Source organism: Equus asinus, chromosome 1 (genome assembly GCF_041296235.1).
Source record: "Equus asinus isolate D_3611 breed Donkey chromosome 1, EquAss-T2T_v2, whole genome shotgun sequence".
Taxonomy (NCBI): Eukaryota; Metazoa; Chordata; class Mammalia; order Perissodactyla; family Equidae; genus Equus; species Equus asinus.
Genome location: NC_091790.1, coordinates 140637762 through 140781940, shown reverse-complemented (window position 1 = coordinate 140781940; position 144179 = coordinate 140637762). Strand labels below are relative to the sequence as shown.

Genomic DNA, 144179 nt, shown 5'->3' with positions numbered 1-144179 from the left:
TGACAAGATCCAACATCCATTTATGATAAAAACCCTCAATAAAAGGGGTATAGAAGGAAAGTACCTCAACATAATAAAGGCCATATATGACAAACCCACAGCCAACATCATACTCAATGGACAAAAAGTGAAAGCCATCCCTCTGAGAACAGGAACAAGACAAGGGTGCCCACTTTCACCACTCCTATTCAACATGGTACTGGAGGTGTTGGCCAGAGCAATTTGGCAGGAAAAAGAAATAAAAGGAATCCAAATAGGTAATGAAGAAGTAAAACTCTCGTTGTTTGCAAATGACATGATCTTATATATAGAAAACCCCAAAGAATCCATAGAAAAACTATTAGAAACAATCAATAACTACAGCAAAGTAGCAGGGTATAAAATCAACATACATAAATCAGTAGCATTTCTATACACTAACAATGAACTAACAGAAAAAGAACTCAAGAACTCAATCCCATTCACAATCGCAACGAAAAGAATAAAATACCTTGGGATAAATTTAACCAAGGAAGTGAAGGATTTATACAATGAAAACTACAAGACTTTCTTGAAAGAAATTGACGACGACATAAAGAGATGGAAAGACATTCCATGCACATGGATTGGAAGAATAAACATAGTTAAAATGTCCATACTACCTAAAGCAATCTACAGATTCAATGCTATCCCAATCAGAATCCCAAGGACATTCTTTACAGAAATTGAACAAAGAATCCTAAAATTCATATGGGGCAACAAAAGACCGCGAATTGCTAAAGCAATCCTGAGTAAGAAAAACAAAGCCGGCGGAATCACAATCCCCGATTTCAAAACATACTACAAAGCTACAGTGATCAAAACAGCATGGTACTGGTACAAAAACAGGTCCACAGATCAATGGAACAGAATTGAAAGCCCAGAGATAAAACCACACATCTATGGACAGCTAATCTTCGACAAAGGAGCAGAGGGCCTACACTGGAGAAAAGAAAGTCTCTTCAACAAATGGTGCTGGGAAAACTGGACAGCCACATGCAAAAGATTGAAAATTGACCATTCTTTTTCACCACACACCAAAATAAACTCAAAATGGATCAAAGACCTAAAGATTAGGCCTGAAACAATAAGTCTTCTAGAAGAGAATATAGGCAGTACACTCTTTGACATCAGTTTCAAAAAGTCTTTTCGGACACTATAACTCCTCAGTTGAGGGAAACAATAGAAAGAATAAACAAATGGGACTTCATCAGACTAAAGAGCTTCTTCAAGGCAAGGGAAAACAGGATTGAAACAAAAAAACAGCCCACTAATTGGGAAAAAATATTTACAAGCCACTTATCCAACAAAGGGTTAATCTCCATGATATACAAAGAACTCACACAGCTTAACAACAACAACAAAAAATGACTCGATCAAAAAATGGGCAGAGGACATGAACAGACATTTCTCAAAAGAAGATATAAGTATGGCCAATAGACACATGAAAAGATGTTCATCATCACTAATCATCAGGGAAATGCAAATCAAAACTACACTTATCAAATCAAAACTATCACCTTACACCCGTCAGATTGGCAAAAACATCCAAAACCAAGAGTGACAAATGTTGGAGAGGTTGTGGAGAAAAAGGAACCCTCATACGCTGTTGGTGGGAATGCAAACTGGTACAGCCACTATGGAAAACAGTATGGAGATTTCTCAAAAAGTTAAAAATAGAAATACCCTATGACCCAGCCATCCCATTACTGGGTATCTATCCTAAGAACCTGAAATCAGAAATCCCAAGAGTCCCTTGCACCCCTATGTTCATCACAGCATTATTTACAATAGCCAAGACATGGAACCAACCTAAATGCCCAGAAACTGATGATTGGATAAAGAAGATATGGTATATATCCACAATGGAATACTACTCAGCCATAAAAAAGGACAAAATTGGCCCATTCGCAACAACGTGGATGGACCTCGAGTGTATTATGTTAAGCGAAATAAGCCAGACAGAGAAAGACGAACTCTATATGACTCCACTCATAGGTGGAAGTTAACATATTGACAAAGAGAACTCATCGGTGGTTACCAGGGAAAAAGGGGGTGGGGGGAGGGGACAAAGGGGGAAGTGGTGTACCCACAACATGACTAACAATAATGTACAACTGAAATCTCACAAGGTTGTAATCTACCATAATATTAATAATAAAAAAAAAAAAAACCAGTTCTTCTAACTCCAAGCAATGTGTTGCTATTGCTATAACTGCCCGAGGTTGTTGCTAGGGCGTCTAGAAATGGGGTAATTGACCTGCAAGGAGTCCTTTACACACAGCCCACTCCCAAAGGCTGGTCCGGTCTCAGGGTGCTGTCCATTCTGTGGTTTGTTAAGACCTCAGAGTCTGACAGTGAAGAAACAGTTAATTTCCAGCCTTTCTGGCTCCAGGTCATTCCTGGGTTATTGGTATCCAGAAGGGTAGATAAGCTATGAGTCACACATGTAGGTTTGGTTGACTCTGGGCAGCCCAATTTCTGTGACACAAACTCAATTTCTTTTTGCACAGGGCGTATTTTTAAACACATTAGAAATATGAGTCATACAGCTGTAGCTACTTGCAAAACTGCTTGTGGACTATTATTAATAGAGTGTCTCTTCAAGTTGAGTTGAAACTGAAGAGCGTTCAAGGAGTTCTCGACCCAAGTGTCTTTGAATTTCAAATCTACGCTTAATCAAACTCCTACCTCCCTTCCCCACAATCTCAAGATAAAAACCGGTCCTTCCCAGTCCTCTGTGCTCTGAAGGCAGACTGTAATGTAAGAGGGATTCACGGCAAGTTTCATTAGGATTTATACCCATTTCTATGCATGATGCCATAAGTATTGTTTTATAATTACTGCTATTATTTGTAAAACACCAATTCCTCTTTACATTAATATCAAATCTCAACTGTAATTTTCACAATGCAATTTATTCTAATTCAGTAGTAACTCCAGACCCCTTTAGAATTAGCCTAGAGGTTCACACTCCAACGTGAATGAGGGAAACTGATACATCTCAGAAGGGAACCCAAAGTCCTTAGTAGGTGTTAACCTGATGAGGGTGGGGAAGGGTGGCCCAGTAAGTATTTTACATCCTCCACCAGGCCACAGAGAAAGGGGCCAAAGACTTGCTTTGTGTGGGGGTAGGTTGATGTTCCCAGAGAAGACATGTTCTATAAGAGACAAGGGGTTACCACGGAATAGACCAGGTTTAGCCCCCTGTATATCACAAACTCATTACTCATCAGTGTTTATCTCTGTTTGGAGTGCAGCTGGTCTTCAAGTGAGTCCAGCACTAATTGTGTTGATTAGCTCACTGCCGAGGGCTCTGCCCACCCCCTGGGTCTTTGTCATCCACCAGTGAGGCCCTTGTACAGAGGTCTATACTGGCCTTTGTTCTCATATGATGCAGAATCCAGGTCTCCTTGCTCTCAGCCCAGTGCCCTTTCCACACTGCCTCCATGTACCTTGCTGCCACTCACAGACCATTACTTCAGTGACCCAAATGAGAAGAGAATAACATGACTCCTAACGCATTAAAGCATTTGCTCAACAAAATCATACATAAGCAATACTCTGAAACACTTATTATATCTTCTTTCTCATGGCAAAAGGACATTTGTGTTTCTTTGATGGATTTTGGATTTTTAAAAATTTTATCCACATGCCTTTCTATTCCCTATTCCCGCATGTCCCCTCCAATTAGAAGAGAATAAACTTAAGTCTTCTTCAACCCGTCTCAGAAAAACAAAGAACAAAACCAAAAAACTATGAGCTTGCAATCCCTGCTTCCTCTACAGCCTACAGGGAAGAATGAACCTTTCTGAGTTAGTTCCCTTCTTTCCCGTATACAGGGAAGTGATCTATCAACCATTTGGTGGCTTGGTTCCTAGCCTTGCAAAGAGCAACACAGTCATGCTTGCTCCTGTTGAATCTGTTTGTTTTTAATCATATTATTAGTCAGACTCCTTCAGATAGCAAGGAAGACGCTCGCTGGTGTAATTTGGACGATGGCATCCACAGGGAGGGCAGATACTGAGGAAGCCAACTCTCAGCCCAGTGTCTGCTCCAATCTCAGCACTCCTGAGACTGGGTTTTCCAGAATGCCAGAGGGAGAACAGAAACCTTGTTATTGAAGATAAAGGAGCTGTACCGGTGATTCAGATGTGGTACTATCTACTCATCTATTTCACTGGCTGTTTGAGTAATGCTTTGTGTTCAAGTTGAAAGCATAAAGCCATTAGTGGGATTTGAAAAATGATTGTGAAGAAACGAGGCTGCTTTCACAAGCCATGGGTCCTCACACATTCTTTTTATGTGTGTGAAATGAAGGTCACGGCTTAGATCTAATTTTCATGCCTACCTTGGGAATTCTAGAGTATCAGGGTCAGCTGTGAGTCCAATTTACATGAGGACATACTCAGACTCCTGGCAGAAAAGGAAAAAGCAATTTCAGATCTGATGGTTGGATTTTTGGATTGGGATGACTCAACTGGGCAGAGAATGCATCCAAGGCAGTCTCCATCTGATCTGAAAGAGAAAGATTCCGTTTCTCACAGGGAATCAGGGGTCAGTCAAGCAGCTGGGGCTGCTTGTCAGGTCCATAGGGGCAGAGTTGGGGAAAGACAAACCAGATCAGAGGTCATTAAGAAAAGCCGAGGGTCAAAAGCCAGAAACACCATCCACAAATGGTCATTGTCAAAGATAACAGTCAGGTCCACAGAGTCAAGGGTTAGAATCATACTAGATTAGATTGAGAGCAGGATGGGAATAAATGATGGGAACGTGATAGTTGCTAAGGTAACTCCAAGGTGTGGGTTGTTGGCAGGAAAGTAGAAGGCAGCTTTGTGGGAGCCACTCAAAGAACCAGAGGTAAGACAGCCCAACAACAGAACACTGAAAAGTATGTCCCATGTGGCAGCTGGTAGTGACCTTCAAATGCCCCCTGGCTTGGATTCTAGGACATTCTTGCCAAGTGAAATTTCTCTAATCGTGGGGCAAAATCTCCAGCACTCCCTGGTCACAGATAGCCTTTGCAGCAGCTGGAGAGCAAGTGGAGAGCAAGAGGAGGGAAAATATGAGTGTACAGCTGGCAGCAGGTGTTGCTAGGGGGTCAATAAACAATGACAAGAATGTGGCCACAAACCCCCAGCACAAAAGACACAATGGCCACTAAGGAAAACCAAGCACCATTCACACCTTTGGGAACTGGGGAAAGAGCTCTGGGTGGAGATGAAGACAACACATGTTTTCCCAAGCACTGATGTTCTCTTGGGTTGTTGCCGCCCTGCAGAAGAGGCTGAGGGAGGAATTCCCCTGTCTCCCACAATCGTTCTCCACTCTCTCCCCGTCAGCTCCAATGCACAATACATTCTCCCATGGCTGCCATATGTGGTCTTTTTTCATATTGGTTATATCGAGCCACTCTCCTACAATGAATCACTCAAGCGGATTCTCACAAGCTACACAACAGGGCCCAGAATGTTCTGGCTCCTGTCTGCCTGAGTCTTTCATACCTCTTCCTGGTCACTTCCCATGCACTCCAGCCACACTGACATTCTTTCTGTCCCTCCACAAACAAGGTTCTTTCCCATCTCAGGTGTTCTTGCTGTTCCCTCAATCTGGAAGGTCCTTCCTCTAGCTCTTTACATGGCTGGTTCAGTCTTCATCTTCCAGGTCTCAGCTCAAGTGGTCTTCTCTGATCTCCTTATCTAGTCATCACCCCCACCCCCCACCCCAACTGCCCTGTGACTATTACATTTGCCAACCTCTTCACAAGGTTTATTTACTATCTATTATCTCTTCTGCGGGCAAGTGCCTTACATGTCTTGCTGAATATAATGCCAGAATCCAGCACAGTGTCTTGTGCATAATAGGCGATCCGATAAATTTAAGTTGAATGATAAATGAAAGAATTCTCAGTTAGGAAGTGAGGGATAGGATGGGAGAAGTAGGATCAGCAGGTCCAGGCTTTGTTGAAGGGACTCTGAACCAACACCACCTCATTCTTCATCCCCTGGGGCTATCTTTCTCTTCCCTCCTGTTGGCTCTGGGCCCTTTTCCTGTTATCTGAGTGGCTGAAGTACCAGAAAGGCAGTAGCAGCTGGTGCAGGCTTCAAGCATAAAAGGAGAAGGTTCCAAGGTGCCATGATCCGAAGGCATTGGCAAGTGCTCTCTGACCCTGAAATATCTATTCCACCTACTTGCCACATTGTCTTTTCTTTTTAATTGAGATATAGTTGATATCACACTATCTGAAATCCTTTTATTAGCATTGTATTCATACTTTTCAGCTAAGACATTGCCTCCTGGGTCCTCCTTTTTCCAAATGTAAACAGCTCTGGGCAGGGTAACACAAAAATTGTCACCAGCTCCCTGCCATTAATTGCACAGAGAACTCTCTAGAGCAGCCTGACCCTGGGGCCCACATGATCTTGCCTGGAACTGAAGCAGAACAAGGTGGCTCCCCTTTGCCAGATAGAGAAAGTCCCAAGAGACCACCACTCCTACTCTAACAAGAACAAGCCCTATAAGGTATAAAATCATCATTTATAAACAAAATATTTGAATCAAGTGGTGAATGGAATCCAACTGAAGCCCAAGGAAGCCTAGTGCCAGCTCAACTACAGATTTGATGGTTGGGCCTCCAGACTAGTGTACCCCGCAAGCTGTCAGCCGGCTCTAAGAGTTTAGCCTCATCTAACTTCTCCTGGAGGCCTCCTCTTCCGCAAATGTAAGAATGACACGATTGGATCAGATAATAGGCCTGAACCTGCCCAACCTGCCTCCCTAGGTAATCATGAGGATGGCATGTGATAAAGGCTGTCATCTGTCCTGAGTTATGCAAATGTGAGCGTTGGCATTGACTTAAGCAGTTCTGCCCTCTGCCTCTCAACCACTTTGAAGAGTTTCCTACAGGAAAAAACTCGACCCCGAATGGATTCCACTCTTGGAACCAGCACATTGTATGTTGGCATTTTAGGTATAAGTATCTGTGTTCCTAGATGACACTTTGAAAATCATTCTCTTTGAGAGGTAACACTTTTCCTCCTCCTGTTCTTGGGCTTCTGATTTCTCCTTTGCCCCACCCTGACTCCTTCTCTCTCTCTCTTCCTCTGCATGAGTTCCAAAGTCAGTTCCACTGACCTGAAGAAGCACCAGAGTTGAGCAGGAAGCCAGTTCCCATGGAGGTGGACTGCGTGAACCTGCCCACACTCTGGGGACTGGTGGGCTCCGTCAGCATCTCTAGCATTGTTACTAAAGTCCTCTGCAAACCCACACTTGTGTAAATCACCCAGCCCTTTGGCACAGGTTTTTTGACTTTATAATGCAAAGCTAGGCCTTTAAATACATCAAGACTAATTTTCATTTACACCTGAAATTTTTGCTCTGGGTTTTCTTGCTTTTCCTCACTTGGTTTTCAAGCCACTAAAAGGCATGAAGCTTTCCACCTTAGTAGCTAAAGCTCTGTTCGAGTTTATTTTTATTGTAGCCCATGGATTCTTTCCCAAAGCCTTGATCTAATCTGGATCTCAGAGATATACTGCATTCACATTTACTTCAAGCAGCATAATCAGAACAGCTCACTGATAACTAAGAAAAAATTTATTCTGGAGAGAAAATGTAAGGTCATAAAGGAAGGGCAGGGGTTGACTCTTCAACATACCCATTTGACAGCTGGGGAAAGTGAAATTTGAAGATTGCTCAGGTGAATTGACCAAAGGCACACTACTATATAGGACTATCAGGGATGGTCTTGGAACCACAGCCCATGCCTCCAGCCTCACGTGCTTTCCACCGTGTAGGATGAGAGGCGCTGCTTTGGCAGGGCGAGCCATGGTGAAGATCACACAACTAGTGTATCACTTAGGATACACTTAGGTTCAGTTGCCAGGTAACAGAAAACAAATGTAAGACAGTTAAACAAATTAGAGATAAATATTTTCCATAAAAAAAGAAATCAAAATTTAAATAGTCCAACACTGGCATGGAAGCTCTCAAGTGTCATTGGGCAATCCAGGCTCCTTCCAGCTTTCCTGTCCACCCTCCTTAGTGGGTGTCCACAGTCCTTTTGCTGTCAGGATGGCCACCAGATTTCCAGCCATCATATCCATGCTTTAGGAAGGAAGAAAGGGATGAACTAAAGGAAACAGACACGTGAGTGTGTGAGTTAGTCCAGCTGAGTTAGTCCACTTTAAAGAATTTACCAAAGATCCCCATTCCATGCCTCCTTTTTGCCCTTAATTGACTAGACCTGTACCACATGATAAATTCTGGCTTCAGAGGAGGTAGACACATTACCACCCTGGATAAAATTGGAGTCTGTGGGTAAGGAAGAGGCATCTTCAGTGGCAGTCTCTCTGACCTGGGAGGGTTGGCTTGAGGTACACCAGGGATCAATCCTCATCTATCACATGGGAAGACAGGTGGAGGAAGGAGCCAAATCCAGAGGAAAACCTTCAGGCCTCATTTTATTTACTCTCCTGGTAGCCTTTCAAACACTTGATCACTCCCTCCTTGTTAAGCCCCTGCTTTTCCCTTGGCTTCCAGGAAATCATATCCTGGTTTCCTCCTCTGACACCAACTGTTTCTTCTTAGTGTCCTTGGCTGGATGCTCTTTCTCTTCCTGGCTTGTAATACTGGCGAGACCTAGGCTCAGGCTTCATATGGCTTCTCAATCTAGTCTTCCCCCTGGAGGTCTCATCTGGCCCCTGACTTCATGTACTCTTAATATGCTAAAGACTTCTCAATTTTTATCTCTAGCCCTGTTCTCTACCTTCTAGTCTCATCTATCTGTCTACCTGAAATATCAATGTATATTTTTAATAGGCCTCTCAAGGCTAACAGGTCCAAAGCCAAATTTTGTATTCAGCCCCTAAAACTGATTTCTCCCTCAGTGTTCTCCATCTTCATAATAACAGCACCATTCACATGTTCATGCCAAAACCTCAGTGTCATTCTTGACTCCTCTCACCCCATGCTAGACCTTCAAAGAGCATCTGGAATCTGACCACCTCTCCCCAAGTAGAGTGCTACATTCCTAGTTCAAGCCACTGTCATATCATCTCTCACCAGGTCTATGCAATCGCCTCTTAACTGATCTCCTTGTGTGATGGTTAACTTTGTATATCCACTTGAGTGGGGCACGAGGTGCCAAGATATTTAGTTAAACATTTTTCTGGTTGCGTCTGTGGGGGTGTTTCTGGGTGGGATTGTGTTTGACTTGGTACACTGAATACAGCACGTTTCCCTCCCCAGTGTGGGTGAGGCTCATCCAATCTAGGGGAAGCCTGAATACAGCAAAAAACGCTGAGCAAGGGAGAATTTGCTCTCTGCCTGACTGTCTTTGAGCTGGGACATTGGTCTCCTCATGACTGTGCACTCAGACTTGGGGTCTCTGCTCGCAACTGCAGATATTGGGACTTTTCAGCTTCCATAATTGCATGAGCAAATTCCTTATAATAAATAAATAGACGGAGAAAAAAAGTAAATTCTATTTGTTCTGTTTCTCTGAAGAACCCAGACTAAACACCTTCCCTTCCTTTTCTTCTATATTCAATTCTTCACACTGCAGCCAGAGTGAGCCTTTTAAAATGTAAATCAGGTTACAATCTTTTGCTCAAAACTGGCTAATAGCTTACAGGATCTTCATTATCCTCTCTAACTGTATCCTTATTCTTTCCCTCACTCATACTTCTCTAGCCACACTGGCCTGCTTGCTCTTTCTTACACCAATCACAGCAATGCCTTTGCACCTGCCATTCCCTTTTCCTGGAATTCTTTGCCTTCAGATCTCCACACTGCTCATTCCCCCAGTTGATTCAGGTCTTTGCTCCAATGTTGTCTCTTCAGAGAGGTCTTCCCTGCTGGCCCGATCCTTATCATTCTCCATCGTCTTACTCTGCCTTATTTTATTTTCATAGCACATATCACTACCCAATATCATGGTATATATTGATTTACTTCTCTGTGTTTTTTTGGTCTGTCTTCTCCATGAGAATGTATACGCCATAAAAGCAGGAATTTAGTTTTGTTCAATTATTATCGTTAGTGCCATTGAGTTGATTCTGACTCCTAGTGACACTGTGTGCAGCAGAGCGGAAGCCTGCCCAGTCTTTTTGGCTGTCCTCTCACCTTCCGGTGCTATATCAGACAGTGCTGTACAGCTATTCATAGGGTTTTCATGGACAATTTTTTTAGAAGTGGGTGGCCAGGTCCTTCTTCCTAGTCTATCTCAGTCTGGAAGCTCCTCTGAAACCTGTCCACCATGGGTGACCCTGCTGGTGTTTGATATACCTGTGGCATAGCTTTCAGCATCACAGCAACCCGCAGCTGCCACAGTATGACAATCAACCAACAGGTGATGTGCTTCCTTGACCAGGAAATGAATCAGGGCTGTGAATCTTAACCATCAGACCACCAGGGCTGAATGGAATTAGTGCCTTTATAAAAGGGGCCCCAGAGAGCTCTCTCACTCTTTTTGCCACGTGAGGCTACAATAAGAAAATGACTACCTGTGAAGCAGGAGACAGGCTCTCACCAGAACCCAACTGTGTTGGCCTTCTGATCTCAGACTACTAGCCTCCAGAATTGTGAGGAATAAATGTTTGTTGTTTAAGCCACCCAGTCTATGGTAATTTGTTTATAGTGGCCTGAACTGAAGGCTCAATGAAGATTTGTTGAATGAATGAATTTATAACAGGAAAAAAACCCTTTTAGGAGATATTAATCATACTATGGCATTTGAGTCTTTCTAAGGGAGGTTTATTTAGGGCTTTAGAACATTATTCTTTAGCCTAAGCAGAAATCCCATGGGATAGGTGGATCAAGTTGGCAATAACCTAATAGGAATCCTCTGATGAAAGACATAATGTGCCCTATTTATGTTAATGCTAATTCCTTTCATCTTATAATAAGCACTGCTGACTTTCAACAATATAATCCCTATCCAGGAGGTAATGGAAATTCTGGAAAATGGAATGTAAATGTGTTGCTTTATCTTCCAAATGGCATTAAAATATAACCCAAGTATAAGCCCAAGAAACCTGAGAAAGGGTTATGTTCTAATCTTCTGAGGCTGCGGCTGATTGCAAATTTTAGGAACTGACTGCATCCCTCCATCAAGCCCTCTCCAGCCCGAGGGATGAGGATATCACGGGCTTTCTGACCAAGCTGCTTCTTGAACAGAGATTCAGGGTAATTGTAAGAAGGGTACGTATGTAGAGTAGGAATCAGTGTATGCATGTGGCAAAGTGAGAAATAGGAGCAATTAGCCCCATGGTCATGGTTCCAGAAAGGTTAGTGATGCATAGCAAGTTAAGACCTCAATGACAGTGGAAAAAATATCCAAGCATCAGTGGGTAAATGCTGGAAGAAAAAATTACAAAAGATTCACTGTTGTTAAAGCAACAACTGGTGCTCTCTCTTAAAGGCTAGTTGGTATTTCTCAAGATGGCATTTATAAACATGAAAAGAAAGTGCTAGAAGAAATCATGAATGATTTTTTTACTATTATTTTAGGGTGAAGAATGTTCTTTGTAGCAAGATACAAACTCCAGAATCCACAAAGGAAAATAATGACAAATAAATTATGTAAAAAATATTACAGGGAAAAATTCATTTAAAAGTATAACACAAATAATAAACTGGGAAGAAATATTTGTCCAGCCTTTGACCAGGTGTGAATTTACTTAGTATAGAAAGAACCCTTAATTATCAATAGATAAAGAGAACAGCCCGATGGAAAAACAGATCGAGGACAAAAAAATAACTAAACTGCTTATAAACATAATCATTTTGAATGAGCAAGCTTAACTCACTGGTATAGAAACAAAATGTAATTCTTATTTTTCCAAAAGCTTCCATGAACTGTAATGTCTTGAGTCACCTCCCCCTTCCTTTGTCCCCCGCTTCTACCCATTTATTGTCAGAATAACTTAGCAATATCTCAACCTAACTCCACAAGTTTTCCATCATTAAAACAATCTCATTCCAGTTCTTATATTTTGGTGATGTTCATTTATAAAATTTCAATCTACTGTGCAATGAATATCTTAACGTATAAAACTTCAAGTATCATGTTCAACCTAGCCCCTCCCCACCAGCACAGGCTGAGTGGTGGCTGGGAATGGAGGAGTTGGTGATCTGCTCTCTCACCCACCCCAGCTCTGTGACTTCTGCTCTGTGACCGGGGAGGAGGCTGGAAGGGATGCTTCTGCCTAGGGCAAGTGACAATAACCTTCCTCTTGGTTATTGTCTCTTGCTTCTCTAACACTGATTGGCCTTGCTTTCCACGGATGGGGAAGATAGCTAGAAACAGCTCTCTGGGGCACGGATCATTTAATTTTTCTAAGGAGACTCCCGTCAAGGGCTTTCTCTACAGAGTCACTGCTCTGGAGGCCTAGCTTACCTAACCTCTTCCCCACTCCACACACCCTCACATCAGCCCCAGGGATAGTGGGCCCACCTCAATCGTCCTTCCTGATGAGGCTTCCTACCTCTGCACCCTCCTCCTCCCACTAGAAGGGAACTGTCTCTCAGTGAGATGCAAGGTTGGAAAATCCTACCCACTGCGGTGAAGATCATTTTAATGATTTTTATTTTGAAACCTAGGTTTTCAAAGCTTAAAATCAAGAACAAAATGTATTAACTATTTATTAGCAGTCAGGAGGGGTGGTAAAGGTATCTTCTGAAGAGAAGACTTCCTCCTGTGCATCCCTCCAGTCACAGCAGCTGGGCTGCTACCCACTCCAAAGGTCGAAGAACCCTAAAATAGAAATGCTCTTTTAGTTGACTGCTCAGTAGCCTTAAAAGTAATTCTTTGATTGTAACCTGCTTCCTTTCCTTGCCTTTATCAAAAATTTTTCTAGTGAGAAACCCATTATACTCCCAAAGCCTCAAGCTTTCAGTTTGTATTTAGAGAAGAATATAACTGCACATTGACATAAACCTCAGTTCACAAAGTCAGATATATGAAAAATCTCATCTCTGTGTTTAAAATATATTAATTTTGTGTTTATTCTGAGTCTCCATGAAGCTAACTTGGCATTAAATTCAGGCCTAGTCCTTTTCTTTACTTCCATTCTACTCTGAGTCCACAGAATCTTTTTTCTACTCTGGGTCCACCAAATCTGAAGGACTACAAATTCTTCCACCTCGGCCTGGCATGCAGACGTGTCCCTCCAGCCTTATCACGTCTTGAGTACTCTGCCCTGAAGCACAACCATGGCCCTGCTCCTCCGAGACCCTAGATCCCTCTTCTCCTCAAGCCAGGGGCATCACTTCTCAGTGTCTCTTCCCACTGTGTTCTTGCCCCTTCCCCTCAAACCCTGATCTCCTCAGTTGATGAAAGCTTCCAGGAAAACAAATCCAAGAAGTCTCTAGGCCTCTGCTTCCCACCCTTCTACACGCCCCGTCAGAGATAGTGGAGCACAGAGCCTATTAGGAGCAGGGATGGGGGTAGAGAAGATAAGAAAAAAAGGAAAATATGGAGAAAATAAGAATTATACAACTAATTCATCAGAATATTTCCAACAGTCTCGTTCTTGTGCTGTTTTCAAAGTGCTTAGATCACCCTGACAGGTAGGGTTCCCCCTCACAATGTGACATCGAGGCCCATTTCCTATGATATGTTGGTATATGGTTTCATACAAGGTCGCCTTAGATGTCAGTCTCACTATGAATAAGTCTCCAAGCAGGATGGTAAGAAGTAAGGAAACCCCATTTTAAATAATCCCTCTTTCCTCCTGAGGGCTGTGAATTAATCTACTAGTCAATCTGCTTTGAAGCTTTCTGGTTGGTTGGATGCACAGACATTTAACAGTAAAATAATTGGACGTAAGTAAGTTGTCTAAGTGCACTAAACCCATTAACGGGGGTTTAAATGCTTCTTTTATATTCTTTTCTTAAGCTCCCCTGACTAGCTGCTGTTCTTGGTTCGGGATGGGGCTTATTTTTGAATAGGCAAGTTATAGCATCATCTATTGGTGTGATCTAAGTTCCAAAGTTTCACCCCAAAGAATAAAAATTCTTCTCTATCTACCTGTCATTGCTATCTGAAATTCTACTACAGTAGTCCACTTGTATCCACGGGGGATATGTTCCAAGACCCCCAGTGGATGCCTGAAACCGTGGATAGCACCCGATCCTATATATAACTATGTTTTTTCCTATACACACATCCCTATGATAAAGTTTAATTTATATATTAGGCACAATAACAGATTAAGAACTATAACTGATAATAATACAGAACAATTATAAGAATATACTGTAGTAAAAGTTACTATAGATCTTAGCAACCTCAGCATACAATATTTTTCTTCTGTTAGTAAGTTGAGAACTTTCTCCTCTCTGCTTTTCACTTAAAGGAAGCACTTTATAGTTTCTCTTTGGCATATCCAAATTTCCAGCATCACTACAATACTCCTACATTTTGGGGCCATTATTAAGTAAAATAAGGGTTCTTGAACACAAGCACAGATCGCTACAGTCAATCTGACAACTGAGGCTGCTACTAAGTGACTAATGGGCGAGCAGCACGTACAGTGCGAATCTGCTGGGCAAAGGGAGGACTCACATCTTGGGCTGGACAGAGCAGGGTGGTGTGAGATTTCATCATGCTACTCAGAATGGCACACAATTTAAAACTTATGAATTGTTTATTTCTGGAATTTTCCATTTACTATTTTCAGACCTCGATTGACAGAGGTTGACTGCGGGTGACTGAAATTTGGGAAAGCAAAACTGCGGATAAGCAGGGGAATACTACCATTTATTCCTTTGTAATAAGCAGTGTCTCCAGGAGAGTTAACTTGTCCTTTTAAAAATGAAATTATTAACCTTGGGAAAGAGAACATTTTTATATGACGTGATTTTATCTGATTGCTTTTAATATGAAAGGAGCAGCTTATACCTTGACTCCATTGATCCCCTGGGGAATGTAAACAATGATTACCGGGAAAATGGTGTGTGACTAATTTGTCCCCGGTCTTGATATGCTTGAGGTGATCAAATAGGCCCTTTTTAAGTACCCATTAGATTCCAAAAATTCCATTTTTTTTCAGCCTTGATCTCAGAGGCAGGGTGACTTGAATTGGAGCCCTCCAGCTGACTCACAATAAAAAGGTAGTGCGAGTAAAAAGTAAACTTTGTGGTCGTAAGCCACTGAAATTTTTGGATTTGTTTGGTACTGACACTTACTCTAACTTTTTCTTTTTTTTTTTTAACTGAGCTTACTTCTGCAAAGTAATCTCGAAATCATCGAGGAATGCTTACTTGGTCCACAGATTCTCTCTGGCTGTTGCTTGTCACCTCTGCCATTTTCTGAGCTGCTGCTGCACGAGGACTCACCTCCTGACATCTTGTAGGTTCTCTTGTTCTACTTCTGCTTCTGTGGGTTGCTGCCTTCTTCCTCCTCCTCCTCTTCCTTCTTCTTCTTCTTTACCACTTTCCTCCGTGCCCCTTTGCTAACTCTCCAAAATACGGCTAAAAACAAGCTGAAGATTTAAAAAAATTTACTGAAGACTGAGGACAACAGTAAGGATTTACTCTCTAAAACAGAAAACTTAAAGCTCTATATGAGCTATTGCTCCAACAGTGTGAAACCACACATCCCTCTAAAAGTAGTGTCCCCCTAATGACTGTCTCTCTCCTTTGCTTTCCCGAACGTTGAAGTAGCAGTTTTGTCTTCCACCAAGAGAAGGACCTTCACCACGTTCCATCTACTGCTAGACCCCACCATCAACACAAAATCGTCTCCAAAAGTTCAACTCTGCTCTTCTTTAAGAAAACCTGCTGAATTATCAAGCATAGCTGTTCAGCATCCCATCTCTTAGATGAAATGGACAAATTCATAGAAAGATATTAATTACCTAATGTGACTCAAGAAGAATCAGAAAATCTGAATAGACCTATAACAAGCAAAAAAATTAAATTAGTGATAAAAAATATATCCGCGAAGAAAAGCCTACACCCAGATGGCTACACTGATGAATTCTATCAACTATTTATGTAATAAATAATAACAATACCAAACAAACTCTTTTAGAAAACATAAGAGGACAGAACACTTCTTAATTCATTTTATCAGGTCAGTATTAACCTGATACCAAAGCCAGATAAAGTCATCACAGGGAAAGAAAACTAGACTCTTGAACATAGATGCAAAATCTTTAATAATATATTGACAAAAAAGCCCAGATGGGGCCAGCCCCATGGCCAAGTGATTAAGTTCGCGCGCTCCAATTCAGCAGCCCAGGCTTTCGCTGGTTTGGAGCCTGGGCGCGGACATGGCACTGCCCATCAGGCCATGTCGAGGTGGCGTCCCACATAGCACAACCAGAGGCATTCACAACTAGAATATACAACTATGTACTGGGGGGCATTGGGGAGAAGAGGGGAAAAAAAGGATTGGCAACAGATGTTAGCTCAGGTGCCAATCTTATTAAAAAAAAAAGCCAGAAAAATACAAAAAGAATTATACACCATAAACAAGTGAGGCGTATCACAGAATGCAAGGTTAGTTTAACAGGAAAAATCAATTAATGCAATACGCTACGTTAATAGAAGAAAAAAGAAAAAAATATCATCCCAATGAAGCAGAAAAAGCATTTGACAAATTCCAGTGCTCATTCATGATTAAAAAATTTTAACACACTAGGAATAGAAGGAAATCTCAGTCTGATAAAGGGCTTCTACAGAAATACTACAGCTAGCATCATACTTAATGTGAAAGATTGAATGCTTTTCCTCTAAGATCAGGAACAAGACAAAGATATCCACTCTAACGACTTGTGATGGTTAATTTTATGTCAACTCGACTTGGCCACAGGGTGCCCAGATTAAACATTAGTTTTTAGGTGTGTCTGTGAGAGTGTTTCCGGAACAGATTATCAGCATTTGAATTGGTGGACTCAGTAAACTGTATCTCCCTCCCCAGTGTGGGTGGACACAATTCAATCCATTGAGGGCCTGAACAGAACAAAAAGTGGAGGAAGGAAGGATTTGTTCCCTGCCTGCCTGCTTGACCAGGGACATTGGTCTTCTCCTGCCCTGGGACTGGAGTTTACACCATTAGCTTCTCTGGTTCTCAGGCCTTTGGCCTCAGATGAGAGTTACACCAGGTCTCCAGCTTGCAGATGGCAGATCATGGAACTTTTCAGCCTCCATAATTATGTGAGCCAATTCCTCATAATAAAAATATTTTTATATATATTCTATAGATTCTGTTTCTCTGGAACACTGACTAATATATCACTTCTATTCAACATGGTATTAGAGTTTCCAGCCAGTGCAACAAGGCAAGAAAAATAATGTAAAGCATATATATTGGACTGTAAAAGCATACAGATTGGAAAAGAAGAGGGAAAATTATATTTATTCACAGATGACATAATCTTGTATGTGGAAAATCCCAAGGAAACTATAAAATCTATTAGAACTACTAAGTAAGTTTAGCAATGTCATAGGATACAAAATCAGTGTACAAAAATCCATTCTGTTTCTATATACTAGCAAAAAACAATCTGAAAATTAAATTAAGAAAAGAAGTATATTTTTAACAGCATCAAAAAGAATAAAATAGTATATCATGCTCATGGAAGAGAAAACTCTGTATTGTTAAGATTGCAATTCTCCCCAAATTGATCTACAGATTCAACACAATCCCAATCAAAATCCTAGCAGGTTATTTTTTCGTTTTTTGGAGAAATTGAGAAGCTAATCCTAAAATGTATATGGAAATGCAGAAGACCTAGAATAGCTAAAATAGTTTTTAAAAAGAACAAATATCAAACTCACTGTAAAGCTACAGTAATCAAGACAATGTGGTATTGGCATAAAGATAGACCTAGATTCAAGGAACATAACAGAGAGTTCAGAAATAATCCCACACGTTTATGGTATACTGATAATTGACAAAGGTGCCAAGGCAATTCAGTGTTGAAAGGATAATATTTTTAGCTCTCTGTGCTGCACAATTCTATATGAATATGCCAAAAACACCCAAACAAACAGCCAAGCCTGAGACTCTTATCACAAACCAGACTCAAAAATTAATTCACTATGCTTCATAGACCTAAATGGAAGAGCTCAGGCTAGAAAACTCTACAAGGTAACAGGGAAAAAACCTTTATGATCTTGTGATAGACAAAGATTTCTTAGATACTAAAAACATGATACATAAAAGAAAAAAACTAATAAACTGGATTCCACTAAAATGGGAAACTTTTGCTTTTTAAAAGATCCCATTAAGAGAAGGAAATGACAGCCACAGACTGGGGAAGTAGTTATAAGTCAGATATCTGATAAAGGACTTGCTTCTAGTATAATGAATTTTTTGGCTCAATAATAAGAAGACAATCTAATTTTTAAAATTAGCAAAATATTGGAGAAGAAATTTCACCAAAGAAAATATACATATGGCTAAAAAGCACAAGAAAATATGCTCAATATTATTAGTCATTAGGTAATGCAAATTAAAGTCAGGAGACACCACTTTGCACCTATTAGGTTTGCTATAGCAAAAAGGACTTTGAATACCAAGTGTTGGTGAGGATGTGGAGAAATTGGAAGTGATTAGAATGTAAAATGGTAGAGTCACTTTGGAAAATAGTCTGACAATTTCTTTAAAAGTTTCACATAGGTATACCATATGACCCTGCAATTCCATACCTAGGTCTTGACCCAAGGGAAATGAAAACATGTCTGCACAAAGACTTGTACATGAATGTTGATAACAGCATTTGTCATATTAGCCCCAAACTGGAATCAATCAAACGTCCAAGCATCTGGTGAATAAATAAACAAACTATGGTATATCCAGACATGGAATACCACTCAGCAATAACAAGGAGCTGACTACTCATACTTGCAGCAACATGAATGAATCTCAAAAATATTATGCTAAGTAAAAACATTCAGACACAGGCAACTACATATTGTGAATGATTCAATTTACCTGAAATTTCTAGAGAAGGCAAAATGATAGACAGAAAGCAGATGGGAATGGCAATGGGACTGACTGCATGTTAGCATGAAGGAAATTTTTCGGGCAATAGAAATATTGTAAAGCTTGATTGTGATGGTAGCACAACTGTATAAATTTACTAGAACTTGCAAATTTTATGGTATCTATGCTAATGGGGCTTTAATGGAGGCATTATACCTGCTGGTCCTTAATAGAAGATTTCATCCAGCTGCGCCCCCCCCACGCCCCGCCATCAGAGTCACCTACAAGTCCTCTCACGCTGCAATGTCACAGTGTGATGTTGCTCAGATTTTCATTAACATTGTTGTCTCGTGCCCTTCAAGGCAAAGGAGAGAGGCCTCTCCCAAATTCCAATAAACCGTTGCAGGATTATTTGTGTCTGTTTGGTCATAGATAACTTTATTAGCAGATTTTACTCTCAGATTTGTCTCCTTTATCTTTTACTATCTGTTACTGAGGTTTCTGACCTAATAACTGACTTAATACCTTTGAATCTCCTCTGCTAGATTCTACAGATAATCTCTAAAAAGAAACTGACATCTGCCAAGTGACCAAATTGGCCTGGGGGCATTCCACACAGGCTGACACCACTCTGGAGAGCTGCAAGTAACCGTCTCAAGCCCAGGGTCACCTCCTAGGAGGCGTTCCTCATTTAAGTGTCACTCCCTCTGTTTCCTCTGCTCTTTTCTCCTGTTAGAGATACTGTGTGGATTGCTGGATTAATCTCTTGCTTTTCCCATCTTTTTTCTGCTCTTTTCATTTCTTTGTCTTTTTCTCCTTCTATTTCCTGGGGATTTTCTCCACTTTCAACTCTTCTTGTTAATTTTGAACTACAGGATACATTTCAATGAGTCTTCCTTGGGACATATCTTAGAATTCAATGGAAACTTTTTCTGTATCCCAATTATCTCTAATGCAGCAAGAGGAAACAATTATTAATTGATGATCAATATTACTAATTATCTTTGTGAAGAATGGAGCAAAAGAAGAAAAGAGACTAGATATGAAAATACTGGTTGAAAAACAATTGCATTCTCCCAAGCCAGCAGGAATGAGTACTAAAACAAATATTAGCAACATTTCAGAGGTGAAGGATTTGGGAAAAGGGAGGATGAAAAAATATCCATAACTACCACCAAAATAGTAAAGTCAGCAGTAGCATTTTTAGTGAGGGTGGAAGATGGGAGTAGTAAAGCATGGGGCTTAACAGTAGATTTGCTTTTAAATTTGTCTAGTTTGAATAACCATGAGGGCTTCAGGGAGAAGCTGTCTAGTAGGCAGGCAGAAATGTACATATGAGATTCATAAGAGGGGTCAATGCTGACTTACTTATGAATAATAATAATAAAAAAAAAACACATGGACAGTGCCTACAGAAGGAAATGGAAAAAAGGTACAATAACAGGTGTCGAACGCAGACTGCAAGAAATTAGTGCAGATGAGTGAAGAGGCTGTGAATTATCCTTTCAATAAGTGTGCTGATGAAAAGAAAGTTTATTAGTATGGTGACTCAGTGGGATAGAAATGTCAGAGAAGATTACACTACGAAAGGGGAACTTGATTATGTAAATAGTACAAGGGAAGAAGCAAAGGAGAGGGAGAGACTGAGCATACAAAAAAGATGAAGAATGACTATAGGGATGGTTTAAGATCAAGGTCATAGACCAAAGAATATTCATGTTTCACCTCTTTCTCCCCAAATAGATGAGTGAAGATAGACTACAGGTAGGGTGTATGTGGCCCTGGGCAAATATTTTCTGAAAAATCCTTGTCTATAAAAACAGTTTGATTTAAAAATATTTTACAAAATTCATAGACCCATTTGAGGCATCATTATTAATCTATCTATGAAGATCTAGAATAATGATAGAGCAGTATTTATGTATTTGTTTGTTACCCAATCAGCGCACATGAAGATTATTTGTAACCTCTCCCTATTCAGATTCAAGAACCATCTCTTTATGTTCTTTACTGTCAAATGCACCATTCCTGACTGATTTTTTACAATGGTATGGTTCTTCAGAAACTGTTGCTATTGAAACAATATATTCTAGACTTTGCAGTTCCCTGATATCATGATTTAATGATTGCATCATTAGTCATGATATGGCATTATCCATCATGCTGCCCATGCATAGTGTCTTCCAATGACTCTCTCAAAGGTTGTTATCACGCTTGTCAATGATGACCACAAATGCAAGTCTCACCCAGCGTATGTGGGAAAATGTGAATGATGACTCATTTTCTGGTCATGTAAAATTTGTCATTTAGAATTTTATAGCATAAATGTAGAACAACATGTCTTCCAACTGTGTCTTCCCTTGAACTCCTTAGGCTGTAAACACTGCATTTCTAGAATATGATCTCTTTTGATGTTGATCAAATGTTGCATCATTTCCTTCCATACACCACTACCAAAAGGGAGGATAGGAGAAGGACTTGTAGGCAAAGCTAGAAAGGCAGTCCCATTCATGCAAGGAATGTTCTTTATTTACCTTTTCAACCTAGGAGAGTATGGTGTCACCACGTCAATGGAAGGCAAGGGAAGATCTTGATCAGAAGGACTCATCTGTGTTGTGGGGCAATGGTCTCAGAAGCTCTCAGAGGAGACAGCTGCAGCCATCGCTAGAGTGCTGAACCTGTGGTATGGAGTATGGGGTGACCACCCTGGATGCAGCAGTGGAATGCACACCGGAAAAAAATGCTTGCCACCACCTACCCCCTTCAGGTGTTATAGACGGGAGGTAGAATCAGAGTCAGAACACTGATGGGCAAGAGCCTAGCTGTGGGCTTACACAAGTGGCTCAAGGCCACAGGTCAGTGATGGTTTTTCATAACTCCAAGTGCCACAGTTGTCCTCCAGCACAGCCATGCCTCTGTGGATGTAAACAAGTGCCCATTTACATGGGAGGTACATGTTGGAGTAAAAATGCTACAGATCTTATTATAACTTCCCCAGGGCCATGATAACACATATCTGTCAGCTCATAGGAGGCACTAAAGAGACAGTTTTCTCTTATTTTTAAGATGAAAACATTAAAAGGAAGCAAGGACTATTTCTAAACAAGGAGGGACTTTTGACAGGAAATTTGCAGACATCCCCTATCTTGTAGAAATGCAGTGACCTCTAAGAGGCAGCATGCTGATCTTGCTTAAGAACCATAGACAATAATCAGAGTCTGCTAAACCCATCTACTTCCCAGAGAAAACGAAGCATTCCTGATGGATGGGGTCAAGGAATCTCAGACTCCATGTGGGGATCTTTCCCAAGGTTTTTCATAAATGTGTATGCACAAGCAATGTAAGATATTCCTATAATTTGACAAATTTTGCAGCGTTGTCTTAATAGAAGAACCAGGGTGAGTAAAAACAGTGCTTCCCTGGAGGGGTAACAACGCTAAGTTTTGAGCTAACCTAGAGTTTCAGGGAGTGGAAAGCAATGCACTAACAGGACAGACCTTAAGCAGAGATCTGATTGTAAGAACCATTCCTAAACCACTATAGGCATCAGACCCTAAAAAATTTTTAAAACAAGTTTCTATCCTAAATCTCTACAGTGAATAGGTATAACTTTTATATTCATGGAAACAAGTGATTTAAAACACACAAGGCACCAGACTATATTTGGATAAATGGCAAAGCTAAACCCTAGCCAATTCTGTCAGTAAGAAAATCAGTCTCTGATTTTGTTCTTAAGTCAAGAATCAGTTTTTTAAACAAATATTCAGGGCTATCATCATAAATATAAAGTTCTAATATATGAAAATGGTTTCTTCGTTAAGACAAAAGTTAACTCCACAAACAAAGCATTTTTGAGGAGTAGAGAATCTTGGTGGTCTGCTCTGTGCTAAGATACCATAACCGTTCCAGAAGCAAACACTGTTCGGGCAGGAAAGACAAAATCCTGCGCACGCTCGTCATTCATGGACTTGGTTTTAAATTGCTTTCTTCCTCATTCTCGTCTCTTGGGTCCATCAAGCTTTCAAGCCTTTGGGCCATAGATGTTGCTTCTTTTTTTTTGTTTATCTCACTTGATATGACTCTTGGCTCTATTCAATTTTTCCTAAGATCATTAGTTCACCTTAAAATGCTAACTGCCTCTGGCTGTATCAGGTAAACATGCCTTCAAGGTTGGCCCAGAGCCATTCTGCCTCGGTGCTGGCCAGTGTGGGTGGCGCTGCTCACCGGGCTCACCTGGGAACAAGAGCAGGTCTGGACAGTAACCAATATATTTTTCATCTGAAGAAACTATCACCTGGGAATTGCAGACGGAAAATAATTTGTACTGAAAATACTGCTTTGGCAAACAAAAACAATAACAAAATGTCCCTTGGGCTGAAACACAGCCAGAGAAGGCATGCACTCCTGGGCAGTGTGCATCTTTAGAAAGGCAACTTAATTTAAAAGCCACCTAATTAGTAATGGAGAGGTCACACCAGCAAACATCTATCCACACTCATGCCTCCTCCTACAGGAAATTGCTCTGCTTACAGCCTTGATGTCTAAGTGGCCGCTACTAGATGCCATTGCCCTGACTCTCTCGGCCAAAACGGACTGGGCAAAGAGTGAGCATCCCACCTGAGGTGGCCACATTCTGAGGTTGGCCTGGCACCAAAAGATAGGCTGAGTGTATTAGTTTCCTAAGGCTGCCATAATGAATTTCCACAAACTGGGTGGCTTACAACGACAGAGATTTGTTTTCTTATAGTTCTGAGGCTGGAGGTCTGAAATCAAGCTCCAACTGCACAAGAGAAGAACCCTTGCCTCTTGCAGTTTCTGGTGGTTGCCAACAATCCTTCTTCTTTGGCTTCTAAATGCATCACTCCAATCTCTGCCTCTGTTGTCACATGGGGTTCTCCCTCTGCGTCTTTTTTTCCTGTGTCCAAATTTGACCCCTGCCTTTAAGGACACCAGTCATATTGATTTAGGGCCCGCTGTAACCCAGTATGACCTCATCTTAACTTTGATTACTTCTGGAAAGATCCTATTTCCAAATAAGGTCACATTCACAGGAACTAGGGGTTAGGAATTGAATATATCCTTTTGGGGGAGACAATTCAACCCCTAAACACTGAGTCAATCAAAGTTTTTCTGTTAGGAATGTGAAGTAAGAGACACACAGAACTAATCAGTTGGTAGTGGAGTTCAAAGTAAAATGATGGGATGAACTTGAATTGGGGCCATGGCAGTTGAAAGCCACGAGCAAGCAGGAGTTATTCAGGAGCAGCAAAGATGCAGGGTGGAGACCAAAGAAGCTGGAAGGAGAGAGAGGAGCCTGGAGCAGCCACAGAGAAGGAAGTGGAGCTCCCAAGATGGTGAGGACGTTCCTGCAGCTGCCCCGCGCTGACTCACCTCCACTGCCCCTCCAGCTCTGTATTGAACACCCTCTTCTCAAGAGAACTGCTTTAACAATTTGTTCCGTGAAACAACATGAGCTAAGAAACACAAGTCTAAGGAGAATCTTCTTTTTAGAGGTGAGGGATCAGAGGCCTGAAATATATGGTGACTCCAACCCAGTGTTGTGCTTCCCCGGGGTCAGTTCTTCTCGATGCTCTGGACTCCCCAGGGGATCCTGGCCCCAGGCAGTGGGACAGGGTTTCCTTCTGCACCTCTCTGAAAGAGTAATATTTACCCACAGGCCACCAGGAACATGTCTTTTGTCTTTTAAGGTGACCCAGGCCTACCCAGGAGGCACAATAGTGGCGCAATAGCTGCCTTTCTATTTCTATCTTGGATTCCAGGCCAGTTCTCCAGTGGACATGTGAATAGGCCAGGATATGCCAGGTACTGTATATCTTCTCCATCAATCTCACAAATGCATAAAAGGGAAGCTGGCATGAGGCCTGAAATAGGCCAGAATGACTTGGTCAAGAACTGCCCTTTTCACTTTCAACCTGGAATTCCCCTCACCCGGTCTCTCCCCAGGCTGGCACAGAGGAGACCACTCCACAATTTCCTAGCACCTCCACTTCTTCCCTGCTTCCTGCCGCTCCCATCAAAAAGATTTGTATGAGAGCAAAATAACTTGTCACTCCGGGATGATACAATAGATGCTGATTAAGAACTTCCTTGTAAAGCTCTCAATTGTGAATGTCTGAATGACTGATAAATTCATTTTATCTGTAATACCAGGTAAGAGCAGAAATTCAGTTTGGAAGTCAGAGAAGTGGCTTCTGGTTCTATGGCTCTGCTAAGCCATGGAGCTCTGAGCAAGGTTTTGATTTGACAAGTGAGAGTGTGGACGTAGGAGATCCTGGAGTTCCCTTGTCATTTACTGATCTATGCTCCCTGGGACTGACCTGGCTGTTGCTCTTAAATTGCAGAGGTCATAGAGAAGAGGAAACTGACCCAATTTGAGTGCCAACCTTCTGCAGGAATGTGTAGGAATTTACTGCTAATTATTTCATTTAATCCTCAGAACCACGTTAAGAAATAGGTTTAACAAAGGACGAACCTACTAGACAATTAGAGAGATTAAGGAGATTTCCGGTGCTTGAATTTCTGGTTGAGCAGGAAATACTGGGAGATCAATAGCCTTCTGAACTTTCTATTTTCATCAGCCTTTTTCCTTTAGAAGGTACCAGGAAGTTAAAAAAAAAAAAAGGCAGTATAGCCTTGAGATAAAAAAAAGTTAAATATCAGCCACTAAATGTTTAGCAAGAGTTTATATTAATGTAGGAAAATGCTGACATTAAGACATTATATCAAAAAAGCCAGATGCAAATATAGTATCATCTCTGTATTACAGTCCTTGCTAGAGTGGCAAACCTAAGCAAATGAAAATAGAATTACCTTTCCAAATCTGGAGATAAATACACCAAAATGTTCAACAGTGGTGGGGATATAAGTAGTCTTTCTGACTTTTCCATGTTTTCCTGATTTTCTGAAATAAACAATTAGTATCTCTATAATGGGGGAAAAAAACGTTATAATTATCTTAAGGGAAGCAATCACCCAGAATTTTGGATTTTGACAATGGTATCTTGGGCTGGATCAAGGCCATGGAGGGGTGATATGATGATTCACTCTCCACTGTTGGAGTCTGAGGAACCGAGGGCACAGGGATCATCTCCAGCTCTGCTTAGTACTGGCTCCACAGGAAATGTAGGCACCACTGCTGCTTAGTGGAGAACGAGGAAGCAGTTGGAAGGTCATCTCTCCCTTTCCAGGCATTTAAGCACAAGAAACACTGGCACTGCAAACACAAAGACAAATGAGTCTGGATGACTGCCGTCAAGGAGCCACAGTCTAGTGAAGAAGAAGTTAATTTCAGAACAATGTGCCCAGGGCTGGTAGCAATGTATACAAGATGTCATGATCATGTGTGCACAAGGCAGTTGCAAGAAAACCAGCCCAAAGTGTGGGGAGCACTTCCCGGAATGGGTGCTATCTGGCCTGGCACTCTACACATCCTGATGCCAAGACCTTGGACCAGCTTGCAGGCAGATGTTCAGTCTGGACATGCTCTGCTGCTTACCCATTTTGTTCACCGCTCTTGACACCTAAAGGGCAAAGCTGCTCAAGATGAGTAGACATGGGCTTAGTGTGGGTGGGAGGCGAAGAAAATGGAAGCAAACCCCAGGCTGAAGGAGCAGCGTGTGCAAGGGCATGGTGGCAAAAGAAGTCTATTTAGGGGAACTGCAAGTAGTCTGTGTGGTTTGAACTTGGGAGGATTCCATTCTGAAGGCTCTAGGAAGCCAGTGAAGGGTTTAAACCAGAGTGACATTAAGGTCAGATCTGATTTTTTAGGAAGATCACTGCAGGATAATATGTGGAATGAATAGGAGGCCAGGCGACGAGGGAAGAGATGGCTTTGTGGCAGTTATCAAAGCACAAAAAGGTATGGATTTCACTTTGGCCAAGGAGATCAAACTTTCTCTTCTTGTCACCATCACACCATAGGTGTCCCAGAGCCCTATCTCTAATCTCTGGTCACGGTACAGGAATTTTTGTGGTATGTGTGAACATGTAGTGTATGGGGGTGTGTGTGTTACGTGGTATGTGTACATGTGTGTTGTGCATGTGTAGTGTGTGGTGTGTGGGTGTGGTGTGTATGTGTGTGTGTGGTATACGTGTGTGTTGTGTGTGTGTGGCTGTCGTGCGGTGTGTGTGGTGTGTGTATGTGTGTGTGTGATATGTGTGTGTTACTGAACCTGAAGTGAGTTCGCTCACCCATTGCACAGCAAGCCAATCTCTGACACTGCGTGTGGTGGAAGAAAGTAGGAATTTTATTTTTGCACAGCACTGAGCAAGGAGAGAGGGCAGCTAACGCTGAAATCCCAAACTCCCCGAAAAACTAAAAGGAAGGGTTTTTATTTGGGGTTTTAGGTAGGGGAGGGGGAGCATACGGCCTTACTGGTCGGAGCTTTCCCACCAGCCTGTCTTTGGCCTTGAGACACTTGCAGAGAGGAGGGAGCCTGTGACCTTGCTGGTCAGCAGCTTTCCCAGCAGCCTGTATCTCTTTGTGGGGAGGAGATGATCCAGGTGCTTGTCTTTGATGGTGTCTGTCTCCATGGAGGATAGTGGATTCTGGAGCCAGGAAGCCAGAGAGTGAGCAGGGAATAAGTGTTTTGGTTTCAACCCCATATATGCTGGGTTTAATGTGGGGAAACTGTTATCAGGGTCGGTATCAACTCCCCCATATTTTATGTCCACCCCTCAATCTTGAGGGATTTGGGGCAGTGACCAATCTAGCTACTTCCTGCTGAAATGGGGCGTAGGTTGTTTCATCTCATTGAACCAGTCTTTTAATAAGGCAGTGATGCTGGTGGGCTCCTGAAGTTAGGCCTGTATCATGTAAGTAAGTAATCAGGTATTTAATAAAAATTTTTTCTAGAGAAACAAAAAGAGAAAAACAAGGTTAATGGTTGGAGCAAATTATAAACCAGTTTCTGAGCCCAGGGGGCAGCCAATCAAGATTCCTAGAAGTCAGGGTCGAAGCATCTTTTGCAGTTTGATGGTGTCATCAGGCACTCAGGTAGCTTTTTGAGTGGCTTACACAGCAGTAGACATGAATCTCCCTTAAGTTTATATTAGGTCCTCCAGCTTCAGTTTGTAAGGCTTTAGGAAAAAGGGCAGATTTAGTTTTCAATGACTTCAAATGAAAATGATGGGGAAAAAAAACCCCTGAAAATGTTAGTTTAGAGGTTTTTAGCCAGATATTTCAGGAGACTAAGAATTCAAGATCCAGTCCAGTTAACAGAAGTAAAACAAAAATTTCAAAGATGGTTGAAAAAACTAAAATCCAATATTTATAAACCTGTATTATAGTTTCTATTGAAACATAATTTTCCTCCCTAAAATCACCCTCAATTTCAAAAGACATAACCAAATTAAGACTAACTGGTTTGCAAAATAAGTCTAGTTTTAATAAATTTGGCCTAATTATTTACGTAAGTACAGCAAGAATAGTAATTGATCATATAGGCTCTTTTAAATCTGCTTTGCCAGAACCTTATAAGGAATCTCAGGTTGAACTTTAAAGGCCTCTCAAGGAAAGCCAAGCAAAGGACCTGTTATCAGATTCTGCCTGCAGTACCTACAGATTTGGGTGAATCCCTCTCTTCTTGAGGTTCCCCAAAATATTGAGGCTCCTTGTACCTGCCAGAGGGAGCGGCATTCTTTGTTGAACCTTACCAGGTCCCATAAGCACAGTACCAGGCCAATATTTGCAAGTGGCTTTATTCCAGAATTTCAACCTTCATTCCTCAAAAGCTGTTTTTTTTATATCCAAGCCCATAAGTTTTTTTTAAAATATGATGTTCCAGTCAAAGCCTTGGTAATATAACCAGTGTTTCTAGTTGTGTCCTGTTAAAAGAAGAACAGATTCTTATTGGACTTACGCAAACAATTATATGGCCGTAATAAGAATACTTACTTGTCAGGGGTTTTTATGTTTTGGAGGGCTCAGATAGGGAGGAAAAGACAAATGCCTCAATTTTGTTTATAAATTGCTGTAAGTCATAGTTCTTTAAGAAAATAGAGAAAAAGGTTTTCTTAACTCTGAAAAAAAGCAAAACATCAAAAATCAGCAATATCTCAATCAAAAAGTCATAAAAATTATAATCATCCCTATAAGTTTATTCTGTCCTGTGTAATTGGTTCTTGATCTTAACCTTCTGTCAGCAGTTTGTGAGGTCATCAGTTTCTCTGTTGGAGTTCTGTAATTTTTACCTAGTTTAGTTTTACAATCTGAACGTTTATTGGAAACCTGTATTCTAGATTGTCAGAGTCCTTTCCATGAATTTCTCTGTAGATGAAACATATTTGCAGAAACATCAAAGTAAAATAGCCACTGTTTATAAATAACAAAACATTCAAAAATGGTAATTGACAAAGGCATTTGACCATGTCTGTGATATACAACGTTTTGAGATAATAACCAGGACTATAGCTGACAATCAGAATAGATCAGATAATTTTTAAAATATTTATATCAATAATATTCATTTATATAATACCACTTAAGAAAGTTTCTCATTACTTATTTGACAGTGCTTCTTATGTAATTTAATATACAAAGTAAGCCTTATTAGTTTAGCATTCTTTTCTTATGGGAAGACAGAAAATTTCTCTGAGAAGTCCCAGGGGCCCTCTGAAAATCCCCAGAGAAACTCTCCCTCCTCTTCCAGGTCAAAAGAAAGCTCTTATTCGAGACTTGAATATTTGTGTGTGGGGGGAAGCTTGTCAAAAATATTAAAAGCTGTAAAACATTTGTTCAGATAGGAAACAAAGCTCACTGCAAAACCATGCTCAGGTATCTATTCAAAGTTTCAACAGAAACAGTCAAGGGGAAACAGAGTTAAAATAGTAAAAAAAAAACCTTTTTTATAATCTTTTTATCAAAAGCAGATTAAAAATTTAGGAAAATTATCCTTTTAAGAAAGAGGAAACCAAGTTTTAATTTTGTACCAGTTTACTTTTGACATATAAGTTTATTTACTTAATTGGATTTACTTTAATCCTGGCCAACTTGACCATACATGAATCTTTTTAGGGCTTTACTTTTACAAACCTTTGGTTACTTTTTTAGATTCAGAATTTGTCCCAGCACTTTAGGACAAATTTATCTTTCTCAACTCAAGAAACAAAAATATTTCCATTCTTTATATCTTTTTACTGAAAACATATTTTACTTTCCTTGTATACAGACCTTTTAGAAATATATGTTTTCTCATAGAAAATTTCTCAGCATACATAAAACATGTTTATTAATAAACCTAAGCACTTTTTAGTCTCTTTGATATAAGAAACCAAAGGCAGACAAATATATGCTTAGTAGTTAACCTTTAATATTTTATCTTATGTGGAAATGACCTAGATACCCAATAAACTGTTATTATTTAACTTAACTTAGTAAAGCTATAAAACTTAAGTTTCCAAAAAGATTTTGAAAGCTGTTTTTTAGGTATGCAGACTATAAAACATAATTATTGTACTTAAAACTCTTACCCAGTTTTAACAATTACTCTTAAAAATTTCATGTGACATTACAGCAGTTAACTATTACCCTCAGTTGTTTTAAGTACATATATCATAATATAATTATGATTCATATAATTATACATATAATTATCATTAAAAAGTTTTTCCAAGAACTTTTATTTTTTTAGATTTATTTAGTTTACCTGTTCTTAACAATTATATTTAGATCATCTACAAAAACTCCATGAGACGTTAAACAAAATTAGCTATTATACTGAGTTATGAGTTTTGCTGATAAGTTTTGTAACATAGATGACATGAGCTCATTTGACCAGTAAACCCAGGCTGTATGTCTGCATCATAGCCAATGCTGATAACTTTGAGGACATGTTCATTTTAAATGAAACCAGCAAACTTAAACAGGTTTTCATTCATCAAAGATCATTTTACATCATGTTAAATAACTTTGTCTCTTAGAAGTTTTTGCATATTCATTAAAGACTGCATTCCATTATGAGAGATTTTGAATCTTCTTCTGAAACAGGTTTTCAGAATGGCCATTACAATACAAATTACCTCAAAAGTTTACTTATTTTTACTTGTTCAATTTTAGATCAGGAATTTTGGGGGAGTTGAAGCGAAGCTCAGCTTGCTGGGACCAGCTCAGGAAGAGAGTAGACAAAAGCAGCAGATTTGGGTTCGGCTGCTGGCATGTTTAATTATTTAATTATTTTCTCTTAAAGAGGTGGTAAAGTATTTCTAATTTTATTTAGAAGCCTCAAAAGATTAAAACAGGCTTCCTGTTGTTGCAGCTGGCTTTTCCGATTGCATACATCAGTTTGGGTGAACCGAAATTGGCCTGTTTAAGTATATCAATTTTTACAAAACTTTATCTTACTTTTACTAATCCTTATACTTTTAATTATAACTTACATTAGAATTCTCTTAGCAAGTTTTGTTATTACAGTATTGCTCAGGGGAAGCATTCCCAGTTAGACACAACATTTATTCCCAAAGAAAACATCCAGGCAAAGTTGACATAACCTCTTCATATAATATTAGCTTAAACACTTCAATCTTTATAGTCTTATTAATCTTAGTGGCCTAAATGTTGCCCCCAAACAATTGCTGGTCAGGTTTCTCACTCTGATTTTTGCCTCCTGACCTTTTAAATTTTTCAAACTGGGGTAAATAGAACAGGTTTGTCTGATGTCTTTTAATGTTGGGGAGCCACTAGGGGGGTCCCTTTAGCCCATCCAACCTTAGGCACTGTTTTATTAAAATCTTTGTTTTAATTTTATTCATGTCTGTTCCATTTATCCCATTGGGATGAGTCCTGTGACTCTTCCCTTTCTGATCTCTCTTTGTTAACTTAACATTTTTATTAGCATCTGTAAGACTACGAGAAGCTGAGACCCCAAGTTTGATTAAGTTCTTGACTAATCATTATAGTTTCTTCTTAATTTGGTCTTTTCATAGGTACCAATAAAACAGTTGTTTATCATAAGAGCTCTCTATGAAGTTTCCCAACTTGAGGATCCATCATTTGGCCATTTTTTTTCTCTCTGGAGTCTAAAGAATATTGTGGCCACGTGGTGCTACAAAAGAAAATCTTCCCTCTTCAGACATTGCCTTACAGCTATAGGTCGACCATCAGACACAGTTTTACCCAAGGGGTTCTTAGGTGGAATAGATGCAGCATCTCCCATGTAAACACTTTTAAAAGGACAGACGAACAGACAAACAACAACAAATACCAAACAAGCTTGCATTCCCAAAAACCCTTGTCCACAAATGGAAGCCGAAACAAAGACCAAAACCCAAAACCAAAGTGCTTCCAGTCCCAGCTTAGTCCATGTCCTACACTCGGTGGGTGCCCAACAAATGAAGATCTGCTACGCAGATCTTCCCAAATGAGCAAGGACAAGGGACCTCGGTTGTGCACACCCGGGGAACTTACCAAAATTTGGCTGGGGCGTCACAGCGACTTCAAAACAAATGCAGCCCAGAGGGCTACCAAGGTACCCATTATTTCTGGCCTGTCCTGTTGGAAAAGGTTAACACAAAGACAAAAACTACCAACTACTTACAAGAGACGTCTTCCTAAGTCCTAAACCTAGTTTCTTCCACCACCAAAGCAAAAGCGCCGTAGGCCAACGACGTCTGGCTAGCAGCCATCAGCTTGGGGCTGTCCCTGAGACAAGGGGCTCAGGCAGCTACAGGACAGCTTCCAAGAGAGGCCTTTAGCCAGAGGCTGGTGTGCCACAGGCAAGAGGTCCACCTGGGGCATTGTCCCATCTGGGTCGCCAAATTGTTACTGAACCTGAAGTGAGTTCGCTCACCTGTTGCACAGCAAGCCAATCTCTGACACTGCGTGTGGTGGAAGAAAGTAGGAATTTTATTTTTGCACAGCACTGAGCAAGGAGAGAGGGCAGCTAACGCTGAAATCCCAAACTCCCCGAAAAGCTAAAAGGAAGGGTTTTTATTTGGGGTTTTAGGTAGGGAAGGGGGAGCATATGGCCTTGCTGCTCGGAGCTTTCGCACCAGCCTGTCTTTGACCTTGAGACACTTGCAGAGAGGAGGGAGCCCGTGACCTTGCTGGTCAGCAGCTTTCCCAGCAGCTTGTATCTCTTTGTGGGGAGGAGATGATCCAGGTGCTTGTCTTTGATGGTGTCTGTCTCCATGGAGGATAGTGGATTCTGGAGCCAGGAAGCCAGAGAGTGAGCAGGGAATAAGTGTTTTGGTTTCAACCCCATATATGCTGGGTTTAATGTGGGGAAACTGTTATCAGGGTCGGTATCATGTGTGGGGGGGGTGTGTGGTATGGAATGTGTGGTGTGTTCTGTGTGTGTGTGGTATATGTGTGTGGTGTGTGTGTGTAGCTGTAATGTGGTATATGTATGCATGTGTGTGATGTGTATGTGTGGGTGTGTGCAGTGTATGTGTGGTGTGGGGTGTGTGTGTGTGCTGGGCAGGATTTCCAGTGTATGGGTGAGTATCAGCCCACATAGGCTATTCACTCAGGGAAAAGTTGCCTGCTGGTGGCTGTCGGCTCTCCTTGAGCCTGCCTCTGCACAGCTCCGTTGTGATCCTCCCTCAGAGCTGAGGTTTCTCTACTCCATGCTCAGCAGTTCCCATTCTGATTTACCTAGGCTATGCAAGAAGAAACACTCAGTTTGCAGCCTGTATCTGATTCTTTGGAAAGCATTCTCAGCCTTTCTGTTTGGAGGTCAGATGGTGAGTATTGAGTAGAAGAGGAGGATGCTGTGTGGGAGAAGCCTTTTGTGATAGTAGTGACAGAATGGTGTCCCCCCAAAAGATATGTCCGCGTCCTAACTCCTAGTTTCTACGAATGTGACCTTATTTGGAAATAGGGTCTTTGCAGATGTAATTAAGTATCTCAAGAGATTGTTTTGGATTTGGTGCCCTTGTAAGAGAATGAAGGAAATTTGAAACACAGAGACACATAGAGGAGAAAGCCATGTGAAGATGGAGACAGAGGTTGGAATGATGTGTCTACAAGCCAAGAAATGACAAAGATTCCTGGAGTCACCAGAAGCTAGAGAAAGGCATGGGACAGTTTCTTCCTCAGAGGCTCCAGAGAGAACCAAACCTGCTGACACCCTGATTTTGGACTTCTGGCCTCCAGGACTATGGGACAATGAAGTCCTGTTGTTTTAATCCACTAAGTTTGTGGTCATTTGTTTCAGCAGCCCTAGGAAACGAAAACACTAATTAATATGTTAGAAACAATTTCGTGAGAGCAAAGGAAGGGCTGAATATCAGTCACTCAGATTACTAATTAGAGAGATTAACCCCCTCAAGGCAAAAGACGATGAGGTCTAAAGCACAGTTGAGGCAGAGGATGGAGAGCAGTAGAGAGACGTAAGAAATCAGTATTTTCTGTGTTTAAGGGCAGACTCTTCCTGCTTAGACTCTGATACCCTGAGGTGGCAGTGCATCTCCTTGTCAATCATACACAGAGCACAATGCTGCTTCTTTCCCCCCAGGCACCTAAAAACTCTTACTACATAGCTGGTGTTATGAAAGATGGCATCTAAGAATTGAGAAAATAAAGTGTAACAAGGTGTTAAAACTGACTCCTCTTTTTGTCTTGAAACTTCAGCAGAGGCCTCAAGTTTCGAAGACAAAACAGTAAGTGCCAAGTACTCCTTCATTCCGAGGTAGCGGATCACCTACATGGAGCATGAGAAGAGACTGTGAAACGATTTTGTCCCCGTCAGCCCAGCACCCACCCCCAGACCATAAAAGAGAAGGTCAAGAACCAGTGGGAGGCTGAAGAGCCTCCTGTGAGGACTTCTCTGCAGAGAGGTATTGGTGTGTTACTCAAATCAGGGTTGCAGAGGGGGCTGTTTCCACCTCACTTTAAGCTAATGTGAGAAGCTTAGAGAAAACCACTTTCGGAATGCTTGAACTTGTTGTCTTGACGTTTGAGAGTCATTGGAACCGTCGTCTACCTCTTGCCTAGGAAGCTAAAGCCAGGAGCCTGTGGTGGCAGCAGCCCTGCCTGGCAGGAGCAGTGGGAGGAGAGATGCTTGCTGAGGAACTGCCTGTACTTTTGCAGTTTGGCAGGGCAAGAATGACTCAGGGTGTTGTGTGGGCTGGGGACCGTGAGGAGTTAGATGGATGGGGTCATTTTAAGTGGAACTCCCATCCAAATAGGCAACCTGGTGGGCGGCTGCGGACTGGGGAGTCATTCCAAGAATTGAATGAACCTCTCTCTGGGAACCTGGAGCTGAGTAGGGGCTCACAAGCAGACACCTGGAAAATGTGTCACTTGCCTCCAAAAACTGCCAGGTGAGAGACTCATCAGCGACGGAGGGTCTCTGAAAAACCCAGTGGAGCACCAATGAAACAGTGCTAGCTCTGGCTTTCATCATGCCCCAGGGACACCAATCAAGATTACAGCTGCACCTTTCAACTGAAATATTTTGTGCCTATTCCTTCTGGTTGCCAATCTTCTGGTGCTCTATTGCTGAAGGGGCCAAAAACAGTATCCAAATGCTGGGAAGTAGGTAAAACAAACACTAAAGAAGAATCCTAAAACTAAATTATCCTCCCGGCTGCACGTTTCTCAGCCTGAAGTGGGCCTGACCGAGGCAAGGGGAAAAGTTTTAAATTGGAAGTGACTTTTGAGTTTCACTGTTACCCTGGACTGGACTGTTTTCTTTGGAGAGTTGTTAGTTGTGCCTTTATTCACCTTAGTTCATTAAAAACTTGTTTTAAAGATCCTATAAATAGGCGCCAGCCCCGTGGCCAAGTGGTTACGTTCACCTGTTCCGCTTTCACCGCTCTGGGTTTCACTGGTTCAGATCCTGGGCGCGGACATGGCACCACTTGTCAGGCCATGCTGAGGCGGCGTCCCACATAGCACAACCAGAAGGACCTGCAACTAGAATATACAACTACATACTGGGGGGGCTTTGGGGAAAAGAAGGAAAAAAAAAAGAGAAGAGATTGGCAACAGATGTTAGCTCAGGTGCCAATCTTTAAAAAAAAGACTCCTATAAATAAAGTGGCCACCCACCTTTGTGGGGTTTAGGTCACCCTTCTGGGTATGGTATTTTTTTTTAAAGCAGTATGTCTTATAGGAATCTTATTGATCACACAGTAGGTATAAGAATGTCAAATATAATGATGTATGTAATCTAAAAAAAAAAGGCTGATTAAGAATTTACATAATGAGGGGCTGGCCCCGTGGCCGAGTGGTTAAATTCTTGCGCTCCGCTGCAGGCGGCCCAGTGTTTCGTTGGTTCGAATCCTGGGCACGGACATGGCACTGCTCATCAAACCACGCTGAGGCAGCGTCCCACATGCCACAACTAGAAGGACCCACAATGAAGAATGTACAACTATGTACCAGGGGGCTTTGGGGAGAAAAAGGGAAAAAAAATCTTTAAAAAAAAAAGAATTTACATAATGTGAAAAATATACATATTACATATTAGCCATGTGGACAGATGCATGGAGTGGGAAGAGTAAGTGACAGGAAGTTGGGGATCCCGTCATGGTCAGTTGAGTGCCCATACCAGTGGTATTGCCTTCTCCCTGCCATTACAGTAAATAACTGTCACTAAGAGATACAGGTATTCCACAAACACCTAAGTACACAAGGATGAGTTTTGACCTGCTACATCTACAGTCTAACGTGGCGTTACCGTGAATCTTCTGTGATACCCCCATGAAAACAGTCAAGAGTAAACCCATGCAAGAAGCAGGAAGCACCAAGTTGTTTATTCTATGTTGAACTTAGATGTTCAATTCTTGATTTTTCAAGAACATATGGCTCTTTTGCTACATTTACTTCATAATTGATACGCACTTAGAATGGGGGAATTTCGATGGTTGTTTCATCTAATGGTGATTATTGAAGTACTCTTAAAAATGTGAGAAAATTTTAATACATATTTTAGTCACTCACTTAACATAAAACATGAATTATGTACGGCTTTAAACCACAAAGAGAAAGGAGTACATCTAAATTTCATTTTTGTAATCCAAATTTTCTACCACTAATGAAACTGATACAACTGTTTGTTTGTTTACCAAATTAGGCACTAGTCTGAGTTCTTAGAGACAATCTCAAAACAGAAGAAATGCTACTCCTTTTTTCTCTGGGGACTTTTCAGAAGCTAGATCAAAATTATAAAGTTTTCAAGGTTCCTATTAAGCAGCATTTTTGTGTGTGTGTGTTTATCCAGAGAACAAACCAAATAAGAACTTAGCACTGAAAGAAAGTTAACTTTTGGTCTACTTCCTGTAAGGAATCAGGGACCTTGAACAGCCATTCACAGTCAGGATTTTTTTTATACACCCCTATGTATCCTGCTTGGTGCCAAGTACTATGGTAAATGAGTTTTGGGGGCTTACACTTGACAACTTATCTTTAAAGATCCTCTTATGGAGATTTCTCTAGATGAATAGAAACTTTCTATAAAAGGTGAGCAGCTTCTGTGAACCTAAAGACAACGTCCCTCTGATGACTTTAAGTTGCTGCTTGAATTGCAAGTTCTTATCGGGGGGAAAAAAGAGTACTAAAGTAACGCCATGGTCTATTTTAATGACAACTTAAAATGCAAAGTATTTTATTTTTAAACGTGAAAACAAGAGAGCCTAGGTTAAATAACGTAGATTTTCCAAAGCTGAGCTTTTTCCAAAGCTCATTTGGAGTTCAGTTTTTCTGCTTGAAATACCAAAGCCACCTCCTAAAATTCTTAGGTGGGAACACCGCTGCTTTGATGACCTGTGATTAGGTGAATTGATCAGTCACATACTGTAACATCCCTGTTATCCTTGGTAAGGGTTTAAAGCATTCTAGAACAGATGCATTTTGTTAGTCCTACAAGGGCATTTTCTTGCTGAATATCTCCTGAGAGGAGTCCATCTTCATCCTCCTCATTTTTGTACACTTCAGAAATTGGCATGGCAACACTCATTATCAGCATCCCTTCACCAGAAGGAAGAAGCTGATGAACTTTCAGCTAGATGCTTTGAACGATTCTGACTAATTTCTCATATTGACATGATCTGGTCCATGGAGCTTGGTTTTACCCCATATAGGAAGGTGCTTCTCACCCTTATATCTTTCTATCGCCCCCAGGATTTTGGTAGTAGGCTGCTGTCAGGTAGGTCACCTCCTACTCTTTGTTGGAAGGTGTGAAGCTGTTTGAAAGTCTTTTCCCACCTCGGGGAGCGGGAAGGTGTGTAGGTGGGTGGGAAGGTGGTTGGAGGCTGCAGGTACAACTCAGATGACAAGGACTTCCATTGTGTCCCCTGAGCCCTGCAGCCTGGTCAACTGGACTGGACTTTTTATTAAGTGACAGTGACCAGAAAGGTGACAGAACTTGCCAAGATTTCATGCAGAGCTGGCCTAGAGTGGATCCACAGGGCAGATTTGGAGGGGGAGGTGAGAAGGAAAAATGTTACATTCTGCTTACACCCACCAAGCCCATGTCATTCAACAAACCAGCTACTATAGGATTTGGGGACTGACTGGTCACCTGTCATGCAAGATGGGTCTCTTTGTGGTCACCTCTTATCTTGTGTCAGGGTTCAGGACAAATTCCACAGTGCCACACAGTATGGATTAAGGGAGAAGCTTTACTGGAGGAAAGGAAGAGTTACTGAGGTGGGTCATCAAGGAAAGAGACAGCTGTTCTCCCATCATCCCACAGAGAGGAGTCCTGGGCAGGGCCCTCTGCTGAATATGCAGCATGGGTCTATGTTCCAACAGAGGCAACTGGCCCCTTGATACTGTAGGGGAGGAAAAACTTTCCTCAACCGTCTTAGGTCCCTGGCTGGATCTGAAAATTAAACTGATGAAGATTAATGGGACAAAAGTATACAAATTTATTTAATATAAATTTTATGTGACATGGGAGGTTTCATAAGGAACTGAACACCTGAAGAAACAGACTTGAGTATTTTTATGCTGGGTTTTGATGAAGAGTAGGCAGTTGTGTAGAACTACGATAGTCTTTAAGGAGAATGAGCTAAGTGTAGTAAACTGGGGAAAACTTAGCAAGGCCTGTTTGTTAGGATTCTTCTCCACATCCCTGGTCTTCAGAGAGAAGGATGCTCCTTTCCTCCAGGTATAGAGAAGGCGCTACTCACATGAGGGTTTTGTGACCTGTTTCAGCAGAGGGGGCGGGGGGGAGGGGTGGGGTGGTCAGAGCGACCCTCCTGCTTCTCCCATTTTCTCAAACTCCTTTAGCTTAAACTATTCAATAGGCCAAGGTGGCATATTTTGGGGTACTGTGTCCTGAACCCCATAGGTACCCTTCCTTTTTATAGGGCAAATGTGGGAAAGCCGCCTGTTGCAAGAGGAAGGAGAGAATGTGGAGTCTCTGTGGGAGGCTAGTGTTTACAGAACTTGCCTGGCAAGGCCGGTTGTCCAGGATGTGGAAACCTTGGGCCCATGGGGAGTTGCATGGGGTGAGAGGAAGGAGTGGGAGGAGGGGACTGGCCCCTGAGTAGTCGGTGTGAGTGCAGTCTCTTCTACTGAGAAGGAGCCTCCTTCCCATCTCAGATAGCCCACTGTCCTGGCAACCAGGAGTGAGCATGTGGGGTCACTTCCAGCTCTTCTGACCATTGCACTACAATATAGGGTGAGAAAGAAGGAGGAAGCAGGGATGAATCTCAGCTTTCAGGCCTGGACAATTGGACACCTAAAGGAGGAGGAAGGGAACAGGCAGAGAGGATGGAGAGGAAGGGGGAAGTTTAAAGAAAAGACTTAAAGGTATTTATATAAAAAGCATCCACTATATCCTTGGTGCACAGAAAATTGAGACTGTGTTGAATACCAAAACCCATAAGCCTGCCAAGTTTCAATCATTGCATCAGCTATTTTCTGGTAAAGTGGGTTAGAATATAAATGTCTATGAATTTATCTGAGAATAAAAGAAAGTTCTCCTCTTTTGCCCTCATCCCACTCTCAGAATAATAGAAAAGGAAACCAATAGTTTCAGTACCCATCATAGTGAATAGTTTAACTTTGAGCTAGTGAATAGTTTAGTCCATAATGCCCTTGGGTCGACTCTTCAGCAAGTCAGGACAGTGGGGTGGACTAGGATGCTAAGAACCCTCATCTAGAAATGACACATGGACGTGGTAATTCATCACAGCATTTTTTTTTTAATAAGAAAGTGCTGAAAATAACTAAAATGATTATTGAAAGAGTATTCATTAAATAATTTTACACAATTCACTGGAATATAAGGTAGCTATAAAAACAATACTTTTATGTACTGATACTTAATGACATCCACAATTCATCATGAGGTAAAAAGGTACGTAGCCAAACAGTGTTTATTCTATGCTATCATTTGTGTAAAAAAAAAAAAATAGTGGTGGTGATATGTATATATGGTCTTGTACAAGCATACGATATTTCTGGAAAGATATGCAAGAAACTAGTCATGTTGGTTGTCCTCAGGAAGGGGCACTAGGGCGGCTGGGAGCAGAGGTAAGAGAGAGACATTTCACTGAAATACATTTCATGTCTTTTGAACTGTGTGAATATATTTTGAAAAATAAGATGGTTTAAAAACAGCATATGCAATCTTAGGTTTGCTATCCCTTTCAGACAAAGTCTTTCTGCATTTGCTTATGGACTTTCGCCACAATTTCCGTTACATCATTTTTGTGGATTCTTTTTTGCAAGACAGTAGAGCGTACTTTTTATTCTTTTAAGAGTGTGGGTTTGGAGTCAGACACGGGTTGAGAGCTGGCTCCACTACAACCTGGCTGTGGGGATTTAGGCAAGCTGCTTTACCCAAATCTCAGATTCCTTGTTTACAAAAAGCTCAAAACATGGCAGCTAGCTCCTCCTAGAGTGAGTGATCCAAATGAGAGCAAGGAGTAAGTGCCTTTATGACCTATGCCAAAGTCATGCACCATCACTTCTGCCTTATTCTAGCCTGTAGAAGCCAGTCACTAATCCAGCCCATAGTCAAAGGGTGAAGAACTAGGTTCCACCTCTTGAAGGGAAGAATAGCAAAGAATCTGTAGACCTATTTTAAAAACACCACAAAAAGAGTAACCATATAATTTGTCATTCAAACTCAGACAGTTTTAACAGTGAAAGGTAGTGTTATTAATAATGAGGACTAGACAGTAAAGTGTAGACTGGGACTCTCCTGGGCTAACCAGGATGTGTGGTTACCGAGCTACAGGCCTTCCCATAGCCTCCCACGAAGATAAATCTCAGACCAAGACAGTATGCAAATATCTATTACAAACCAACTCCCAAACACTCATACTTCTTGCCCTGTAGGCTCAGTGAAATTCTAACGCTCCGAACATTGAGGAATTCCAATGAGCTCTCTGTGTGAAAGGCTAACACCCAGACAAAATGAGAAAACATTCTGACTGAAGATCAGCTAACCGCCTAATTGGGTCAGACAGAGAATCTTCCGCTAAGAGAAGAAATGCAGGACAGAATTCCAAATCTAGGAGTTTTCCCCAAGGCGTTAGGCCGCCAGGCTCCTCAGGTGGCACATCATCCATTTCCCTATTATACTATGCCATTAAATCCCCTTCAGTGCAGATTCAGGTAGCAATTTTTGAAGCTCTTGGAGAAATATCATCCAGAGTATAGCATCTTTCATGTGCTACCCACTTTTCAAGTGTGGATTTATGATTACTTCAGGTATTAACAGACATCTCTGTGAGTAGAGATTAAAACTAATTTAAACGGATACCTACATATCACACTATCTATGATGAAGTACTTAAAGTAAATTTCAGATGCTATTAAAAACTCAATAACTAGGGCCAGCTGGTGCTGTAGTGGTTAAGTTCGCATGCTCTGCGTCAGCACCTGGGGTTCACAGGTTCAGATCCCACACATGGATCTACACATCGCTCATCAAGCCATGCTATGGCGGCATCTCATGTACAAACTAGAGGAAGATTGGCACAGATGTAGCTCAGGGACAATCTTCCTCAAGCAAAAAGAGGGAGATTGGCAATAGATGTTAGCTCAGGGACAATCTTTCTCACCAAAAAAACCCCCAAAACCCTCAATAACTGAGTCCCTAAGCAACCTTCAGTTTTTAAAATTCCATTAAAAACTATAATTTCTGGGGAAAATGGAAGTTACAGGCTAGAGATATTTAGACTAGTAGTAAAGAATGTTTTTCCTGCAGAAATTTCAATGATAAAGTATTTTCTACAAAATCTAAACAGCTCAAATCCAGTACTGGATTACCTCTAGTTTTTCTTGAGAGTTACTGCCTTTCCTTTTACCTGCCACAGCAGCACTATCATTAGCACCTTTCTCATCTATTTCTATTGTGAATAAAACCAAAACCACCTACTGAAACAGAGCAGCTATATTCCTGCCCTTTTCCAATTCTTAGTCCTATTTGCTGCATGTTATCATCACAATAGCAGCAAATGCCCTACCTCATTGATGCTGTCATATGCACCTCACATCGTCAAAAATCCAATGCTGAGGGTTAGCATCGTTCAAAGACTTTGTCTGATATTCAAGGTGTGCCATAATTTGCCCTAGGACTATCCTATAGAAAAATAATGTTAGTCACACATATAACTTAAAATTTTCTGAGTAATATTCAAAAAGTAAAAAGAAACAGATGGAGTTAATTTTAATAATATATTTTATTTAATTCAATATATCCTGAAGGGGTTCAGAGTATGCCACCCTGGCACAAGGATTATTTTGGCTGAAGGCAATCAAAAAAAAGCAGACATAAGAAAAACTCTCTGCCTAGGAAAGGCAGGACGATTCTTAGTCACTGGAGACATCTCTAGACTCTTGTCAGCCCAGAGACAGCACCAGAGGAATCTACACAAACAAATCTTGCTAAAACAATCCTTATCTTCCACTAGTTTCCCCATATATTTGCCTTCCCACAATTTGCCACCCTAGAAGCTCAGTCTCTTTCCTTTGTCTTGCCACTTGTTCGCTTGTCTACAAACTTATTGTTCTTTGCTAAGGTGCTATATAAGCCCAAGTTCTAACCACCTCTTTGAGTCACCCATCACCAAGTACTCCTGTGTGTATGTGCAATGCATGTATTAATAAAATTCTATTTGTTTTCTCTTGTTAATCTGTCTTTTATCAGTCTAATTTGTAGGGCCTCAGCAAAAGAACCTAAAGTGGGTAGAGGAAAAAGAAAATTTTTTCCTCCTCTATAATCCAAAATATGATTTCAATATGTAAGCAACATAAAAATATTAATGAGATTTTTAAAAATTAAGTTTTCAACATCTGGTGTGTATTTTACATTTACAGCAGGTTTCTATTTGGACAAGCCACATTTCAAAGGCTCAGTAGCCCCATGTGGCTAGAGATTACCGTATTGAAGGCACAGACCAGCCCTACCAGGCCCTGATCCCTTAAATTCTGGTCAACCATATTACTCATCTTCACTGAAAATACTACAAGATTATTTGTCTTATATCCTGATAGGTACTATTCTCTGTTCTTGGAAATTCCTTCCCCTGTCTCAGTATTTTGAATCATGCCTACTTTCCAATGTCGTCTCAAACTTGAGACATAGCTTTTCCCCCTGGGCCAGATGTGCTCACTCACTCATTCTACCATAGATTATTGTAACATTTGCACACATATTGTTCCCCTTCATTGTCTTCTTGAGAGAAAGTGTTGAGAGTTATTTTTCTTTCTCTTCTCAGGTCTACCAGATTGCCTTGTACACGGTAGGTACTCGATAAGCATTTGTTGTTTTAAAGTGGATAGCATTGAATGCGCTGCAAAGGAAAGGAAATCACCCCACTGATAGCTAGCATGGGGGACCAGAATTTGCCACCCCAAAATGCGCCTCTCTGGCTTGATTATTTTTAAGAACAGAAGACTCAGAAAGAAATTTTGAACTTCCCCCTAATTGTCTAAAGGAATTTAAGATAAAAGGCTTGTTGCAGGAAGGAGCCAATATAAGAAGATAATTATAGTATAATATGAACTAGGGGTGGTAGACGGGGAGGCACCTAGCAAGGCCCATTTGATCAAAGTTCTCTCTCAGGTCCCAATGTCTATTGTTTGCCCAGCAAACATTTGTTTGGCAAACATTTGCTTTTCCATCTCCACGTGAATTGCCTTCCTCCCCTTTGAAGACCCAAACTATTTCCAATATCCTCCTTTATCTTTAGCTGAAGATAGTATTTTAGGTGCTGGCTTCAGCCATTTTGGCATGCTACTCAGTTTTCCTGGGTTTCTCCCATGTGTACATGTTATTAAACTTCATTTGATTTTTTTCCTATTATTCTGTCTATGTTAATTTAATTCTTAGTCCAGCCAGAAGGACCTAGAGGGTAGAAGAGTATTTCTCCCTCCTCTGCACTAGTGAAACATCCGCCTTGGCAATATGTTTTCTACCCTCAGGGAAACCGGAGGCCTGACTCAGTCACTCTATATCCAAAGCAACCATCAGTTACACGGAAATTGCTCACATTCTGTGGTAATTCAAAAAAGCTTTCATTTGTAAGTTGATTATTATATTTTATTTAACTATTATCATTTTAAGGCTGTGCAGGGCTCCTTGTCCCCTTTTGGTATATTGTCTATCAAGTTAGCTAGAATATTCTCTGTCATTTCTTAGAAAACTGCCAGTTAGTCTGTATCAGGCAGTGAGGATTGTTGAAAGGGATGGAAAGAAATGGTAACTCCTTTGACTAAATATCTACGAAGTGCTCACATCGCCCTGGTCCCATTCTATCTAGAAAGAGAATTCTGTCTATGCTAGGAAAAACAGCGAAGGAGCACTGGATCTCCTCTTTCTGAGTTCTGTCTTCCCCTTCTTCTTGTTTCTGTCTGCTGTGAGGCTGCAAAAAGCACCAAACTGATATCATTATTGAGGTCTCAGACTTGACGTTACTTAAGTTTCTTCCCCCAAAAATATGAAAAAATCACCTCATCCCAAAGACATTTACTAACAGTATCTAAAGTGTTACTTCTCATAGGTATTTGCAACTGTATTTATCTGACAATACAAATGAAGCCTTTGTGGGTCTTCGACCTGCTCTGAGTCACACTCTTTAGACTCTCCCTTATGTATAAAGATCAGCCTTTCACTCACCAGGAGTACCAGACTTTGCAGAATGTGGGGACCCTCAAGTAAGAATTTGGGTCCTGATATGAGCACCTCTGGATTAATCGTTTACTGACTATAAGATATTGAGGAAGTTAATAAACTTTTCTGTGGTTTGTCTCTTCGTAGATAATAGAATTTAGCCATAAAATCATTGTGAGGTTTAAAGGAGACAAGGTACAGTACCTAAAGTACCTAATGCCTGGTAAATGCCCAATACATATGAGATATTATTATCTTCCTTTGAGAAAAAGTCATTCACTTACAAAACAGTAAGTAACATGCGTCTTAATGTCTTCTATAGTCCAGACCCTCCGCTGGCTTTTTACACATGACCTTTTTCAGGTCATGACCCACATACAAAATAGTAACTGTCGCTCAGCATACTGAATAAACAGGCAAGGCTGCCCAAAGGCAAAGGTGAGCAGCCCAGAGGCTCCAGCCAATATCTTGGCATCTTTGTAACATATTTGTGAAGGATCGCGGAATATGCCACCCCAAAACGTGCCTCTTTGGCATAAGGATCATTTTGAGTTATTTTGAGCTGATTCTTTTGAGAAACTGCAGGCACAGGAGCAGCTCTGAAGAAGTCCCCCTTTTGCAAGGGGAATTTACATGAGGCAGGGGGCCTGTACCAGGAGGAGAGCTGTCACCAGAGATGGCTCTTTCACCTGAGAGACTTCTCTGCAGGGCAGAGCAACCTTTGTCACCACCACCCATTTCCTCTCTCACCTTCTCCTGAATGGCCTTCCCCTCCTTGAAGCCCCAGCCGCTCTCCCTTTCCTTAGCCCAGGATGCCCAGCAGCCTTTGGAGTCTCATATCTTAGCGGGGCTCCCATAATTAATTAATTAATTACTTTTAAATTTAAAAGTTCAAATTAATTTAAATCTAATTAATCCAATTAACTTAAGTACATAATTAGTTCTAATTATACACAATTACAATTTTTTTTTCTTCTGTTAATCTGTCTTTTATTTACGGGGGGGTGGGGGTCTTAGCCAAGAACCTAGAAAAGTAAAGGGAAAATTATTTTTCCACCCCATATTTGTGATATCAGTGTTCCTCAGAACATCATTTGGAAGTTTTGCTACAAAATGTTATTGTCCTCCACTAAACATGGGAGGGGAATTGAGGCTTGGAAAAGTTAAGGCTGTGGCTACTGCTCATAAGTACTGACAAGAGATTTTCACATATTGGGGTATAGGGGGTAGCTATTCTCCTTCAAAATGGATTTGGCTTGAACTAAAGAAGCCTGACATCAAACATACATTGCACATCTGCTTTAACTATTAGAGTAAAGAATGCATACTTCCCCTCCTACAGCGCCACTATGGGTAACGCCTTATTAGTACTCCTGAAGATAAGTTCCCTTTCCCGGACATCAGGGTCACCTTGACCTGCTAATTTGCAACTGAATAACTCTTTGAAACTTTGATGAATATGTATCCCGGGCATGTTCAATGCATGTTCTTTGTTCTAAAAAGGTTTAAGACTGTACTGAAAACCATGCTTCTCTGGAAGGCTCTTCCTTGGTGGAGACTGCCTTCCCGGGTTATAATGCTCACCTTGGCTCAAGTAAAACTCACCTTGTCTCTGTCATCTATAGAATGGTGACAAATAAAAATGGCAAGCAATAGGATATATTGGAGAATATGAGGAAGCCATTTGGTATAAACCTAATTCGGCCTGACCTTGTCTTTCCAAAACGGCCTGACCGTGGCTGTTGAGCATGCATTGCATATCTGCTTTAGATATTCCCTATGGCAAGAACAAAGGCCCTTGAGAGAAAGGTGCAACTTCCCTCCCCCTCCCAACGCTGGCATTCCCTTAAGGATTAAGCATCTTTCCTTAGGCTAGGAACTGATTGCTGCGCTCACCTGTGACCACCCAGCTGGAGACAATAGGCTTGCCTCCTGCTACGCCCTCCCCTCCGAGATAGCAGACCACTACCTGCTGTGTCCATCAAGCGCTGTGCCGACAGGGCAATCTTGTGACTATTGTGGGAGGGACATTTCAATCATATGTGAAATGTCCTGTTTGGGGGTATACAACCACTCTGTATACCTCACTTCTTTGGCGCCCTTTCTTCCTTCGGGAAGAAAGGCCCCGGGCCATGGTCCTCAGATTTCAGCTCAGAATAAACTCACCCAAATTTTCACTTATAGATTGGTTATGGATTATTTTTGTCGACAATGGCTATTGATTATTTTGCATTGACAGTACCTAATAAATAGTGGTGGTGTTGCTAATAAATAGTGGTACTGATATTTAGTCTTCAATAATCCTGGAAATATTTAGTCAAACCAACCTGTGTTTATTATAATATTTGTGGCAGTTATTTTTTCATTAAACTTTCTATTTTGAGGCAATTGTAGATTCATATGCAGCTGTAAAAATATAATAGAGTGAGCAAGAGAGAGATCCCATGTACTTTTTACCCATTTTCCCCCCATGGTAACATCTTGCAAAATTATAATACCGTATCACAACCAGGATATTCACATTACTGCAATCAAGATACAAAACATTGCCATCACCAAAAGGATCCTTTATGTTACCGTTGTATAGCTACATCCACTTCCCTCCTGCCTCCACCCTCTCCTTAACCCCTGGAAACCACTAACCTAGTCTCCATTTCTATAATTTTGTCGTTTCAAGAATGTTATATAAATTGACTCATATGAGTTTCTTATTGCCTCAGACTGTCCTAGATGTGAATCAAAGTGTCTAACTCTTTCAGTGGACTATAAATAAGAGGGTAGGGTATACATATGTAGAGGCTTGGAGTTTATGAAGCTGGAGAAGTGGGTGAAAGCGAGATCACATATGCCATATGAAATAATTCAGATATTGTTCTACAGGCTGCGGGAAGCTGTTTAAGGATTTTAATTAGGAAAGTAATAATTTTAGATGAGTGATTTAAAAAGTTCGTCCTCTGCAGCCACGTACTGGATTAGTCCAGGCTAGAAGGAGGAAGAACAATCAGAACATAATGTCAGTAGTCCATGGAAGAGATTAGAAAGAGCTGAACTAAGCAGCGGCAGGAAGAAGAGGAGGAAGAAACACATATTAGAGAGAAATAATGGAGGCGGAGGGCTGAAGGCCAGGACTTTGGCTTAGGTGACTGGTTGGGTAGCAAGGTCATTTACCAGGACAAATGGAGATAAGATCTGAGTTAAGAGGACATGTTCAGTTTTCAAATACTCATTTCAATATTCTTGTGGAACATCTGTGGACAATATCCAGGAGGATGTGTGGGGCATGAGCCCTAAAGAGAGATCGAGGCTAAGGATAACAATTTGTCAGTCTTCCACCCACGCATAAAAGCATGGAGTCCACAGGGACAGAAGAGTTCCCACAGAGACTGTGGACACAGAGAAGACAGAGAGCAAGACAAGTCACTTTCCTTCTATTTTCTTACCTGCAAATTGAGCATAATGATAACCAGCGAGCCTACATCATGTTCCCGCGGGGAAAGTACATATGACAAGGGTGAAAACATTACAGAATTTTACAGATTCAAGGTATTATCACTGCAATAAAGAGAATCTTAAAACATAGAACTATAATGAAATACTAGCAAGTTTTTAGCCCTTTTTATTTTTTTCTTTTAGCACTAAGCACTTTTTTAACCTTTCCCAAAATATAAGTCATGCTCCTATTTTTGAAGAGCTCAGAAAGGCAAACATGTAATTACAGTGATATTCTGAGTAGTTGTTCGGGCATAAACAGCAGCTTCAACAGCCAGAATCTTATAATTAGGGGCAAGTTCTCAGCCATAGCTCCAGAAAAAGTGGGATGGGACCAAGTAAAGCACCAAAGGATCAGATCCTCATCGAAAAAGTGAAAAAGCAACATCGAAATGTATCTTTTCTTCCCCTGGTACATTCACCTCTGAATTTTCCAATCACACATTGCTCTGAATATCTTCTGCCAGCACAAAGTTGACACAAGTGGAGAGAGATAGTCACATGCTAGAGAGCCATCTTGCAAATCAAAACATAGTTAGTCATGTCTTGTAATCCTTCCTCCCCTCCATTCTCATCACCATCCGCAGCCTCATCATGGGGGTGACTTATTTCCTTCACTGACTTCAAATCTTTTTTCAATCAATATAATTCATGGATACTATAGTGAAAGTCAGAGAGAAGGACTCCAAATTGGTTAACAAAGAAAATGCACAGAAGTACCTAACTGCACAAAAAATCTGATGCTAAGCCATAATATACTCTTTGGGTCTGGGAAATGAAATTGCAGATTTCTAAAAACTCAAGAGAATTCACGAATTCTATCAAACTTACACATGTTTTTATCAGGTTGCTTCTTTCCTATTAGACTGAGGAAAATAGGACTCATTTATTCAAATTCTTTCTGTCACATTGATTAATGAATACTTTCATTCATCTGGCCAGTGTCTATCTGGTAAGGACTCTGAGAAAGTCATTATCTTAGGCTCTGGGTGAGGCCTGGGGCTTGGGCAGAGAGGAATAGCTCGAAAAATTTACAATCTAGGGGATACTAATGATTTGATAGAATCTTGATTGTGATGTTATCAAAATCTGTCCACATTTCTAAAGAATTTCATATTACCTATGGGATCTCGGAAAATGAAAGGTGTACCTGCTGTGGATTCTCCATATTTGCTATTTTTTGGATAAAGCTATTTACAGTGAATTATCTTATTTATCACCACCTAATTTCAAAGAAGTTGTGAGCGAGCAGCTAAGGGTCCTCAGTTATGAACTGAGTAAAGGAGATGTGCACTACTGCAGTGAAGAATCCTACATAACCGGATGATGTGCCAACGCTACATCTGGCCAGGGAAAAAACTGAGTTACTGCAGGCAGTCACCCTGGGCCATTCTGAAGTTTTGCTGAATGTGCTTGTACACCAAGCCAAGGCGTTGAATCAGTAGGGCTGGTTCACCGTTTAATAGCAGGTGAAATTCATGGAGATATAAAGCGTCCTCCAGGATGGCCCCATCCACCTCTAGCCCTTGTCTCTGGTTTTCATTCAGGCTTCACCTGTTCAGAAAGAATCACTCCCAGTTACCAGCAAACTCAGTGGTGCTGAGAATAGCTCCCTGCATGGAGGAGTAGGTTGATGCCCCATCATGTGGTAAAACAGAGTTGGAGTAGGATGGGGGAAATCATGTTGAGGGCTGGTGTTGGGGCAGCATGGACAGAACAGATCTTTTGCAGGTCAGGGGCAAAAAAGTAGTGTTGGGGACAGGGAAAGATAGAGAGAGGAAGAAACACAAGAGTGGTTCTCTGCTCTATTGGAATGTGTGGTTTCTTATTGCTTCTAAGTCTAGAAGTGGCTTTTGTAGGCTGGCTGTTTCTTCATCTCTCCAACAATGAGAGTGCGAAGGAATACCAGCCAGTTTAAATAATCGTGCACTCAACAAATATTTGTTGCACACCTGCTTTACGCCAGGCTATTTCAGGAGCTGGGGAGACAGCAGTGAACAAGTCAAGGAGCTCGTTTTCTGGTTGAGGTGGGGGTGAGGGATAAACATTCCAAAGAGTAAAAAGCCAGCATCCTGGTAACCCTGATCATCCCATCACCCTTGACCCAAGTATTCAACATTTTACTCGTTTTCACATCCTTGGCCTCCCATCCACATGCTCTGCCTACATGGGACCATTGGCATGACAACAAACCACTCATTCTTGACTCCCTGTACACTTCATCTCAGCCACACTATTCTCATTCCTTTTATTCATCCTCATGGTCTCACTTTCTGCTCCATTCACTACAATGCATTGTCTGCAACAGAAGCGCAACGAGCAGTTTTTTGGGATTTAACCAAGACCTTAGACCTGAGGTTCCACTCCCTACTTTCCATTTTGTTGGATTTCCTGGCACAACCATACCAATCTGCTCAGCCCTTGTTTTGCTACAAGCCCTCAGCTTTTGTACGTACCCTCCCAGTGTTCACTGGTGTATACACTCTTCTCTACGCTAGCTCTCACGACAAAACAATAGATGACTCCCAGCACACACACCACTCTGATGCCCACCATGCATGCGTGTGCTGAGAAACAATAGTATCCTTCCTCCTTCCCATGCACAGAAGGCTGTACTACACCTGTAGGCCCCAGTAGGGGTGATGCCCACCCATCATGCCCCAAGACATCACTCAGCTCCATTGGAACTATTCTTGTGGACAATGCCCTCTTTAAAAACCAGAATAACCAGCTCCCTGAGACTTGGGCTTAGACACCCCAAGGAGGGTGGAGGAACAGAAGTGAAAGCTCCCAGCCCTGCACTTGGACATGAACTGACTGGAACAAGCTCACGGTTGCACCCTGAGTTGGGACATTGGTGAAGCACTTCCCTGTCACACCCCTAATTTGCTACTACCATCTGAGGATGTTGTTTAAGCATAGTATATCATTATAAGAATCCTTACTATTTGTATACAAGATAATTTTACCCCAAAGTAAAAGTAAGCGGTTGATGTTGGTTGATGACCAGCTCTGTGTAGTGCTCTCTGACAGATGATAACACCTGAGAGGCAAATGTTTCCTGTCTAGCACCTTCCCCCTCTTTGGGGACTGGTATTGTGATTTGTCTTGGGTCTCGCTTCTTCCCACTCCCTTCCTTCTCTTCTTTACTCAATAGTTTAGGTCATTCGCTGGTCTGCAGGAGAGGTTGGGGTAGAAACACTGTCCCAGAGTGCTGTGAACTAAAGCAAAGGCATGGCCTCTGGGGAACTTCTCCGCATCAAAGAGAGTCAGACCCTCCAGGCACTTTGATGTCCTGGGGAGATCAGAAATAGATTCACGAAGTAGCAAAAAGAGTCATATAAAGTAATATAACAAAAATGCAAATTAAAATCATAGGGCTATAAATTCTAGAGGGACCTGGAATAGAGACGCAATGTAGAGATAACAGTAAAAGAAGGCTTGCTGGAAATAGAGTCTTCCCAAGATGGTAGGTATAGTGCCTGCTGGCAGTCTGCACATATCAGCCACCAGGTAGAAGGAAAACCGGCCAGGGATACTAGGGAAAAAATCCAATGTCTGTGACAAGTTGTCAGACAGTCATTAGCATTCCCCTGACCACAGAGGAGCTCAGATTTGAAGGTCTCACCTGATCAAACACACTTTCTGTGTAATGAAGTATTGAGCCAACCCTTGGAATAAAAAACCTGGAGGTCTCATTAAACTATGCTGCCATTTGGAACACGTTCATTTCCTGCTTGCACGATCATATCCCTATCTGGTCCATTTTCTTTCTTAAATTTCAACTGTTAAAGTGAAAGGAAACGACTTATTTTATTTAAGGTGGAACTGACATCTGATCCATGTTCCTTCTTCCAAACTGGGTAACAAAGGTGTTGGTAGTTCTGACGTAATAAATAATACTTAAGTTGACCTAATACACTTCTGAATAAGAAACTAATATAATTCTGAAATTGTTAGTTTAAATGGAATTGATCATTTTTCCCTTCTGATAGATTTCTTTTACCAACTTTTGCTTTGTGTATATACTTTAAATGCATTTGCTTTTTATTCAAAGAAAAGGAACATCATTTTTTCAATTTGTTGTCCAAATTTTAGAGGCATGTTCTTTTTACTACATATTAGTGTTAACAAATACATATTCAAATTTCTTAAAGGAAGCCACTTGGAAATGTGTCTTATATTTATACTTGTTGCATTATCAAAAATAAATACTAAGTTTACCTAAGGTAGGTTGAATCTATGAAACAGCATGATTCAGGGATCAGAAAAACTGGGCTAGCAACCCATTCTTAGATTCTCAGGAGTCTGTAATTAACTCTCCATAACATACCTTGGGTGTGTATAATTAGGGTTTATCTAAACAACAAAGAGTTTAAGGAATCCTCAAGGTGAATAGCATTGTCAGAGGTGTTTGTTTCTATCCAGCTAATAACTTCATTCCAGAGAGGTTGCACCCAAACTCCAACAGCTGCAAAGAGAATAGAACCAGTGGCTGTAAAACTACGATTGCTGGGCTGTGTATAACCTTGGGCTCACAGTCCTAAAGGATTATAAGGCAGGAGTTCTTCCCCATGCAGACTTAGCTTCCTCAGAAACACCCAAGGAAGTACTATTTGAGGCGGAAGAACTTAAAACCTTATAGAAAAAAATAGGAAAATTTGGCAGACTCAGGTTGTAAGAAAACTTAGAAAAGCCCCTATATTATTATTATTATTATTAATTTTTTTTGGTGAGGAAGATTGGCCCTGAGCTAACATCTGTTGCCAATCTTCCTCTTTTTGCTTGAGGAAGATTGTCGCTGAGCTAACATCTGTGCCAATTTTCCTCTACTTTGTATGTGGGATGCTGCCACAGTATGGCTTGATGAGCAGTGTGCAGGTCTGTGCCCGGGATCTGAACCCAAGAACCCCAGGCTGCTGAAGTGGAGCATGAGAACTTAATCACTACACCACTAGGCCAGCCCCTGAGCCTCTATATTTTTAGGTTTACTAAAATACAATGACAGAACCAGAAATAGAAATGATATTCACACTATTTTAATGATTTTACATATGGGTAATGTACAGTTAATTTCCATTTATCATTCCTTATTCACTGGAAATTTAACTGGCTATCCCTCTCTCACCATTTCAGCATTAGAGATGTCTAATTAGTTTTATTTTGTTACAGATAATATTTTCAGACTGGTGGTCCAGTGGTTAAGATTCTGCACTCTCACTGCCACAGCCTAGGTTCATTTCCCCATCAGAGAAGCACACCACCCATTTGTCCATTGTCATATTGTGGCAGCTGCGTGTTGCTGTGATGCTGAAAGCTCTGCCACGGATATTTCAAATATCCATAGGGTCACCCAGGGTGGACAGGTTTCAGTGGAGCTTCCAGACTAAGACAGACTAAGAAAGAGGACCTGGCCATCAGCTTCTGAGAAAAATGGCCATGAAGACCCAAGAATAGCAGGAAAGCTTTGGCTGAGATAGCGCCAGAAGACGAGAGGATGGTACAAGATGTCTGGGTAGGGTTCCACTCTGCTGTACACAGGGTTGCTTGGAGATGGAATCAACTGGAGGATGCTACCAACAGCATCTTCAGAAGGAGTATCTTTTTTCATCTCCCTCCCAAATGAATCTTACCCTTTTAAAAATGTGCCCTTACTCTTTTAGAAATGTGCTCTGCTTCAAAAAACAAAAAATGCTGCACCTTAAGGTTTTCATCAGGAATCATGGTCCCTTCATCTTTCTGCTCCTTCTAACCTCAATCCTGTAGTTTTCTTGCAATCTTATGGTTGTAAGATGACTGCTGCATCTGCAGCATCAAGACCTCTGACAAAGCGGGAAGGAGAAAGAGCAAAGGGGAATAGCAACGTTCTTTTCTTCCAGGGACTTCCTTGTTCATTGGGGAGGGAAAGCCTGTAGGGACATTCGCCTACATATCATTGGTGTCACACGGCACACTTGGCTGAAAGGGAATCTAGGAAGGCAAGCGTTTTTAACTGAAGATAATTCTACTCTAAACAAATGAGCATTTTTGGAAGTTTGGAAGAAGGAGAAAATGGAATCCAGTGGATACTTAGCTATATTTGCTGCAAATATCTTTCTGGATGTGTAACTCTGGGGCTGTTGACTTCCGTCTCCCACTTCCCATTTTCTCAGCTCTTCAGGACTCTCTCTACTCATACTCCCTCAAATCCCACAGACTTTTAGGCCTTAGGTTACTCGCAATTATCTTCTTTCATCTTTGCAGTATTTCACTACAAAAAATTCTATTCCTTTCCTGCCAACTCTTCCTGCCTCTTTTTGCCTATGCCTATTGCTTTCTTCCTTTCTCCCTCTTTTTTCTAAGTACCCCTAATAGGAGCTGTTCCTGATACAAAATTATTTTGTTAGCCAAAACATACCGAGAAATAATTTCACGCATAGTCTTTCCTAAATCTCTCATTAAATATCAGACATTAATCAGGTATTTCTATATCTGTAAAATTTTACATCCATAAAATTGGTGTGAGCTTGTTGACAAGGGGGAGCAGCCTTCAGATAGGTCTCTGGTTATTGATGGAGGGGCATGAGCTCAGGTGATTCAAGGATACATACAAAGAGGCACAGTCTCAGTCAAAACCAAGAAGGTCTAAGTATAGAGTCTCAGACTCTGGCAGCAGCAAGGCAGAGTGGAGATTGGAAAATGTTTGCCTTTGCAGCATCTGTAAACATGCTGTAGTACTTTGCTTATTTATTGATGAAACTGTGAAAAGAGAATATAGACATCCAATTCTGAATCTTCTGTGGGCACTTGCCGGAGGCGGGAAGGAATGAGTGGCTGAGGGGCTAAAGTGGGCAGCCAGACTCACCCAGATATATATAGAAATCAAAATGTACCTCTTAGCCATCTACAGCAGCTGGGGCAGCCGGGAGAACTCCAAACTCCTTTGCTCCCAAGAAGCAACCTTTCATACTCCAACCGCACAGCTTGGGACCTGAAGATGTGACAGTTTGAGATAGACTTTCTTCTTGAGAGAAGCAGACTGATTTTTGTCAGTAAAATTGACTTTGATTCCAGACAATCTTTCTAGTTGCACAACTCTAACCAATGTATGCTTTAATAAAATGCTATGCACATGAGGATTTCCCACGCTGCCTGCATCTTCTCCTGGTAGAGACCTTGGTAGAGGCATTGAAAGTGGATCTGGTACTCCAGTGGAACATGATAAGATGTAATAACTGGACAAAGGAGGGATAGTAAGGAGAGAGAGAGGCTGAGATGTCATGTGAAAGCTCCACTGTTTTCAAACAAGATCAGTTGCCACTGAAGAAGGGAAAGGAGCTGCCCGTGGCAAATGGATGTACAGGAAGTGCCAACTAGAAAACACTGGAGGGAGAGTGAAATGACACTGAGCAAATACATTGGGCATAGACATGCTGAACCTTCAAGATCCAATTGCTCATGATAAGAATGCCTACTTGAAATGATTTTGCATTCAACATGCACTCTTACAATTTAGATAAAGTTATTACATTTGTTTTATATAAACAAGAGTGATTATGTAATGCCTCAGCTTTTTCAGTTGCTCCTTAACATGCACTATATTCTATCAAATCTTATAAGACATGGTTTATAATAAAAGGCAAATGGATGCCTTCATCAAATTCCCTTTACATTGGGGCAGTGAGCTATGTGCTGAGTTGCTACTGTTGGGACATAAGCACCAGGTCTTTGGAAGGCTGTCCTGACAGTTGGACAATGAACCCTGCTCCTTAACTTCACAGCAGCTGGCACCTTTTGGTCTCAGATTATGTTCTTATACCATGTAATATAAACCTCTGAAAGAGGATAATACTTTTTAGATAATTATAACCATAGAACGAAATATAATTAGTGTTTATTATAATCCTGAATTAATAGGAACACAATAAAATTATAGCCATATAGGGGCTGGCCCAGTGGCACAGTGGTTAAGTTCGCATGTTCCACCTCAGTGGCCTGGGGTTCACAGGTTCAGATCCCAGGTGCGGACCTACATGCAGCTTAGCAAGCCATGCTGTGGCAGGTGTCCCACATACAAAGTAGAGGAAGATGGGCACGGATGTTAGCTCAGGGCCAGTCTTCCTCAGCAAAAAAAAAAAAAAAAAAAAGGAGGCGGATTGGTGGCAGATGTTAGCTCAGGGCCAATCTTCCTCAAAAAAAAATTATAGCCATATAAAAATAATATTTTCTTCTCCTGTAGCTTGGTGTTCAAAGATATGGAAGAAATGAGGCCATTTTACTTGGAAATAACTATATTCATCTCATTATCAGTTTCTAGACCATTTTTGATGTATAAAAGTGAGAAAATCTAAAATCACATAATCGCCACTGCTGTCTTTGCCATTTCTAGAATAGGCTAATCAAGTTCACCAGAACTTCCTTGGCCTTTGTTGCTAAAATATGCCCATTGGCTTGTAATTCAATAAGATTATCTTTTACATAGAGGACTATCATTGATGGAATTGAGATTTTTTAAAAAATGGCTCCAGTATTCTTGTTTTTTTGTTTTTTTCTAGATGAAATCTCTAATGGAAAAATAGCCAAGAAAAGAGTCACTCAATTGTTGAAAATATATTGTCACACCAGTTGCAGTAGTCATTTCTTCATTTTCTGAAACTGTTTCTCCAAGAAAAGGAAAGTTATTTCATCATGCTTTATCTGAACTAGAAATTTCCTTGTAAAAGCAAATGATGTTTCTCTGGACACACCCTGTTCTTATTAGATCAATATTTAGATGAATTAATTGTGTTCATTTTCATGTTTGAATACAGCTTCTATATATGCTATGTGAAGGATAAATTTTCTGTTTTTTAAATTGTCCACTAATGCATTACTTTGGTTGTAAATAAACAGACATGTATGACAGCTTTCAAAAATAAATGCTGCAAAAATTTCAGAAATAAAGGGTTGCAACTGTAGCTTACACTACAACTGAGATTTGTTCCTTTGTTTTTAATCTATAAATATTGTAGGCTTCCCTCTGACCTCCAGCAGTGGGGGAAAAAAATCACTCACTATCAACCCTATCTGGGAGAAATATTAGTTCAAATTAATAAAGGAAACAATCCTGTTAGATAATGCTCAGCTTTTGGGAAAAAGGACCAAAAAAAAGCTTCCAAGATCTCTTAACTTGTGTCCCCCTGATCCCTCTCCAAGATGGTTCCTGTGGACACGGGGGGACAGGTGTGGTTTTCATGACTCCTAGGTGAAGGAAGAGTCTTGGGCACAGCGGTCTTTGGGGTTATGGACCTGGTTCACGTGGTTGGCACTTGCCCAGCTGATACTTGTGGCTTAGTTCTGTAGCCACCGAACAACAAGAAATGCCCCAAATGTCCCTGTGTGCGCTGGTTTGGCACACACGTTGTCTGCATCTTCCTCTCCAGTCTCCACACAATTTTTAACTGTCTTCATATTCTTCTGGACCTCTTCTTCAATGCTGATGGTTAGGTACCACTAGAGCAGTCCCTGAGAGCTGATCTTAGGTCTTCATGTGGTTAGAGCACAGGCTCATCTGAGGGACTTGCAGCCACTCTGTCATCCAGTCTCTCCTTGACTAATGCAGGCCCACCTTGGTTCCTCAGAGGCTTCAGACACTCCTGAGTCTCTGGCCTGGTGACCTGCTCTGTAACCATCTCTACAGAGCACTCCACCCCTACTACAGCAACTCCCACTGGGATGCTCTCCACCTGGGGTTCAGTGACTGCGGGATCCTATATACACCACATGGGAACCAAGGCCACTCGGGGAAAGTACAACTTCCTCCTGACCTTCTGCACTGCCAAGTGATGTAGGTTCTCTCCAGGTTGGTGCAGAACAGCCTGTGAGGCAAACCCTTACGGAGTCCCAAGTAGAGAGTTGAGGCAAGAACTTCTTTGCCACGTTTACTTCTGCGTTTTCCTCACTCATTTAAGCTGGGCTGGGAGGTGGAGCGGCATACGTCATCCCTGTACTTTCCTTTCTCAGTCCTCCTTCTCCATCCTGTTTCCCTCTTCCCACCATGCCCTGGGAAGAAAAATGGGTGGATTGTCTTTTATTTTGTGATGCTGTATCTTCTTCCAAGTAACAGCAGGTCTTGGAGCTTTGCTGTCATAGGTAGCAAAGGTTTCTTCTATAGCCCACAGGAGAACTCTCTAAGCTGGATCCTCCAGGCTTGGACAGTGATATGTTAGAGGAGAAATAAAAGCATTTGGAAAATCCTCTCTCAAAGCATAGCCTAACTTGGAAGTTGTTTTATTTTTCTCCTGCATAATCTTATTTCTTATGCCAGAATCTGAATGATATAAAAGAATATTTTTTACATTCCTTATTATAAATCCGTCTCCACCATAGCATCCCCTCCCCCCTCCTTCAGTTAGATGGGTGCTCAGGCCAACTGGGTGGAGGCCACCCTCTCAGAGAGGCATAACAAAGAGTGCTTTACTAATTTTCATAATTTTTCCCCGTTACAAAATAAACATGCTGCCGTGGGAAGCCACCTCACTTCTATACGGAAATGGATGGTGTGCCAGCTACCCAATTCCTTAACAAACACCACAGCAGAAGCAAAGATTTGGTTTTTATTTCCTGGTGGAGTTTTTGTTACTATTTAAAGAAGGCAGAGCATTCTTCATTTTTGCAGACAAATTTCTTACACCACAGTGTATTTTACAAATAGCTACACTTTCTGAATATAGGCAGCAAAGCTTGAAACTTTACCAAGCATGGCAGGGGGTGCCATCACTACAAATTGATCTACACACTTGAAATGTTAGCTTTTGGTTCAAAAATAAATCTTGGATGAGCTTCAACACATTGATTTCTTTCACAGTTAACTGAAGCAGTACACAAAAGAAGGATTCACCTACACTCCCTCGCTTATAGACCACAGAAATACCAACAGCTGACTCCAGCCATTACTATCACGTGGCTCATCAAACTTACTTTAAGAGGAATAGGTTTTGCATTCTCTATAACAGGCTTCCAGATATCCTAGATTTTCATATAAATTTTTTAAAAGATCTCATTATTAGACAAGGGAACATGGTGAAGCTTGTTTGATATATCTCCTTTCAATACAATTTTTAAAAAACATTTCCTATGTACAGAAATGTAACCATCACAGGAGCTTCTTTTCCTTGACACGTGAATTTACCGCTTGATAGGATGGTTGTAACCACAGCTTCTCAAGTCTCACAAACTCACACGTTCTCAAGGTTTTCCTATGATCAAATCACTCCCTTGTACATGCATAACAAGGTATATCTTCTCACATTAAAAAACATGTAATGTTCAGAGAGTTGCAATGTTTGAAATAGGAAGGTGCGCAGTACACATTGCAGCTGTTGAGCTCCATTCCTCTCCGAGGTACAAGTAAAGTTGAATGAAACTTCTGGCTCTGGTTCTATTTGTGTCTGCAGAATATGGCACAAAAAATGAACAAAGATATGGAATTTTTCTATGGAATAAACTGCAATCAACATAACAGTTAATGGCTAACTACTCAAGCCAATCTATCTATGCTGCTAACATGTCGTTATCTACACACACACAGGAAATATCCCACAATATGGCAAGACAAATGAGGCCACAGCAGAACAGCTGTATGTAAGTGAGTCAGTTCATCACCACACACATTGTTACTGGCAATTGCTTTCTTATATTTTGATTAATAACAGAAAGTTGTGCTTAACTCAGTTATGTATGTTGGTAAATTGGGCACCAGCAAGATATGGGGCCAATGAATCTCGCTGTGATGGCCAAATCTGTGTTCTTGATGGTGAAATCAGGCAAGTCTCCCTCTTCCAGAAAGGGAAGAACTCCAATAAATAACCTCTAGTGTAGAGGATTGAAAGGTAACACCCAACATCAAGACACAGTGTAAGTTCTATGCACAACATCTCAGGTGATATTTGGAAATATTTTCTAAACCAAGACCTATGAGTGTCTGGTTGCCCTATTAAATTATATCTCCAAATATTTGTTTAACACTTCTTTATAGGTGAGGCAGACCTTTGCAAGGAGAAACAGTAGAGAAGGTGTGATGCTGGTAAGCTGTACCCAGCTCAGGTCTCAATCCTTCCTACTCCAAGAGCAAAACAGTAAGTGTTCAGTTAACTGAACCAAAACTCAGAATTTCAGTGAACATCTGGTGTTATTCCGAATGCTCCTGGAGGCCTTAGTTCTCATCTTTAGCAGGCTATCAAACTATTCCCTATATACACAGTACTCTCCCTGAGGTGAGTTCTGGTCAACACCGTTTTCTTTTCTTTTCTTTTTTTTTGAGGAAGATTAGCCCTGAGCTAACATCTGCTGCCAATCCTCCCGTTTTTGCTGAGGAAGATTGGCCCTGAGCTAACATCTATGCCCATCTTCCTCTATTTTATACGTGGGATGCCTGCCACAGCATGGCTTGACAAGTGGTGTGTACGTCTGCGCCTGGGATCCGAACCAGCGAACCCCGGGCTGCTGAAGCAGAGCGCTTGAACTTAACTGCTATGCCATTGGGCCAGCCCATCAACACAGTTTTCTTAATCTTATTATGTCTTCAGAAATGTTTTGGTGCCCCTTATAGATTGGTGCCTCTGCCAGATTCCCAGTTGACCTTCTTCTTAATCTGGCTTTGAAAACAGCTAGACTCTAGAAAAGTTTTCTCCTCTATCTGGGTGGCCACATGTTAGTGGAGTTTATTTAAAAAAAAAAAAAAGGTAGTGAACCACCTTACAGAAGGCTTATAACTGATATTTCACTGGACATGAAGAGCATGGGAGGATGTGAGGCTCACACAATGATAGAATCAAGGAAGCATAGATAAGGAATGAAACTAGAGGGGTGTCTTTTTTCTTTTTTTTTTTAGTAATGTAAGAAGATTTCTTTGTAACTTGATCATGATTCATGGACACTGAGCAAAATGTTAATGACTTATAATCACTTACATTGGCAAGTGAGGTTGTTGGGTCCCATTTTCCCCCTGAGAAATAAAACTCCAGTCATATAGGATGAGGACGGAGATGGCTTAGCTAAGAGTTAGACCTCGAGAATGAGAAAATAAGAAACTAGAGTGGGGCTCCTTCTGAGTTGCTGTTTTCCACCATAAATCTTATTGGTTCAAGTACATAACTTAATAATAATAGTAAAAGAATTAAGTTCTTACATGTCAAGACACTATGCTAACGAACTTACATACACGCTCATGACGCTGCTTATCCCTATTTTATAAATGAGGAGGAAAGGGAGGTTCAAACTTGATAAACCTAAGATCCTGCAGCTGTTAAGAGGCAGAGTCGAGATTCACACCCAAGAAAATACCTTAATCTCAGCCTCATTAGTAAATTGGGATAATTAAAACCTACCTTGCAGAATGATTGTGCAATAAATAAATAAATACATGCAGGCGTCTTGCATCTAATACTAGGTATTGAGTCATACATAGAATCTACTATCAACTTTTACTTCCCCTAAATATCTTCTCTGCCGACTGAGTTTTGGCTTCTGTTCATGTCTTTTCCAAATTGCGGATTAAAATGTGTTTAATATTCTCTCCCCATTACATTCTCCTTTTAAGCTACTAGAGTGTGCAGTGTCCACTGCCCTGTACCTCCCCCCTCACATCATTTTTAAATCAAAGCAAGATAAGGGAGGGGCCAGCCCCATGGCTGAGTGGTTAAGATTGCGCGCTCTGCTTCGGCAGCCCAGGGTTTTGCCAGTTCGAATCCTGGGTGCAGACATGGCACTGCTCATTAAGCCATGCTGAGGCGGCATACCACATGCTACAACTAGAAGGACCCACAACTATGTACCAGGGGGCTTTGGGGAGAAAAAGAAAAAATAAAAATAAATAAAAATTTAAAAAAAGATAAGGAAGATGTGTATTTTTCCTGCACTCTCTTTTCCTTCAGAATTTTGCATGATGAATATGCATTAATGCTTCAGAAAGTAAAAATGTTTAAAAAATTCACTTAGGAAAGGTATGTTGCAACATACAGGCCTACCACAGCACATCAATTATGTGATTTTCTTGTCACATTTCTGACTGAAATGCCATCCTTGGATTGCAATGCAGGTATTTCAGGATGAGTTCCTTGGCCATTAGGCTTATGTTTTAACATACCTAGTACTTAAGGAGATATATTTTCTTCCAGACAGTATTTGTGCAATAGAGTATCACTGACACATAAACATCTCTGAAGACACCAACAGGCATCTGAAAAATCCCAAACAGTGGACACCCAGCCCTGAGAAGACTTGCTATTTGGCATAGGAAGAAACTTCTTTCCTGAATTAAGACAGAATTGATTTGTATTTAAACAAAATTTCCATACTTGTCCATCACCAGCTAACACGATCATTTCAGGAACTAACTCTTATTTGGAAACCTACCAATGTCTCTTTCTAGGTTCTTGGCATTTCTCAGGCTTTGGCTATTAAGGTCTCCAGCCATCCAGGTAAGCCTGATATGTGTGCCTCCAGCCCTTCTTCCTGGCTGGGCAAACAGTGTAGATCCAGGATTGTTGAGAGTCAGGATTTAAAGAAGACACACGCAAAATGATAATTTTAATCTGATATGGTGTCAGATCTCATGTTACCCTTCTGTTTGTATGCCCTTTTATTCTCTTGAAGCTTCCTGATGGCTCAGTCTCCATGCAGTGCTGGCCCATAATCAGTACTCAGCAAACTCATTCATTCAACAAGTGATTTACTTGCATAATTTTAGGTAGCTAGGGCCTTATTCATTGTAGGTAAAATTCAAAGCTCAAATAATGAACGAAACCCAATTTCAGCCATTCCCCACTGTATTGGTCTTTCACAAAAGGAATTAATGACAATGGCCTGGTTGGGGGCAGTTGGAGTGTCAGGAAGTTACCCAGGACTAAGCAAGCAGGCGCCTAAAGACAGCTTTGCCTACACCATTGCAGTCCTGGTTCATTCTATTTCTCCTGGGGCTGCAAGGGAGCCCCTCCTATGGGGAGAAGGCCATTCTGACCAATTTGGTCAGATAACCATCCAGACAACTGACATTTAGTGACTATATATTAGGTCAAAGGCCTTGTCTTGGACATTGTACAAAATGCAAAGATACAGACTGAGTCCCTACCTTCTAAGATGTGCCAATCTATTTATTAAAAGATATAAGACTTGTACTAAATGGTTCTAACAAGTGCCATGAGAGGTACAGAGAGGAGTGGTTTTTTAAGACCATTTTATTCTTTGGACCCATACAATTTACTGGAAGCAGCAATTTCAACATATTTCTATTTGCTATGTAAGGTTTGCTTGCTTGTTGGTTTATTTCTATCCTCAGACAAACTCCCTAAAGTTTGAGCAGGGACCGACTGGCTTGGAATCTCTTGAATGTGATCTGTAGGATCCGAGTATGTTCTTTGATATCCCATTTGTCTGAGCTGGGGAAGGGGTCTTCTTGCTCTAAAACAGGAGGGATCCCAGACTGATCAATGGGGCTCTTGAGTGATGTCCTCGAAAGGAACATCTAGGCTCACTGGCGATAGGGAAACAGCAGCTTCTTTTGACCAGGTTTGATTTCATCCACATTTTAAGGAAATTTCTTCAAGTCTTTCTCTTGATCATTAGGCAATGTGAACCAGAACCCCTGATGTGCTCAAGGTTGGACAGGAAATGGGAGGCTTTATTTCTTTCTACATTTAATCAGATGTTGATTCTTGCTGCAAGACATTGAACATATGAAGAGGGTAAGGTGAAGCAAAGAGTCTAAAAACTTGTGCTTTGATGCATTAACATGGTGAATGCATACTTACTTTCCATATACTAGTCATTAGGCTGTATATAATGTACAATATAAGAGTTATGTGTCTTTATCGCAATAACATTAAATTCTAATTATATGAGAGAAATCCAGAATGTATAATTTTTTCTTTTAAATGGCAGAATGTTATTTGTTGACGATAAATGGTTACCTCCCGGTTCCATGTAATCTTCATTGGGGAGATACGTTTGAGGTCAGTTTTAAAAAAGAGTAATTTGGGCATTGTGAGGAATGAACCTGGAAGAAAGAGCACAGGAATAAATTCAGAGAGAGCTGGTTTTGCAACTTCTTAGCTCTGGGACCTTTAGAATAGTATCTTTTGCTTTTCTGTGTTTTGTGTCCCATCTGACAGAATGAGCTAATGATATATTCCAGGTGTTTTACAAAATACCAGTTTCCAAGAAAGCGTCTGCCTTCTGGGTCTTTTGGGATCTTGCAGTTGACATTGGACGGACATCTACTATGTTCAAAGCATTGTGCTTTAGACTACGGATAGGGCAATGAACAAAACGGAGATGGTTACTCTCTTCAGGGAGCTCACATACAACTTCCTACGCAGAGTATCACTTGCAAATGGGGTATATCGGAGATGACTCTAGAGGTCATGATGAAGATATAGGACACTCTAAGTGAGAAGTCTGGAAGCCTTTTTAGGCAAATACGCTATCTTGACTGCCCCCTTTCTTCTCCCATTCCTCCCTACATACCATTGCTTCCAAATTATATGCAAATACGGGTTTTACAGACTGGGTTTTTTTTTTTTTCTTAACAAAAACTTGGCAGACACTTTTTTTCTAGTTTTTTTCCTTACTTATTATTTTCTGATGTGTCTAATACCAACTTTCCCATGGGGACCGTAGTAACAAGCTGGAAATACAGATGTTTTTCCATTCATTTGCATCAAAGTAAAGTGGAAAAAACATGGGCCGGTTAGAAGCAGCCTTATCATCTTCTGGATAGGTGACCTTAAATCAGTGCACTTAGACTTCAATGCAAAAAAGAATCAGGTGGTGGTTAAAAATGCAAGTAACCCAGGCTCCATTATCATAAGAAATTATGATTAGCATTCTAAATTAGCCTGTGTAGTTAAAAATGCTTTCAGCTGCAAGTAACAAAATACTCAATATTAATCTAATTATCTCCCATAACAAGAAGTCTCCTAATAATGGTTCCAGTGTTGGTGCAGCTCAGTGATGTCATCAGGGTCCCAGGCTCTTTCTCTCCTACCTTCTCAGTATGTTAGCTTTCATCTTAGACGTCTCACCTCACGGCTACAGATTACTGCTGCTTCCAGCAGCAAATCCTCTCACTACCGTGTTCAAGGAATGGCACCAGACAGCTTTCCTTGTGCACCTTCATCTTTTTTCAGAAGCAAAATCTTTCCTAGAAACTCTCCACTCAGGGCAGAATCTCCTTATATGTTTTTCACCAGAACTGTGTTACTGGTTGCCTCTAGCTGCAAGGAGATGGGAAGGTATTTAGGAAAGTGAAGTGGGATAACACGACTAGAGGGTAAAATTGTGACCATCTGATTTATCCCCTAAGGCTAAGCACATTGCTACCTGAACACAACTGGGTGTCTGTTGTAATTGAAGAAGTAGGGGGTGGCTGTCAGGGAGACAACCATTGATGTCTGCCCCAGCCCTGAGAGGATTCTGATGCAGGCGTCCATGGACTGCACTTTAAACCAGCGGTGGTCAAACATCATCTGAGTTATATTGGAGTCATCCAAGGAGCTTCAAAAAGTGCCAGAGGCCTGGATCTCACTGATTCAGTGGGTCAGGGGTAAGGCCTGAGCATCAGGATAGTTTTTTAAAGCTCATTAGGTGATTCTGGTATGCAACTAGGATTGAGAACTCACTGGACCAATCACCCAATCTGATCACCAGTTGGCAGCCCATGGAGATAATATTAGGATAATAATAGAATTTGCCACATAAGAGAGGTGTTAAAAATAAACAGGTTGGTATACATAAAGTTGAAGCTCAAGCAATCACATAAGTTTTGATCTCAGTCCACTCTCCTCTTCCGTCAGATTGGTTTTAGAGGCAGATTCTAGCTTTCTTTTTCCAATCATTATTATTATTATTATTATTGCTGAGGAAGATTTGCCTTGAGCTAACATCTGTGCCAATCTTCCTCCATTTTGTATGTGGGTCACTGCCACAGCATGGCTGCCGATGAGTGGTGTAGGTCCGTGCCTGGGAACCAAACCAAGGCTGCTAAGCAGAGTGCGGTGAACTTAACCACTAGGCTATGGGGTGGCTCCTCTTTTTTAAATCATTATTTATTTATCTATGTTTAATTTTATTGAAGAATAATTGACAAATATAATTGTATATATTTAAAATGTACAATGTGATGATTTGATATACATATAGATTGTGGAATGAACACCAAGATCAAGATAATTAACACATCCATCACACCATATAGTTAATATAGTTTTTTTGTGTGTGTGGTGAGAATGCTTAGGATCTACTCTCACTAACTTTCAAGTATTCAATACCATATTATTAACTGTAGTCACCATGCTCTAAACTAGATCCTCGGAACTTACTCTTCTTATAACAGAAAATTTGTACCCTACACCCCATTTCCCCCTCCCCCCAGCACCTGGCAACTTCTGTTCTATTCTCTGTTTCTATGAAAGTGGCTTTTACAACTCAATAGCAAAAAAAGCAAATAATCCAATTAAGAAATAGGCAAAGGACCTATTTTTCCCAAGAAGAATATAAATGGCCAACAGGTACATGAAATGGTGCTCAACATCACTAATCATCAGGGAAATACAAATCAAAACCAAAAGGGAATATCATCTCACACCTTATTAGGATGGCTAGTCCCAAAAAGACAAGTGACAGCAAATGTTGGCGAGGATGTGGCAAGGATGTGCACTGTTGGTGGGATTATAAAATGGTACAGACATTATGAAAACAGTATGGCAGTTCCTCAAAAAATTAAAAATTGAACTACCATGTGATCCAGCAATCCTACTGCTGCATATATATCCGAAGGAATTGAAATCACTATCTCAAAGAGATATCTGCACATCCACGTTTACTGCAGCATTATTCACAGTAGCCAAGACATAGAAACAACCTAAGTGTCTGTTGACAGGTGAATGGATAAAGAAAATGGGGGGTGTGTGTGTATATATTTATATAAATGGAATATTATTCAGCCATAAAAAAGGAAATCCTGCCATTTGTGACAAGACAGATGACTCTGGAGGACATTATGCTAAGTGAAATAAGCCAGACAGAGAGAAACAAATACTGAATGCTATCAGTTATATGTGGTATGCTAAAAAAAAATTTTTCTCCAAAGAAACAGTGTTTTCAAAACAGTGAGTAGACTTTCTGGTGTTGGCTACTGTACTAGTTCTTTATTGCTGCAGTAACAAATTACCACAAATTCAGCAGCTTAAAACACCATCAATTTATTATTTCACAGTTCTGTAGGTTAGAAGTTTGGGCAGGCTGGGCTGCCTTCCATGCTCAGGGTCTCAGGGCAAAATCAAGGAGCTGGCCAGGCTGGGCTCCTATCTGGAGGCTTGGGTACAGAATACCCAAGCTCATTGAGGTTGTTGGCAGAATTCCGTCTCTCGCAGCTGTAGGACTGAGGCCCCGTTTTCTTGCTAGATGTCAGCTGCGGTTTGCTCTCTGCTCCTAGAGGCCATCCACATGCTTCTCACATGGTCCCCTTCATCTTTAAAGCAACTACAGTGTGTCAAGTTCTTCCATGCTTCAATTCTGATTTCCTTTTCTGTTCCAGTTGGAGAAGCCTCTCCATTTTTAAAGCTCTTGCGATTACACTGGCCTCATCTGGATAATGCAGAATAAGCTCCTTATTTTAATGTAAACAGTGCTTCATAACAACAGAATCATGGAAGTGATATTTTATCATATTCACAGGTTCTGGGGGGTTAGGATGGGAAATCTTTGGGGGGGAGGACTATTTTAGAAATTCCACCTACCTCAGCTGCCCATCCACTTCCCTATTTAGCACCCCTCTACCCCAATTGCTCTTACGCCTCCTTCAATCTTGTCACCAGCTGGTATTTAACAATCGCGAAGTGAAGTGTTAGTAACTGTCACGTCTTCTTTTGTAGCTCCATTAGGTATAATTTATTTCCCATATTAGGCAAAAACCAGGGCAGGAATGATGCCAGATTCACATGTATGCCCTGGTCATGGGCATGGAGGAACAGCAGGCTGGCCTGACCTTGAGGGGTCAGAGGCATCAGGCAGTCAAGCCTGGGAATTCTAATTAGACACAAAGCAATAAACAAGAAGAGGAGGCAGTTCATTTCAAGGGCCAGGTGTGTCACTTACAGGTAAGCATGAATGGAGTTCAAAGGTAGTTATGAATGAAGATGATTTCAGAGCCGATGGGCCTCGGCAATTTTTCCATGACCATTCCAATCACGCTGCACAGGCAGCCCTCAACTTTCCTGACTCCTAAACTAAATTTGACTTTTCTCAGAAGCCCAAATTGGTTCAGTAAATTACTCTTTTAGAGGAAAGTATACCTGGTAGTTGTCCAGAATATTTCTTAGGAGTCCTCAGGCAAGTATTATTTTAGCCTGATTTTTAATCTTTAAGTTGGGAGAATTAAAAAGTATTGAAAATCTGCACAAAGAGTGGAGAGTGGGAAAGTTTGGATAATCCTGAAAAGCCAAAATGAACAAAACAAAAAAATAAAGGCCCAAAGACAGAAGTTCTCACGGCCACATTTTTACTGTGATTCCCTAGTTGGACACTGTAGGTGTGGTCCAGTCCCCCCTTCAAGTGTGAGGCACTCATTCCCCAGCTGCAGGAGTTGGCAACTGATGGCTCTCAGCCAAGTTCCTCTCAGGCAATTACCCTCAGCTGAAGAGGGCTACTTGCCCAAGATCATGCTCCCTCCCTGGGCAGTCCTCATCCACGGACAGGTAAATATTCGTGTATAAAGCCCAGCAGCCTTGCAAGTAGGACAAGACTGAAGGGACATCCCAGTTCCAGAGTATCTCTGAGGCATTGGCTCAGGCCTTTGTCAGGACTGCCTTACAGTTCAACACCCACCTCTGCACAAACCTGTTCCCTCTACTTCGCCATAGGTGTGAATCCCAAGGGCACTTCCCAACCACCTTCCTGCATGCTCATCTCCCGCTGGCACCAGATTCCAACAAGTCCCATCAATTGAGGCTACGTTGTTCACCAGAGGCCTCCAAAGTGAAGGTGTCTGTGTGTGAGTATATACAGGCACACATGTGGCCATTCTTGTGTTTAAGAAAGAAAGAATGGGCAAATCATCCAGTGTTTTAAAATATGACTGGAAAATAAATTTATTAAATTTTAAAATTCCACTATGAATTTCAATTTTTCTTTTTTTAAAGTCTCAATTTCATCTGCCAGAAAGAGTTCCAAAAGCTAACAATGGAAAGGTGAAAAATTCAGAGAAGCAGTAGGTATATCAAATCCCTTTCCGTCAACGATGCACTAGACTTATGATGATTTGGGCACAGTTGACACAAGGGGTAGATTGTTAGCCATAGCTAGCTATTCAGGATATGACATTCATAAACTAATGGAGCCATTTCAAAGTTCAAATGAACAACATTTAAGAATGCTTCACTGTGTTTTGAAAAATAACTCAAGGAAATTCTCCCCAAATTCAACTCTTGGTTCTTCTGTAGAGTGGTCAGCAGGAATGCAGCCCGCAGAGGCAGCTACTCCTTAGGATATGGCTGGGCCCGCTGTAGAGCAGCAAGAGCCCCGACTCGCTGACCTCCAGCCCGGATCTTTAAAGTGTTAATTTGAATGGAACTGCCATGCTGATGCTAAGCTGGTATCCGAAAACCTCCCGAGAGAGAAACAGATAGTATCTAAGAATAGCACAAGGTGGAATCAGTCTGGATATTAAGACATGTGTGAGATCCATGTGTGTAAATAACTATTTCATGCCCCAAAGTAGACAATTCTAGACATTTTCTAGGTCTTCTGATAGCTTTGTTTTTTGTGGAAATTGGTATCGTTTGAAAAGAACACTTCTTAGCCCAATCTTAAAGAGTTAGGGCATAAGGTGCTCTTAAATGTGTTAGAAAATCAAGAAGGCCAGCTGTGGGCGAGAGGTGTGTGAAAGATTGTTTCCTGTGATATTCATCTTGGGTAAAAGTTTGGCTTCAAAAGATTTTTTTAAATGTAAAATATACATTTTTAGAGAGAATCATCTTAGATTAAAATATTATATTCTTTAGAGTGATAAATAACATATAAATTGCTACATTTTAAGCAAACACGGGAAGCAAGAGATGTACAGCATAATTCAATGCCTCTAAAGCATGGTTCCATATTGCCTGCATCAGAATCATCTGGAGTGATTTTAGAAATTCAGATTCCTGGGCCCCACTCCAGACCTATTCGGCCTGGGATTCTGCACTATAACTAGCACATGAGGTGATTTCTGGGCACACTAAAATGTAAGAAAAACTGGCATAGTAGGATGATTAGCTTTAGGGCTAGAGGAGTCTTAAAAGATAAATCTAGCCCAAACCCCTTGGACTGTGACCAAAGCACACAGATATGCCACAATATAAGGTTTAAATAATGATGTCACAGTCTGAGATCCTTTTAGTTGAATATTTATGGATGACCTACTCTCTGCAAACCTCTGTGGGAGATATAAAGACGAACGAGACATAATTCTTGCTGTGAATCTAAAATGTCATCTAATTTTCAACTAAATATGCAATTCAACTTTTCCCCGGTTCTCAGTTTTTATTCTTATACCTCTTCATGTAAGATTATCTCCTGGAAGTCATTTAATATAATGCTCACAAAATCCCAACTAGTAACTTTATTTTTGCTCTCAATTTATCTCCCCACTCTAGGATCAAGACCAGGGTAGTAGATGGGTGAGGTGGTGAATAGGAATAATTCCAATCTACTCTATCAAACTGAAAGCACATCAGGTATGTGGCTTTAATGTACAAAATCAAAATTAATATAGCTGCAGTGTCTGTGCTTATTCTCTGAACTCGGTATGCCGCACTACTATTGACTTGGTGTGAGGATGTCCCAGTCCATTAACTGTTTCAGGGAGTTCTTTTATTTATTTTTTTGAGGAAGATTAGTCCTGAGCTAACTATTGCCAGTCCTCCTCTTTTTGCTGGGGAAGCCTGGCCCTGAGCTAACATTCGTGCCCATCTTCCTCTACTTTCTGTATGGGACGCCTACCACAGCATGGCGTGCCAAGTGTTGCCATGTCCGCACCCGGGATCCGAAACGGCGAACCCCGGGCCACTGAGAAGTGGAACGCGTGAACTTAACCGCTGCGCCACTGGGCCAGCCCCTCAGGGAGTTCCTTGATACACAACATTAAGGTTCTGACTCCAACATCTGCAGTCAGAAAAGGCAGACCTGGAATCTATTCTATATTTTAAGACTTGACTTTAAACTTTGAGAACTTGTAGACCCTTAAGAGTATGTTTAATTTGAGAAACTCCTTTAGAGATTGAGGCAGTACCTGTTCAGAAGTGCACAGGGTCCTACCCTCAGCCTTTACTATCTAGATGAAGACTTGGAGGTTTCTCCCAGAGGCGGCTTTTAATAAATTTAGGTCAGCTAAGCATGCAGTGTATAGCTTGCTTCTTCTAAGACTCAACAACGCTTAAGGACTGCAAGATAATCCCCCAGTACTTGTTCTCTGAGTTCATGGAGCCCCCACTGAAGTGTGACTGCTAAGGCATTAAAAATAAGCTTATCTTCCTTCCTAGGACCACACGGGTCTGCTCATCTTTGATTGTCTAAAATGAAGGGATTTCTTTAGGTTGAATACTAATCCGTACAATGTGAATATTATATGCATCCCAAGAACGGGAGTGGGCTCCTCTGTCATTTGGTTCTCTGAGGGCAATCTTGCTGAGCTTTCTGTTTAACAACTTCACTTCACTACAAGGCCAGTCAGAAGGTCAGTGGGTTGTTGGGTTGACAGTTACATACACACCACTGCTACTGGAGGACTTTGGGTAGCATAGATTTTATGGTACCTATAAGGTGAGACACAGATTCATTTGTCCTATTCAAAAGACTACTGAGAAGTGCGATGTTCCTGCCAAAGATTGTATTCAATCAAAAATAACAAGGCAAGAAAATGTAACTTAATACCAAAAGAAATAGAGAATAGAAGTAGACCCATGGTGGGGACGGGGCAGGTAACAGAGGTAGTAGACATGGATTCTATAATGTCTATGTTTAATATGTTTAAGGATGTAAAAAAAATAAGATTGAGAACATTGGCGGAGATTTGGAAATTACAGCAAATAACCAAATGGTAATTCTAGAATTGAAATATTTGATAAATGAAACCAAAAACTCGAAAGACGGGCTTAATAGTGGACAAACACTACCAGCAAAACTTTTCATTACAGTAGTTACTGGCTGACCTCCCTCAAACTCTAATTTCACAAAAAACTTCTTGGTCTCTAAAAAGCAACCTTGTTTGTCTTGGACAGTTCACCTGGCAGGGCTTTACCTTAGGTGAAGGGGGATCTCTTGTCTTTGAGTTTTGCTCTTAACCTTCATTAAGTCCTTAGCCTTCATTGCCCATTTCGTTTTGACTATTTAAAGACTGGTTGGCTCTGTTACAGATAAGTAGGAGGAGCCTTCTCTAGACACTGAGTTCCTGGGGGCAGGGACTCTATCTTTTCTTCTTTCCAACCCCAGGAACAGCAAAGTATCTGGGGGAAAAACAGCCATTCATATGAAAACAAGAATTGGACCTGAAGAGTAGAAGGAAAGTGAGGGAAGAGTTAACGAGAAAGACTTTGAATAAGCAAACCCTAGGCAATGACCTGCACTACTCAGCCCTGGGAAGTCGCTTCTGTCTCAAGGCAGTTTCTTCTGCCTGCGCTTCCCCTAGCTCCTCATTGCTACTCTCAGTCTGGCCAGTCTTCCTTTACAATGACTGACAGGAGTGTGACCCTCCTCTCCTTACTGAAAGGGTATGTTACTTCTTCTCTGTGAGAGTAGTAAAAAGGGAGATTTCACTAAAGTCCTGACTCCTGGTGAGGGAGCAGAGGGCTGGTCTTCTTTCACTTCTCTAACAGTGATGTTCCTCCCATCTCACATGTTTAGCAGAGAGCTCAAATATACAGCTAAATTTTATCCAATGGGAAGGAACTGTGGAGATCACAATACACAACTGAAGTATGGTTTTCTTTAGTTATCTTAACGCAAGACTAAAATACTAAAGCAGAAAAAAAGCGGTGAACCAAAGTTCTGACCTTATCCTGTGTGCAATAAACGAGGTAGAAAATGGGGTCACTGTACTTGGGTTGACTCAAGATACATCTCCCTTCCCATCCAAACTAACTGTTCAACTAGATGAAAAGTGAGGTCCTTGAGCAACAAGTTTTGTTCCCTCTTTTGTTAATGGGGAAGAGCCAGTATTTCTGAGAGAGCTCTGAAATGTCAGGAACAGTCCAGGTTTAATTTAGCCACAATCATCTTTGCCCCTAGCAGCATGATTGTTACTTGTCAGATTGTTTCTCTCATTCTTTTTCATATGAAGGAGGGTGTGGACTGGTTTAGAATTAGGGTATTAAGAGATTTGATGTCTGTATTACCACATCCCAGCCTCCCGGGTGTGATTTTGACTTATATGAAAGCTAACAAAAGAAATCAAATGTTTGCTGACCTTGTGTGTACAGAATAGCTTGGGTTTAATCTTGGGAAGAAATAGCTGTGGGAGAAGTGAAAGAGGAAGTAACCATGATAACTCCTAATTTTAACATGATATGCAATGGAGTGAGGTTAATTTTTAATTCTTACATATGAGAAGTACAATAACTATTTTAGAGAGGAAACCACTATGATCCTGTCACATAAGGTGGAGTCGAGAGAAAAATGGTGTCAGTTCGAAGGAAATCACTCCACTTTAACTTCATTTTAAAAAAATAATCTGATGCTAATAACTATGCTTGTGGGTAAAGTCACTGGTTCACATGTTCACAGCTTCTATTTCTCTTGCTTCACTTATTTCAGTTTCAGTAATAACAGGAAGTTTGGGTAATTCTACATCAAAAGTTTCAGATATAAAGAGGAAAAAAGAACTCTTTAAAAGACATCCTGACAAGCGTGTTTCAAAGAATTCTATGTAGTGATCTAGAGTTATCAAAGAGCAAATTTAGAAAATATTCTGTAAGTTTAGGTTTTGTAAAGACTACTGAATTAGTAAGAGGCCAAATAAATTTCTACTGCTTTATAGCAAAAATTCTGTTTTAAAGCACTAATTTACATTATTATAAGGTAATCGATTGGCCCTAAATGAGGTCATTTGTGATCTTAAAAATTTATGAGCACCCAGCAGTTTTTCATCCCTTTCCACCCTCTAAGTCAGCATATATTACACAGAAGATGGGATCTTGACATGTTTTGAGATTTCAGACAGGTTAAATTTCACCACCCAGTTCTACTTCACTTATTCTGAGTCACTCTACCTCTGAAACCAGTTTTCCATATGTTATATTTGTTTGAGGATTTAGTAGCCTAAGAGGGTCTAAGGACAAGAAAACATGGAATGAAGGTCTGACCTGGTAAAGATTATGAGACTTACAGATGGAAAAAACACCAATTATCATGATTACTTAAGGACCTCAGACCGCTGATCGCACGTCTAATTTAGGATCACTAAAAAAATACAGGTGATTCACATACTTCTCTGACTTTTTTCTGCTTCCACTTCCAAAATTTTGATATTTTAACGACGAAGACTGATTTTAAAAATAGCTATTTTTAAAAAGGAACATGACATAAATGAAGTTACACGGTAACATTCCATTAAGTTTCAAGGCTGGTTCATATTATAGCAAGGTGACCATGGCTGAAACTGGATCCTAAAATATCTCTGAAATCCTTAATCAGTGAGACAAAACAGGAACAGGATTGGGCCTGGTGCAGCCTCACCTGGGTTTCACTGTTGCTGCTCCACATATGATTTATTTAAGAACAAACAATACAGACTCTGTGAAATATACTGGATGTCAGATTATTGGGCAATTTTCTCACTGGGGCCACAAATCCAGACCACACTCCTCTGGTAAAGATGAGATTTCCTCTGAAGAGAGTAAATGTTTTCACTGTTAGTTTCCCGGGGGAGAGGTCAGTTCTCCAGCAGGAAGAGAGGACTGAGAGCTTTAGAGTGGGGAGAAGAGAGATCATCTTCATTTTTCTTAGGGTAGATGTCAATTTGGCTCAGAGTCTAAAGATGTGGTGGTTATCTGGACTGCTTCTGGTGGGGGTGGTTCAGCTACCTCTGGTGCCTCGGAAAGAGGTAGCAAATAAAAGCCAGCTTAGTGACGGGCAAGAGGATCCCACTGGGTCTGGGCAGCTCTCATATTCTCTGGACTTTTTTTCTTCTGTTATTCTGAAACATTCAGGAATGTCTACTTTCTGCTGTGCTGTGGTAATAAGGGAGAGGACAAGTCCCTTCCCCAGGGCCAAACACGATGAGAGAAGGAAGTCACAGCAAAAGATGGCAGTGCCCAGAGGAGCAGTTCTGTCCGAGGAGGCAACAGCAAACCAGAAGAGAATCCTCTGCCTCACTGTTTCAAATACAGTAAAAAAATGCTTGTGATTCGATTCCTAAGAGCTCTCTCTGCCACAATGAATGCCATTTAAAACCTCACGCACTACTTTTGCCAGACAAGATGACATCAATTTAAAGTTAAAATAAGGCAAATTCTTACTAGTTTTTAAGTACTTAAAAACACACCCATATTTTTGCTTAGGTTCTAGAAGGAAACATTTCCACAAGGAAGAGAAAATTCTAGGATTGTGCTGGCATGCATTCTCTGAGTCCTATCTCATCCTTCTCCTTTTAGTTAATTCTAGGAAACTTTCTTCAGCTGGTGAGAGGGAACTGAAATTCACAAGAGATATGTAATTTTAAAAAAAAGTCTTCAAAACACATCTGCTGGTAAAAAATGGGGCAATAAAAAGTCTTAAGAAACTAAAGGATTGCTGCTAATGAGAAGAAAAGAAAGGAAAAAAGAAAAGATATAGGATAGAGAAGAACAGGGGAAGGTTCAAAAAGCAGAAATTCAAAGGCAAAAAGTAAAGGTAAATTCAACCAGGCAAACAGGTTTGTAAAAATTACTTTTTATAACAATAAAGCATTTCAATGACCAATTATCCTAAGCACATAGTTCCTTCACCTCATTGAATAAAATTACTTATAAATATGCAATCAGCATGAAAAAGACATAGTTTTAATAAAAGAAAAATCCAACTATTAAAAATCCAACTATTTCTATTCCTCTCTCCCTTTCTCTCTCTCTCTCTCACACACACACACACCATTAAACAGTAAAAATACAAGGAAGACAGCCTTGTATGGAACCAAAGGAAAAGGTGAATCATTAATTCTCTTTCAAACTACTTTCTGGATTTTACTACCATTTCTCTATAATCTAACAACAAAATTAATGGAAAATGAAATTCAATCTAAATGCTACCTGGAGTATGATTCTAGTGTTACAGGAGTAGAAAGAGGAAAGATAATGCAGTTTAGAGTGAGTTCTATGAAAAAAGATTCAAAACTGACAAAACTTGATTAGTTGTTAAGACTAAGATATTGCACTCAAATTAGTTCTATGACGACACATCATCTAGCAGCTCTACAAATGAAGAAGTACTGTTAATCTTTCACTAGGCATTCATTAGAAAACCCAAACAGCTCAGGTGCTGGAACTGAATCTCATATAAAGAGACAATGAGTATTTCCTTATTGAGAAGTAATCAGCTGTATTCACCTGCCCTATACAGAGGCAATATATAAAAGAAAAAAGAGTATAAATGCCGAGACAAATTTTTAGTCCTGGAAAAAAGAAATATCAATAACAAAATACAAGAGACACTAGCACAAACAATTGGTGGTTCTTTTGGCAGAAGAACTGATGCAACACAGATGGTTTCAAGAACTACAGTAGTTAAAGTTCTAGGCAGCAATACTAAAATTCATTAATTAGTAACAAATCAAACTCATGGCAAAACAAAGTTTACTTCCATGTTTTACTATTACTGACAGATTTATCTGGAGAACGTCAAAGTTGCTGAAATCAACTTTAGTTGTTAAATGTTCATTTAGTAATAAACACTAATGGAATTTCTATTTGGACAATGTATATTGTCAACATTATTAGAGCTGATGTAAAAACAGGTTTGAGGCAGAGCTTTTCCCTTTAGCAAGAAGATAATTTCAGCAACAATCTTGTATCCTTTCTAGAATTATTCCTTTGAAAAACTTAAAATATGTAGTAAACGTGTGTGTATTTATGTAAATAAATCTCTTCTCTAATAACTTATCAATTAGCAGTACAATTAAATACAACTAATTGGCAAACACGGGGCTATGTGCATATGCTAAATCATACAAGTCTGCCACCAAAGCAATATGAAGTGGTTTTTATCTCCTCAGCTTTTCTAAAGCTGCTTAATCCAAATGACGGTGTATAAATATGTGTATACACACACATATGTATACACACACTAATAAGGAACACACTGGATAGTAGGTTACTGAAAATTGAGGCAGACAGGCTAGACTCAGGGGCCTTATGAACATTTGTAGTCACTTGCTTAGGAAGAGGTACGTCAAGTTTTATTTATATCCTAGACTGACCTAATATCAATAGACCTGAGCTCTGGGTGAAATATGCTTAAAAACTCCAAGTTTTTGGCTTCTAGATTGCATTTCAGTGGCCTTCACATATGCCCAAGCATGATTAAGCAAAGGTGGAAACACATTGCTTTTTTTTCCACATAGGAGGAGTGAAGAACTTCACAGAAATAACTTTTGAAGTTTATAAAATGTCTGTCATTCAGGTCTCAGCTCAATTATTACCTCCTCAGAGGACTTCTTTGATACCCCATCCAGAAAATCACTCTATCATATCACTCTTTTATTTTCCTAACACCACTCTCTGAAATATCTTGTTCAACTATTAACTTATTTTTTGTCTACCTGTAGAATGAAGGCTCTATGAGAACAGGAATCCTGTTTGTCTTGCTCACCACTCTATTTCTAGTAGCAGCATGCAGGGCAAAATTATTTGAATAAAAATTAGTTGAATAAATGAATTTCTCAGTGTACATGATAAATCAAAATATACTAAAAAATAGAAAAGGTATCTCTTTCTCTCTCTCTCTATACACATACCTACACACACACACACACACACACACACAGGGCCTACAGAGTTGGTGTTTCTAATTTTTTTAAGGTAGATTATTCAAAATTAGAGGTGGGATATTTTATTGCTTTAAGGAAAAATAATATACACTGTAGTAAAAACTACTTAAGCCTATTCAAACTAAAGAACTTTGATCGGAAAACAATTTAAAATATTTTTGGTAAAATAACCCCAAAACTATCCATAAGAGACAATGTTTCTCTGGCAACTTTTACATCAGTTAAAAATAATCAGATAAAACAGCTTTAAACATGGTAATTTATTTTATGCGGTTGCTTAAATCCATTGTTTAAAAATGTTCAAAGGCACTTGAAAAAACATTTAAAAATACATTTTTCTGACTTATTGGTGATCACTTAAAATAAGCAAGTCACCAGACATTCTTAAACCATTTATGATACTATTATCTTACATAATTTTAAAATTCCAAAACACAAACATTCACTGTGTAATATAACACACTGCTTAGCAGTAAGATTAGTTTCCCTCTAATAATATACTTTATATGGATTATTAATTTGCAGGGCCCTGCAAAGTTATTTAAACTTAACTGATATAAACTGAAAACTAGAGAGGTAAAGGAGTTGAAATAGAGTACTATTTAACTCTAAACTAGTTTTGGAGTGTTTTCTCTAAAGAGAATTTGTAAAATTTCTTATTCTAATCTGTATTAAATTTCTATTTCAACTCAATATATAAACATAAGTCATTTAAAAAAAATCAATAGAAGTTACATTTAGCATAAAATAAACCACAGGTTGTCTCCCAGATTTCTTAAGTATGTTTCTGTCAGGCCTATATAAAGAAGTAGAGAAATGAGGCAACTGAGTTTTTTGTTTGTTTTTGAGAAAAGGGAAGGGAGGGAAGTGGTGGAATCCAAATAACTTTACTTCATTTAATAATAGTCTATCTAGCATTAGTTTAAAATTGTAGATGTTTAAGCAGGGCAAGTATCCTGAGAGCCAGCAGGCATTATTATTGGACAGATTTTTACTGCCAATCTCATAGAGAAACCTAAAGTTAATAGGTATAACATTATCACTAAGTGATACAAATTCTAATCACTAATAACAGCCAAATTAACCTTGTAAAGGCAGCATTAAAAGTAGTTAGAAAATGGAAATTAATTATAGAGGAAATGAAGGGTAATAAATACAAAGAATACTCTAATGAACTGAAAATTGAAATGAAAAATAAAAGGATGGACTTGATCTAATCAATCAAGTGAGGGATTTTTCAAGCCTCAATCTGGTAGGAATACAGTTTAATAGGCTCAAGTAACTGAAAAATTAATACTCAAGAAACAACTATGACAATAACTATAAGCAAATTTAATGCTCAAATCTAATTTTACCATATTTCAAAAAATATAAAAAACTAGTAATTTATTTTAGAATCTTCTTACAGAAACAAAAACTCCTCTAAAATTTAAGGTATTTGAAAACAAATAAGTGTAACTCTGGAACAAAACTCTGCTTTGTATCATCTGTGACCTTTCTATTTGAAAATACCAGTGTACTGTGATCAGAAAACATAAGATAACAAAAGTCTTATGTTTTGAGACCACAATAAAATCACTTATCCAAATGATAAAGATCTTAATTTAAAAGATGATAAGTCATTATGACCACGAAAATTGGTTTTATGTGCTCTATCAAATACTTGGAGAATTTTTTGCTTTATTAGGACATATAAGACAATCAACTGATTCTTGAAAGTGATGAAATTTTGATAATATCAACTAGCAGAATAACATTCTGCATATTATATAATAGTTTTTTGCTACCTCTACTTAAATTTTTTACTAACAATTGTGAACATTTTTGATGACACTTATTTAGCTATGCTTTTAATGAATTAGTATGTACTTACTAGTACTTAATGAACCCTTCCTGCCCCAATGTGAAACTACTAACCTTGGAGAATTACAGATTTTACTGTGGGTCCTCATGTTAGTCACTCTGAAGAAGCTAACGAATTTTGCCAAAATGAATGATGCACTGATCCTTTAAAGTATCTTTAAAGTCTTTCACATTTAATGCAGTGTGATCTTGAACCACGCTGATTTAAAACATGCTTTATCTAAATCTTTGAAAGACATTTTACTTCTGGGGCAGTAATTGTCAGCGTGTTTCAAGGATCATTTGCCATCAGAATCATCTAGGTCTTAGGACAATGGTTCTCAAACTAGCATGAACAGGACTGAAGGACTTGTTTAAACATAACTGCTACCCTCCACCCCTAGAGCTTCTGATTTAGTAGGCCCGGTGGCAGGGGTTGGGAGGGCAGGAGAGGTTGCAGTTCAACAAGTTCCTAGGTGATGCTGATATTGCTGGCTGGGACTATACTTTAAGAAGCACTGCCCAGGGATACCTGATAAGAACATATATTCCTGGGATCCATGCTAGAATTAGAATTTCTGGAATTGGGATCTTGAAATCTCCATTTTAACAAGCTCCAGGCAGGAGTATAAGAACAAAATTTGTGAACCACTATGACAATTTGGCTGGTTGATTTGACTATTACTGGCCAATGTATCAGATGTCACATGTCAATAAGTAAAAACAGAAATAATGCTAAGTGACTAACCTCAAGGCTTGACATGGTACAGAGGACACGCAGGACTTGAGCATAAATCCTAGCTCTGTTACTTACCAGCATTGTGACAGTAGAAAAGTTACTTTAATAGTCTCTAAGCCTCAGTTTTCTGATCCATAATATGGGAATAACACCCAATTTGTGAGGATTAACACTAATGTACATAGAGTCCCTAAGCACAGCATCTGGCATACAGTAGGCATCAGACAAAAACTAGCTATTATTCATTATAAGAAATGTATGAACTATTTCCTTCAACATCTGATTTGATTAAAGCAGATCTTTCATTCATTTAAAACAAATATTTACACTCTGAGGTAACAGAATAATAATAAAATCTTATACTAATTGTTACATACTCTGGGCCAGACACTGTCTTAAAAGTCATACAAATATTCACTCATTTAATCCTCAAAAAAATCCTGTGAGGTAGGTAGTATTATTGTCCCTAATTTACAGATGAGGAAATTGAGGCACAGAGAAATTAAGTAAATTGGTCAAGGTTACAAAACTAGTAAGTGATGGAGCAAGAATTTAAACCCAAGTAGTCTGACTCCAGACACCAGGATTCATCACAATGTTAATTTCCTATGAGTGAATTTTAAGGTTTTTTGGATGTTTACGATAAACCATTTATACTTATAGTATGAAAAAGTTGCATATGTGGACTGCAAATAAATTCATATCCACAGCAAGGTGAACAGTTGTTCAAAGAATAGAATGAATGCCTTGAAATTTTGGCAGATAATATCATTGTGAAAACAAAAAACAATTTAATAGATAAAAACTGGTGTGAGCTTTCACTATGTAGACAGCATAGTCCATAATTAGCCACTAAGATGAATATTCTTTCAAATACACCATCCAAAGAGGTCATGGTTTTGACATGTTTTGGCACAATAAATATAAACTATTTAGCTAAGCAGCAGAGTCAATGGCATGACAACCATGTAAAATTAGCATAACTATAAACATAAGAGAAATTTGTAACATTTAAGATAATCTTATTCAAAGTCTGTAAAATGTTTTGTTACAATACAGTCAAACAATATTGCTAAAGACAACAAAAAATTTAAAATTTTCCTTCCTTTCAGAAATTCTTTAAATAGAGGGTCACTAGTAGAACAAATCATTTATGAATGTGTTTTTGATGACAGTCTTGAATAGGTACTCTGCTCTGTTAGAATTATCCACTGGCAAGACAATCATCCCCAAATACTACATCAGCATCAAAATTCAGGCTCTTTATAAATTATTTCAATATCTTTTAATATCTGACATATTGAGTTTGTTTAAGCACTCTGCATTTTCTAATATTTTTAATTAACTCTGATCAAAATCTTGTATTCAAATTATTTTGCCAGTTTAACTAATAGCCACCTCAGATCCTAAAAATGAATTTCAAAGCTCTGCTTCAAACAAGTTATGAAAGGCACAAATTCTCATCTCTCAACAGGATGAGAATAAAAGAAACTATAACTATGTAGTTGGAAAGAGTTTTAAACAATTAAAAATGTCACTTAGTAATTCCTGAGAGTGGCACTGATACAAGAAAAGCATCCCCAAATAGCATTAAATTTACTATTTATTATGGGTAAATTTGGGAACAAAATACTTAAAAATGCATGTTTACAGAATGCTATTAATGCTTTGAGTAAATAAATACTAATAGTTGAGAATGGTATTCAAGAATGGTTAAACATATTTAGAAAAGAGACAACAGGGACTCAGTACAAGATTAATTACTAATTAGAACAAGTATATAATACAGTCAAGGCCCAGGATAATTTCAAAATGTGGTTTTATTAATGCACTTTAGGACAAGTGCCATTCTTATTCTATCTTCTTCTGGAAGAAATGCTGCCAATTACGAATAGCCACAGCTAAATTTTCATTAGACAAAAACTGCATGTGTGTGTCGGGGGGAGATATCATACTGGAAATATAAACTCATGTCTTGAGTTTATGAACAACACTGAGCAACAGTATTTCCTCTAAAATTTTCTTTAAGGCAGATCTATTTAGCATCATGTGGGTGTTACTAACACGGTGCAGTGTAGTTTCAGCAAATTTAACTGTTTTAGGTTGTCAGTGAAAATAATACATGTGGTCAGGAACAGGTAACAAATCTCTTTTCTAGTCCTTCTGCCTGGCCACCATTTTAAAAACACAAATTTTTCACATATATATTACTGTATCAAAACACATTTTAACAGACTTCACAGCTCACTTAAAGCTTCAGTTTACAGTCATTCATATGAAAGATTTCTAATATGGAATGTTCACTTGGAAAGAATTCCTCACTGAGATTCCAGTGTTCTGTATCAGAAATGCAGAAGTTCTTCAGTGCAGTGCTAGACATTTTACCTCTGTTCATTTATGTTTTTCTTTCAAGGCTTTCCAACTTCACTTTTGGATCTTCACTTTTGTATTTTTGACTTATTTCCTTTAGTATATTTTTAGGTAAGGCAGGTTGATATCTGTATAAATAACCATATGGACGAAGATGATAAACGAGGTATTCTAACTCATACATAGTTGTAGGATCAACATAGTGAAAAGAAACTGCAAGATCAGAACAGCAACCAGGACCCTAAAAAAGTAGTGGAAATACGCATTATTAATAAACAGCACATTGTCAACATACAATATTCACATACTGATAAAGGAAATACCAATTTTAAGAGAATCCAAGCATTAAAGCTGGCAAGGTAAAGCAGAGGCATTTACTTTTTAGACCTGTGGAAGAAATCAAGAGTTTCTGGAGTTCCAAATGATTTAAAACCAAGCATGAATTTGCGAAAGTATTTTTAACTGAGATAATATTCTCTTATACTCTATAGTGTTTTAACAGAAAAAATCTTGAGACTTCTTCAAAGGAAAGGGGCAGTTATACAAAGGATAAAGCTCTATTTCTTCAAGTTTTGCTTTATTTTCATAATTTTCTCACTATAAATTTTTGCTTGGCTCAGCCTCAGAAAGAAACCTTTGGATTATTCAGTGACTACAAACCCTTGCCCATTATGTGCCTGCAACACAATACTTCATCTACACATCAACCCAAACAGTATTATTTAAGAGAAGTGCTGAGTCCTGGGCTTGAATCTAAATTTTGCCTACTAGTGTATGACCTTGGACAGGTTACTTAATTTCTATAAGGTTCAATTTCCCCATCTGCAAAAGATGGTTACTTAAAGGAGACAATTTGTATAAAATGCCTGAGACCACGCTCTGCTTATAGTAAATGCTCAATAAATGTTAGCTATTATTGACAGAATAATGACATTCAGGTGGCCCTCAGAAAGTAGGTCAGAGTTAAACCTTTGTTCAGTTATATAATTCTCATAGATTCCTAACAGAGTTGGTATGAGAACAGGTTTAAACAAAACACAAAGAACAACAAAAACACAAGAAACTATCAGGAACGAAAAAGAAAATAAAGAAAACAGAAAAAAAAGAACTGGTCCTAGAATTAAACAGTCACAAGGTCATTTTGGGGTCAGAATTGGTATCTGGAGAATGCTGCACCCAGGTGACTCCAACAAAACTTCAGACTGTATTCTAATGTCTTTGCAAGGACCTAAGGAGAAAGATAACCATGCAAGTTCCCAGAGAAGATTAATACTGACCTATTAAATTGAACATTTAATAATTCATGTTTGGAAGTATATAGGTTACAATGCAGTAAAAATTATCAAGAAATTGTCCATTGTAATTTCTCTGGCCTTCTCTCTGAACTTTGAAACAAACACTGGATATGTGGGATTCCTGGATAACTACAGAGGCACTGGAAAATTATCTGGTGCCTACTTTTTACACCTTTAGGGAATACAAAAATAGAAACAAATATGAAAAGTAAACAGATAAGTCAACTTGTGATTATCTAAATCAGCTTTGTCTAATAGATATACGTGAGCCACATAACAGAGTTTAAAATTGTCTAGTAGCCACATTTAAAAGTAAAAAGAAATAAGTGAAATTAATTTGAAGATATTTTATTTAACTGAATAAATCCATATTATTTTTCAATATGCAATCAATAAAAAATTATTAATAATGGGGCTGGCCCCATGGCCGAATAGTTAAAGTTCTGCGGGCTCTGCTTTGGCAGCCTGGGTTTGCAGGTGTGGACCTACTCCACTCATCAGCCACGCCGTGGAGGCATCCCACATACAAAGTAGAGGAAGACTGACACAGATGTTAGCTCAGGGCAAATCTTCCTCACATATACAAAATTTTTTTTAAATAAATAAATAAGAATAAAAATTATTAATAATTTATTTGTGTTAAGTCCTTAAATCAGGTGTGAATTTTATACTTACAGCACATGCCAATTTGGACTAGCCATATTTCCAGTGTTCAACAGTCATGTGGTTAGTGGCTACTATACTGGCTAGTGTACATTAAACTAAAAGACTAGAACAATGGCAGTTAACTTTAAATTGCTGACCCTCTCTGGAAGCAATTTTATGCAATTGAAATATTGCAATAATATTTTTAATAAGATTTACTGCCTTAATTATGTTACACTCTATTACGCTATTGCTTTTTTTACTGGATGGCTAGGATACTATTATTATTAAGCATTATAAGCAATAAAAGATAATAAAACAGCTATAAGTGTTAGAAACAAAGTAGTTCTTTGCATATGATTACGGATACACCAAAAACTCAAGAGACTCACATGAAAAATTATCAGAAATAAAGAATCCAAGAACACAGTCAGATTTTAAAGATCCTTTTAAAAAAAACCGGCTTTCTGGGGCTGGCCTGGTGGTGTGGTGGTGAAGTACGTGTGCCCCGTTTCAACGGCCCGGGGTTTACGGGTTTGGGTCCAGGCATGGCCCTACACACTGCTCATCAGGCCATGCTATGGTGGCATCCCAAATACAAAATGGAGGGAGACTGACACAGATGTTAGCTTGGCGACAATCTTCCTCAAGCAAAAGAGGAAGACTGGCAACAGATGTTAGCTCAGGGCCAATCTTCCTCACCAAAACAAGCACAAAAACAAAATGAAAGAACAGTTTTCCTATATTCCAGTTAAAAAGTTTTAAGAATGAACCCAGGTAGAATAGTAACAACAACATTAAATACCTAGGGAGATGCTTAAGAAGAAATAGAAATCTGAAGAAAATTGTAAAACTTTACTAAGGGACCTAAAAAATCCTGGGCAAAGATGTCCATTGTCCCTCAATTAATAAATTTATACACAGGATAAAGACATGAGAGTTGCCAAAACATTTTGAAAGAAAAAAAGAGAGAAAAATAAAGGAGAGTAATATACACTCTTAGATTATTAACTTAAAAATTTTGTAGCTACAAGGTTCAAAACAATATGGTGTTAAGCCAAAACCAAATAGAAGGGAACAGAACTGAAATTTCAGATACTGATCCTACTACAAGTAATGCTATAGTGTATGATAAAGGAAGTATTTTAAATCAGTAACGAAAGTGAGACTCAGTCCAAAATGGTACTGGAATAATTAGTTAAAAATTTGGAAAAACCAGGAGCTCTCTACCTTAACCATATACCAGTAAGTTTCAGATGGATTAGAGTTAATGAAACCAAAGAACTAAGAGAATAAATAATATTTGATCATGTCTGACCTATGAAAAGGCAATTTCACATGTAGAGGGATAGATATATATGATTTATATTTATGTATATATTTATATATAAATTTATATTAATAGATTTACACATCTATTTTAAATCCACTGTATTAAGACTGATTGCAAATTCTTTGGTTAGACTTTATTCTTAGGGAATAGATTCACTTCTAGTGAAGAAAGAAGGTGGTGTGAGAAGAGAACTATATGAAGAGTAAGTTCTGAACACCCAGTTGGAGAACATAATTCTTTGATCAACTAGAATATCTCACACCCTGACGCTCTAGATAAAATTTTTCTACACTATTATTTCTAGTGATTACTACAGAAAAAAAGTGTATTTATGAAATTTAGGATGGCTTGGAAAATAGTAACTCACTTAGGGAGAAGAAAATTTATTAAACGATGGGTAAGTAATAATAGAAGTTTGACTTCACATTGGGTTTACATAGAACTTTCTGAAAGAGAAGAGGGAACATTAGAAGGTTGGGTCAATTTGGGACTTCCAAGTCTATTTGAGAGTTTTCAATATAACTGAATAGACTTTATAGAAAGAACATAAATTTTGCCATCCATTTTAAAAACCACTAGAATTTAAATAAAAGATGCACTATAGAAGTATTTATTTTGTTCATATAAAGCATATTGTTAGCTATACCCTATTTGCAGATTTGTGGGCAGTACTCTTAAAGAGAAAGGATATTTTACTGGTTACAAAATAATGACAAATATCATGTCCCTTTGCTATTATTGTATGTGTACCTGGTATCAGATACCCTTAGTAAAATCTGATATGCATTTAGGCGTATTTGCTATATGCATTTGTAACGTTCTTGAGTTTGGATATATTTTTATATGGGAAGGGGTGCAGAATTAGGAAGGGAAGAGCTCAAGTAACCTTGGAAGGGTCACAATATACTAAAAAAAGTTTACATTAAAAAAGCATTCAATGGTACTGGCCCCGGGGCTGAGTGGTTAAGATTGTGTGCTCCACTTTGGCAGCCCAGGGTTCGCTGGTTCAGATCCTGGGCGCAGACCTACACACCGCCAGGCTGTGGTGGCATCCCACATAGAAGAATTAGAATGATCTACAACTAGGATATACAACTATGTACTGGGAGGCTTTGGGGAGGGGGAAAAAAGGCATTCAAAGTAGTACCTCACTGAAAAAAAAGCAGAAATAGAGTATCAAAAGGCAGACTTGGGAATATGCTTGCTTTATAGTCTAGGAAACTGTTGCATCTACAATAACAATAAAATGTTAGCATAAGGTTTCAAACAGCTTAATTACATAGAGCTGAACTTGAAAATGTTTTCTTATTTAAGTGGAATTCTATTCCAACAACAGAATATTGATTCTAATATATCCTCCTAACTCCCTTTTTGGGGCATATTGCCCATTAATTGTAGAGGAGAGCTCATGATGGAAGTAACAAGAGCTTTTAGAATCAGAGTAGTTTGCAATACTGCCTACACTGCTTATCAGGATAGGCAAGTTACCTGACTTTGCTGAGCCTCAGTTTTGTCACCTATTAAATGGAGAATTACTGTAAGGATTAGTTATCGTGTTTGTGTAAGTACCAAGAACACACTAGTCGTTAACAGCAGAAGTAGTTGTGATTTGTTTCAAAGTTTCTTTTTAAAGCGGATTGCCTAAAGCTCGGGCCAGATGTTTTAGGTCCAGAGTTCTTAACCTCAGCGCTACCAATATTTTGAGCTGGATAATTCTTTGTTGTGGGGGGCTGTCCTTTGACTTGTAGAATGTTTAGCATCTAGTGCGTTTCTAATGGGTTTCTACCCACTAGACGCCAGAAGCAACCTCCCAGTTGTAACAACCAACTCTGTCTCCAGACTTTGCCAAAAGTCCCTTAGGAGACAAAACTGCCCCTAGTTGAGAACCACTGTTCTAGATGATGATTTGAAAACACTGGCTTGTAAAGAAGAGAATAGCAGCACGAAGTGCCTTACTTGTATCTTCGTGTGAGAGAAAAGAAGGCATAGAGTACTAGTGACTTGCCTAAAGGTATTATTAATCAATAAAAGAACTGAGTCTAAAAGCTAGGTTTCGTGATTCCTGGTCTCCTTTAGCCATTCATTGCTGCAATGCTTAAAATAGTGAAAAACTTGGCAACAACCTACTAAATGTATATCAGCAGAAGAATAGATAAATTATAGTTTATTCATACATTAGATTATTACAAAGCAGTCTAAATTAATGAGACAGATACATAAATTAACGTCAATAAATTTTAATGTCTGAAAAAGGTAAATTGTACAAGGATACATATGGTAAAATTCCACTTATTTAAAAACTTGAAAAATAATATATTATTTATATACTATTTATAGATACACAAACATGTAGGCAAAAATATAAAAACATGCATGGTAAATGATAAACACTAAATTCCTGATAGTGGCTAACTCTGAACAAGGAGGCAAGAGAACTGGGTTGGGGAGGGTACACAGGTCTCAATTATCTATGTCTTTTTCTTTAAAAAGAGCTGAAGCAAATGTGGCAAAGTTAATACTTGGTAAAGCTGGTTGGTAGGTATAAGATAGTATATTCTTATCAAATATTTGTCTGTACATCTGAAATATTTAATAAAATAGTGTACTTTAGATAAAATTCTCAGGATTGTCAGCTAAGGTGTAAAATGAGAGCTAAGGCTTCTTAAGTGCTTACTGTGTGATAGGCACTATACTAAACTGTAATTACAACAACTGAATGAGACAGGGAGATCAGGTTTATTTTACAAACAGGGGAACTGAGGCTCAGAAGTTGGGCAAATTCTGTCCATCCAGAGTCATTCAATTATTAAGTGAAAGAGCAGGATTTGAATGTAGGTCTTTCCGAACCTCAAAGTCTTTTCATGCATTGTTCCTGAAGACTAGAAGTCTCTTTATCCAGACTTCACACAGCCTGCTCTCCATTGTCACTCAGGTTTCTGTTCAAAAGTGCCTCCTTAGAGAGGCCTTCCTTAATCACCCAAACTAGAGTACCCTGGTCCACTCTGGGTCACCCTCCATCCCCTTACCTGGCTTCATTTTTCTTCAGGACACTTACTACTAACTAAAATCACATAATTTCTGGACTAGTCTGCCTGTTTATTGTTATGTCTCCTCATCCAGAACATAAGGTTCATGAGAACTGGAACTTGGCCATATTTATGCTATATTCTCAGTGTCTAGCATACAGTAGTATCATTATTTGTTGAATGACTATTGCTGACACTCCTATTGTCATCTACTTTGTTAAACTGCCACTCTATATAAAAATACAAAGGGAGATTCTTAGTTATTGGTACTAAAGAAACACACATTAGCCAGGTTTTTTTTTTAAAAAAGTAAACAAAAGTCAAAGTATTTATAAAGTAATAAAATTTCTGAACTTACCTCTACAGGAGGATAATAGTTATAATTCCAGTACCAAAAGGTTCTAGGTAGATAACCCTTGATTAAGTGATGTTCTGGTACAAAGGGATGAAAAGTTTCTTTTCCAGTGGTATCTCTGGAATCTCCTGCTTCTACATTTATAATTTCCATGCATCTCCCCAGTGCTAAATCTTCAATGGAGGAGCTATGTGTACATTTTTCTGTCTTAAATGCATCAACAAATCTCTTCAAGGCTTCTTTGCTCAGTACATATCCTGCTCCTCCACTCATGTAGCCCTGCTTTACATAGGGCTTAAATCTTCTCCCAAAGTAAATGGGTTCTTCAGGGCTGTACTTTGAGAGAAGCCATCTCAAATTGTCTAGTATAACATATGTATCATCATCTGCTTTCATAAACCAATCAGCATCTTCTAAATAATGATCATGAACATACTGAAAAGCTTTAATTGTTTTCCAGTATAGTTGGTCTCTGCCTTCTCTGGTTTTTAATCCTATAGTAGGGAAGTCTTTATTTTCTTCTGAACTCATAAACAACACTTTATTACAATGCTGGGCCCATGTAGCTTTGACATGTTTGGCCTTTTTCTCTAGATTTTGAGGCCCTGTCATAACCCAGCAAAGAATTTTAACCTTTTGATAGAGGCTTTCAGCGATGTCTGTGTTCTCATCTATTAAAGAAAAATTTTTTAAAGTTATATTCACATAGATGTAAAATCCAAATAAATCATATTGAAAAGACATTTTCTTAAACAATTTCAAAGACTCCCCCCCCCACTTCTATTCACCTCGCTATAATTAGTGATTTAGCTGAAAGAAAGCAAAACTCAACCTAACATGAATTGACATTCTGATTGATTGGTTTCATGTCAATCTTGTCCAGGAGCTAACAAGAGTTGTCACTAAGACTTAAATTCTTACTATTCAAACTGTGGTTCATTTACCAAACAGCATCAGCATCACCTGGGAGCCTGTTAGAAATGGAGCATGTTAGGCCCTACTCCAAACCAACTGAATCAGAATCTGCATTTTAACAAGTTCTCCTGGTGATTCATAAGGAAACTAAGCAATGCCTTACACAGTCTCTGCTTTTCACTTCATTCTACAAAGAAAGTTTCACGTGTTTCTTAACAGAACATTGACAGGAATTTCCCACTGCTCTGAATAAACTTCTGAAGGGCAGCAAAGACATGCTGCTGAAGCAAGGTGATTCATTTTGAAAGTCACAAGAGTCCACTGTTAATGAATTTTTACAAGCACGCTGAGGTGGCTTTAAAAAGGCTTTCATGACCCCAGTTCAAAGAAGAATTAATGTAGAGTTGAGACCACTTCTGATAGTAATATACTTCACTCCATAATGCAAATCCACCAGTTAGAAGCAGAATAGAAGAACAGGGAGAAGTAGTATTTCCAAGATGGTCCGGAGCACTGTTTGTTTTAAAGTACTGGTTTGCAAAGAAATACGGAATTTATACTAGAATATAAAGCAACATGCTGCTTTTTCATCGAGGAAGTCTTGCTATCCCCCAAAAAAGTCCACTTAACTAAGCAGTGGGCTTCATTAACTGACTTACATCCTGGTACAAGCTACTTATCTGGGTGCAGATAGGTAACAAACAATTCACACGCTGTCTGGCTAGGACATTTGGAGCACCACTGGTCTAGAGGAAGAGTCCAACTCTAAGATTCTACGTCAGTGCTTGGTGAAGGACCAAGTTTTACTTTCAATAGTTAGAGACCTAAACTTTTGTAAATATGCTAAAGATCACTTACTAGAAAAATAAAATTTAAAAAAGAAACATAAAATATGAGCCCCAATCAGTTTTATTTTTAGATTTAGATGAAATTACTCTGTCAAATTACCATAAAAGTTTCTGTTTAATCTCAGTTTCAATACTTATTTAGTTATGGAGCAGCATGAATCTGCAAAACCATGCTCTGTGTAGTGATGCTCAAGGCAGAATCCTGAGGAAACATATCTCTAAAGTTAAGGTCAACCAGTGAGGTACAAAACCTCAGTCCTGTGAAAAATTAACATCTGTAGGCATAAGTTTATAGTTAATTGATTGAGAAGGAATAGAAGACAAGGTTGGGCAGGGCATAAAAATATTCTCATGCCCCTCTGATTATCAAGAATGCACAATCTCAAAACAGACAAAAATGACCCTATTTTCAGTCAGAGAGCATTCATGGTTCATATACTTGAAGAGCCCAATCTCCTAGCTATATGGATACACCAAATCCTGGATAGATAGGGAAAATGATGGATGCAGGAATCCCCAATATGTTTCACTTAAAGCAAGACAACTTTCTCCCCACTTCTGGGTCTGGTAGATATTCTCATTCTTTCAATTATTCACTCATTAATTATTTTGTATAGGCATGTATTGGTACAAAAGATGAAAAGATGAATAAGATACACGTCCTACCACAGAAGCATTCACAGTCTAGTAAGGGAGCTTGGCATGCAATCAGTAGTTGCCACATACTAAGAGATGTTATAATAGAGGTATGTACAAAAGGTTCAATGTGCTAAGGAAAAAGAAAGCAGTAGCTGATAAATCCTACAGAGCAGTGGAATGGGAACTTGGGTAGAACAGAGAAGGGGAGATAAAGTAAGACTAGGAAAAATAAGAGATGATGCAGAAGAAAGGTCTGTAAATGAGTAGGCACTAGAAGAAAGGACAACAGGCATGGTGAAGTTTGGATGAATGCAGGTACATGAGTACAACTGAAGGAAAAGGCACTATGGATTGAGAGAAAAAATCTGAAAAATGGTAAAGAAGCAGAATTGTTAGAATTTAGTGACAAATGGGACTGATTGGTAAGCAAAGGAAAACATCTACCATGACTTCACAGTTTCTGACTTAGGCAGATGGTAATGAACCGCATAAAATAAAGAATATAAGAAGAAAAGCAAGTTTTAGGAGCAGAAAGGAAAAGAAAAGGAGTTTGATTTAGACACGGTTAAGTCTGATATGAATAGATAGACTTTTAGCATATCCTACATTTCGTGGGCCGTGGAGCAGGACAAGAAGGTACCTAACAGATATACAGAAGCCTAGCTCCAACTGATCATCTGAAGACCTGAAGTGATGCTACAGAGCAAGTGCACAGTGATCAAACTGCTCTACGATAAGAATACAGAGCACCTGCTCAGAGCTGAATCACTGTTATACAAACATTCACATAACATGACATAATTTCTAACAGTATGCATGTGCTTGCTAGTTCATAAAACTCAACCAGAATTTGACATCTTGCCCCTCGACCTCTGCTTGAGAGGGAAGGAAGAAGTAATTTACTCCCAAAAGATGAGAAACAACTCTTAATGGGGGATCCTCTGCATCCCACAATCCCAACTGCTTTCAAGCCGTTTGTACTCTTTTCTGTCAAATAAACCACAATTTGCAGAGACGTTTGAATTGTGTTAACGTCTTCTCATAGTGTCTGGAACTGGGCTGAAGATAAAGACAGTAAGGACTAGATAGAAATTAAAATTATGGGGGTTGATGATATCACACAGGCAACGAAAGAGCCAAAGGACAGAAACTTGGAGAAAACCAGCATTTAAGGGGCACATAGAGGACTAAATCAAGAAAATGTGGTTAGAGATAAGAAGCCAGAAGAAAATGAAGTCACTATAACACATTCCTAGTTTTCTATTCCCCAGTTCTTTATTCCTCTCAAAAGGAGAAACTATTAGTTATATTACCTACTGATAAAAATACAAATTGAGATTTATATACACCTCTTGAATTTCTCTAGGAAAACAGGACTAAGCAAACACTAAAACGAAAACAATACAATAGCAAAAACCAAAGACATAGATATATATCATGATAACAAAATCAGACTAAATAAAAATTTTCAGAAATAAATCTGATCTGAAAAGTTTTGTCCTTTCTCAAATTACAGTTTTTGAACCGTTTCTACCAAAAACTAAATTCAAAATTTATACTTTACCCCCTAAATAGATCTGGATTTTAGCAATTTCCTTCTCCTGAGGCAAACCACAAGCCATCATTTAACATCTGAAATTAAGATCATTTTCATCAAAAGATACAGTATGATATAACAAAATTCATATAAATAACTTTTTCCAATTCTCTCAACACTTACATAGACTGCAAAATACTGTTTATGTTTACTCCTTAATGAAGTAAATCATACCTTTATGTTGGCTAGCATCTGCATTGAAGTTCATCTGTCCTTCTAGATGATTCTGTCCATCATCATCTGAATGCCTAGCATGAGGGTCATTATGAAGAATATTAGGCTGGGTGTCAACTTGCTCTCCCAACAAAATATTAAATAGCTGAGAACATAAAACAAATCCAATTGCTGATCCACAGAGGAAGGTTAAAAAATTCAGCCAAGATTTAGAGGCCATTTCCCGAAAGTGTATTTCTGTAAGAAAAAAATTAGCAGGATGTTACAAATTATAAAGCAATATACATACCAAGCGTAAAAAGTCTGATAACTTTTCGCTATACTGGAAAATTAATTCCTTCCATATAGAAAAACATTCTTAACTTGTATCCATGAGTTTATCCTTCTATTTGCTGCTAAAATTATGGACAAGTCCATAAAATAAATGAGTAGTAACTAGGATAATCGTTGGGGTGGAGCATGGGTAAACATGGTTCAATCAGAATCACTTGAGGAGCATTTTAAACATGCAGATTTCCAGATTCGACAGTTGAGATTTAAGGGACAGTTTTGTGTTATTCCTTGTTTAAAAAAAAAAAAAAATCAAGCAATACAGAACTGCATGAAGAAGAAAGAAATCATCCCAAATCGCATTACTCAGAAACGACTATCATTAACATTTGGTGAATATCACTATAGATATGAATAACAGAGAAGGAAGGAGAGAGAATTATAGCTAACATTTGAGCCCTATACTAAGAGCTTTACATGAATTACCTGTAAACCATCAAATAGGGACCATTAATCCCATTTTACAGATGAACTAGGACACAGGGAGGTTAGTAACTTTCCCAGGGTCATGCTAGCAATCTGAATCAAGAATTCAGACTCAACTACTTTGCTACACTTTCACAGAATTTGGATTATAGTAGTCATGCTACTTTATTTTGTTTTAGATTGGCACCTGGGCTAACAACTGTTGCCAATCTTCCTTTTTTTTTTTTTTTTTAAAGATTGGCACCTGGGCTAACAACTGTTGCCAATCTTTTTTTTTTTCTTTTTTTTCTGCTTTATCTCCCCAAACCTCCCTGTACACAGTTGTATATCTTAGTTGCAGGTCCTTCTAAGTGTGGGATGTGGGACGCTGCCTCAATGTGGCCTGACGAGTGGTGCCATGTCCGCGCCCAGGATCCGAACTCAGGATCCGAACCCTGGGCCGCTGCAGCGGAGCGCGCAAACTTAACCACTTGGTCACAGAGCCGGCCCCCGTCATGCTACTTTAAAGATTTAACACATTAAGTTTGATTTACTCGAATTTATAGAAAAAAAGGGAAACTAAATGAGTCTAAAATGAAATCTGAATGTCAGCTAAACATTTATAACATGACTCCTATCCTCTAAATGATCCCTTTGAAGGAAAAGAAGATTATGAAAAACATAAAACAATTGGAGGCATGAACAAGGCTTATATGATTAAAAACTAAATAATGCTGTTGAAAGAAAAGCAAATAAGACCTACACAAATGGGGAGACAGATCATGTTCATGGGTTAGAAGACTCAATATAGTAAACCATCAATTCTCTCCAAATTGATTCACAGGTTTAACGTAATTTCTATCAGAATCCTTTCAAGATCTTTTGTAGATAGACAACATCATTCTAGAATTTATATGTTAAGGCAAAGGAACTGGAATAGCTACAACAATTTTGGAAAGAAGAATAAAGTGGGAGGAATCAATCTACCTGAGTTCAAGACATCATATAGTGACTGAAATCAAAACTGTTTAGTACTGGTGGAGGGACAGACTCATGGATTAAGTGAATAGAATAGAGAACCAAGAAATAGACCCACATAAATATGCTCAACTGATTTCTGACAAAGAGACAAGCAATTGAGTGGAAGAAGGACAAGACTTTTCAATAAAAGGTGCTGGACATCCCTAAGCAAAAATATAAACCTTGCCCTAAGTCCCACACCTTTTACAAAAATGAACTCAAGATGGATCATAGATTTAAATGTAAAACATACAACTATAAAACTTTCAGGAAGAAAATAGGAGAAAACTCTTTGGGATTTAGAGGTAGGCAAAGAATTCTTAGACTTGACACCAAAAGAACAATTTATAAAAGGGAAAACTGATAAACTGGACTTCATCAAAATTAAAAACTTTTGCTCTGTGAAAGACCCTACTGAGAGACTGAAAAGACGAGCTACAAACTGGAAGAAAATATTTGCAAACTACATATCTAACAAAAGACCTTTCTTTAGAATATATAAAGAACTCTCAAAACCAACAGCAGAAAAACAAACAAAAAAATCCAGTTAGAAAGCATGCAAAAGAGATGAATGGACATTTCACTGAAGAGGATGGACAGATGACAAAAAAGTACATGAGAAAATGTTCAACATCATTTGCCATTAAGAAAATGCAAATTAAAATTAAAATGAGATATCTCTACATACCCATAAGGATAGCTAAAATAAAAAACAGTGATACTACGAAATGCTGGTGAGGATATGGAGAAACTGGATCATTATATATTGCTGGTGGGAATGTAAAATGGTGGTGAGTCACTATGGATCAAAGGTAACTATGCAAAGAAAAGTATGTTCTGACCCATGAAACAAATCCAACTTCTTATCGAAGTAAACTATTCACCCTGACAAAATGGGGAAAAGGACCAAATTTGAATGATATGCTCCCAACCTAGTAAAGCCCCCCTACCTCCTAGAGTCTTAACAAGAAATCACAGAAAAATTCAGAGACGGAATTCATACTCGCAGCTGTCCAAGGTCTCAAATCCCCACTTTATCTCTTTCAGGTAGCTAAATGGCTACACAGAAACTATCAGCCAGCAGTAGCACAAATCTCCAGCTCAAATTTTAAAGGAAAGATCCAAACGGTACACAAAACAATTGCCTATATGTGGAAGGTAATAAAAAAGATTTCCATCTACATAATTTTTAAGCAAGACTAGCTAGAATTGATTCTATTTACAAGTGAATAAACAGAAATACATGGAACCTACATAAAAATCTTGCAGTGGGGGAAAAAAATTAAACATAGGAGGCAAAAGATAGGTAAAAAGTACCATTCTGAACACTTACTCCATAAAGAAGAAAATTTTAAACTACATAGGACTACTTTGTATTCTCTCAGAAACTGAAGAGATTAAAGCAATTACTGAGAAGATGATAGTTATGAAAGACAATGGAGAGCCAACAGAGATAACTTATTTCCTAAAAGAGAGCAGAACAAATGAAATAAGAAAACACTCAGAAGTAATAAAAGAAAATAAATGCACTGAAGTAGAAGCCATGCATCTCAATATTTAAAGGTCTCATATATAACCCAGGAAAACCTAATACAGATGGATCAGTATTGCGAGACATCTTGAACTTCACTCTTAAAAAAAACAAAACAAAACTCTAAATATCCAGGAAAAAACAAGCAAGTCAAAGGCAAAACATCAGGCAGAACTACAAAGGAAAAACATACAGGCAACTTTCTCCTCTATATCATTATAAGCCAAAAGAAATGCTGCAAAAACCCAAGTATTTGAGGGGGGAAAACATATGTCCTTAGACTTAAATATTCAGCAAGTTGTCATTCAAGAATCAAGATAACAGGAAGACATTTTCAAATATGCAAGGACTCAGTCCCCATATACCCTTGGTACACTACTTACTTAGACACATAATTCAGCTAAGAATTAAATCCAAATGAAAACAAAACCATCAAAATTCACAAATGAAGAAATCACACAAGGAAAGGGTTAACATACAACATGAAAGGTTGTAACCCTTCCCAATATAAAACTGTGTAGTAATTGTCTGTGGTAATTATGAAACAAAGCAGAAATGTTACTATCCTGGAAAGAAAAGCTACATAGGATAAAATGATAATAGTAATTTAACTATATAAGAAACCTCGGCAGAAAAGGCATATCATGTGAATGAAAATGGAGTGGAGGGTGGGAGAAAATGTGCTAAGAAGTATGTGCTCTAATTTTATTAGAGGGGTAACTCAAAGTTCGTATTTTAAGTTTAATTCCAAAAATCTTCAAATACACACAAAAGTATAATAGTGAACTAACCCCCATATACTCATAACACAGATTAAATTATAATTAAAATATTTGCTATATTTACATTTATTTCTTCAACTGATTATAAAATTTTAATGCAATATCCAGACATCAAGTCATCTCATCTCTACATACTTCAATATTCGTCTCTGAAAACATGGACATTTTCTTACAAAATGCCTAATGAAATTATCAATGCCTAACAAAAGTAACAATAATTCTTTTAACTCATCCAACCCACAGCCCATAATCAAATTTCTCCAACTGTTTCTATAATCAAATTGTCTCAATTAGCTCACAAATGTCTTTTTCACAGTTGGTTTGTTCAAATCAGGATTCAAACTCTATCCACACTCACAGATAAAATAAAAAACAGGAGAACACATTATATAACAAATAGCCATTAAACATGTACCTAAATGAAACACACATTTCTCTAAAAAAGCAAATTGTCAAAGCTGACTCAAGATATAAAACCTAAATGGACAAATAACCACAGAGGAAATAAAGAACATTGTCAAAGAGCCAGACTTCAAAAAGGTCTAGGTTTCTTCTGGATAAAATACTTCAATATTTCAAAAAACATAATTTTTATATTACATAAATCATTCCAGAAAATTAAGCAGCAGAACTTAACCAATTCTTCTTTTATGTAAAAGCTTGATACCAATATCTGACAAACAGAGCTCCCCAAAATAGCACAGAAAACTTCAGTGACCTCTCACCCCAAAATAAATTATCAAAGAGAATGCAGCCCAAACATTAGTGGTTATCTTAAGTTGGAAGCAAACTCTGAGACGAGGCATTTGTGTGAAAGTGATTTATTAGAAAGTATTCCCTGGAAAAACTTGTAGGAAAGTAGGACAGTGAAGGGAAGGAGGCCAAGCCAGGGTAACATACCAAAGTCCCATGGAAGGTAATTTTCCCTCAATCCCTCAGGGTAGCTCTAGAGGCAACATAGGCCACATCTCAGAGTTGTACCCACACAATCACGGTTAAGGGCTGTCCTTAGGAAACAAATTTGCCAGACACTTTCACAGCGTGTACATTGGTAAAGCAGACTCTGGCAGTGTGAAGTCAGCCCTGCAACAAAGAACCGTAGGAGACAGATATTGGGAGTGAAAACACATCATGAGCCTGTGAGCAGGAAAGAGATACAGGCCTATCGATAGAGCATTAGCATTATCTGCTACCGTGACTTTAGGATAGGGAAAGTTAAAAACCACTTGGTTTGGATTTGCACTATGGAATCCCCAAAAGGTTCCGCAACGAATTATTCCAGTTAGATCCTACAGTGAAAACCACTGGTGATATGCCCCAACGTCGTATACAGAGATTTCAATTGTTTTTTTAATATCTACTCTAAAACATGGTCAGTGAAGCATCACCAGATATTTTAAGGAAAGCCTCTAATGTGAAAGAAAAAGACCAAGATAGTCAAATTTAAAGAAATTTGGAAGAGACTATGCAATGAGATGAAAACAAATAAAAAAACCCCAAAACTATCATTAATATCCTGAGATAAAAAATGCCATGCCATTGCATTCACAAAAGAAGAACAAGATACCAGCTTTAAAAAAAATCATGAGAACAAAAAGAACTCCTACAAATTAAAATATAAGAAAATCAAAAACCTCAATAGAACAGCTACAGGGTAACATTAAAGAAATTGCCCTGAAAGTGAGCAAAGAGACAAGATGATGGAAGATAAGAGAGAAGATTAATGACAACTAAAGATCAGCTTAGAGGTGCAGATAAAAGAGAGGGGAGGAAATCAACAACTAAATATGTCACGGAAGTTTCCAGATTGAAAGGATTCAATGATACCCAGGCACAGTGAATAAAAACAGACTCAGAAAAATGTATTATCATGAAATTTCAGAACACTTGGGTCAAAGAAACCACTCTGTAAGCTTTCAGACAAAGGGCAAAAGGTCACATATGAGAGGTCAGGAATTAAATGATTTTGGACTTTCATACAGCAATACTGAAAGCTAGAAAGCAATGGAGAAACTCCTTCAAAATTCTGAGGAACAATGATTCCCAGCCTAGAATTTTATGCCCAGCCAAACTATCCCATAAGTATGAGGGAATGGGTAAAGATATTTTAAGGACATGACAGACTTTGGTCAGATCAATATTCAGTATATCATAGTGTATCTATTTTAAAGCACCAGTAGGGCAATGATGCAGAAATGCTGAGCAAGCTATGGGACATGCAGGTCAGGAGACTGGGAAAACATTCACAGTTAGTCACCCACATATTTGAATTACAAAATTAAAAATAACAGTCAAATCTAAAATATGATCTAGCAAATAAAAAAAGGAACACTGAGTAATTATTCAATGCAAAGGATACTCTTCCAGGTGCTTTCAATTAATTCACTTAATCTTTCCACAAAATGATACAGGCTAAAAGAGCTGTCTAAATTCCTAACACTTTTAACAGTTTGCCATGTGATCTGACACTAACAAAAACTCAAAAGACAAGATTTTCTTTAGTATATTCCCTTCTTTGCCTTCAGAGTGTAGTTAAGTGACTCAATTAAATCTAATCTAAGGAAATTATCTTAATAAAAAATAGAAAAGCATTTATGAACAGTGCCTTCACATAAGCCCTCAAGTATCTGCTAAATGAAAGATACACAGCCAAAAATTAGACCCAATAAAAGGGAAAATTATATACACTAAGGTATACTCACTAAGTAGAATATTATACAATCACTAAAATTTTCTTTAAGATTAGATAACATGGAAAAATGGTTAGAACATAAGTGAAAAGAAGGATGCAAAGTTTTATATACAATGTTATTCCAACTACATGCTTTTAAAGAAAAGCTATCCTAAAAAAAGAGACTAGAAAAAATATACCAAAATGTTAATGTCTAACCTCAATCCTAATTTCTAATTTCAGTGGTGAAATCACGGACAATCAAGAATATTTTTCCAAATTGAGTTTAATGAGGCATGAGTATATATTATTTGAGCAGCTCTCAAAAATTTTAGACTCAGGATCCCTTTAAACTATTAATTAGTGAGGGTCTTAGCTTTTGTTTATGTGAGTTATAGTTATTAGATTTTTATTAGAAATTAAAACTGAAGAGTTTTAAATATTTACGTATTCATAAAGAGTAATGACAAACCCACTACCTATTAACATAAATAACATTTTATAGAAAATAACTATAATTCCCCCAAAAAATTAGTGAGAAGAGTAGCACTGATTTAAATTTTTGCAAATCTCAGCATCTGGTTTAATAGAAGACAGCTGGATCTGAAATTCTGTATCTCCTTTGCATTCATTTTGTTGCAATATATTACGTTTCTTCTAAAAAAAACCTGACTGTATACTTGTGAAAGAATAAGTGAAAAAGGCAAATAACTTGTTAAAATCAGTGTAAGTTTTACTTTTGACTTTATGGACCTCCCGAAGGGGTCTAAGAGATTTCACTTTCCCTGGACCACTTTGAGAATTGCTGCATTATTCTCACTAAAAACTTTTTCCTCCAAATATACTAAATTGAAATTTTGGCATCAAAAGATACCATCAACAGAGTAAAAAGGCAACCTAGAGAATGGGAGAAAACATTTCAAATCATTACAGTCATGTGTCACTTAACGACTGGAATACATTCTGAGAAATGTGTTGTTAGGCAATTTTGTCTAGTGCAAACATCAAAGAGTGTATTTACACAAACCTAAATGGTATAAGTCTACCACATACCTAGGTTATATTGTACTAATCTTATGGGACCACCATCGTATAACGTGATCTGTCATTGACCCAAACAACATAGTGTGGCACATGACTGTATGTGATAAGGGATTACTATCCAGAATATACAGAAAACTCCTAAAACTCAACAAAAAAAAAACAACCCAATTAAAAAATGGGCAAAGGACTTGAAAAGACATTTCTCTAAAGAAGATATATAAATGGCCAATAAGCATGAGCATGTTGAGAATGAAAAGATGCTCAACATCACTGATCATTAGGGAAATGCTAAACAAAACTACAAGACATTGGGCCAGCCCTGGTGGTCTAGTGGTTAAGTTTAATGCACTCCACTTTAGCAGCCTGGGTTCAGTTCCTGGGCGTGGACCTGCACCACTTGTCTCTTGGTGGCTATGCTGTGACAGTGGCTCAGATACAAAATGGAGGACGACTGGCAACAAATGTTAGCTCAGGGCAAATCTTCCTCAGCAAAAACAAAACCCAACAAACAAACAAAACTATGAGATACCACCTTCCATCCTTTAGGATGGCTACTATCAAAAAAACCCTAGAAAATAACAAGTATTGGTGAGGATATGAAGAAAGGAAACCCTTGTGCACTGTCGGTGAGAATGTAAAATGGCACAGCCACTGTGGAAAATAATATGGCACTTCCACAAAAATTAAAAATACAATGACCATGTGATCCAGCAATTCCACTTCTGGATATATGCCCCAAAGATCTGAAAGTAGGGTCTCAAAGAGATATTTGTACACCCATGTTTACAGCAGCATCATTCCCATTAGCTAAAATGTGGAAGCAACCCAAGTGTCTCTCAACGGATGAATGGATAAACAAAATGTGGTATATACATGCAATGGAATATTATTCAGCCTTTAAAAAGAAGGAAATTCCAACATATGCTACAACATGGATAAACCTTGAGGATATTATTCTAAGTGAAAAAAGCCAGTCACAAAAAGAAAACTACCACGTGATTGCACTTAAATGAGATACTTAATTAAAATCATAGAGACAAAGTAGAATGGTGGTTGCCTGGGACAGGGAGGGGGGATGGGGAGGTATTGTCTAATCAGTACAGAGTTTTAGTTTTCCAAAATGATAAAGAGTTCTGGAGATAGAAGGTGGTGATGGTTGCACAACAAATGTACTACTGAACCGCACATTTAAAAATGGTTAAGATGATAAATTTTGTTATGTGCATTTTACCACAATAAAAAGAAGTCAACGATAAAGATGTTGCTTTTCTCCAAATTTATATATGTAATGTCATCCCAACTAAAATACAACAAGACTTTAAAAAGTTAAATAACTTAGTAAAAAGTATGTTAACAGTTTGGAAAAATAAACATGTGCGTATACCTGAGAAATTTCTGGAAAGAGGTGAGGGAGGGTTGACTAAGCCTACCAGACCCACTTAAAATAAAAGGATTTTTAAAACTTAAGGTGGTAAAAATTATTCTAAACGTTGTTTGGAAAAATAAACGTGAGTATACCTGGGAAATTCTTAAAAAGGGTAGAGGGGGCTGGAGGGTAGATTAGACCTACCAGATATTAAAATATATCACCTACAATAAACAGCAGTATAGTAATTAAAACAATCTGATATTCAGGTAAAACAGGCATATCCGTCTATCTGTGAATCTGTAAACAAAATTGTTGTTGTTGTTGTGAGAAGACTGGCCCTGAGCTAACACCTGTGGCCAATCCTCCTCTTTTTGCTTCAGGAAGATAATCCCTGAGCTAACATCTGTGCCAGTCTTCCTCTATTTTGTAGGTAGGATGTCGCCACAGCACAGCTTGATGGGCAGTGTATAGGTCTGCGCCCAGGATCTGAACTCGCAAAACCCGGGTCGCCGAAACGAAGCACACACACTTAACCACTATGCCACTGGGCCAGCCCCAGTAAACAAATTTTTTTTAAATCCTTTTGTTAATTAACGCTAAAAACATAATGCTGAGAAACCTTTTCTCTCTACCACTAGACTGTCAGACTATGTTATCTGAAAGTGTATCAGTGAGATTGGAACATCCCACTCTTGCATGGATCATTAATGAAACAGAAGCAGCTTCAATTTCCAACTCAGAGTTTCAGATAAGGGTTTCCCAGACACAACATTCCACATTTATCTTAACTTTGTAGTCTCCAAGGAAACATGACTCTGAATCTGCTTCTCAGCCCAGGCCCAACGTTAATTAACCCCTTGACACACATTCTTGCTGTGTTTTAAATCTATCAAATATTGCTTCATTTAAATTTTTCTAAACTTCGGGGCTGGCCCCGTGGCCGAGTGGTTAAGTTCGCGCGCTCCGCTGCAGGCGGCCCAGTGTTTCGTTAGTTCGAATCCGGGGCGCGGACATGGCACTGCTCATCAGACCACGCTGAGGCAGCGTCCCACATGCCACAACTAGAAGAACCCACAACGAAGAATACACAACTATGTACCGGGGGGCTTTGGGGAGAAAAAGGAAAAAATAAAAATCTTTAAAAAATAAAAAAATTTTTCTAAACTTCGCCCTTCTCCAAAATTCTATGGTAACTCTGTCCCTTCTCTATTTAGTAAAACGCTGGCAGTTCCTCTAGTCTGTGGTCTCCCTCATAGCAGCAAGTTAATTAACCTGTGTAAGCCTAAAGATATATATCCCTGGAGGTCTTTATCAGATCAAAATAAAGAGTCTATAAAAAAAACAAGTACATATGGAAATCTAATACATAATATAGACAGCATTTCAAATGACGAAAAAGATGGCTTATTCAAGAAAGGTTATCGTTTGGGAAAAAGATAAAAAGCAACCAGCTAGATCTTTACCTTTCTCTTTCAAATTCCAAATGTTTGTAAGATTTCAGTATTTTAAAAAATAAAATTAAAACAAACTAGAAGAAAACATCTTTTTACATTTTTATATCATGAACTGAGATCTTCCCCAAACTCAGAAGCTCTGACTATAGAAAAACTGTATGAGGTTATTCAACAGATAAATTTCTGGCAGTGAAATTACTGGTTCAAAGGTATATTTCCATATAAAATGTTTAAAAAAATCTGCACAGCAAAACAATACCAAAAAGTATTATTAAGAAAAAGATAAAAGATCAACCTAATAGAAAAACAGATAAGGAAAATAAAGGATTTTCAGAAAAAGAAAATACTATGGTCAAGAATATTCATATTTCTCTCATATTAAAGAAATGTAAATGAAGAGATACTATCTTTAACCTATCATACTGGCAAAAAATGTTAAGTTTACTAACACCCAGTACTGACAAAGATATGAGAGAAAACCCACAATATACACGTTTACAGTCTTTTGGAAGGGCAATTTGGCAACATCTTTAAAAATTTTTAAATAACTATGCTTGACCCATCATTTCATGATCAGAAATTTTTCTTATGGACACAAATGCAAAAGTCTGCAAAGATGTTCCTGAAGCTATAGCCATAAGATGTTTGTTTGTTATGGGAAAATAAAAAATATGGTACATCCATGCTGTAGAATACTCTGCAGCTGCTAAAAACTATGACATATATGTGCTAATAAGGAAAATCTTTGCATGTCTGGCAGACTAAGACTTTTTGTTAATAAAGTGTAGTGGCTACTTTTTAAATCAGAGAAATGTAAATAAAAGAAACAAAACAAACCCAAACTGAAACCACAGATATAAAAAAGAAACATATACAGAAAAGAGTATGTTTCTTTCCAATCTCTACCCCTAGTTCTCCCCAGAGGTAACTACTATTGTTTCTTATGTATCCTTGCAAAGAAAAGTGATGCCTACATCAACATATATGTATGCGCATCTTTTAATTTACATCAAAGAGATGATGCTATCTCCATTAGTCTCCACTTTACCCTTTTCACTTGTTTTCTTCCATAACACAACCTCATTCATTTTAACACTGTGTAAGATAAAAGAGTTATTTTTTAAAAGTACTACAGTCTGTATAGCATGATTCCAATTGCATTTGGCTTTTAAAATGCTTCTGTATATATAAAAAATTCTAGAAAGATATATATATATATATATATATACACACAAGATATTTAACAAGGGCTACCTATGAGAACTAAGATGGGGTGGCATGGGCAGAAAATGCAAAATTTTTTTCATGTACGACCTTTTCATGTTTTAATTTTTTATCAAGTACACACTACTTTTCTGACAAAAATTAAAGATAAGCCATTTTATCTAGAAAGTGAAATAATACAAGAAAAATCCAAGTGTACTAAATTCCTGTTTGTTACACCAAAGGATCTCTTGATCCTTTTCAGACTTCTCCAAGTTTTAGACCCACATACACACTAAACATTTCCACCTGGACCATAGGCATCTCGAATTCAACATGTCCAAAAGTGACTCACCTTCCTCTCTTAAACTTGCTCATCTTACCTAAATTACTGATAACTACCTAAATTACCAATGGGTTCCTATGTCACTAGGAGCAATCTGATCATCTAAACTAGAAATCAGGGAGACATTCTTAACACTCCCCTTACCTCACATCCAATTACCAAATCTTGCCAATTTTATTTCCTAAATATTTTTTTAGTCCATCTTCTCCTCTCCATTTCTACTACTTGTCCTATTTCAGACCCCCCTCTCCCCACTAAGCTACTGCATCTCCCTGACTCAAGTGCCAGTGCTCCACAACTCAAGCCCATTCTGTCACCAGAATGATCTATCTGAAATGAAATGTTGACCATGCCATGGTCATCCTCCATGGAACCCCATCGCCTACAAGACAAAAACTAAGCATCTTTAATTAATACAATGTACAAAGGCTCTCTGGGAAACTCTGCCCAGGTTTCCAGCCTCATATTTTGGTATTCCATGCCTTAGAATTTACGCTTAAGTAATCCTAAACTATCTACAGTTCGCTGAATATCCCAAGGCAGTTGGCTTTCAATTCCTACTGTCACCCCTGCCTATACAATGCTCTCTTCCCTCTACCATCTAGGCCCCAACCTCTTAAGTCCCCTTAAGTCAGTGTTTCTTAACCTTGGCACATCTGACATCTTGAGCTGGATAATTCTCTGTTGTGGGAATTCTCTGTTGTGGGGCTGTCCTGTTCACTGTAAGATGTTTAGCAGCATCCTTGGCCTCTAGTCACTAGATGCCAGAAGCACTCCCCCTAGTTGTGACAATGAAAAAAGTCTCCAGGCATTGCCAAATGTCCGCTGGAGGAAAAACATCAGCTCCAGTTAAGAATTACTCCACCAACCTGTTAAAACTTAGCTTATCATATATACAAAAAATATCTCAGGAAGAATATATAAAGACTTGTAAGACCAGTTGCCCTTGAGGCAGGCAACTAGGTAACTAAAGTAACTAGAGAGGAAAAACGCTTACTTTTCACTATAATTCCACATTTTTAATCTTGTATCTCTTCTAACCTCTCCACAGCTATTACCTTAGTCCAAGCCACCTCCTTTTCCCCTTTCCTCTCTCCCTCCCTCTCTTTCTCTCCCAACTACTGCAACAGCTTCCTAATCAACTTTTCCCTTCTTCAATCCATTTTACCTAAGTGATCCTTTTAAAACTTAAATCAAATCATGTCACTCATTTGCTCAAAACCCTCCAGTGTCTTCCCAATCTCATTCAAAGCAATGCCTCATTCAGAGACAAAGCAAAAACTTTAAGATGAACTCATATAATCTGCCATCCTACCCCATTCCTCTTTCTGATCTCTCCTCCTGGTATTTGGTTTTTGTAAATCAAAAAGGAACAAACAGCAATTTCATAAACTGAACCTATTACTAACTCTTGCCCTTGCTGTGTTCTAACTCTGGACTCCTTGCTGTTCCTCAAATACATGAGGTCTTTGCACTTGCTGTTCTCTGTTGGGAACACAACACACTCAAATACTCACATAGCTCACTCCCCAACTCCTTTGGGCCTTTATTTCTCAGGGGGTCTTCCTTGGCCACCCTATTCTTACCCACAGCACCTATAAAACATCCAATATATTACATATTTTACTCACTCATCTTGTTTATTATCTCTTTTCTCCATCTTGATCAGTTCTCAAACCTGAGTCTGCATCAGAATCACCTGAAATGCTTGTTAACACAGTTACAGAATCACCAGGTCTGGGAGGTAGGGCCTGAAAAATTTGATTTCTAACAAGTTCCCAGATGATGCTAAACGATGTGGATCCATGAACCACACTTTAAGAACCAACGTTTTAGAATGTAAGCTTCACAAGGACAGAGATTTTGGTCTTCCTGTTCACTGCTTTAACTTCACAACCTGGCACATAGTAGGCACTGAGATAGGTAAATGAAATTCAGATGTCCCCTACTCTGTTCCCACTGTATCGTCTGATTTGGCCTGTCACATGGTACTAGAAATTTATTGAACACTGTAAAAGATAAATTATATGCCCATTATGGGTTAAACTGTCCCCCAAAAAGATTGGGGTTGAAGTCCTAACCCCAGTACAGATGAATGTGGCCTTCCTTGGAAATAGGGTCTTTGCAGATGTAATCAAGTTAAGATGAGGTCATCAGGGTGGACTCTAAATCAGTATGACTCATGTGTGCCCTTATAAAAAGGAGAGAACACTATATGAAGACAGAGACACACAGGGAGACTGCCATGTGACAAGAGAGGCAGAGACTGGAGTGATATAGCTGCAAGCCAAGGAACACCAAGCGTTGTCAGTGACACAAGAAGCCAAAAGGCATGGAACAGATGCTCCCTACAACCTAGAGAGCATGGCCCTGCCAACATCTTGATTTCACACTGCTGGCCTCCAGAACTGTGAGAAGATAAATTTCTGTTGTTTTAAATCACCCAGTTTGCTTACCTCGTTATGGCAGCCCTAGAAAACTCATACAATGACCAAGAATGAAAATGACTACACCAAGCTGTACATGATTTCAAATTCTTCCTACTATTCAACTTCCACCAGTTTAAATGTCTTAATATATAGCTTTCATTGTAATCGAATCAGATTTCCTGTTTCAGAATCTCCCCAATTTAATATTGCCTCTCTTTGCCCTCAATGTGTCCCTTCAACGTGCAAGGCAGCTCATATGACAGGTTCTAGACAATTAATTCAGATTTTCCTTTTGGTTTCTCCTACCTTCTTATGTGGTGGGTGGTCTAGTGGTTAAGATTCCTGGGCCCGGATTCACCTCCTGGTCAGGGACCCACCACACCCATCTGTCAGTTGTCATACTGTGGCAGCTGCCTGTTGCTGTGATGCTGAAAGCTATGCCACCAATATTTCAAATATCAGCAGGGTCACCCATGGTGGACAGGTTTCAGCGGAGCTTCCAGACTAAGACAGACTAGGAAGAAGGACCTGACCACCCACTTCCAAAAAAACTGGCCATGAAAACTCTATGAATAGCAGGGGAGCATTGTCTGATATAGTGCCCAAGGTGATAGGATGGCGCAAAAAGACCCAGCAGGGTTCTGAGCTGCTGTACACGGGGTCACTAGGAGTTGGAATCAACTTCAAGGCACCAACAATACATCTTCTTATGGGCTTCCCTGTTTCACAAATACCAACATCTTTATATTTTTTTTTCTCCAAAGGACACTTCTTACTTTCACACATTACAGATTTGGGTATGTACTTTTCCTTGGACATTTGAATTAGCTGCAGTGAAAATTTAAGTTCACATCAGATACACATTTAGATTTTAAGAAAAAATGCTAAATTCTCTTGTATGAGACAATTCTCCATGGGTTTTTTTTCTTCTTTCTTTTAAAAGAATGAATCTTGGGTAAAAGAATTTTGTCATCCTTTCTTTCCACCTTTCTATAGTTTGTACTCTAGCCTCTTAAACCTCAACAAATCTTAAAGTAACCTTGTTGTACCGGGAAGCTTAAAATTTTAAGTGAATTGGAACTGAATTTCAGCATCAAGTTATCCATTTTCCATCTAATGTTTGTTTATAGCTGCACTGTCGCAAGAATTCCAATCAATGACTTCACCACACAAAGATTCTATTTTAAATTACCATAGTTTACAAAGTTTATAAGCTGTATAATTCTTTTATCTTAGCAACAAATCAATATACAAACAGTAAATAGTATATGCCTAAGGCATACGCTTTTGTATTTCTGTGACTAGGTGAACATTAATTCATTACATGTACTCCTAAATATGTTTGTAATAAAATTCTAAGAACTTCTGGATATTAATTTACTCAGAAATGCAGACTAGTATAATCTATACCCCACAAAAAAGGCACATTTAAGAAAAACCAGACCTATCCTTAAGTGGGTAGAAAGCACAAAATATTTTTCAAATGCTGAATCCTAAATAAAAAGATACAGAAAAACACAAATTCCAGGCAAATTTAAGAGCGAGGTTTAATAGTTCTCCACTAGTACTGAAAAACCATACTCTTCCTGTGAAGAATTTTAAATGAGTCATACTTTCCTTACTAAATCACTGTTTTACTTAACATATGGTAAAAAGAGTTAACTGTTTGGTAACTTGAAACTTTATACTCACTTAAATTGTACATCAATATATACCAAGGCTAGCAGAAAATAAGTATAGTTTACTATATACAATACTTAGAATACACAGCATCATGTGCATAAGGCTCATTTGACACTTATCTGACAGGGGTGTGGAAAGTTGTCGAAATATCTCCTGAAAACTCAGATTCCCACCGTCTAAACTTACACCAGAGCTAAACCCTAAATCATGCACAACACTTTTTCCTGGCACCCAGGCAGAGCTCTCTGTTCTCAGCCAAGTTTCAGTAAATGAATATATTTCTGTCCCTTACACGTTGGCCTAATTATTCACTCTGATGCATCAAAGTTCTAACTTTATAACTAACTTTTAAATTTGTAATATAATCAATTCATAGCATAAAATAGTTTCCATTCTGAAAAGCGTTAAAATGATATACCACAGTACCTCTAACGAATTTAGAGAACTGGATTATAAATCTAGTCAACTCTTCCAGAGTGTGTGGTGCTTTTTTGTTTATTCTAAAATATAACAGGGGGAGAGGATAAGAGCTGGGGCAGAGTAAATCCCTCCCCCCTCTCCCAGACTGCGTTCATCTTTTAAGAGCATTCAATTTACCCAAAGTCAGAGCTCTATGGTCAACTTGTCAGCACCTACTAATCACATCACACTTGGGTGGGTGGGTGGGGGGGAGAGAAGAAAAAAAACTTTGCCTCCTCCTCCATGCAGCAACTGCCCCAAACACACCTGGCTTGCTCATTCTGCCAGAGGCAGGGAGATTTTAAAATATGAATCAGCCACAGACAAACCTGATGATCCAAGACAGCCCCGAGGAAGCCCCCAGCACTTGTGGCAGGCGCTCGCGCGGCGCGGCAGCCCTGCGGCTCCCGCAGAAGATGCCCACACCTGAGCGCCGGTCCCGCCCGACCCGCAGCTCGGAGGCAGCGGGGAGGGCCCGGCGGGCAGGACTGCTCGGTGGTCCGGTCGTGACCCCGGGAGCAGCCCGCCTCACCGCCGCCGTCCGACCGCGGCCAGCGCGCGAGGGCAAGGGGGAGGACCCACGACGAAGAGGAGACCACAGGTCAACAAGATAGCGGCCCGGGAGGCAGGCGGCCCCAGCGGCACTCCGCCGAGACTGCGGGAGCAGGAAGTGCCCCGCGCCTCCCTCGGGAGCCGGCATGTCCCAGCCCCGGCGACGACCCCGAGACACCTGTTTGGCCGCGCCCTGGGTTGGGTTCCACCCTCCACGCTCCCGCCCCCCCAACCCCCCCACCACACACACTACGAGAGAAGAGAGAGGGGGAACCGAGACCTTGGACCCGCAGCCCGAGGGCGCCTCCGCCGGCCGTACCTGACATCAGCCGCGGCTCCCTCTCGCCCCTCCTGGGGGCGGAGAGGGGGACGACACGAGACCGGCGACCTTCGCTCCTCTTAGCAGCCGCAGAAGTGGCTCGTAGCCGCTAGCCGGCCGCCCGTTGCCGCCCAGATAATTCCCCGGCAGCAGCCGCGGCGGCGGCGCCGGCGGCGGCCGAGGCGGGCCCAGCGCGCGCTCCCGCCCGCTCGCTCCGCCCCTCCCCGCAGCGCGTCCAGGCCGCGGCCCGCCGACGGCGCAGCCGCCACCCAGGGGTCTCCTAGCGCTGACGTCGCCGCCGCCGCACCAGCCCCAGGGAAGGGCGGAGCGAGAGGGGGCAGGGTGGGGCGGGGCTACGGAGACGTGCGGACGCGGGGATTGGCCGTCGGGCGCACGCCCCGCCCTTCTGCGAAGGGGTCTGGGAAGTCTGGTCTTCTAGGAGCGATACTCACAGCCCACTTGCGGCTCCTCCTTGCCGGAATCTGCTTTCCGTGTCCTGCCACAGGGTGTTGCGTTAACTTCTGGATCTTGAGAAGGACTAAAAGCAGTGAAGCAGCAGGGGCTGAGGCTGGGGGTGCCTTATAGACCTTTGTCTGAAGGGCAGGCTCTAACCGTGCTTTTGGCCTCTACCCTGCTTTCCGTTCTTTTTTCTCCCTGGTCTCCTCCCTGCCCTCTACTGTCTTTACTCAGTGTCTCTCTGGCCTTAATGAAAGGAAATACGGCAGGATGAGGTCTGTGAACGGGTGCTGGGCAACCAGATGTGTGAACCAGGAAAGACTGAAAACCCGGTTGGTGATACCACAAAGCCTCCTGTATGCACACGTGATCTTTGGTTCTGTCATTACTTCAGTGCTGTCAGGCAATGGCAGGAAGAGCTTCCTCAGGGCTTGGTAAAACTCATTCCCTTTTAGTTGACTAACAAGACTTTGAATCAGAAAGCTATCGCTGGATTAGAGGGAGGAGCCTGCGAGCCGTTGAGGCAACCGCACATCAATCAGGAGGTAGGGGTAAGGTCTTGACTTTATTGGCGTTAACCACTATCCACAAGGCCTAGCTTGAGGGTGGGAAAGCTATCCAGCTTCCTTTAAATGCCCTCCTCAGGCAGTTCTTTAGTGCTTTTCAGCATAGCTGTTAGGAGTGTGGGCTCTTGGCTGTAATCGTGGTCCATCGGCCTCTTAGCTGTGTAACCTTGGCAATTTACTTAACATGCCTGTGAGAAATAAACCATGTATGCAAGTTATTATTGTTGTTATTTTTCCTTTAATTTGTTTAGATTCAGTTCTAGTGTAGTTTGCTGTGATATGCCATTAATAGATCCAAAAGAATCTTCCAAAAGAATTTAAACACATCTAGTGATTCTCATCCAAACCTCTCATTTTTCAGATCAGAAAACTGAGGTCAGAAAGGTAAACTGATAGGCCTATGCTAAAAGAGAAGTGTAAGTATCCTGATGTCCAGGTTAGTACTCTTTCCCTGGCGCATGCCTCCAGACTGCTCTCGCTTACCTCCCTAGCTCCATCCTCTTCTTCCTTCCCCAACCTGTGTATAGTTATTGCCTGGCCTGACCCTCTTCCCTTCCACAGCCACTGTAAAACAAGGAAAGGAGACTCTTCCAGAGGTGACAGTGTTCCAAACAGAAAGCAAAACAAAACGAAAATACTCAGGCTTCCTTACTTTATTTTAATTTTATTGGAATTTATCATGAATAACATTTTTCCACTGAGCAAAGATAAGGAATCCTTCCAAAGATAAGTTCAGCCACAACATGTCTAAGAAAATTACTGGCAAGAAGGAATGTTGGTATGAACAATACCAGATCAAATCGGCCACTCCCGCCCTTTTGGGTATTTTTGAAAATAGCTTTTATTTTCATGAAAATGTTACATACTTATTCAAACAAATACCAATAAAATTTGTCCAAATCCCATAATCCACAGATAACCATTTTTTAAAGTTTGTATTACATTCTTCCAGACATAAAGGAAAAAACCACACAAAGACATATAAATACAATATTTCATAACTGGATCTTATGTGCACAGTTCTTTTCTCACTGAAAAGTATATCATGAATAAGATCATTTTAAAAAGTTGCAATGTCCATTAAGTAGACGTACCATCATTTATCTAACCAGTATTCTATTGATTGACATTTATGTTTTTTCCAAATGTTTAATATTATAAACAAGTCTTTGATCAACTTGTTTATGCACGTACTTTTGCACAATGTGCAATTATCTCCTTGGACAAATTCCTAGAAGGGACGTTAATCTCAGCCAATTCTTCAACATTATCCACTAGAAAAAGGAAAATTGTGGTTACTCCAAAGAATATGCTTTATGTATGGGACTCAAAACAACCAGATTCTCTCATTTGAAACACAGATAAACCTTGGACAATATGGTTGTCTGTCTGGTGTGGTGTTTCAATAATGTGTGTCGAAACTCTGGAAGCAGAATAATGTGTGTCAAGGCTCCTTGGATCAGGGTGGTAGACACTGCTAGTTGTTTCAACCAATATACTTTCTTCCTTACTAATAGAACTCTGATTTTTTTTCAGGGTGACAGTATGTCCAGTTAAAAATATTTACCACTTCCCCAGACTCCTGTAAGCCATCGTTGGCCATGTGACCCTCCAATAAAATGAAAGTGGATGTTGCCAGGAGAGGCTCAAAGCTTCATGAAAGAAATGTCCTTTTAGTTGTTGGACCTGCACCCATCCTTTTTCTTACCTGGAACAGTGACAGGAAGCTGGAGGAGGAGCAGCCATATTTCAACCATAATTACAAAAACCCCACACACTATGAATAGTGTAGGAAGCCAGAGGTGCCTGGGTTCATTCATGATTTCTTTAAAGGGCCAGCTTACCAGCTCTGGACTGCCCATTTCTGGATTTGTTATGCCAGGAAAAATAAATCCCTCCTATTTAAAGTTTTATTGTTTGGGTTTTCTTTTATAAGCACTGAATTGAATTCTTAATTGATATAATAAGATAGGACAAGTCATCATTTAGCATTATGTGTATAATTTTTTAATAGAGTGAGATGAAAATGGGGGCACAAAATGGAAACAAACAAGCAATAACAACAGTAAAAGACCACTCTCTACTTTAGTACACTTAGTTTCCCTTTCAATACCCCAATAGTTTTACAATTAGATTAACAAGTCATTTTGTAATGATTAGATTAAATTCTGTAGATTAAATTGTATTCACTGGAGTAGTAGTTTTAAAATATATCCATAAGTTCTTTGATACTTCTTTCTTCAAAAGGTGGAGCTTAAGTTCCCTCACCTTGAGTTTGGACTATACCTACTGACTTGTTCTCATGAGCAGAATGTAGAAATGACATAGTGTGACTTCTTGGGGGAGATTATAAAATATATGCCAGTTTTCCTCTTGTTCTCTCTCTGGGATTGCCTGCTGGAGAAAGATAGTTGTCATGTTTTAAGGACACTGAGGCAACTTATAGAGAGGCCCATGCTATGAGTAATTAAGGCTTCCAGCCAACAGTCAGTGAGGAACTGAGGACTCCTGAAAACAGCCATGTGAGTGAATTTGGAAGCAGATCCTCCAGCCCTAGTCAAGCCTTCACATGACTGCATGCCTTATCAACATCTTCACGGTACCTCAGGAGAGGTCCTGAGCCAATACCACTGAGCTAAGCCACTCCCAAATTCCTGGCCCACAGAAACTGTGAGATAATAAATGTTTGTTGTTATAAGTCCTTACGTTTTGGGATTATTTGTTATGCAGCAAAGGTAACTAATACAGCTGAGTATAATAGATCCTAGCCCAATGCCTGGCACATATGTAGGTTTTTAATTATTTGTTGTTTGAATAAATAAACAATTGAATAAAGTAGAATACATCCTTTCACTTTATTTTTTCATCCAAGAAGCCATAACTTTATTAATTATAAAACAGTACAAATTTCAAACCAAGCTACAGATACTCTTTTGAAATACCAAAAAAGGTCCTGGTTTTCAGATGGTTACATTGTTAATTCCAGAATAGCATTTACAATATCGTTACTGTTGTTCTTCAGGGCTCAGACTGCCTTTGCTCTTGACAAATTTGCTTGTGACATGACCAATTCTATATCCTTAACTTCCACATCTGTTTCATCAGCTTCTTCCTTTTCACTCTCCTCTTGTGCAGCTGGAGTCTGTGTTTTCTTGAACGTTTGAGACACTTCACCTTGAACTTTGAATTTCTCGGCAGCTGCCAGCTGCGCTTGCTGAGATAAAACCTCGATCTTGGCTTCTCCCAAAACTGTGTAGGTACCTGAAGCTGGACTCTTGTAGACATCTGGTTTTGTGATGACTAAGAAGATTTGCTTCGGTTTCTAGATAGTGACTCTAATAACCCCTGTAACCTGTCGAAGACCCAGTTTGGACATAGCCTTCTGTGCCTTCTTTTCACTCCGGCTTTATTTTGCCTTACTGACTGGTTGTTCATGGTTTCCAGCTGCTGCTGCTAGGTCGGCTGCTTGTGTGGAATCCTGCTCCTCAAGCTCGGATACTGATTCATCACTGTCAGATTCTGTTCCGGACCCTGTCTCAGCCTGGGTCTGTGGCAACTCTTGCTCTATAGCAGGAACGGTTTCTGTGGCTTCCATTTTGTGCAAAGAATGCAGAACCTGTCTTTTTCGCTTTAAAGGATAACAGCCAATGATGGTATTATCTTTGATCTCTGACACCTGTGTTATATAAGGGTTTTCTGACATGATCATGGAGAGATCAGTTGTGAATCTTGCTGAGATCCTAACATCAACAATCCTGGAAGAAACATGTAGTGAATAGAGCAATGGGACCTTTGAGACTTGAATAATGCTCCCAGTTTTATCACTGATTAGCTGAGTGGCCCATGGCAAGTCACCTAAACCCTTTAAATCTCAATTTCCCTATCCATAGATTAGGGAAAATAATCTCAACCTGCCTCAAAAGGTGGTCAATGAAATTATGTGTGACAATGTAATTGTAAAGCATTAACATTCTTTTAATTACATTAGGTTCATGAAGTCTATCCTATTTTATTTTTAAGCAATTATGCATTAAATATTTTAGGTGAGTACACCGCGAAGACTTTTCTTTCCAGAGATGATAACTTATTACTGACTGTACTGTGTACCTTTGTAAAATATTAGCATCATTCATTGTAAGCAGTTAAGATTTAAGAATATGGCAGAATGATAGGTTATTATATGTCAGATCTCATTTTATTAGCCTGCTGAAAATTTATTGCACTTTGAAAAGAATACATAATTATGACTGGCTCCTTTTTCTTTTCATGGATTAATTTACGATTGTGGTTGGGTGTGTGCCCCTCTTTATGGTAACAGTGATAGTTAAATGTACTTAGTAATAAACATTCATTTAACCAATAATTTGGTCTGAGAGTAAGAGTTTATCTTAGAGCACAATTACACCCAACAGCAAGGAAATAATTGGTAGAATGCATGTCTTTCCTTTTCAGAAGGAGGAGTTGGGCACACAGGGGAAGGCTTTGTACAGTGGAGCATCAGAGGTAGAGATTATGCAATTATCGACTGTGCACAGTTTGGTAGTATGGCTAACTCCAGAGGTGAGTGTATGAGGATGAGTAAGATAGAACCTCAGTGTAAGATTCCAGTCTTAATTATGTGGTGGATGAATTATCCAAACTCCCTGGTATTGTTGTATTGTTGTGCTTTCTTGCTTTCTGCTATTCAGCTGCAACTCCAAATCAGTTGAATCTACTGGCTTAACTAGACTTCAGATTATTTGTGGTTGTAGATGACTCCTACTACCTACCAACTTTATTAACTTGAGTAGGAAGAAGACAACCCTAGAAAACAAGGGACAGAGCTTCCTTTTCCAGCGATAGTGTGCTTTTCAACAGAGCTTCTCATCTCATATTGAAAATACCTGCCGGGATAAAGAATTTTGCCCTGTGGAAACTAAGAGAGCATCTTCCAAATAGTTTTTATTCCTTGCAGCTACATCTTCACAAAATCTACCAAGATTTTGAGACAGTTGGAAAGGCTAGTGTTATTTTCTAAATTGACTGACACATGAAGGGGTTAAAGGTGGAGAATGGAGCAGAAGAGGAGATAAAGAAAAAAACAAAGTTTAGGAAATGCTTTTAACCTCAAGGGAAGAGGACTCAGCATGACTCACAACATATCAGTTTGAAAGCAGAGACTGCCACGTGTGCACTGAGGAACTTGTGTCATCTAGAGAAATATTCTCAACGTATAAGCTTGGGCTCCCTGGAATTACTCTGTGTTCCTCTAGTTCCCTGGAAGAAGAATCAGAATATTCCTTAATTGTTCTCCCTGGTGGTTCAACACAAGTAGAAAACATTTGTTGTGAATGAAATAGGTGAAGCTGGCTTTAGTTTAAAGTCCCTAAGCAGCAAATTATTTATAAATGTGTATGCTACCTCTGTTACTTAAAGAGCTAACTGACTTACAAATTTTAGCTGCCTAATGCGGCACATTTTTTCGTCTTCTTTAAGTTATATTTAAATGTATTTAAATCTAAAAATGGATTGTGGTAGATATTTTGTCGGGTTTCTGTCCATCATCCATTGAGAAGCACCCTCTTCCTCATTCATTGAGAAGCATCCCTTTTCCTCTGGTTCCCATCTATAGGTTGAGTTCCCATAGCCATCTTTATATGAGAGACCTTTCTCCCTTCTTGGTCATAGATGATTGGACAGAGTTTGATCCTTGAAGCCATCTGAATCAATCAAATTTTCTCTTCCAGAAATTTGGAATTTGGAGAGAAGTCTTAGCTGCTTTGTGTTGAACATTGAAGCTGTAAGCCAAACATGAGCTTGTAGCCCAAACATGTAAACCCAAGATAAGGGGTACCTGCTCTGCAGGGAGAGAGAGAAATCAAGCAGACTATCTGAGAAGAGTAACGGCCCAGAGCTATGATGCTCCCTGAAAGAGAGAGAAAGAAAGGGGAGAGAGTCACTTTTTTGCTTCTCACGGATTTCCCATGGCCTCTGTCCCGCAAATGGCCTGACTGCTCTTAAGTTCCATGAATCCCTGCACTGTATTCTTATACTAAATTACACTTTTCTTTTAAGTTAGTTTGAATGGATAACTTTTCCATTCTTTACAAATGTGTTTCATCATTTCATTTAAGAGAGATCTAAATAGTTCTTTTCATTTATAAGAAGTAAAAAGCATTTTGAAAGCTTTGGTCTGAGGAACAGCCTAAGGCTTATGAAAAGCATACAAAACTTAGTCTTTTGAGTAAAGAGAGCAAAATGGCAGAGTAGGAAGCTCCAAGCCCTCATTTTCCCTCAGAAACATTAAAAAACAAGCAGAAACTGTCAGAACCAGGTTTTTTTTTTTTTTGGTGAGGAAGATTTGCCCTGAGCTAACATCCCTTGCCAATGTTCCTCTCCTTTTGCTTGAGGAGGATTAGCTCTGAGCTAACATCTGTGCCAGTCCTCCTATATTTTGTATGTGGGATGCCTCCACAGCATGGCTGATGAGTGGAGTAGGTCTGAGCTCAGGATCTGAACTGGTAAACCTGGGCTGCCAAAGAGGAACAGGCAGGAACTTTAACCACTTGGCCACAGGGTCCGCCCCTGTCAGAACCAGTTTTGTGAGAACTCTGGAACAGTTAAAAGTTTGCACCAACAAGTGAGCACTGACTCAGGAAAAAGGCACTTCCAGACAGTAGGAAGATTTTGTGGTGATTTTACTTGTCTTTCCCCTACCCCCTTTCCTGCATGGGGACAGTCTTATAATGTCAGTAGCCTTAAAGTGGCTTAAAGCAGAAGTCTTAAAGCAGTCTTAAAGCAGAAGTAGTCATAAAGCTGCTGTAGTCATAAAGAGGCAGCAGTCTTAAAGAGGTAGCAATCTTAAAGTGGCAGCAGCCTGTGTTCCCAGTGTGAGACTGTTCCCGGTTCTGGAGAGAGCAAAACTGACCTTGTTCACAGATTATTGTGATGTCTATTCTGTTCTGTCTAGGGGTGCTATGGACTGAATTGTGTTCTCCAGAATTCATATGTTGAAGCCCTAACCCCCAATGTGACTGCAGAGTCTATGAAGAGGTGATAAAAGTTAAATGAAGTCATAAGGGTAAGACCCTCATCTGATAGGGCTAGTGCCCTTATAAGAAGAAGAGACTTCAGAGCTGTCTCTCTCCATCATGTGAGGACACAGTGAAAAGGCAGCTGTCTGCAAAGCAGGAAAAGAATCTTCACCAGAAACCGAACTGGGTGGAACCTTGATTTTGGACTTTCTATCCTCCAGAACTGTGAGAAATACATTTCTGTTGTCTAAGCGATCCAGGCTGTGGTATTTTGTTATGTTATTCCAAGCAGACTAATACAGGGGGTGACCTGGAGGACTGACGCAAGGTGTTCTCTGTTTTGCCTATCTCAGAACTCAGATGAAAAAGCTTGAAAACACGGCAAACTAAATTAACCCTCAGACACCTGGGGCAGAGGTTATGGTTGAAACATACAATAGACTGCCTAAGGCAAAAGCTGGGAAGAATTTCTTTGGGAAATTAGAACATTCACAGGCAACCGTGTATACAGAGGAGTTTAGAAAGTCATGTACATACCCAGGGAAAGACACATGCTCACAAAACACCTGAGAAGACCCTAGGCTTTCACCTTGGGCTGAGCCCTTGGCACAGTGCAAGCCTGGTAGGTTGAAGGAGGGCCTTGGCTCAGGGCCAGTTTGCAAAGACTGGGAGGTTCCTAGCATTCAAGGAAATTTCTATCCAAACGTTGGCTGGACACAAGCTAAGAAATAGACTTCAATGACCACACAGACAGGGAATACAGTCTTTGCAATAATAGTTTGGGGAAGACATTAAATAAACTGCTGCAGCCTTCAACAACCGAAGAATAGCAAACCCTGTAAAAAGAGAAGAATCTGACTTCTGGTTACCACGTTCTAATAGTCAAATGTCCAGTTTTTTATCAAAAGAAAATTACAAGGCATACAAAGAAACAAGAAAGTATGACTCATTGAAAGGAACAAAATAAATTGGTAGAAACCATCTCTGAGGAAGTCCAGACATTGGAATTACTAGACAAAGATTTTAGAACAACTGTCTTAAATATGCTCAAAGAACTACTGGAAAACATGGTCAAAGAATTAAAGAAAAAGAATGTATGAACAAAATGAGAATATCAATAAAGAGAAAAAAATAGAAAAGAACTAAATAGAAATTCTGGAGCATAAGAGTACAATAACCACAACTTTGGCAAACTGTGGGCTCTAGGACAAAATGGCTGTGATGCAGAAGACTTGGACCTGCCCCCTCATTGGAGGATGATCTCCCTTAACTCAAATCATAAAATTTGTCACAGTTTAGTGGAAGGATCTTGGGCTTTGGAGTAAGATTGGTATGTTTGGATTATAGCTATAAATAAGAATAGCAATGACTAACATTAATGAAAGTGCAGAAAGCTCTAAGAAGGAAGAACTCAGACTCTAGGACTTCTTATACGACTTCTGCTGCTTACAACTATTATATGAGACTCTATGCTACACACTTAACTCACTGATTTCTTTTAATCCTCGCACCAACCATCTGAGGAGGTGTTATCAACCCTATTAACTGACAAAGAAACTAGTCTCAGAGATTAAGCACTTGTAAGTAGTATAACAGGAATTCCAACCCAGTTTTTTTAAAAAACTGCTTTATTGAGATGTAATAGATGTGAAATAACTATACATACATAAATTATATAATATGATGTTTTGACATATGTATATGCCCATGAAACCATCACCACAATCAAGATAGTGAACATATCTTTCACCCCCAAAAGTTTTCTCTTGCCACTACCCACCCTACTCCACGTCCAAGCAACCACTGGTCTGCTTTCTGTCACTATGGATTAGTTTGCATGTTCTAGAGTTATATAAATGGAATCATACAATGTGTGCTGCTTTTTTTTCATTCAACATAATTACTTTGAAATTAAACCATGTTGTTGTGTTTATCAATAGTTGTTTTTATCAATAGTTCATTCCTTTTTATGGCTGAGTATTATTCCATTATAAGAGTGATACCATGACTTTTGTAGCCAGTCACTGCTGATGGACATTTAACCCGATTGTTTCTGACCCTAACCCATGCTACACTCTCTCCCTAGCTCCATCACTTACTGTGTGGTCTTAGGAAACTTAATTATTCTGAGTCTCAGTTTTTCTTATTCTAAAATGGCAATAATTTTTTTTCCACAGGATTATTGTTAGTAAATAACATGTGAAAGCACCTAGTACTGTGCCTGGCACACAGTAGGTGCTTATAAATATTCATTTATTTTTCTCCAGGAGAGAAGTGTCTCCAAGAAGGAAACGAGAATAAATACAGCAGTACATGCCTTCCTGGACTCTTTCTTCCTGCATTTTTAACCTCTTCTTAAACCTTTCTCACTTTAATTTCCCCTGCTTGAATCTCCTCTGTACCCTGGGGATATGGTGTTCCCCTTTTCTCTCTAATCCAAGTATGGTCACAAACTCTTTTTCTTATTTTCATAGCATGGCTGAAATAGAGCGATGTTTTCACAAAAATTAAAGGACAAGTTAAGAAGCTCTATAAAGGTTTTATAATTACATAAAACCAAGTAGCATAAAAATAGTCAAGGCTCCTGGATGCATGCTTCTATCCCAAATAATACCAGCAAAGTAAGTCAAAGAGCTTTGTTTTTTTCTTTTCGATTATTATTTTGACATGATTTCAGACTTTACAGGAAACTTGCAAGAATAGTCCAAGGAATCTCTGTACAACTTTCTCCTTGATTGTTGTTTTAAAATTTTAACAACTCACATGAACTATTCTCTTATTCTCCTGCCTCCAAAATTTAGGCTAATAGTGGCTTTGACAGAAAATATTCAATTATCTTAATGTGATAATAAATATAACAACAATAACAATTCCAAAATTTGCTTACTGAATACCTGATAAGTGCCAGACAACCTGCTCAACGCTTAACTTGAACTATCACCTACTCTTAACAACCCTGTGAGAGATGTACCATTATTACATCCATTTAATAGATGAGGATATTGAGCTTTATAATCTTGCCCCAGGTCACACAGATAGAAATCTTGTTGTGCTAAATGCAAATGAAACCAACCAGATTCCTGAACCCATGTTTTTAATGCTAATCTTTTAAATCGACTGTCAGCAAACTATGGCATTTTGACTAAATCGGGCTCATAAAAGAGTTTATTTAGTCCTGGACCTGCTTGTACAAGGATCACCACTCTCTTATACTGATGGGTGGGCACAACCTGGTCTGAGCTCCTTCCTAACGTGGCTTCTGTCTTTCAGTTACCTTGCCGTCTTCTCTCACTGGTTATTGTGATTTCTTGTCCTGCTTACAGAAAAACACCAGCCTGACTCTTTAAGTTCTAACTTCCCAGACACTGTTTGGTCCTTCTACTGAGGGTCTCAGATCTAAAAGAAACACCTAAGTGCCCCAAAAAGTTGACAGGCAAGGTTAATCATCACCAGTTTGGGGCATCATTTTATGATGATTCGCCCCATACATCTTAATTCAAATGATAGTGTACATGTATGTGATCAAAGGCGGCAAACTGAGGTGGACACTGTGATGCATTGTTCTGATCCTTCTTCAGGACTGAAAGATATATTCCCCCAGCTATTGAGAGTGCTGCCAGCAGACAACCCTCGGCTGCCAGCTCTCTCAGGGAGCTGCCTCAGGTGAAGGTGACTCAGCTCAAGGTCATGCCTCCTTTAGGGGTACCCACATCCAATAAGTGATCAATACAAGGGTATGAAAACCCAGCCTCCCAACACCAATCTGTGATACGCTCTAGGGCCATTCCAGCATCAGAGTTCCCCATGTGGTTGACTAAGGCCCTTGTTAAGACTGCGTCATAGCTCAACTTCCCTCTGTCTATCCTGCTTTCTTCTCTTCCCTTTTACAGGCATTGATCTCAAAAGCACTCCCTAATAAACTTTATGCATGCTGATCTCTGTTTCAGAGTCTGTTTTCTGGGGAACCCAGCCTATGACAAATCCTAAAGCAAGAGAAGAGCTATTTCTTAAGCCCTTTGAAATCCAAGTTCCTTTTAAAGTGTGTACAGTCAATAGGTGACATAATTTTGAGTGACTTCTGCCTACTTAGAGTTAGCTCTTCATTCATTAACATCAATGCTCCACATGAGAAATGAAGAGAAATAGACCCAGTGCAACCTATCAGACTTGTTCTCTGCCCACAAATGAGCCCATAATCATTTCACCATGCTGTTCCATGGTAATTTGGACAATTACTGAAGCTTTTGGATTTTTTACATTTAATCAGAGGTAAAATTTTGAAATACTTTTAGTATGTCGGTCCTCTTTATCACCTCATTATGACCGTCTTTGCCTCAGAGTAAACCTCAATAGGATCTGTACTTGTATACATGTTTTAAGGAGACTTGAAGGGTTACATGCTAGAAAAAGTATAGAAAGTATTCATGTTTTCCTATCTGCTTATCCTTTTTAAAATGTTTGCATGGTGATACAACCTGATACAATAGTAGGTATTAGATAAAATGTGTTCTAATCCTGGCTCTGTTACTAGCTACTTTCTAAGCCTCATGGTCCTCACCTGTAAAAGGGCGATAATCATGCCCAATTTTTTAGAGTGATTGTGTTGGTTAAATGAGAGGATATTTACAAAGGCCTACCATATTACAAGTACTCAGTAAATGGTTGCTATTTTATAAATAAATATAATAATGATAATAAGTGGATTGACCAAAAATTTTAAAAGGAAATATTTTTTCAACAAGTATTTCCGTGTGTTGCCAAATTTTTAGTCCCCTAGTATCGAATATTGTTAGCAAACAAAGGTGTTCACTGTAAAGATTTCTATACTGAAATGTGCACAAGTGATTTTCATCCAAGGGGTAATTATCTCTAAAGTAAAGGAGTTGGACTAAGTGACTTCTAAGGGTTTTTTTCAGTGTTTAAAGCCTCATAAGACTATGGATTAAGATGACCCTCCAAAAATAGAAGGAACTATTTCTGGAAATTCTCTGTTGAGGGTGGCTGCATGTCAACACAACTCTAGTTCTGACTCCTCTCGACTAATAGTCTACTTGCAAATAATTCAGACTCTCAATCCATTATACTGCTGTTTGTACAAAATACCTGTCAGTACAAAAATAGTCAATAATGATTAAATTATTATAAAAGTGGAAGTTAATGTCCATTATTTTGTCCTAGCCTTACAAATACCTAAACTGTATTTAAGTTGATTTTATATTATGGCTCATTATTTTTCTCTCAATACTAATTACTTCTGCTGATTAGTGCCTTGTTTGTATGTGAGGTCAGTTCTGCCCAAACAGAAGGGAGGAGTTCTGCTTTCCCTCTGTCATCTGTTAATATTGTTCCTGGGGACTCGTTTCTCTGATACAATTCTGTAGCTGCTTCACATCTTTGGACGTGTTCGTGGACATGTGCCCTCTGTTTCATCTTTTGTCTCTAGAATGAGTTGCTTGTATATGTCCATCCTTTAGAACCAATTTAGAGTCAAGTTTGCCTCTACTTCGAGCTGGACTTCCCTTCTCTTTTACTGAGTGGATCTAGGCTAGCAGACCCACAAGATCTTTATTTTCCTTCCCTTCTAAATATCTGTCGTTACATGCATCTTTCTACTTCCTGCCTGAGAAGAGGAGTCTGATCTTTCTCATAAGAAACAGGGTAGCATTTTGTCTCTCTCCCTGCTCTGCTTCAACCATTTAATATATGTATTAGAGCATTGTCAATCAAGATAATATTACCTATCCACTTACACATTAGACTTTTGTCAAGGATACAGATGATGGGGGAAAATGGCAGGGGTAGGGGTTGAGGGTAGAAGGTGGAGGCTGATGAGCAGGGAGGTAACACTTTATAGTTCAAGCCTGAAAAATCTAGATGGAAGGTGAAGGTGGTGTACAGAAACAGAATAGAAAGAAATTTCCAGAGGTCAAAAGAACCAGAAGTCCAGTTCTATAAGAAAACTGGAATTTGTACCCAATATAAAATGTGGAGAGGCACTAGAGACAAGAAGAACACTTTTGTGGGTCAGGAAAGAGTTGAGGGAGGAAATAAAGATCATGAAATTTGACTAGTTTTGCTTCTCATGTACAATGGACACTTGTGGTGTTACTGCCTTTTGTCTTTGAAGTACAGACACATCCCCTAATTTATCAACATCCTGAGAACAAAGCTCCCTAGACTGTGAGAAAGGAAATGAGACGAGATGCTGTGCTCCAGCTTACCAAGCTCCCAGCTGATGACTGAAAGACTGGTTCCCATTTCTTCCATTATATCTTAATTGTATATATAATATATATGTGTGTATATATATGTGTGTGTGTATATATGTATACATATATTTTGCTGAGGAAGGCTCACCGTGAGCCCATCTTCCTCTATTTTTTAGTATGTGGGCCACCAGCACAGCACAGTTGCTAACAGAGCAGTGTAGGTCTGTGACTGGGAACCAAATCCAGGCTGCCAAAACAGAGCACACTAAACCACTAGGCCACTAGGGCTGGCCCTGTTAAATATATTTTTATGAACTGTTGTTATACTGTTTTAACACTTTCTGTAGGAAAATACATTCTAACTTCAAACTGAATCACCTTAAAATGAATTTTTGGAATACAGCTCACATGGAGACAGGGGACTTTTTCTAGTTTACTAATGTTAACTATTTAGGTGTTGCAGATAAAGACAATTCAGGTGGTAAAACAGTGACTTGCCAAAGGCGTTATGATCAAATTAAGCTAAGCAGAATTTCATGCACCTTCATTCAGTCTGTAAAACTTCTTTTTCTACTAAATCTCTAAGGAGCCTTTGCCTTGAAGAGATTATTGGGGTTTGGGTAGGGGGTGGTGCAGGCGGGAAAGGACCAAGCTACCGCAGTCCAACAACCAGGCTAGTTTCTTTTCCTTTCTTTCTCTCTCTCTTCCGTTTTGCATTTCTATTTCTCTTCCAATCTAGTTCTTTCCTCCTGTGCTTCCTCCTCTTCCTCTCTTTTTTTGTGTGTATGTGTGGTGGGGGGGTTGTTTGTTTTTCTCTTCTCCTTTCTCTTTGCTTCCTGGTCTTTCATTGCTTTCAGTATTTGACCTGCCTCCTTTCAATGTCTTCCTTTTTGTCTTTGAGCTCTTGCTTTTATATCCACCCTCCTAGTAGAGAAAAGAATGTCATTATTACTTTCATTAAAAAAAAAGTTTAATCTCTTACCTTTTCCTGGCTCTGTGCTAAGCATTATAAAAAGGAAATTACATAGATAGTGTCTGACTTCCGAAAGTATACAGTCTGTTGTGAGTCCCAGCTGTGATTTTATAACACCCTCATGATTCTCAACTTTTTTATTGTTTGTTTCTCAATCCCATTAAAAATCTGGTGATAGCAATGAACTGCCTCCTTCAAAAAATGCCTAAATCACAAACATACTCAATTCTCATACAGCTTCAGAAGGTTCAAAAGCTCCTTGAGCCCTTTAGGAGTTTATGATCTTAGGTCAAGAACCCTGCTGGTTGTCTCAATACATTTCAGAAATGTCACACAATTTGAGATAGGAATATCTTAATACATAATCAGTTTTAATTCATTTTGTTAAGAAAATCAATAGACTATATAAGAACTATTTGGTGTGGCTGGAGAGATAAAAGGGGGAGAAATGTTATCAAATTACAAGTAGATTGGAGCCAGCCCTGTGGCTGAGTGGCTAAGTTCACGCACTCCGCTTCAGTGGCCTAGGGTTTCACTGTTTTGGATCCTGGTCATGGACCTAGCATCACTCATCAAGCCGTGCTGAGGCGGCGTCCCACATAGCACAACCAGAGGCACTCACAACTGGCATATACAACTATGTACTAGGGGGCTTTGAGGAGAAGAAGAAAAAAAAGATTGGCAACAAGTGTTAGGGCTAATCTTTAAAGAAAAAAAAAATTACAAGTAGGTTGTAACATTATTCAAAAAGAACAAGCATTTATTGAGCACTGCCTACTACATACATACCCATGTATAAAATTTTACATGATACAGCTGTTGTAAAAATTATGTACAATAATATGTATAAATGCATGTATATTTGTGTTCAGATGTATATGATGGGGTTCAGAGCAGGCCGCCCCAAGATGCACCACTCTGGTATGTGGATTATTTTGAGCTGAAGACAATAAAGGCTCAGAAGACTCAGGAAGAACATTTGACCTTCCCTCAAACTGCCTAAAAGAATTTAACGTAGAAAAGGTGTTCCAGGAAGGAGCTAATACCATAAGATAGCTATAGCGTAACATAAAGTAGGTGTGATAGAAAGGCACCAACAAGCCCATTTTTGGCCCAGCAAATCTTGTTTAAAAGTCATTTGCATTTCCCTCTCCAGGTAAGTTGTCTTCTTACCCTCTGAAATCCCAAACCACCACCCCCAACATCCTTCTTTGCCATTAGCTGAAGAAAATATGTAAGCTGGCAGCTTGGCCATTTTGTTGATTTACCCATTTTCCTGGGTATCTCCCATGTATACATGTTATAAAGCTTTGTTTGATTTTCTGCTGTTATTCTGTCTCATGTGAGTTTAATTCATAGCCCAGAAAGAAGGACGTAGAGAGGGTAGAGGATTTGTCTTCCTCCCCTACGTATATATTTGTATGTATACAAATATATGTCTGTATATAATATATAAAGTATATATAATATAAAAGTATATATATATTAAATTTTCATAACAGCTGTATCATGTGGGACTTATTAGATTCAGATATGGAAATTGAGGCTCAGAGAGATCCAATAACTATCTCCATTCACCTGTAGTGAGCAATAGGTGAAGATTCTAACCCACATCTAACTTCAATGTCCCCTTGGAGGACAATTTCTTATTTATCTTTTCTACTCAAAATGAAACTTAGCACATAGGAGGTACTCATAGAAGGTTAGAATGCTGATTGAGTTAAACTGAACAGGGTCAAGTACGGAGCCCTGCAAGAGATCCCTGGAGACTAGAGACCACTCTTCCCACTCCCACCCCCCTGTTTAATTTCATTTCCTTAAAGAAAAGGAAGGGGGCATTCTAACAAGTTCTGGAGTAGAGGGGACTCTATGAAATTGCATAGAAATATAATAATTTTCTTTTATTCATCAAAGAAATATGTCAGTTCTAGCAATGTGAGAGTAACAGGCTTGAAGGTGCCAATTTTCATTTGGAAGGAATGTACTACGAAGTCAATGCAATACTAACTCAAGGAAACCATTTTTGATTTAGTGAGTCCTCTGAACATTAAAGGAGGCCTTCTGACTGAAGCTCCGGAAATATAGAGACCAACTTGAAACACGCCTAGGAGGAAAATACAACAATTTTAGCATGAGGAAGTTCTCAAATAAAGTCTGATTTTAAAGCAAAAAGAATATCATTGATGGAAAAAATTGTTCTGAACACATATGTACATACTCTAAAACTGAGGCTAGCTAATGAAGGAAGCTATAATTTGAAGGGAGTTGGTGAGGAAAATGTAAGCAATATCAGAATGTGGGCAACTCTGAGATAGAGGCTGAGTATACTTGAAAAGAACATCTTCAAGAAACCTAATAAATAATTAAGTTGAACAAAAACTACATTGGAAGTAACTATAATCTTAGGAGCATAACTGCGTAACAATGGGGTTATGCAGAATCAGTGACTGTGTTACCTTGATTGATAGGTTCATGATTTAAAAATAAGCCCAACTTGATTTCAAGTCAGGACAAATCATGATGCATAGTTTTTTTAATTTCTCCAATCCCTTCCTAAAAACACACTAAGTAACTAGACTAGCAAAAGAAAAATTCTACTTACAACATCCTCCAGAAAACCAACTAACAGGACATGCCCATGAATGTCAGAACACCAGTAGGTTTTGCCTCGCCCAACCCACAGACGATGGAGGACCCATGCATGACATGCCTAGATTTAGCAGCTATGCAGGGGGAGGGGAGGGGAGAGAAAGAGAGTTTTAATGGTTGTACAAGCACTGCAATACAGCAATTGCCAAAAAATACTCAACAAGAGACAGTCCCTTCTTGGATGGAATCCTTTTTGCTCAGCAAGTGAATATTGTGAGAATAACAGTGTAAAGAAGAAGGTTCCAGCCTCCGATTAGGGTGAGTGGAATAAAAGAGCCCAGCTACACATTAAGGGACTAAGGAGAGATCAGAAGGTACTGCAATGGTTAAGTGCTCAAAGAACTCAGAAATATCTAATAAAACTCCTTTCCTAAAGAGAATTCAAATTGAGCAGGACAGGAACTCTGAGGGCAAAGGAGAGAAAAGGATCAAACCCTGTGGGAAGAGGTAGGACTCCAGAGAAAGCAGATCTCAGAAAGTGGTTATGACTAAGCAGAGGCTATTTACGTCTATGTTTGTATCTTTATCTATGTTCTTTATAATAACAATAGAGCAGAGAGCTCTCAAGCAGTGAAGGTAGGAGAGCCACCATGGTGCATCTCAATCCCCTACAAGGGAGCCACTTCCTGAAAGCACAGAACACTCGAATTTGTTCATACATGAACAACAGAAAAGAATATTGTTGAACACCGAGCACACTATTACCAAAAAAAAAAAAGAAAATAGACTAAATGATGAAACAATGAATAATTAATGCACTCCAGAAAATACACAATCAAAAAGCAGATGAAAACTAAATAATGGAATTATCTGAAAGAACTTAAGAAAATAAAAACTATAAAAGAACAGCATATTTTAGAACTAGAATATTCAGAAATGAGACGGCTAAACATCAGTCAGGGATTGAGATGATTCAGAACTGGGCTTACGTTACTGTGAGGGCTGGTCTATTTCCAATTTACCTTTACTCATAAAGTATGTCCCTTTTTGATCCCAATTGAAATTTATAGCTCCCCTCTTCCCTGCATGGCTCTGAACTCCAATTTCCCCCTAACCTCTTGACTCTATCAAAAGTTTGGCTCAAGTTCTCATCTTTTCAGCGGCTGTTCTCAAGTAGGCAAATGTCTCAAAAACTGAAAGCAATGCCACATGCCAGGCTCAGCTCTCTGTGATTCTCTTATTTTCTGCATCAGCTCCCCATAAATCTTCACTGCCAGAGTGAGGATTCTTCAAATACCTTCACATTGTTCTGAAACAACCTAGTTCACCATTGTCAGAAATAGAACTTGGGAAATACAGATTACAACGGAGGAAAAAGAAAAAAGAAAGAAAGAAAAAAAGATTCAAGAGAAAAATGAGAGATATAGGAGACAGGAAAAGAAGATCCAACATAAGTGTAATTTATGTTGGAGGAGGAAAATGAAAGCAATAGATCAAGACAAATATAAAAATCCACAATGCAAGAAGATTTTCTTAAAAGTAAAAAAATTGAACATCTATATTGAAAGAGCACACCATTCACCTTGGAAAATGAACCCAGAATTGTCAACCCCAAGACATATTCTAGTAAAACTGGATAATAAAGCAAAAACTCTTTGGAAGCATAAAGACCAAATCACTTATAAAAGAAAAATAAAATCATATTTCCTTCAGATTGATCCATAGCGTAAGACAATAGAGCAACATATTTAAGACACTCAAGGCAAGAAAATATGAAACAGTAATTTTTATACACATCCAAACTTGCTTTTAAGTATAAAAGCTACAGAAAAACAAAGCAGTTATGAACATGCAAGAACTCATAGAATATTCTTGCCTGAGAAAACAAGCTTCAGACCACCAAAGAATCATAGGTGATGCTTCAGCTAAGTTCCAGGTGCATAATAGCTTGCCAATAAATGTTGGTTGAACAAATAGATAGATAGATGGATACATTAGTAAAAGAATAAATTTATGAATTTCAGGATATACCTGATAGGGAAAAGGAAAGGGCCATCCATATTACAAGTACCAGAGAGCTAGGAATTTGAAATCAAGAAATACTAGTTCTGGAAAAATTTTTTTACATCAAGATGAATAAACTGTGTCTTAGAGTGAATTTGCTCAAGATGCACAAATGGCCCATGGATGAGCCAGGAGATGGATCCAAAATTTTCTGATGCTTGGTGAAGCTCTCTTTAAAAACTCATTCACTGACAAAGTGTAATCTTTAAATAGCATTATTCATTTCCTGCCCCCCAAATAAACTAATCCTGTTCTCTGTATCCCATAGTAAAATGTTTCTTGAAGACTGGGCCATAACTTTTTTTTTCATTAACTTTTAAAATTTACACCAAAAATTTGTTTATTATAGAAAAATAAGGGAAAAAAGTCTTTACTTATAATTCCATCACCCAGACAAAACTATTATCAGTTCCAAACATTTTTGTCTTCTCTTTTTTAGTCGTCTTCATTCTTTGAACAAATGTACTCTAGTGTTTAAAACAAAACTAGAATCATATGGTCATATTGTTTTGTAGTCTTCTTCACTAAATATATCCTGATCATCTTTTGTTATCAATAAATATAGAACTAAATCACAGGAAAAAAACTTTAAAATAGATCTTTTATCAATGGAAATGTAAATTTTAATGTTTACCTTATATTTTGTTTTCCTGAGCATTGCATGATTTCAATTCATTCAATGTGATTTATAAATAGTATAACATTCTCCTGTTTCTAATTTATGTTTATATTTGGCTGACATAAATCTTAAACTTGCCAAGCTGATTAGTTACAGCTCCTTGGTACCTCCGGAAACATGGAGGCAGTGTCATTAGATGGGGTTTTTCTTGGATCGGGAGAACAAGACAAGAGGGAGAGAGAACTGCTGTGTGCTGGGGGGAAGGTAGCTATGAGTAAGTAAACAGGAAGTAAATACATCTGGCTTTGTAGATCAGGCCTCTTATGGAGATGCCATAATTGGATGTGGCTCTGGAGAAGAGAAAGGCCTCTTGTACATGGCCTGTGGCAGAGAAGTCTGGGGAGGCTGCAGAACAGCACCAGCCTGGAATCTTGAAAGCTGGGTTAGAGGAGCACCACTCAGACCCTCTTCCTTCGTTGGCTCCACCCCACATCATATCAAACCTATTAAAAGCAACCATTTCTCACCCCCCGAAGATGTTTCCATATAACCAAATGAAGATTTAACAGCAATTGACACTTGATTTGCTGTTACCTTTATAGATATTTTGTTCAATAAACATTGAAAAATAATTTCAATATTTTCTTTTTTTGTGTTGTGGACCCAATACCTTTTTTAATTTTTCAGGCATCAAGCCAATTTGCAGGCCCTTGAAATGCTTCTAGGACCAGGCACTGTGCCTGTACTGCCCAATGCAATGGATAAGAAGGTTCTGCAACCAACACTTGGGTCCACCTCTCTACTACATAGTGCCTCTTACTATGGACTATAGTCACTATGGCTCTTAGGCATTGCTATGGACTGCCATATTTGAATAGCAGAGATGATCATTTTCTAGCTAATACTATATTGCTGTTAGGTAGGTGAGCACCTGTTATCTCATTTTTCATTCCTCCTCGGGCAATTGCTTTTCTTGGAATCATTTGTTTCCATATACTTGACCTTGACTCACTTTCTGACTTATTACTCAACATAACCTTTAGCTTGTTTGGATTACCTTTAATGAAGCTGTATTGGTACCTGAACATAGAAATACCCTTGTTTCTTGATCAGCCAAGTTCCACCTCTGCTGATTTTAACAGTTCAGTCAACTCATTTTGCCCTTTGTAATAAATGTGGTACTTCTGTCTCCATATTTCTCTCAGAAGAAATGTCAACTGAAAATATGTTTTAATGCAATGAGGATTTTAATAATAGCTTCTATTTTCAAAAATAGAAATGATTTATTCTTAAAATAGTAAAAGGCCCATTTATTTTGTAACCTTCAACTAATATGAAAGTTGAAGAAATTAACATAGGTTGTCACTACAAGCCTCCACCTGGGTCTATATACTCCTATGACGTAGCTATATAATTTATAATTGATTAAACATGGCCTTCCTGATCATCCCTTAGGCCCTTGGTGAAAAATCAAGTTTTCTCTCGTTATTGTTTATATGAAAAAACCTGATTCAGTTATATCACTTTGACTTCCAGCACCATTTCAATTTTCCCCAGTGTTCAAATAACAGGATTAGCAAGGTGGTGGCCCACTGAAGAAGGGAGGGGTAGGTGACTCTAGGAGAGAACAGCAGGTATTCGTACACACACACACATACACTCATTGTTGAGAGAGGATAAAAGAAGGTCTTTGTCCTTCAAAGTTTCTAAGTTCTGGGCCTTTTTACCCCCCAGGGAGGATAGACCGGCTTTTCTAAATTCTGGGCCCTTTGTTAAAGGTAGTGTAATTCTGCTTTCAGAGAAATGGATCTTTTATGCTGAAGGACCTAAAGGAGAGAGGGTGGGGTGTGCTGGGGATTAGTTGAGGCCCAGGAAATGTCAGGATTTGTGCACAATGAAAAGAACTTCTGTGATTGAGTATTGCCTTATGCCCCAGGTGGTAGCCAGATGAGGAAGCCTGCCCAGCCCTGTATTCCTGGGGTAACTTACAGGGGTAGAGGGGTGTCTTCACTAGGCGGGAACCACATAAGGAAGACCCCAGAAGTTTTATGTTTCCTTTGTAGGTTCTTTGCCTCTTCTAGTGCCTGGACCTGTCACACTCTAGCATGCTCACCTGCAAACACTAGACACCTGTGCCCGCCAGGGACCACACGTAGTCATTCAGCTCAGATTTATGCAGTACTTACTATATGCCACGTTCTTGGTCTGACGTTAGACATTTGAAAGGGGGAGGACAAAAACTAAAGAAGTTTGTAACCTCTTGTTTCGTTACCCTGAATTATCTTTCTTCATAAACTCAGTCACTTATTATTTGTCTCTTTGTTTATCGTCTCTTTCATTCCATTAGAATGCAAGGCCTGAGAGAACAGGAACTTTATCTTGTTTCTTGTTATCTCCCAGTGTCTAGAACAGTGCCTGGCAGATATTATGTATTTCACAAGCATTTGCTGAATGAGTGATTGAATGAATCTCATTGTTTTAGTCAATGAAATTCAAACAGCCCTGTATATTATTTTATCTTTTTTTTCTAAAATACTTTTACGCTTCTGTACTGAAAATAAACATTACCTCTTCTGCCTCTTTTCCAAAAAGTGCTTATAAGGCTGCATCATTTATACTCTATAGAACTGCACATGAACATGTGAAGTAAAAAAGGAACACTGTACACCTTGCAGGGTCTCTAGTCTTGTAGAGCCCACAGTAGAGCCAACTCTTTTATGAAAGTCCTCTTATGAAAAATTTATACAGTTTTATAATCTTCTACTTCAATTTGTATTTATAATTTGAGGCAAAAAAAATGTCTAGTTTCTACATGAAAAACAGAAACAAGGAAGCAGTAGCCTCAGAAGCTCCCACCCACCTCCTCCCCACCACCATTGTGGTCTTTCAGATCCTTCTCCTTCCCGATGCCCTAGCTCCCCTGAGGCAGGGAAGTAAGGAAGGGCAAAGGAGGAGGGCAGGCCACAGGAGGCTGAGGAAAGCTTACAGGAGGATTCTCTCAGCTGTCATCTTGGCAGTGAAATTTAAGATGCATCATTTTCTATTTCTATAGCAGTTGATTGCTAATTTTCTAATAAAGGCTTCAGTGAAGTGCCAAAACAAAATTATTTAGACAGCCCCAGTGACCATGTCTGTGACTTTTCTTTCATCAGATATCAATCACAGGCTTATTCAACTTAGCTAGCAGGATCTTCTGTTAATAAAATCCATGTCAATAGGTTTCAAACCTTTCATCACTTGGGGTTTACATATTGATTTTCTTTGTAGTGTTCTTGAACCTTAATTTGAAAATTGCCATTAGCTTTTTAGCATGCTGGAGTTTTCTTTCTTTGCCTTTCTTACAGAGATCAATCATTTTCTGTGTTTTGCTCTCTGGATAGTTCCTCTTGACTCTTGAGACTTATAGTGCTTTGCTATTTTACCCAGCCTTTTTTTTCTGCTTGTAGTAGCCCTTTAAAAACTTTTTTGATATAATCTACCTCTTCCAAAAGGTCAACACAGCATTCTCGATAAAAGAATGACATTCATAATGGCTGAATGACATTGTCAATGCCCAAACTTCTCTTGACTTTCTAATGAAGAATTTTAATTGTTTTTCCTTTTCCAACTTCTTAGGTTTCTTTATGTTAAAAAAAAAAAAAAACTTAAAGAGAAACTTTTTTCCAGGAAATTTTATCATGTAGAGTGTCTATGTATCTGCCCCCATCCTTATTTTTCTCTTTTAAGCATTGCCTGACCATTTCATTTCCCTTTTCCTTATCTGTGTGATTGATGGTGAATATTCACTGAGCCCTCATTATGTGTGAACACCGAGATAAGGACTGTACTTGCCCTATCTCTTTTGAGTGTCACCACAGTCCTATATGATAGGTACTATTCTTAGACTTAATTTTCATGTGAGAACACTGAGGCTTGGAGAGCATCCCATCCAAAGTAATGGAGTGGTACTTGGTGGAGCTGAACTTTAAATCACTAAGTGTACTCTTAACCAGCATCCTATAAGGCTTCTATATGATTCGTGCTTTGGATAATTATCTCTTTCCAAGTCCGTTATTTCTTCAGTTTTCAATCCTGTCTTCATTGTAGTTGTTTACTTTCACAAAGGCAGTGAGGCCTGGTGGTTCAGGGCAAGGCTCTGGACTCAGATCAAATAGATCCAAATCCAGGGCCACTACATACTAGTGGTATAATCTTGTGCCAATAGTTTAGCCTTTTGTGCCTCAGATTCCTAATCTGAAAGTGGGGAATAATAGTGCTTACCTTATAGGGTTGTAATACTTAAATGAATCGTCAATATATCTAAAGTGTTTAGAACGGTTCCTGGTATATGGGAAGTGCTTAGTAAATAGCTAATATTGTTGCTTATTTATTATTATTAATTTATTTATTATTACTTATTTATTAATTTAACACACATACTGAGTACTTTACTCTGTTACTAAGTACCAAGCATCACGCTAAATTCTCAATATAGATGGATAATTACTACAGTCTTTCCCCTTAGGTGTTCAAATCTAGTAGAGGATCATAAAAGATTGTGCTCCCCAGGCGGGATACCCCATGCTTAGAAAGACAGTCCAGATATTGGGTGGTCAATCTAAGTTCACTACATTTGAGAGAAAATGGTCAACAAGTGGTAGAATGAAAATTTGGAGCCAAGTGTGTAGATCTTCAAAGTAGTGCTTTCCCACTGGGGTAGGTCAATTCCAGATAGCCAGCTAACCCCTCCCATTCCACTTATCTTTTTGTAATCTGACTTCTTCAACCCTCCCATCAAGAGGTGGTGTCTATTTCCTTTATCTTGAATTTGGACTAGCCCAGTGACTTGCTTTGACCAACAGAATGTAGTGGAAATGATGCAATGTGACTTGCAGGCCTAGACCTTAAGAGTCCTTGCAGATTTCTTTTCTGCCCTCTTGGGATCTGGCCTTCATGTAAGGAAGGAGAGGTTAGATTACTGAATGGTGAGAGAGGGTGTGGAGAGAGAGAAACCCCGGTCAGTTCCCACAATTTCAGTCACCCCAGCTGGGATGTCAGTCGTGTGAGTGACGCCTGGCATTCTGGATCCTGCAGCTTTTGTTGAGCTGCCCTAGCCAATAGCACGTGGAGTGGAGTTAAATTGCCAGTCTGCCCAAATTGCAGAATCATGAGCAAATAAATAAAATAAATGGTTGAGTTGTTTTGGGATGGTTTGTTTCATAGCAATAAATCCCCAGAATATAAGAGGCCTTGCAGCTTCCATTTTCACTGTCTTGGAAGTCAGCCACCATACATAAAGCCTGAATTAGATAATGGAATAATGAGAGACCACGTGGAGAAAGTTAAGTCTCAGTCGTCCAATCATCCCCTGCCAAGGCCCCAGACTTGTGTGTAAAGCGACCACCTTAGCCCTCCTAGCACAGCCCAGCCACCAGCTGAATGCGGCCATATCAGGGAGCCCCAGTAGGACCTGCAGAAAAACCACCCAGACGATCCACAGAATCATGGTTGTAGTTTTAAGCCACTATGTTTTGGGGTAATTTATTACTCTGCAACAATAGGTAAGCACCCGCAATGCACCATGGCTTCCCAGAAGAAGTACTTTCTCCATGCCTGGTACTTTACATATGCTGTTTTGTTTAATCCTCATGGTAACACTGTAAAGCGGGTAATTTGGCAGATGAAAAAGCTGAACTTCAGAGATGTTAAGTAACTTGCTCAAGGCCTTACAGGCAGCATGGTCACAGCAGAATGGTAAGGTGTCATGTAAATGCCTCATTTCAGGCTTTCTCTAGCTTTCTTCTCTCTATGGCAATGGTTTTCTAACTCATCTCACCAACTTCCAGTCTCACATCCTTCTAGTAGATCCACTCAGTTCTCATGACTGAAGCCAGTGTCATCAAATGTTTATAGGATCTTTGACTCACCCTTACTAATATCCCACTGTCTATAGGATAAAGTCCATGGCCTACAAGGCCCCTCTTCTTGCTTCTCCAGCTGCATCTCTCAGCACCTCCTTTATTTATCTTTATATCATGTGGAGTCACTTGCACAGCACAGATTTGTGTCATCCCTCTGAGCCTATGCACAGATTGCTTTGCCAGGAATGCCGTCCTTGCCTCGCCCACCTCCCAGCATATCCACTCACTTTCCAGGACTTAGCTCGAGCTCTGCCTTGACTGTGAGGCCCCATTACCTGGTATCCCCCACGTACAGTTTACTGCTCCTCACTTGTGCCCCCACTGAAACTGTACACTTTCCTAGTATAGCATTAGTAACACCTTATTGTTTGTCAGTGTTTATCACCTAGGCTGTGAGCTTCTTATTTTTTTATTCATCCAGTGTCCCCAACACTTAGCCTGGACTGGGTCCTTAATGAGAGAAGTGGTCCAGTAAAGAAGAGAAGTGAGACCCAGAAAGGATCAGGTTGGATTATCAAGGCCTTTGAATGTTATGCAGGTGTAATCCAAGTATCAGCCACCTGGATGTCCCCAAGTCCTTCCACTCTTCGAGGGCCACCCTTTCCTCTTATATCCAAATTTTCAAACTGTCCAGCTCCTGTTCCATCTTGTATGGAAAGCCCAATATCATCCTCCTCCTCCTCAGGTCCTCCCCCCAAATATCCCTGGAGTTGTAAGGAATGAGGAGTGGAGTCAGGGACTCCCAGCCGCCTTTGTCACCCCTTGCTCCATTTCCTGTTTGTGCTGACACTGTCATTCTTCCTGTGGCTACTGTCCACTTTCTACACTGCTTCATTCTTGACAGATTCTGCTTCAATTCTTTTGTTCTCCCAAAGCATCTTGAACACAAGGCTGTAGTGGTTGGAAGGCTTTTTTTTTTTTTTCCTGATTGCTTTTACAGTTTTGAATAGATAATAATTCACATGGTTTAAAAATCTAATAATATAAAAGGGTGCGTAGTGAAAATTCTCATTCCTACCTCTGCCCTTGTCTGCTCTATTTCTGTCCTTTCCCTACCCCCAGTAGCTATTTTATTAGCTTTTTTGGTATCCCTGCAGGATTTATTTATGCAAATACAATACAATAAAATATAGAAAGTTTTTTTTTTCTGTTCAACATTGCTGGCAAAAGCTATGAAAATATGCTGCCTGGACCCACTTTCAAATTTGTGCTGTCATAGGCTCTCTGTGGGGCCTTCCCTCCTGCCTGGAAAAGTCCTTTCTTTTTCATTTTTTTCACGGGGATTATTTCCACAGTGACAATGTTTTTTGAAAAAAAAATGGGACAAATGGTCTGAGAAGTGATTTTTTTTGTAAAATATGGGATCTGATAGTGGGTTTGCCCTAGAAAATATGAGATCAAGGTATCTACAGTTATTCCAACCCTCCTTAATTCTGAAGGCCAGGCCCTTTCTCCAGGGTAGCAGACTTTTAGTATTATGTAGGCTGATAGACAATACCACAACTCAGGAAAGAAATAGAATGATTTAAACTTGAATGTTAGATGTCATTGTCCTGATACAGGAGATGTGTCACTAGCCTCCCTTTTCTCCAGGGCTCCTGCCAGCTGCCATCTGACTGGGCCTCCCTCCCTCCATTGAGACCCTCTCCTCAATCTTTTTTCTTCCCTTCCAAGTCCTGGAACTGTCACTGCTGTCTCCCCTTAGGCTGCCCTGAAATTATTACTTCCTTTGTATTTTATACGTGGAGCAATTTAGCTTGGTGGGGATGGCTCACATTTGAGACACTTCTCTGGGAACTACCAGAAGGAATGAGGGGCTCTTGAGCAGCACTAAATTTTAGCAATCAAGCTACGATATAATAATTTGCATATAAATAGGAAGGCATCAGAATGCCTCCTAGTTAAGATTAACGGGATGAGATTCTCATTGGATTTATTATCTAACAAACATCTCACTTTTGGGGTTAGTGTATTTTGTATACTTATTCCCTGTATAGTTTTATGGCAGAGATAATTAGTGTTCCCCAAATATTCCAAGTGTCCTACTACGTTACCCAGTGTCACTTGCAGTGAGGTTGGGCCATGTGACTTGTTCTAGCCAATAATCTGTGAGCAGAAGTGGCATGTGTGTCTTCTGGACTGAGGCAATTAAGAGCCAGTGTGCCTTCTCTATCCCTCCCTTTGCCTCAGTAGAGGCCAGGCATTCCAGATGACAGAGCTACCAGCTGCAGGAGGGCCATCTGATCCACACTGGACTGTGACGTGAGTGAAAAATAAACATTTATTGTAATTAGCCATGAGATTTTGAGATATTTTTATTAATATTTAATTGCATATCTATACTACTTGAGCCAATATTTTTGGAAATTAAAACCTAAAACCTAAAGTCCCTAAGACAATACTATGTTTATGTGTATGTGTGTATCTTGTTTAGGACGTGCAAATGTGTCTCCAGATTCTGCATGATTTACAGTTTGAAAATCTTTATAATTGTTTATATATTTGGAGGTCCTATGAATGTATAAGCAAATTTTATTAAAATATTCTAGTACTTAACACTCCTACTCTCAAAGCGGGCAAGAACATTAAATGTTAAATATAAGCTTGTACTGTGTTCCCCTTTCATTTACTCTTAGTCCTTCACATCCAAATACAGGTACAACTTCCTGTTTGTCCCACTTCCAAATTTCTTTAGACTTTCCCAGAAACAATTATGCAAAATTCTGGTTTGAGATTTGTTTTCTTAAAGTTTTTCAAAGTAAATTTAGTAACCTTCTCTGTTGTTAGGGAAGTAAAATTAATTTAGAAGCTTTCTACTTAACAGCCTGTCCAGAGGTTCCTAATGACAACCCAATCTTCTGTCGTCCAATATGGACAGATATCAGGCCCCATTCTGGCTGCTCCAATGCCTTTTCTTCTCTTGGCAGCTTAGGTATTCTCTCACAAGGTGCTTATGTCAACTGGGATTTCAGTCGTATTTCCATGACTGTCACGTAGTTGTTTTATTGGTTTTCTAGGACTGCCATAACAAAGAGCCTCAAACTGAATGGCTTAAAAAAAAGAAATTTATTGTCTCACAGTCTGGAGGCTCACAGTCTAAGATCAAAGTGTCAGCAGGGCCATGCTCCCTCTGAAGGCGTTGGAGAAGCATCTGCTCTAGGCCTCTGTCCTAGCTTTTGGTAGTTCCTTGGCTTGTGGTAGCTTAACTCCATCTTTACATGGCTTTCTCCCTGTGTGCATGTGTCCATATTTTCCCCTTTTAAAGGACACCAGCTATGTTTGAGTAGAGGCCTACCCTACTCCTATATGACTTCATCGTAACTAATTAATTACATCTGCAACAACACTATTTGCAAGTAAGGTCATATTCTGAGGTACTAGGGTTAGGACTTCAATGTATGAATTTTAGGGGATGTAATTCAACCCACAACAGGCAGCAATGTTTGCAGTGTCAAACATATAATCATAAAGGTTAATAGCAAAGGCCTTAGAGTCATACTAATTTATGTTGAAATCCCATTTTCTGCCATTTGAGCCTCAGTTTCTTTGTCTCTGAAATGAGAGCATTAATCATTACCTTATAGGGTTGTTGTGATAATTAAACAATATTCTGTCTCAAGTTTGGCCATGAAGACCAAATCTTCATGGCTTCAAAGACCAAAAACAAAATAAACAATTGTAAAGTATCTCCACATTCTAAAGTGAGTTGCTAAACCACCTATGTAAGGCATGCTTAGAGTATGAGACTATTTGAGCTGGCATATGCAATCACCCATCTTCTACTGATAAAGGAATCAAGGCTGATAAAGCCAAAAAGAGAGGCATCTTTTGAGAGAGTTATTGTGCTTCTCATCTGGGAAGGGAGAGGTATTCCCTCTCACCTCAAGTCAGCTGACAAGGACCCTTCAGAAAGCTTGAGGGAAGTAGGAAGTGATGATTGACTCACGCCTTGGGAGATTACATGTGGAAGGCTATGGCTGAAGTTGCCTGTCCAGTGGCTGCAGGGGCCTAGATGCTCTCCCACTGACAGCAGAACAATGATGTGGGGAATATTCCTATGTGCCCAGTGGGCTGGCAAGATGGAGCTAGCTGGGAGTCATTTTGAAAAGACTGAGCAAGAAGGCTTCCTTCCAAGCCAGACTTCAGCAAAAAAGGAGTTGGAGTATACCATTGGATGTAAAAACTGAGGAAGATTCATCACTGAGTGGCTAGAAAGGAGCTGGTTGGAAGCTGGAAGGCTGCAATGGGGGTTTCTCTGAGGAAGCTATGTCAGCACCCCAGCAGAGCAAGAATCAGCATTGTGAATTCGCGTACCCAGAGGGCTCCAATGCCAGATTATATCCAGACCAGTTTAGAGATTTTTAGAGACTAGTTTTACCTCTTCCCAACCACATTCCAACCTCAGAGGATACTGAGGCAACCTAGTGGGGGAGGAGACTGAAAATGAGAAGAGAAACTGAGAAGCATCTCACAGAGAAGTGGAGCAGATGCCAACCATGTCCTCGTCCTCAAAACGGCAGGCTTTCTAGGGCTGGCCCAGTGGTGCAGTGGTTAAGTTCACATGTTCTGCTTTGGTGGCCCGGGGTTCGCTGGTTCGGATCCTGGGTGCAGACCTACCCACTGCTTGGCAAGCCATGCTGTGGCTGGAGTCCCACATATAAAGTAGAGGAAGATGCACATGGATGTTAGCTCAGGGCCATTCTTCCTCAGGAGAAAAAGGAGGATTGGTGGCAGATGTTAGCCCAGGGCTAATCTTCCTCAAAAAAAAAAAAAAAAAAAAGGCTTTCTAGCCCATACGCAGCTCAAACTGGGGTAAACTGGATAAGATCATTGGGTTGTATGCTAATGACCCTGGACTGGACATTTAAATGCCTGAAATGAGATCATTTTGGGACGGAAATGAGTTAGAGGACTTTTATGATCTGAGAGTGACTGGAAAAGTGAGGAGATCTGCCTCATTTCATTTATGGAGTGGTGGACAAACCTACCCATAGAGTCTGAGTGGGAAAGGGAAAAGAAGAGAGCCATCCTCTGAATGTACGTCATTGAGTTCGTCCTGGCAGAAAGTCAGTACTCAGTAAAAGTTGCTATTAATCTGATGATGCAGGCAATTATTTTAGTTACCATGATGACGGAAGTAACTCACACCATCTATCATGGTGATGCCAGTGTATTGTTCCAGGGAGACAGAACTCATTTCAGATTATAGGTATAAAGGGATTTAATACAGGTAATTAGATGCTTACACAATCATTGGAGAACTGGAGGGGCAGTCTCTAAATTGAGCCTCCAGAAATAACTCCCAGGAGATAACTATCAAACTGTTCTGCCAGGGGAGCTGTCACCTCTGCCACAGTCGTAACTGTGGGAAATTGAGAGTCTCTTGGGGAAACTTTTGAATTCTTGCACACTCTGCCATATTTGCAACCTGTGGATCATGAAGCCACTGTCATCCTTGCAGCCAATAACTCGTAACACTCATGAAGCTGGACATTGGATATTGGAATGCCGTTGCAGAAAAACCCAATGCCTGTGTGACATTAATTGCCAGCAGCAACAAGCATCCGAGCAGGCAGGTGGCCTTGGTCTCACTCCTGCCTGTCTTGCATGTATTTAACTCACAATCTGAGCATTAGCTGTGAAGCAGTCAGAGAAATGTAATTTTGAATCTTTCAGCCTTCATAATACAAGAAGTTACCATAGAAGATGATTGGAATGGATTTTAGTGCTTCATGCCCACCATATGATCCCCTGCATTTGAAAAGATACATTATGCCAGTGTCCTCAGCTTCTGTCTAGAGGACCAAATACTGGATTCAGTTGGGTTTTTAAAAATCAACTTCATTGAGGTATAATTTCTTATAATAAATGCACCTATTTTAAGTGTACAATTCAATGAATTTTGACAAATATAATGTAAAT

The 144179-nt window shown here is 39.4% G+C and overlaps 1 protein-coding gene, 1 long non-coding RNA gene and 1 pseudogene across 4 annotated transcripts; all 3 read right to left on the bottom strand.

Annotated features, from left to right (window-relative positions):
• Window positions 1-15287: 15287 nt before the first annotated feature.
• On the bottom strand, window positions 15288-25655 carry LOC123288020 (uncharacterized). Its single transcript, XR_011503167.1, has 3 exons — window positions 24347-25655; window positions 21490-21633; window positions 15288-15503 (listed from the first exon to the last, which is right to left on the bottom strand). It is a non-coding gene; the product is annotated as an uncharacterized lncRNA (long non-coding RNA).
• Window positions 25656-78738: 53083 nt separating this feature from the next.
• Window positions 78739-112152, bottom strand: C1GALT1 (core 1 synthase, glycoprotein-N-acetylgalactosamine 3-beta-galactosyltransferase 1). Of its 3 annotated transcripts, XM_070508928.1 has the most exons (5): window positions 111869-112152; window positions 107944-108021; window positions 94272-94508; window positions 90102-90769; window positions 78739-83685 (listed from the first exon to the last, which is right to left on the bottom strand). In XM_070508928.1, exons 3-5 carry the CDS (start codon window positions 94489-94491, stop codon window positions 83470-83472), a joined length of 1104 nt encoding a protein of 367 aa, XP_070365029.1. In that variant the 5' UTR covers window positions 94492-94508; window positions 107944-108021; window positions 111869-112152; the 3' UTR covers window positions 78739-83469. The 3 variants fall into 3 exon arrangements, with proteins under 3 accessions (XP_070365029.1, XP_044622735.1, XP_044622739.1); XM_044766800.2 differs by lacking the exon at window positions 107944-108021 and having other exon boundaries at window positions 111869-112150; XM_044766804.2 differs by lacking the exons at window positions 107944-108021; window positions 111869-112152 and adding an exon at window positions 111327-111721.
• Window positions 112153-114771: 2619 nt separating this feature from the next.
• Window positions 114772-117206, bottom strand: LOC106839586 (nascent polypeptide-associated complex subunit alpha pseudogene; annotated as a pseudogene).
• Window positions 117207-144179: the final 26973 nt, after the last annotated feature.

What these genes read in the sequence shown, in the direction of transcription:
- C1GALT1 (XM_044766800.2), bottom strand. An exon ending in AGATGCTAGCCAACATAAAG is followed by an intron (nt 90,770 to 94,271) that starts GTATGATTTACT and finishes TTTCTTTAATAG; the next exon opens with ATGAGAACACAGACATCGCT. An exon ending in ACTATTATCCTCCTGTAGAG is followed by an intron (nt 83,686 to 90,101) that starts GTAAGTTCAGAA and finishes CTACTTTTTTAG; the next exon opens with GGTCCTGGTTGCTGTTCTGA.